The 141755-nt window shown below is 41.8% G+C and overlaps 5 protein-coding genes across 55 annotated transcripts in view; 3 read left to right on the top strand and 2 right to left on the bottom strand.

The window, feature by feature from the left end:
• The window catches only part of PACSIN3 (protein kinase C and casein kinase substrate in neurons 3), a 21738-nt gene extending 18640 nt beyond the window's left edge, over positions 1–3098 (bottom strand). The window contains exon 1 of one of the 5 annotated variants that reach the window (XM_064657954.1): positions 2946–3098. The gene's annotated coding sequence lies outside the window, so the exon portion shown is untranslated. Of the gene's footprint in view, positions 1–1217; positions 1236–2646; positions 2730–2945 lie in introns of those variants that run through there. The other 4 variants (XM_064657957.1, XM_064657955.1, XM_064657958.1 and 1 more) reach the window with 4 other exon arrangements.
• A 4188-nt stretch (positions 3099–7286) lies between these two features.
• DDB2 (damage specific DNA binding protein 2) lies at positions 7287–21605 on the top strand. The gene is made up of 11 exons (XM_064657952.1): positions 7287–7370; positions 8275–8458; positions 11261–11391; positions 12480–12671; positions 13520–13665; positions 16597–16696; positions 18006–18183; positions 18820–18965; positions 19213–19377; positions 19696–19741; positions 20410–21605. The coding sequence occupies exons 2-11, from the start codon at positions 8287–8289 to the stop codon at positions 20658–20660; spliced, it is 1527 nt and encodes a 508-aa protein (XP_064514022.1). The 5' UTR covers positions 7287–7370; positions 8275–8286; the 3' UTR covers positions 20661–21605.
• Positions 13158–31215, bottom strand: ACP2 (acid phosphatase 2, lysosomal). 3 transcript variants are annotated; one of them, XM_064657968.1, is made up of 11 exons: positions 31060–31215; positions 30878–30973; positions 30719–30805; positions 28301–28453; positions 27861–27959; positions 27609–27698; positions 25222–25354; positions 25058–25146; positions 24368–24474; positions 23965–24140; positions 13158–14823 (listed from the first exon to the last, which is right to left on the bottom strand). In XM_064657968.1, the coding sequence occupies exons 1-11, from the start codon at positions 31153–31155 to the stop codon at positions 14786–14788; spliced, it is 1164 nt and encodes a 387-aa protein (XP_064514038.1). In that variant the 5' UTR covers positions 31156–31215; the 3' UTR covers positions 13158–14785. The 3 variants fall into 3 exon arrangements, with proteins under 3 accessions (XP_064514038.1, XP_064514036.1, XP_064514037.1); XM_064657966.1 differs by lacking the exon at positions 13158–14823 and adding an exon at positions 21962–23882; XM_064657967.1 differs by lacking the exons at positions 13158–14823; positions 30719–30805 and adding an exon at positions 21962–23882.
• Positions 31216–32519: 1304 nt separating this feature from the next.
• Positions 32520–62483, top strand: NR1H3 (nuclear receptor subfamily 1 group H member 3). 5 transcript variants are annotated; one of them, XM_064657973.1, is made up of 9 exons: positions 32520–32657; positions 49247–49494; positions 52284–52550; positions 56437–56645; positions 56941–57120; positions 57533–57632; positions 59128–59241; positions 60054–60148; positions 60551–62483. In XM_064657973.1, exons 2-9 carry the CDS (start codon positions 49377–49379, stop codon positions 60695–60697), a joined length of 1230 nt encoding a protein of 409 aa, XP_064514043.1. In that variant the 5' UTR covers positions 32520–32657; positions 49247–49376; the 3' UTR covers positions 60698–62483. The 5 variants fall into 5 exon arrangements, with proteins under 5 accessions (XP_064514043.1, XP_064514039.1, XP_064514042.1 ...); XM_064657969.1 differs by having other exon boundaries at positions 52281–52550; XM_064657972.1 differs by lacking the exon at positions 32520–32657 and adding an exon at positions 33146–33377 and having other exon boundaries at positions 52281–52550.
• Positions 62484–65536: 3053 nt separating this feature from the next.
• Positions 65537–137827, top strand: MADD (MAP kinase activating death domain). Of its 41 annotated transcripts, none has more exons than XM_064657886.1 (37): positions 78786–78977; positions 81792–82406; positions 85049–85352; positions 85698–85829; positions 86861–86974; positions 87665–87745; positions 88909–88965; positions 89726–89904; positions 90478–90713; positions 91081–91237; positions 92206–92309; positions 93163–93356; positions 94002–94282; positions 94922–95061; positions 96308–96409; positions 97246–97284; positions 98320–98379; positions 98840–98942; positions 100594–100780; positions 100954–101104; positions 103064–103270; positions 108178–108231; positions 111205–111302; positions 111644–111727; positions 114236–114394; positions 114842–114950; positions 115487–115549; positions 115921–116041; positions 117192–117297; positions 119450–119560; positions 120501–120608; positions 120699–120863; positions 122329–122401; positions 124170–124276; positions 129615–129684; positions 134606–134652; positions 136337–137827. In XM_064657886.1, exons 1-37 carry the CDS (start codon positions 78916–78918, stop codon positions 136442–136444), a joined length of 5088 nt encoding a protein of 1695 aa, XP_064513956.1. In that variant the 5' UTR covers positions 78786–78915; the 3' UTR covers positions 136445–137827. The 41 variants fall into 41 exon arrangements, with proteins under 41 accessions (XP_064513990.1, XP_064513987.1, XP_064513988.1 ...); XM_064657883.1 differs by having other exon boundaries at positions 93951–94282; positions 111644–111724; XM_064657882.1 differs by having other exon boundaries at positions 93951–94282.
• The last annotated feature ends 3928 nt before the right edge of the window (positions 137828–141755 follow it).

The following is a 141755-nucleotide window of genomic DNA, read 5'->3' as shown; positions in this document are numbered from 1 at the left end:
TCTTCATGAAAACTTCCAGATACAATAGCCACTGTTTTCTGACCTATCCACTATGGCCTCAAACTAAAATATTAAGGCTTTTTTTTTAATTTATCTGACACAGTTGCCTGTCACAGAGTACCCTCTACACCCATCACGCTGACTGACTAGTGATAAAATAGCTTGCCTGATCACAAAGTCTGCTTTAAAAAGATAAGAGCTTCTTAAAGGGCTTAAACAGCTCCCCTATTGTTTAGGCATTTCCCCATGAACTCTCAAGAGCAGCCCAAATTCACACATCACTGATCAGCTGATGGCGAAAATTGTTAATGCTTGCTGATCAAGATGGCAGTTTATTAATGCTTGCTGATCAAGAGCATAGCTTTTTCCACTCAGGGTACAAGCAGATACTTTTAGCTTTTGAGGTCCCCAGTTCAATCCCTGGATGTCAGCCATGACACAGACCAAATAGATCAAACAACAACTGAATGATCTCCAGCCCTCAAGATGGCCGGAATAAAGAATATACAGTATTTGCCATGCTTGGTGATATCATGAGTTCTTGACAGATGCTCACATCACCCCTGCTGCAGTGACTGATGTGTTCTCACAGCTCTGCATTTCCTAAGAGGTCACATTACAAATATACCTGACTATATTATTGAACGAATATATATATATGTGTGTGTGTATAGATTTTTTTTTATTGGAAATTCATAGTTGTCCAGGGAAAGCTCAGAAGATTCAGGCTAGGTCTTATATAAGCCACAAAACCCTAAAATGACTAAAACCACCAGTCATTGTCCTGTGAAGAAATTAATTTGGGTCCACAAGACTTTCAAGCTTTTATGACTTGGTTATAAACAGTCTGCCAATGACCTGCAGCATTTTAGTGTAGTCCAGTCACACACAGTCCTATTCACTTGCTGACATTCGATAATGGAGTTACAGGTGGGCAGTTGTTCTCAGGCCTATGCATAGCTGACGCACTGAAGTTACTGGTTTTTACAGCCTGAGAAGAAGACAGTCTTCACTTGAACAAGTGCAGGCAAGCCAGAGAAGCTCAAACTCATAGGTCAGAAGAAAAAAAAAAAAAAAGCCAATAAAGCAATACAATAGAGCAGGCACAGAATAGGGAAGGCAACAGGCAGCTGATCCAGCTCACACATTCATTGTGTTCCAAGCTGCAACTCAAAGGACAATCTAGCAAATATTTTAGGGAACTTCTAGTGAAATACCATTAATTACACAAAACACAGTCAAAGGAGAACTGACTCCATCTCACACAGAGCACACTGTGCACTTCAGAGAAAGGTGAATCCTTGCCTGAAAGAATGTGTCCAGTTATGCAATGCATGGGGAGAAGCTCCACTTTGACTCCACCCAGAGACCAGCTCACACCTGGAGCAAGGAGTATCTGGACCCTGTCATTTTTAGCCCACATGCTGCAGTTGTACATTCTGCTCCCACACCGCCCCCAGAATGACTTGTATCACCCACTGTAAGGCTTAGTGACTTCTCAGTGACATTTCAATTCCAGGGTGGAGTGGGAGGCTCTGCTTTGGTACTGTACTGCAATCAATTACCATCATATCAAAAATTCCTTTGTGCAAATTAGACTGGCAGTTGATTTGAAGGGGAGAGAGGCTCATCTCCAGTTTCAGGAGGTAGGGAGCATGCGTTTCCAGGGTTAAAGAGTGAAAGAAAAGGCCAGACTACTTCCGAGGGCCAGGAACAAGTATCCAGAAGTGGTCAGCTAACCTCACCCTCACCACCAAGCTCTGAGCCTTCTGCATGCCTGAAGAACTGAAGCAAGTGAAGAACACATAGTTGGCACAGAAAGTGGTGAAACAGGTTAACGCGTTCAGGCCATGCTAGCTTCACTTATCAATAGCGTTGCAGAGATCATGGAACCCTCCTCCTGTGAACAGCGACAAATGAGACTGTCCTCTCAAGCACTGGATGTTCAGGCCCACTAACACCCTCCATGTTTATCAGCTTTTTCCTGCCCTGGGCTGCAGAGGACACGGTAACCCCAGCAGCCTGCCAGGGGCCCAGTGACACAGCCGCAGGCAGCACCGCTGTGCCTGCCCCCCGCCCTCCTCTCCCCTCCCTGCTGTCGGCAGCCAGAAGGGACGAAGAGAATGAGCAAGAGCACTGTCCCGCCTGCCGAACTCCTCAATCCGGCTGTCAGGAGTCCGACTCACAGACCGGCAACACGGATCCCCTGAGACAAGGGAGTGCAGCGGCCCTGAGCCCGGGCCCCGGCGCGGCCCCTTCCCCCAAGGGGTCCTGGGAAGCCGCTTTATCCCCCTTCTCCACAGCGCTGCCAGCGCCCGCGGCTCCTGTTTCAGAGTGGGAAGCAGCTCAGCACGGATCCGGCACAAAGGGGCCCCTGTCCCCACGGCGGAGCGGAGGCGCGGGCGCCGGAGGGAAGGAGGGAGGGGGAGCCTCGGCAACCCCCAGCGACGGGGCGGCGGCAGCGGCGAGCCGGCCCCGGGAGGCCGGCGGCGGGGCACCCGCCGAGGGTTGGGCTGGCGGCCGGGCTGCGAGGGACGCGGAGGGACCGGAGCTCTCGCGGGAGCTTCCCTAGCTCCCCGCTAACAACCTGCCGGGGATCGCAGCCCCGCCGCCCTTCCCGGCCGCGCCGCCCCTCTCCGCACCTACCGGGGGTCTCCGCTACGACTCCAGCCGAACTGCGCCGAGCCGCCTCCCGGTCCCCTTCTACCCACAGGCAGCGCCCAGCCGGGCACCGCCTCCCCCATCCGCCCCCTTTCCATGAGGAAACTTTTCCCTCGCAGCTGCCAGCCCCTCCCGCGCCGCTCTGCCCGCCGCGGGAAGGCGGCGGCGGGAGTGGGATGAGCTCTGCCGCCAGGACCCCAGCACTCCACGGGGCACAGGTCCGAAAGCCGCTCGGCCCAGGAGAGTGGAGCACACAACCCCGCAGAGGTCATCCCACCGCTTACCTCGCAGGCAGCGCTGCTCGGCGGGACGTTCGGCGGGCAGCGGCCACCTGGGCTGGCCGCAGGCTGAGCCCTCCCCCTATTTCAGCCGCGGGACACGGGGGCTTCCGCCCCGCCTCCAGCAGCTCCCGCGGGGCGGGCCCGACCCCTGCTCTCGGGGCGCTCCGGTGGCGGCGGAGCAGCTCCGACACAGCTCCCGCCTCCCCGCCCCCTCCGCCGGGCCCTTGATCCAATTAACGGGAGCGGGCTCTGTCCAGGCAGGTGGGGCCGGGGCAGGGCGCTGGGAGGGCAGCTCCGGCTCCCGTCGCCGTTCCCCGCCACGGGGAGGGCGTGAGGTCGGCCCTGGGCCCGGGGTGAGGAGGGCGCCAGCTGAGGTCTGAGCGGCCGGGCCCCCGGTTGTGGTGGGCGGCGGGAGCGGGAGGGTGGCGGCCCGCTCGGCCTTGACGTGAGGAGTTGGGCTCCTGTCCGTGTTGCCCACTGGCTTTGGAGCTTTAGTCGGTTTTAAGTTAGTTCCCCTGTGTGCCGTGCCGGCCAGCTGGCCTCCGGTGTGCTGGAGCAGGAGTCCCAAGCAGGTTCCCCAAGGCCGGCTCCTACCCAAGTGTAATGCTGTGCTCTTGCTTGTGAGCATGACATGGGTCACTCTCCCTGGGCTTGAAGACTGTCTTCACCTCGGTTTGGCTTGGCATCCATCTTTCAGCCCAATCCTGTTTTCAGTCACTCTCCCTTTCCTCTGAAAACCTCTATCTGAATAATCTGGACCTTGTCTTTAAGCTCTCATAGCCTTTAAGATGACACCAGGTGTTTCTGAATGCCAGGGAGTTTGCCTGCCAGCAATTCCATTTCTAATGCCAGGCCCCAGGTGCGATTTCACCATGACGCTGGGGCAAGGCTGTTGTGAGAAGCACTGGGAGACCTGCCTCCTCTTGACTGCTTCCAAGTGACTTGGGACACAATTACAAGGACCAGCTGTGGGTTTACAGTGATGTTTATTCAGCTGGTGGAGAAAAGAAAGACTGAGAGCCTTGCAGGAGGAAGAGAGGAAAGAGTGTGCCATAAATCTGTACTTCCACTTCTCTGGAGCAGTACTTGGATGTTTTTTCTTTACAACTGCCCCAGGTTTCATAAGACCCAGGAAATTACCTGTACTGATGCCCTTCACATTGCTGTGTTGGAAAGTGGACATTAGGAACCATTCCACTTAAATTCTTTTAAGGCAAATCCTCAGTGCGTGGTCCCTGGAAGATGGGCACCCATGGCAGGTCATTGGCTGGGGTGTGACAATGAGCATCCTTTCAGGAAGTGAGGAAAGATGCTTATCTTGTCCTCAAAGTTAATCACAGTTGAGCCTATAAGCAACAACTTTGTTTTTACTAAAACATAACCAAACTCGAGTCTTTGACATAGGTACTCCCTAATTCAATTATGGTCTGAGTTTTTCATTCCATTATCAAACTAATGTATCTTAATGAAGAACAGAAAAAGCAAACACCTCATGCATTAATATTCTATATCCAGCGTTTGCCTTTGCTATGTTTTCGTGCTGATTTCTATATTGATAGTCAACGTACTGAGCATCCAAGATAGATAACGTCCATTTGGGACCTGGGCGCTGCTAATACTGATTGCAAGGTGAGGGTACTCCATAGCATGGCTGCTGCAAGCCTTGCTCCAAGGCTGGAGTGGCTTAGGGAAGATGGGGAGCTCAGGTAAATGAGGTCATAACAACTGTAATATTTTTGTTCATTTTCCTGGTGCAGGCAGCTTAGCAATGGTCATGGGATAGGAAGTCAGATAGTGTGATATCTACTCTTTCTCTTTTATCTTCTTAGGATTATATATTTTTTCCTACTTTTTAGTGGAATATAGGCTTGTTTTCATGTGCATGGCAAGCTCTAGTTGCTGTAATGACTACATTAGTAGTCAAACTAAAGTAGCCAAAACCATCTGTGCTTTGGACAAAGGTCTTGGCAACAAGGAGGACACCTAATGGTATTACCAATACCATGAAGTTGATCTTAATCACAATTTAGCTTTACCAGACCTGGTGACAAGACAGCTTTATTCTGTGGAAGAGAACCACAACCTGCAACTGCGGCACAGCCTCAACATAATTGTACATCAGACAAAAGGCATCATAAAAATAAGCCTAATATCCTGCCCCCACAGAATTATACTCCTCTGACTTTGCTGCATACTGTAGTTCAAAGAGTGTGAAACTGTAAATACATATAAGAATATTTTCTCAAATTAGTCTTTCTCTGGCCTGCTCAGAGTACCATACAGACACTGAGCTCTGGGACCCCAGGCCAGTGGCATTTTTTCTGTGGATGAATTGTGTACTGTCTGCTGTTCTTGTCCTTAGTGGATAAAAACTACAAAAATATCTGGTGATTCTCTAGAGAGAAAGTAAACTTGGTGTTAGACATTGATACAAACACTGTTTTTAGCATGCAGCCTCACCTTTAGTACTGTGTACAGTCCTGGGGGCCAGAATTTAAGGGTGTTGAAGTCCTCAAATAGGTCAGAGTTTGGACTTGTCTAGTTTGGAGAAAAGGAGGCTAAGGGGTAACCTCATGGCTCCCTACAACTTCCTGAGGAGGGGAAGTAGAGAAGGAGGTGCTGTTCTCTTCTCCCTAGTATCCAGTGATGCATGGGAAAGGTTTGAAGCTACACCAGGGGACATTTAGACTGGATACTAAAAACCATTTCTTTACTGAGAGTGTAGTCAAACATTGGAACAGGCTTCCTAGAGAAGCGGTAGATGCCACAGTCTGTCAGTGTTTAAGAGGCATTGCGACAATGCCCTTAATACCAGGCTTTGACTTGATCAGTCCTGAACTGGTCAGGCAGTTGGACTAGATGCTCATTGTAGGTCCCTTCTATATGAAACAGTCTATTCTACTCTATTCTGTTCCATTCCACTTCTGAAAAATGCTAACTGTGATAGCTCCAATAGGGAAATATGAAGGTTACTCTGTATGTGCTCTGCATGGGGACAATTCTGCTGGGAGACAAATGGAGGGGGGACAGGAAGTGCACATCTTTGCTGGAGATAACTTGGATAACCATCAGAGTTTTCTTTGGGATCCTATGATGAAGACTTCCACAGACCTATAGAAGAAAGTGTTGATCACTGTCAAGATATGAAGATTTTTTTTTCCTATAGTAGTTTTTCTTCCCAGAAATCAAACCTTTGAGGCTTCAGAAGCAAGAAGGGAAGTGCTGTGTTCAATTTTTCCTCTTGCTGTATTTTGCTAATGGATACAGTTCTAAGAAGAATGGAGTGTATTAGAGAAGTACCTGGTAAGACTTTAAGACTTGCTGTTTGGGTTGATATATATGTTCAAAGCCAGATTGTGTTTGTCTGTGGTTATGATTTTTGTGTATGGCATTCTAATACAGGATGGCAGCAACTAATACAACTTTGTTACTGTTCAGGGAAAAAGCATAGAGACTGGGCATTTGTTGTTTTTCCGTTAGTTTTTCTGTGCATTTCCTAATATGTGAGAAAACGCATAGGTAACTATAGTTATAGCACAAAAAATACCAACACTCAAAATGAAACCCTAAAGCCCCACAGTTCAAGGCATGGCTATGTACAGATATTTTAGGACCTGTGTTCATAGCCAGCTGTGGGTGACTGCACCTTAATTACTGAGCATAGGCACTGGGAGGCCCAAAGCCTGGGATGCTACTGCTCCAGAGGTAAGGGATAAAGTTCGCCACGCAACACGGCCCCTCTGCAGGTGGAGGGGAAGTGCTGGCACCTTCCGCTGTGTTGGTAGGGCTCTTCCTTCCCCATTCTTGTCAGCTTCGTCATGTAAGGTCTGGTACTCTCCGAGCTGCTCTTGACGTGACGTTTTTATATGCTTTTGAAGTGCATTTTTTTCTGTTGGTTTCTGACACCAGGTGTGTTTTCTTGTGTAAGCTGTGTTTTGAAATAGTATCTTTTTTTAGTTGCTGTTGGTTACTGTATATGGGTCCCTTATCAACCAGTTTTAATAAGCCAGTTTGGTGCTCTAGAAACCAATAAGGTACGTAAGATTGTTGAGTGCTGCACCGAAACAACAACAGGCAGACAACAGACACCTTGCAGCCGCCTCCCGTGCAGTCCGGCTCCGGCGGAGTCGGAGGTGCTGCCCACGCTGATCGCCGGGGAGGCCGGCAGGGGTAAGGGCGGTGGAGGCGGGCAGGGGCTGGGCCGGCACCCCGCGCCCTCTCCGGCTTCCCCCTGCCGAGGCCGGTGCCCCTCAGCGGCGAGGGGCGGGCGGGGGCCGCCGTGGCCGCGCTCGGCTCGGCTCTGCTCCCCGGGGCCAGGCGGGGGCCGCTGACCCCCGTTCCCGCCCCGGTTATGAAACCGCGGGGGAGGGGCCGGTGCCGCCCGCCAACCGCGGCGGCGCCGGGGGAGCCGAGGCCGCCGGAGCGCAGGTGAGAGCGGGGCGGCCTTTCTCGGCCAGGCCGCAGGGGCGCCGGGCCGGGCCGGGCCGGGCCGGGGCTGTGGGGCGGCCCCGCGAGGCCCGGAGCCGCCGAGTGTGCGCTATCTGGGGAAGCCTGCGGGGTGCCCGCCGAGCTATATTTGTATATAGCCCTATATTTAAATATATATAGCCGTGGCAGCCATTTAGGAATTCTAAATAAGTTCAGCGCGAGCACGGGATAAGCCCCTGGATGTGCTTCGGGGAGGATCCGCCGGGGGGATGCGTGTGACGCATCGCCCGCCGGCTGCGAGGGAGGCTGTGGGAGGCCCGCGCCTTTCCTCAGGGGCCTGGTGGCCTTGTGGCCGTCACAGCACGGGACACGAGGGGCTGCATCCCGTCGCTCTCGGTGGAGCAGCCCGGGTGTGGTTGCCAGCCAGTGCGGGAGCCCAATCCAAATACCAGGTGGTGGTTGTGAGTAAAAGTGGCCGCTAAACTGGAAATGCCTTCTGAGCACGGTTGTTGGAAGATCAGTCAGCCCAGGCCATCATCATGAAAGCTGAATCTAAAGAGTTCTGTGTTAGCTACTACTGAAAAAGTTATGTGGTTTCACAGATTTACTTTATGCAGATCTGTGGGTTTCAGGCTTAAAAGTTTGGTAGAAGAACATCTATCAAAACATATTCTAGTGCTTTAGGATACGTTATTTTTCACAGGTGAACAAAGAAGAGTTTATTGAACCTCTTCGCCTCTTCATCAGGGCACAACAAAAAGCCAGTGCCATACTGATGAAAGAGGGTACAGGTATAATAATCACTACTTTCAGACCACTGGCATGTTTCATTCCAGTTTTCTTTTCTACTCTCTAGTTAGAAGTGTGTGACAGTCTTAACCTTCCTTGCTTTGTTTGCTTTCAGTGGTCAGACAGGATGGCTCCAGTGAACCAGCCAAAGGACAAGGAGTGTGAGAGGGTGTATCAGCATTGGCCAGAAGAGGCAAAATCAGCTGGGAAGAGGAAAGCGGACTATGAGAAACTGGGGAATGAGACACAAGCAAAGAGGTTGTTTGTGAGAAAAACATCTAAACCCCCAGGGAAAATCGGTAACATTTCCTCAGATCCTTACTGTTTTCTCTCTATCAGACTTACTGCAAATGATAGGCTTTGACTAATTAAAGAGGGAGAATGCCAAGAAATGTGTTCAGACATGAGTGTTCAGATGGTGTTATATATTCAAGTGATAGGTGGGCATGTATTGGAGTAGTACATCCTCCAATTTTCTGTATAGTGAGTGCGTGTGCATGCATGCATGTTTAATTTTTGAGACCTGTACCCCTTGGCGAAAGCATGCTCCCTGAAGATGCTGTCATTTGAGCTCATTTGAGGGTGATTAAGTTTTGTAGAATTCCTATATTATCAGATCTCTGCTTTAGTGTAGAGCAGACCAGTCTTGGTAACACATCGTTTTTGTCTCATGCAATTCCTAATGCAGTTTAGTAGTCATAAGGTTGGTATTCTGCAGCATGCAGTCTAAACTGGCATTTTCTCTGGAATCTTTGCATATTTTAACTTTTGCTACAGTAACTAGGAATACTTTCTACTTCTATGTTTAGAGTAGAACAGACAATTTCTACTAATCACTTGCCATCACGTGCAATTTTTTCCTTTACTATGTAACTTAGGTAAAAAAATCTAAAGATTTTTGATGTAATGTGGAGAGGTGATTAATTTCTAATATACTGGAAAGTTTAGTGCTTTGAATTATCAAGAAAGTTGACTGGACTTTACCTACAGCAAGGACTTTCATAGAGACATTTAGGTTGAAGAGACCTTTAAGATCATCGAGTCCAACCGTTAACCCAGCACTGCCACCACTAAACCACGTCATTAAGTGCCATGTTGACATGTCTTTTAAATACCTCCAGGGATGGTAACTCAACGTCTTCCCTGGGCAGCCTGTTCCAGTGCTTGACAACCCTTTCAGTGAAGAAATTTCTCCTAATGTCCAGTCTACACCTCCCCTAGTGCAACTAGAGACCTTTTCTTCTTGTCTTATCACTTGTTCCTTGGGAGAAGCGACTGACTCCTCCCTTGCTACAACCTCCTTTCAGGTAGTTGTAGAGAGAGAGAAAGTCTCCCTTCAGCCTCCTTTTTCACAGAAAACCTGTAATTCCATCAATGGTTTAGAAGATCACTGGGGCTACTGCCTTGTGTGGAGATACTACACACTTTCTGTACAGTTTTGGCTTTAAGGAACCAGAAAATACTGAAGTGCATTTCAACAGTCAAAGATACAAGGGTTTTACGATTTCAAACATTTCCATTGTGTGGTCTGTAGGTCCAAACTTGGAACAGTTAGCAGTGTGACCAGTGGAGACAAAATACTCTTTGAAAGGAGTTCTGTAATTGTGTAATTGTGGATAGTTAGAGCATCTTCTGTAGTTAATTTAGCTACATGATTTTATTGTAAATTCATGGCCTGATTTTCAGATTCGGTAAGCATCTGCCATTCCTGTAAGATTCAGAGGTAATTGGATGTAGCTAGTACTTCAGAAAAATGAGGCCAATCATATTTTTCCCTTAACCCTTTTTTAAAAAGATGAACACCTTTGTATTTGAACTTTTCAATTCTGTGTTCCACTTTTTATGTGTTTGAAAAAACCATTTTTTTCTCCAGAGCCATATAGGACAGTTTCTGTTTCTTGCAATTAGAACAGCCTTTTTGAAGGATTTCTTCCAGCAGATTCTAAAAAGGTCTGAAGTTTGTTTCTTAACAAGTTATCCTTCATTGTAGAACGGAATTTGGAAAAAATACCTGAATTTCTGTCATCTCTGAAGAAGGAACTGTGGATACTAATTCTTCTGTGAAAAACATAAATTAGAATATAAATACTTTTATACCTATTTCAGCAGGTGTGACAAATGTTGGCACAGAGAAGTTCAGTTTCACACCTGTGCATTTCTGGGCTCCACCACTGCATTAAAGAAACATTTCATTTAGGTTCTGATCATATAGAATGATCCATGTGTTTTCAGTCATCTGTTTTGTTTGTTTTTTTTTTTTTAATAAATATCCTTAAATGAAAATTGCATTTATGTTTCTTAAGAAATGCATTTGACTTCTGGATCCCCTGGGGTGTTACAGACCATCGCTGTGGGGATGAGTAGATCACAGTCATGGGACTGAACAGATCTAGTTTTTACGTAAAAGTCCCTGAAGATAAAAACTTGGAACATGAACAAAATGTAGAAACAAGCTGTACTCTCAGCAAAAATCACTTTGAACAGAAATGTTTTCAGGCGATGTGGCGTCAGCAAGTCTATTATCAAAAACAAAACTCGCAGTGCTGTGGGCAGGCTGTACAGGCTCCAGCACAGGCAGATCGAAAATTCTGATTCACAAGCAGGCATTTCAGGAACTGGGTGGGAACTCGCAGTGCTATGCTTGGGGAATTTTCAGGTGTTTCTGCTGGTCACACGTCTGACCTTTCTTTTGCTGGATGCCGGGGCTTACCACCTCCCGTGGCATATTTACAAGTTGTTGGGGTTTTGGGTGGCAGCATTTTGCTTTGGGTTGAACCATTCAAATTGTACACTGTCCAAGAGATGCACCACCCACCTGTAGTATTGCTTTAGTGCTCTCCTGTTGTCCTTGATAAATCTTTGGCAAAGAGAAGGAAGGTTTAACAAGAGGAAGCATACACAAAGCTCTGGCAGTCTATGGGAACCACTGGACTCCATAGTTGCAGAAGCTGCTGTACCTTAAGAAATATAAGAACTATTTAGAGACTTTTATCTTGTGGCTGAAGCTTTTCATGGGTATAGCAGCAAATGCAGATGTCTTCCCATACTGTTCAGTGAATGAGTTGCCTATCAGTAAGTTTTACTCTTTTCCAATCTGGCAGGTTGGAGTGGAGGTGGGTCTGTGGTGAGAAACAAGAGAGTCCTTTCCCATCAGCTGGAGCAGCAGCGCAGCATTGTTCATTATGTCTACCAGAACATGCTGGGAGGCTCCATTCGGGCACCACTCAGGCAGGTGAGGAGTGTCTCCTTCTTGACCTGTTGGACGTAACTCCCTACGTAAAAAAACCTTTAACACAAGCAGGAAAACTTAAAGGGGCTTAAAGTTCTCCTATACAGTTTGTGGCTCCAAGTCTGATGCACTCTTATGTTTCTTAGTTGTGTAAAATGCAAGAGATGAGATGGCTTTCCCTTTTGGTTGACCCAGCCCTGTCATCTACATTTTATGCTCTGTTAATTCAGTGCTTCCTTGAATCATGTTTAAACTTGCCCAGTCTACCAGCTGAGTAATTGCACAGTGATACATTTGCATGCTGCTCTGACTGTTTTGTCCTACTATTCTTGTATCCACTCTGCTTTGCTAATCTTGTTGATTAGCAAAGTTTAGTGTTGATTTTTACCTCTTCACAGATGTAGTCCATCAAGTCCATAATGTTTTACTGTTTTCCAGAGCCATACACCTTTCATTTGAAAATTAACTCTTTCTGTAACATCCGTAGGTGGGAGGCACTTGGGCTAGCTTTATCTTCCTGATGATTTATGTATTTTAAGTGTCCAAATGATAAATTGCCAAGCTCATCGAAGGAGTACCTGTTTTTCAACTGAACAACAATGCAATATGTCATGGTTTCTCATTCCCTATTTCAAGTGTTCTGTTCACTCCTATGCTGTGTAGTTGAGCTGCAGACAAATTGGATGGAGGACCATAATATTGTATCTCTGGATGACATGTAACATTTTGAGATGCTCAATAAAGACATAGATAATCATAAGTGCCTTTTCCTGGTGTGGAGGCATGTTCTTCTCCCTTGTTAATTACTCTGCATTTTAGCTCAGCCCACAGTCTCCTAACCCTGTACATCATTTAAAATATGGTATCTCTCAGTTCTCTGTTGCTTTCTAAGTGCTGTGGCTGATGTGGATTTGTGTGGTCACAGGCTGTTTCCCTCGGGTTCAGCATTCATCCTCTTAATTTTACAGAGATGTTTAGAATTTTGTGTGAACATACTAACACTAATGACAATTAGAAATTGTTAGCACTTGTCATTCAGAGAATCTCAGGGATGCCTGCAAAAGTCATAATTCTCTTTACCTTTTTAACAGTGTCTGCAGCTGCCTTTTCTGCGTTCTCTTGCCTCATATCGCCTCTTTCGAACAGCAAGTCCCTTTGACAGGAGAGTGACATGCTTGGAATGGCATCCAACACACCCCAGTACAGTAGCTGTCGGTTCCAAAGGTGGAGACATCATCCTTTGGGACTATGAAGTACTTACTAAAACGTGCTTCATAAAGGGGGTAAGCCTGTGTGTGTGTGGAATGGGTGGGAGGGAAAACTGGAGTACCACAAAATACTGCAGATAAAAACTAAGGTCTGTTGTGAGAAGCACATAAGGGTCTTGGGTTTCAGAGTAGTCTGTTACAGGGCAGGACTGAGATGCAATAGCATATCTGTTCCTAAGTCCCAGACTGTTCTAGCACTGGGGAGAACTGAGGCGTGGTGATTAAGTTCATAATGAAGCAATACTTGTTGTGTGCTCAGAGGAAAAATAATACAGCAACTGGTAAAACAGTTGTCTTAAAGGGATGCCAGAAACGACTAGGCAGAGAGGGTCAGTCTGCCTTAGGTCTTGATCTTTCTCACCTTTTATTGTATCAGATGAAGAAACATCTTTGAGTGGGGAGAGACAAAGTGCCTTTATCTAAAGGGAGAAACTAAGGTAGAATGAATGGTTTATACAGCTGGCATACCCCCTTGTTGCTTTATTCAGCCATTCCCATTCCAACAGGGGCTCAAAGACTTTTTAACTTTTATTGCCTTTCTAAATTAACATAGATATACATTGAGAGATCTATCCTCCAGAAATTCCAGAGTAATATTTCTCTTTTTGTAAATAGTGAAGTGCGAGCCAGCAAGGGAATACCTTGCCTGGGGACTGAAGGAGTTGCATATTTGTCCTCTAGGAGGGCTGCTGTCTAGACAGCCGTCATGTGGGAGACATGCTTATCTTTGCCTGTTTAGAGGACTGTGGTGTGTTTCACTGTTGCTGTTATAGACATAGCAGTGAATGCAGACTTACAGAACACACTTTTCTCCTTCCCCATCACTCAGTGGATTTTTCTTTTGTTCATCCCCTTCCTTGTAGATGGGAGCTGGAGGGGCCATCACAGGAATGAAGTTTAACCCTTTTAACCCTAGTCAGCTGTACACTTCATCAGTTGCCGGCACTACCACCCTGCAGGATTTTAATGGCAATACTGTCCGGGTCTTCACCAGCACCGAGGACTGGGAGTAAGAACACAGTAATGCTTTGAGCCTCTGTGTCCTGCTGGCAGGAGCACTACAGGGAGAGAGAGAGAGAGAGAGAGCGAGAGAGAGAAAGAGAGAGAGAGAGAGAGATGTTTGTCTTGAATATGTGAGAGCTGGGCTTCCTCTTCCCCACATACATGTCTTCTATCCTCTGAATTCAGGGAGGCTCATTCTTTTTATTTTTCCCTGAAATGGAGTAGTGGGTAGGAGAGAGCTTTTCTTCACTGAAGGGGAGTGACTCTTTGATTCTGCTTACTTCCTGTTGTACATGAGAGAGTGAGGATGCCAGTGGATTTCCTCAGCTGTCTGTTCTTAAAACTCCCCAAAACTCAGTGCTCTACAGACCCTCTAACCTTTTCACCTGCTAGCAGTGCTGCTTGTTGTCAGATGGTTTTTACATGACAATTCATAGTTCTCTCTGTGCTTCGCCACTAATGCCACTGACTTCAAGCAGTGCATGCCATAGGGATAACACCAATTCATTCCACCTAGCTTTTGGTGCTTACCCAAAATACCAAAATTAAGAGTCTGGGCTCCTTTAGTAATGAGTGAAAAGGGGAGATGAATTGTTAGAGGCAGCTCTAAGAATTACCTTCTCAGACTGTTGCTTTTTCTGTGGACTCATGAGGAAGCCTCAACTCTCCAATTAGTTACTTCCATTCAGTGCTTAAAGGTAAGTGAGAGAATTTGGATTAGCTTCTGCATTACTTTTCCCCACTTGATTCTTTCCGAGTGGCAGCTTTTATGGTTGTTTTCCAAATTGGCTGTTCACCTGCAACCTTGTAATAGTGCAGAAGGCGAACCCAGGTAGTGCTGGGATGACTGGCCAGGTGAGCAAGGAGAAATAAACTGGGTCCTGGGACACAAGAATCCCAGTGGGATGACTGTTGCAGCAATGATGCCTGGATTTGAAAGGGCATGCCATCCTCCTTCCACTGCTGTGAGGACAGGCAGGCTCTATGGGTGGGCCTTTTTTTAATCTTCATTGGCTTCTTGAAATCTAGTATTTACAGACCTTAAGTAGTTTTTCTTTGAGCAGCAGATGGAGTGCACTTGAGTATCAAAGAGTTTGGGGAATCCCAGGTACTGGTCTTCTTTTCTGTCATTGCCTAGGGTTTCCAAGTTTCCTCAGTAGACAGGCTGGGGGAAAACAACATAACAATATGACATACCACAAGATTCCTGTGCCATGGGGTTAGCAGTAAGATTTCTCTATGCAACAGTTTCATCCTGCCTGTTGGTACCTTGAGAAAGACCAGATACAGCCTGTGGGTAACTAGTGATGAAGTCTCTCTAAGAAAAGCTTGGGGCTGTACTGTCATGAGATTTTTTGTGGTTTATGCATGGGATGGTGCTGTTTTTGCTTGTGATCTCCTAAGCCTGGTTTGAGCCAGGTGGTTCACTGCAGATTAGTCCTATCCCCATAACAGTAGCAGCTGCTTCTGAGGTTTGCAGTGCAGCGTGGTGAGGGTGAACTTAAAAGGCTCAGAATATATGTAACCAGATTGGAAACAGGTTAGAAAAAAAGTTCTTATCTATCTTCTCTGCCTGAAAGCAGTGCTTATGCCTAGGGAAACTGGCAGTGTGTTCCAGGAGGTGACTGTTGTATTAAGATTTTGTCTTCCACTCTAACCTTGATGCCTCTTGGCTTTGTGTGTATTTCAGAAAGGGGCTGGAGATTCTCTTGGAGACATCAAGTTCAGTCCTTATGAGGCAGTGAAGCTTTATGTGGCATCAGGTGATGGCACCCTAAGTCTGCAGGACCTTGAGAGCAGAGCGGTGCAGGTGATCTCTCGTGCCCCGGACTGTGGCCATGAGCACCATAATGTTTGGTGAGAAGAGGGCACGGCAAGGTTGAATCTCTGTTCCTTGGGGTTAATGCTGCACTACTTCTTCAGATCTCTGACATCTTCATCTTTGCCAGTGTTAGGAGACTCTTGGTATGAATTAGTCCCAGGAGGGAGCTTGGAGACAGAGTCCTGATCCTGACCTAGCAGTGCAGGGCAGGGCAGCACAGGGCACTTACACTTTTACAGTAGCTGAGCGTGCTGCCTGCATCTTCTGGTTTGCTTTCTGGTGATGCCATCTTGTATCTTGCAGATATTGATAGCTTTTCACTTTATAAAATGTGAAGTGAAAAGAGCAGGGTAACTTCCTCCTCTTCATTGTTGCCACTGGTCTGTTTTGTCCGTAGCAGCTCAGGTAGCATAGGAAAGCCACAAAACATTCCTGTGCCATCTTTCAGGTTGTTGAGTTTACCTTGTGGCTCTTCTGGAGACTTCAGGCTTACAATGTTCATTTCCATGGCCTTGAATTCTTAGAATAATTTATCTTGAAAGTAAAGTTTTCACAACAAGTTCCCAAAGGATCCCAGCTTTATTCTCGCTGCCCTTCCCCTCCCAGCAGAGCTGGGGTTAAAACCTATGTCTTTATCAGATAAGTTTCTATTAAGTTTTGTTTCCTGGAGCATAAAGCTGAGATAGTTTGAGGTGCAACTTTTCAGTACAAAGCTTTTGTTTTTACTGCTGCTTCAGTGTTTTGTGGAAAATGTAATTTTAAAGCTGTTTCTGCACATTTGTTGTTGTCCCAGGGGTGTTCTGATCTTTCCCAAGGTATGTTCATGTGCAGGCACCAAGTGGCTCTTCAGCCTCTATTATGTTTCACTGTCCCAATATGTTACATTCCATCTAGTGAGAACTTCGAAAATGCCTAGGAAGTTATTTCATATTCAGTCACCAACAGAAAGCACTGCTGATAAGCTGTCCTTCCTGATACTCAGGCCCACACCATCGGGCAGGAGATTGCAGTTACAATCTGCTGCAGTCTCCCTTGTCAGGGATGAGATGTGAACCAGAGCTCCACTACCTTCACTTTCCTGTGGGAGGAGCACTGATTTTGTGTCTTTCCCTCTAGTTGCTGGTACTGCAGTGTGGATGTTTCTGCAAGCTGCCGTGCAGTGGTGACAGGTGATAATGTGGGCAACGTGGTCCTGCTCAGCACTTCTGGTGAAGAGGTTCGTATGGCTCCATGCAGCATCATCTCTACGGGAATCTTCATGTGCTTTCCTATGCTACAGGGACCCCAAAAAGAGGAGCAAGTGCCTTGCAGCTCAGGAGATGAGTCCACCCATTGTCTGGGTAGTGCGAAGTCCTCCACTTCTGCCATCCATTAGACATTTTCACATTGTTGAGTGTGAGTCCCAAACAGGGACTGTGTCATGTGCTATCCCTTCCTTACCGTATTTGCTATTGGCCAGAGTAATTATAGGGTAATGTGAAAATGTGAGCATCCTCTGCCAACAACCTTCACACTTCAGAAACTTAGTGCACTGATGGGAGTCATTTGAGAGATACTGCTTTGATGTACATCCTTCCATGACCTAGGAGTAGGCACACAGCCATAATGCAGTGAACTTAGGGATGGAAATCGCACTCCTGCCGTTAGACACGAGAGGGCAGGCAGAGACAAGACTGAAGCAGTGCAGACACATAGGAGAGAATAGTTGGAGTGGACCCTGAAGAGCCTGCTGTACTGCCACACTGGCATTGCCATCTCTCCTGCCTGTAAGGGTAACATCTGTAAGAGTTTGCCACAAGGCATTTATGTAAATTAGCAGGCAGAGTCAGGAGTGCTCCAAATTCTTTGTCATTATTCAAGGTTAGTTGCTTGCTTTCCTTTTTTTTTTTTCTGAAAGAACATGACAATCTTTTTTGCACTTGGGAGATACCCATTATTTTAGGGATTAATTATTTTGATTAAAAATACTCTTCTGGCTTTGGATAGAAATTTATTCATGGCCAGTTTATATTTATTTGTTGTTTTTAATTGAAATATTTGACCTACACTCATGTTTCTTTGCTGATATGTTTCTAGAAGCCAATTATATCTCCTCTCACCATTTTTACTAAGATAAACAAAGGAAAGTTCTTTGGTCTTCCACACAAAGCAGGTGCTTCCTCTTGTTATCTTGGCAGCACATTTTTTGTACCTGTTCCATTTTGTTTTAATCCTTCCGCCTAAAGTCTTCTAGATGTGATCTTGTTTTGTACAGTGGCACTAATACTTCCTTCCATGAACCAGGGATTGCATCCTCCTTTTTCACATCTGTAATAAATTGGTGGATCACAGTTCTCCTAGAATTAAACAGTTATTTCCCAAGGTCATTGTTTTCCTTTTTTGTTTCCAGTGAACAAACTCTTGGTGTATTTTAAAAGTTTAGTTACTCTGTAAATGTGAGACCTCTTTACCCTGTAGTAGTAGATTATTCCATTTCTTTACTCCAGACCTTGGTCATTTTTTTTATGATTTTCTGTTTGCTGCAGATTTGGAAGCTGAAATTGCACAGGAAGAAAGTGACTCATGTAGAGTTTAACTCCCGATGCGAGTGGCTGTTGGCCACAGCGTCTGTGGATCAGACAGTCAAAATCTGGGACCTCAGAAACATCAAAAACAAAATGAGCTTTCTTCATGTGCTTCCTCATGAGAAACCTGTCAATGCAGGTAAGTTGAGATAAGGATTTAATTGCATGGATATCTGCAGAGAGTCCACTCAGCTCAGGTTTTATTGTTGTGGCAGTGTGAGGTTTTACTCAGATTCCATTGGGAGGAGGGCATTGGGAATGTGTGGCCAGAGGCAGGGAGGTGGATAGGGCAGCTGCAGCACGTTCTTAAGACTTGACATACAAACTCTGGCGCTGTACCTTGAGAAGTGAGTTTGGAAGCATCAGCAGTGGCTGAGATTAGAAAACTGAATTTACTGGAGCAGTCCTTTGACAAAAGCAGAGCATAAGACTCTGTTTCTTGGGTGCAACTTTACCAGTTCATGGAAGTCCAAACTGCAGATGACTGTCTCATTATTCCACTGCCTTTTCATTTGGATGAGCATGTTCCTTTCTTCACAATGTCTCCTTCTGTGATTCTGAAATGAGACTAATGATTCTTCCTAGGTAACTCCACACTGTAGGTTTCAGCTTACTGTATGTAAGAGCCTTGATTTTGTTTGTTGAGACGCAGCCATATTCAAATCCCTATTAAAGAAATAGCAATGGCTTTTCAATCAGAGAAATGTGACTTTTCTGTTTCGTATCAGTCACAGCATTGTGATCTTTAATTTGCCTTGCTGTCCCCCTCTCCTAGCTTACTTCAGCCCAACAGATGGTGCAAAGCTTCTGAGCACAGACCAGCGCAATGAAATCAGGGTTTACTCATCTTCAGACTGGACCAAGCCACAGCATCTGATTCCACATCCACATAGGCATTTTCAGCACCTCACACCTATTAAGGTGAGTTAAGTCTCAGAGGAGCATCACGCTTGGTACTAGCAGCCAGCTGTAAATCAGAAATGGCCTGATTGCTGGTCAAGATACTACATTTGTGGGTGGATATTTACACTGCTGCACCTTCCAGTGGAGCACTGTTCCTCAAGCTGTGGGTGGGACGTATACAGTGTTGCTCAGTGTCAGTTGTGTGGTGTCAGTACTGAGCTCTATCCCTTTCTCTAAACTCTTCATTGCTCTGCTCTATGACTAGGCAACATGGCATCCTCGCTATGACCTCATTGTCGTAGGTCGCTACCCAGACCCCAAGTTCCCAGAGTACACAATGGATGAGCTACGAACTGTTGATGTATTTGATGGAAACACCGGAGAGATGGTTTGTCAACTCCACGATCCAAATGCTTGTGGTATCATCTCGGTGAGTTGAGCACTGCAGCTAAAAGGGTGACTGTGTACTGAACACTGCTGTATCTCTGGGAAGGAGGTATGGATTAGTGACTAGAATAATATCCTCTTTACTTGTGATAGACTCATGCTGTCATGGGATATGGCTGCCAGCTAAAGCTGCTGATTCAAGCAGGGCTAGTCCATGATCATCTATGGGGGTTTTGTGATGCTCCTAGGAAACACTGGGTTTTCCAGATGGTTTGTTGCTGTTATATAAGCTGTGGTGCTCTTATGACTGTTATATAAGCAGTGATGCTCTTACAGACTGTGATTGTGTTTTCATTTTCAGCTCAATAAATTTAACCCTATGGGAGACACACTGGCTTCTGGGACGGGTAAGTAAAGAGAACTCAGGGTACTAAGCATGGGATTCCAGAAGAGGGCTGCCTTGTTACTCTGTACTAAAGCAAGTTGTAAGAGAGGGGGTTTCCCAAATCCCACTTGCCAGTAGTCATCTATAAATTCCTACATCTGTAAAATAGATTAAGACTTTCTTTTCAGTCTTACACCTTTGCACTTGGAAAACAGGTCATCTCCTGTGAAACATTCATGAGAATATCAAGTCCAGAGGAGCAGGAAGCCTCCTGGCAGCAGGGAGCCGCTGCCACCTGCCGGCCATGAAACAGTAGAAGAAAACAATGGAGGGGGGAAAGCCTTTTTCTGCTAGGACGTACCCTTTCCCTTAATTTATCTCATTTCCTAGGCTGCAGAGCCAAGATTACTGTTTTTCGCAGGCTGTACGGGATTAAGGTAGCTGGCTATAGATTGAGATCTTAGACTTGTGACAGATGAGATTAGAAATTACTTCTATTTCTTAGTTAGATGGGATTTCCATGGCTATGTGAAAATAGTATCTGTAATAACTATTTTTGCATTCTCTATATCTTGGAAATACCTTAGAACAGACAAAACCCTTTGAATTTCTGACTTTTAAGTGACATAGCCTAAGGTATTGCGTTTGATGTAGAATTTCTGATGTACAGTGTTTAATTTTTCTTCTCAGGCTTTAATATTCTGATTTGGAGCCGGGAGGAGATGGTGGCCAAGAAGCAAGAACATCTTTTGAAAGCCATGACAGAACAGGGGATTGGAAGCTGGAATTCATCCAGACGTGGAGGGCAGAGGCAGGCAAACCCTGGCACAAGCAAACTCAAAGCTAAGTTATTGTCTTGGGAGCTGGACGAGATGAGAACTAAAAACAATGATTCTAAATCCAAGGGAAGAAAGCGAAAAGGGAAGGATCTAGAGAAGTGATTTAGTATTTTGATCCTTTCTGAATCCCAGGGTACAAACTCAGTTGTTGCCAATGGGCAGTATAAGCTGTACAGGGCATTAGATTTTGTCCCTCCTCCCTGGATCTGATCTTGGTTCCCTCATCCTCTTGGCTTCCCCTTCTAGAAAGTTGTGTCAGTACTTGGTTCCTCCTGCAAATGGAGTTACCACTTATTTTCTGAGGCACTAGGAAAACTTCAAAGATGTTCTCAAATCCTGCTGAAGTTACTGCTTCCAATCTGCCATATCTGCTTGTCATTACTTGTCAGAGGTTACCATTTCCTGTAGTCTGCTTTAGAGAAGCTCATGGTAGGGTCCCTAGCCTGTTCTAGTCCAAATGAGTTGAGAAACCATTTGCTAACAGGATTTAACATCCTGAAAAGGTAGAATGTTTACAAAGCTGAGGTGATGGATAGCTCAGGTAGCCTAGGAAACACCAAGCTTTTCCATATGGAAGCTTCTTGGAAAATGTTTGTCAAGACCTCAGGCTTAGCCTGTTCTGTGCTTGCAGCTATTTAACTGGACCACAAAGAACATGATGATGCCAGAGGTGTCTACCTGCCTCATGGGATGCAAGGGCAGTATGGAGCTGGGCCTACTGATTCTGTAGTTTCTATTGTCAGAGTTCTAGGCTCTTTCTTGCCACTGATTAGGCAATTTTTTTCACCCAGGTGCTTCAGAATGTTGGATAAAAGTGTTATAAAGCAGAAATGAGAAATTTCTTCCAAACACCCCTGCTTAGAGCCAAATCTAAAGACTGTTGTTAAAGTCTAAAGTTTTGCTTTTTCTGATTTGTTTACAAGGCTGCCCAGGGCCTTGCTGCTGTCCCAGAGGTTGATGGATGGGATGGGCTCCAGGCCTGTGCAGATTCTCCATGTTCACTTTTATAGTTTTGCAGTATTAATAAAGTTTTGTATTAAACTAAAATTCTTTGATACAGAGTGGCTGCCTTGAGTATTCTGCTGAACTGCATTTGTAGGGGAGAAGTTTGAGACCTTTCTGCAAGAGGGCTGCGAGACCTAGAACAGTGGTGGAAGTACCAGTCATAGTACTGGTTCTGCAATGGACCCCTTCAAGTAGGGCAGGATGCATTATCAGCTCTATCTTTGCATAGCTGCTGCAGTCAAAAATAGCTTATCTCGATTCTCCCTGTGCTATATGTGGGACTGTGAAACAGGGAATTCCTTTGGGAGAGGATATGCTGCAGTAAGTTCTGCCTGTTTTCCAACACTGAGCACACTGGTGCTAGCCCCATGAACTGTAAGAGAAGATGACGAGTAGAGTTCTGCACGGATTTGATTTTAATAATGAAATGTATCGGAGCAATTACAGGAAGTCATTCACAGTCAAAATGTCTAAATCATCATAGAAACGTTTCCTTTGTGTGTGCAAAATTTGGTGCCTTTAAAAATAACAGGTCTGGTCCTCTGCAATGCACTTTCTATTACCCCCTTCTTGTGCCTGTTCTCACAGGCAGGAGCTTTTTTTTTTTAATGACTGTCTTGCTGTGCAGGAGACCTAGTTTATATCTTCAGCGGACAAAAAGGTGAGGAAGATGCTGAGAACAGCAAGCTACTTCTGCTGATTTACAGTTCCCATGGTGGCAGATGCTGATTACGGTGTGGGGAAAAGTCCCCATGGTACTCCTTAGGGCAAGAAAAGGAAATGTCTGTCGCCTAAGAACTGGCTTCTGCTGCCAAGAGGGAAAGGGAACTGCACCAGAAAGGGAAGTAAAAGTGAGAAGTGAATGTGCATCATCACCATGTGAAGAGCCTGTGCTTCTGGTGCCCGCTGCAGTCTCATTTTTTGCCAAAAGCTACAAGGCAGGTAGTGAACACTTGGCGTGAAAGTCCCTGCAGCAGCTGCAGTCACTGAAAGGCCAGCCAGGAGAGAAAGAATCACACTTTGGACAAAATGCTGAAGTGTGGCAATTAAAGGAATACAGTCACCTGCCAACTCTGATCCTTAATGGTGGTTTTTTTGATTGATTGTTGTCCATCCAGTAGGGAAGACAGGAAGAAAAACTACAGAACTTGGCATTTAATCTAGTCTTAGGTAAACAGCTTTGCTACATCTGCAGCATAAAAACATTCTGCTAATGAAGCATATTCCTTGGGCTGAAATCTGGACTGCCTGCAGTACTGGATACTCACTTGAGTTGGACTTACTCAAGCCTGAACTTACTTGAAGTTCAGAGGTGGGAAGTAAAATTCAAACTTTGAATCTCTAGAGAGAACCTAGCTTTCCTATCTACGGGGACTTTCCTTTCTAGAGCCAACACTGCTCAAGAAATGGAGCGTGGGTTTGCTATGGTTGCAGGAATTACTCTCACTCATGAAGCTCTTAAGAGCTTTGGGTTCTATGGTTCTACTCTGAGCTGAATCCTAGGAACTACTGCCAGGTTTTCAATCTTGCCCTGATTTCAGGCCAGTCCTCTCTTGAGCCACAGGATGAGAAGGGAAAAAAAGACCAGCTGCCAACAGCAACTACTTGGCAGCAGCCACTTGGCAGCAACCTCAAGAAACACTTCCACTGTCTCCCATCATCTGCAGCAGTTCCCTCTGCATGGACAGGAGATGAATCTTGGTGCATTGCTGGTGAGCTGTGCCCTCAGCTCCAAGCCCAGCCTTCCCACCATCAGCAGCCTTATGGTGTGAAGGAAAAGCACTCAAAACAAGTTGACCCTGAAGAGAAATGCAACTGGATGTGGCAGCTGCTGGAGGCCCAAGCTTCTTTCCCAGAGTCATGATGAGTGGTAACATTTACAGTCAGTTGAAAGGAGGAAAACTTGAACTGGTCATGTTGTTACCCAGACTAGGTAAGCTGTATGAGGACCAGGGGCACCACACAGTATACTGGCTTCAAAATTAAGGTGTTACTTCTACTAGAGTAGCTTAGTCCTTTTTCTCTGGGATGTCACCTTTAGAAAGCATCCAAAAATCAAGTCCAGCTTTGTTCTGGGAAGCAAAGGCCAAAATAGAAAGTGGCTCAGTAAGTGAAGGTGCCCAATCATTCTTAAGGGCAACACAGCTCCCTGCTACTGCCTGGGAAGGAGCTGAAGCAACTGTCAGGCCTGCTCTTCTCCCTCATTGGAAACATGCCGGTAGCCGGGGGGCTGAGACTGTATGCGAAAGAGTACAGTCAAGAGGAGGATTATAAGGAGGAGGAGAATGGATCCACACACAGCCAAACCCACAAACAGTTCTGCAAGGGAGAAAACAAGTGGTCAGCATGGTATTGTCCAAGCTTTCCCCTTCTGCCACACTCTGGTCCAGCTTGGGCTCACCTGTGTCATGGATGCTGCTGGCTACCTTGCATTCTTGCTCCCAGTCCTGGGGAACAACAGGATCTGTGAGTTGCAAGAATCTTTGCAGTGGGCATTTATGCTCACAGCCAGGGATTGTCAGAGGGAAAGGTTCCTTCCCACTCTCATTCCGGTAAAACATCTCCACGGAGAAGTTACTGAAAACAAAACACAAGAAGATGTGTTTTCATCTTTTTTTTTTTCTCTAGCTTAAGTCATCCCTTCCCAAAAACTCAGTGTGCACACCCTTTCCTTTACTCTCATAAATTTTCCTCGTGAGAGTCTGCCACTAGGAGCAAGACTGCATGCCCCTAGGGTGGAGCCTGGCCTAGGTATCTAACCCTTGAGGTGAAATCAGAGCAGACGTCTTTACTGCAGCCCTCACCCATCATCCTCTTGGTACAGTTCAAATAAATGACATGAGGCGTATGGTGCTTGGATCTTGTTGTAGACATCTAGAGCCATCTGCAGTGCCACAAGTGTGCTGTCATGCTGAGAAAGAGGAAAAAAAACCAAATCAGTCATCCTTATGGATGTGGCAGGGCAGCTCAGACCGTACCAGCGCTGAGGGGATGTCACCTTTGTAACTTCCATCTGGAGAAAGGGAGAGGAACTGTACTGCTAGAACAATGATCTGTGATGGAGGGGGAAGGGGAGGAAGTGAAACACGGCCATATATATCCTGCATTGTTTTTTAAGAATTAATCTCTAGAGAGCAGTTTGGGAGAGATGTTTGACTTTCCAGTCAGTAGGCTGCTGGAAAGGGGAGATGACTGTATCTATGTTTCTGAAACATCACTCTAGAATCTACCCATCTACTAAGTAAATACAGCAGTGGTTCCCCAAAGTCTGCCAGTCTCATCCGTGAGCCTGAGCTAAAAGGAACAAAGCACACATAGGAGTTTTCATCAGGGGCCCCAGAAGAATGATCCCACCCAGCCAGAGGCAAAGATGCATGTCCTGATCACTGCATAGGCTGTAGAGAAGCTAGAAAGGGTTAAAACTATCACCAAGCCCCAATCCCCTGTGAAGCAGGAGGAGATGGCTATAAACTAGCACCCTAGCTCTGACTTACTGCTGAATAGGCAAGTAGTTTCAGGTTCTGATGGGCAGAAACATTTGCTGCTTTGGTTAAGTTTCTCCTTATGTGATCCAGCAGGACCCCTGAGGAAAGAGAACAGCTGGTAAGAGGCAAAACCCAGACAGAGCAGCACGAGGCTCCCTCCCTGGTGCACTCACCGCCTTGCAGACGAGCTTTTTCTTCCCGATTGTGGATCCCAAACAGAAATTCAAAACCAAAGTCTTTTAGTTGCTTCAGCTGCATCATGACATCTGGTGTCACCCATACAGGCAAATCCATTTTGTGGGCTTGCTAGAAAGAGAAACAGAATACTCATCTGCAGGTAGCACAGATCGCACATTACTCAGAGAGTGGGAGGGTATCTGGAGCCCTGCCCATACAGCTACTGATTTCCTATACTCTTAAATATGCAATATGCCACTTTCCTATTTATGCTTCTGACCTCACACTGCTGTGCTGCATACAAAGGATATATGTGGGTTTTAATGTTGTTTTAGAAACTAATAATGAGAAGCATAAAGTTTACAATCTAGGAGCTATATTTCTGTGAAAGCACAACTGGAGTGCAGGGTTATGTTGTAACACTGAAACCATAATCTTAGGGCATTAACTTTACATGTGGCTGATTCTGCCCTGCAGATGGCATGCGGTCAAAGAGAAAAAAAAAAAAAGTGAGTGAACACAAACTTGGAGTTTCTGGTGTACCTGCAGTACAGTTTCCTTGAAGGTTCTGTGGGCCACTGAAGGGCACTGGAGAAAGTTAGGAAGTGCTCTGTGGCCGTAACAATGGGATGCACCACCGACAAAGCCCTGTACTCAAACTCCAGAAGCCAGAAAACTGGGAAGCAAGAGAAGAACTTGCTTTGCAGCCAATCCATTACAAGAAAGGATTAGTTATAATGGCAGACAAACAGCAGTTGTGGTTTCCCAACACTACTTGGAACAATTTTCTGTTACATATCCCATTAGACTGCCACAAGATGAGGCTGAATATCCTTAAGGGCCCATTCTGTCTGAGAGGTTCAGAGAAATTCCCATTAGCAACTCAGATATTTAGTTAGTTCTTCATTAATTTACAAAGAGAATAAATAGCTGGTAAGTTCAGCAGTTTCTCGGACTTTTTTATTGTCTCCTGCCAGAATGAATTTACTGGCTCAGGTGAGAAAAACAATCCTTCCCTTCAGGGCACTGTTTGCATGACTTAGAAAAAAGGATGAAAACCAAAGCAGCTGAAGAGACCGATCAGCCTGAGAGTGTAGTTCTGAGAGTGAAATTCCCCTTCCTTAAAAACATTCTGGTTTTGTTTTGGGACAGTGAGCTATTCTCCAAGTTCTTGGGGATGATAGTGGTTTTCAGCTGGCCTTTCAGGCCATTTGCAAGCTCACTAAGTGACTCTTGAAGATTTTAAATTCTTGATCTCTCTGACCAAAGGATTTTTTTGTTACCAACAAAAGTTGATTCACTGTGATTGTTACAAGACAGGAGACTGGGTTGTGACACAAAGGGCAAATTCACATAGTGCAGTGCAGCTCTGGACTGAAATATTCTTTACTTGCAGCAACCCAAGCTGCTACTTTATACAGCAAAGTGCAATTCCATGCTGATTTATCTTTTACATCCCCAAAATAGTACATACCACTGTATAACACTGCCAGCAAGCGAAGTAGTCTTGCACCTCCATAGAATTATTGTGACAGTGTCAAAATGCTTGGGTTTACTGCTTCTTCTTTAATTTGCTAATTTGACATGAAAGATGTCTGTAATTTACTTCATCGTGCTGTACAGTTATACACAAAGAAAGTTGTATGTAACAACTGTAAGTCTCCTGGATACAGGACCTTTACCTTTGCATTACCACAGAACAGCTAACCCAAGTTTTGATTTTGTTTAAGCCTTCATGAGATGTACTTTCAACAAAAATATATGCAAATATAGAGTTTAGTGCACCACCCCAGATGGTAAAAGAGTAACATTTGTCTCTACGGTCTTTCTCTGACAAGGGACCTTATAATAAAGGTCAAAAAACAGATGTGGGTGAATCTCACTTAACCTAGAAGAGCATTATTTACTTTTAGAGATGGCATTAACAGAAGCGCAGAAAGAAAACTGATTGATTTAAAGTGACAGAGAGATAGAGGTAGCACCAGGAATAGTCCTAATTTAAGCTCCCAACTTAAATCATAAAGTTAACACTTCTTTGGTTTGCAGAGATCTCATTTCTACCTTACTTGACTCAGATTTGTCCAGAGAGATCTAAAGACTTCAGAGTGCAGTAATTTTCTAATGACTTTCAAGAGCAGGTGGGACTTTTTCTGACTCCTGACATGATATAAGCTACAGACTGGGAGGTTATAAGGTGCAAAAATAGGTAATTCTTGACACATGCCTCTAGTGAGTGGGAACTGTTATTACTCTGAAATTAGAAGATTACTTCTAACTGTAGAGTTAAAAGTTGTTTCATGGGATTTTGCAAAATACTGTCTACCAAATCCAGTGAATTCTAAAGACCAAATTCCAGTGGCTGTAAGGTGATGGCCAAACTTACTTCACAGAACAGTGTGTCATACACACTCCATACACTCTCGAGCGAGATATCCCGGATCCCAGTCTCATTTGCCACCATCTTCAGGAATTGCTGTAGGTTTGAGAAGAGAGAAAGACCTTCAATTTTCTAATCTCATACTGTATTACATGCACTGGTATCTCTACCCTTTTCTCAGAGCTCTGATTATATAGACGTGATAATACTTTAACCACAAGCCTAAGACCACCTTATCTCATGCAAACAATCACTTACCCAATTCTCTTTGGTCTTATTTATGTATTCTGCTGAATGCCGTGTTTCAGTCTGTAGCTGTTCATACCGTGGACAGGAGGTCAAAGGGAACTTCAGTAGCTGGGCAGAGACAACAAGAGCAGCCAGGTCACCGAGAACACCGAAGTACAGAATTTGCAGTCCACATGTGCAATTGTAACAAAACCCTGACTAGCAGGTGCATCTATAAACAGCCTCAGTACTTCCTGCTGGCATACTCCAGTCTGTGGTCTGCTGGAGTGTTGCACCTGACATGTTAAGTGAACACAGCCCCTGAATTCTCATCTTGTTCTGAGAACAGAAAAACCTCTGCAAGGTAGGTCCCAGGAGAAATTCAAGACAATCTGAATCAAGACTGTAGCAAATATTTTTGGAGACTACACTACTTCAGTACTCAATACATGTCTTTGAGATGAACTTACCCTTTCCTCAGACTCGGGCACTGTGTGCACAGGGATAGGCTGCCAGGAGATGTTAGGGTTGAACATCTGTTGTCCCTCTGGGGGATAGAGGCCTGCCAGATTGGCCTCTGCACTCATCAGCGTCCGATCACAGTCTGTGCTGCGGATGAAGATCTGCAAGGACAGGGACAGCACCATTAGTAACGCTACTGCAGGTGGCAATGCTCGGGCAAGGACCGTACACTCGCTGAGGAACATTGCCAAGTGCCCTGCAGCTGCTCAAGGACAACAGGATAAAAAGAGTTGAAGTGACCAAGTCTGCTGATGTCAGCCTGTATGAAACTGTAAGGGACAGACACAAAGACACTTTGGTGTGTAATACTGGAGCGGTCTGGTCTGGATTAGTGGGATAGCCAGGTGCACTGTGCAGAGGTTACAGATAGAAAGGAGTGTGAATATGAGGAAGAGTCAGAGAAGAGCAAGACAGAGATGTATATAACAGTGGCACAGAATAGGAAACGCACTATATTTACAGAGCAGGGCTGGGGCAAGCTCCTACATTCAGTTCTCGGTTCTAGGAATGACCAGCTGTGCCCATGAAAAAAAACCAGCTTCTCCAACCTCAGTTTTTCTGTCTCAGAAACAAAGATGAGTGATCTGACTAGGAAAGGAAGAAAGAAAAGGGAGAGCTGGGATTTTATCTGATCATTGTAGGCTCTTGGGATTAATGGGCCAAGACCTGTCATTCCAGAGCTCAGAAGAGAGATCTGAGCCAGAAAAAAAGAGAAATGAGAAAAATAAAGCAATGTTCAGAAGGTCAAAATGGCAAAACTTTAGTATTCTGGAGACTGGAAACCAGTGATAAAACAAGAGGAACAACAGGAAATCATAAAAGAATGTCCTAGAAAATAGCATGTTGAATCTGAAACAAGAATAGAAAGCCCAAAGAATGAAATACAATGTAGAGATAGGGATTCTTTTTAAATGTTAGGAGAAACATAAGAAAAAATATATACACTCACAAGAAAAAATATGTGTAATATCTCTCATGTGAAACGTATCTCAGAACTTAACAGTCACAAGAAAAAAAAAAAAACTCGTCTTTTCTCCAACATCAATTTCTACCCACTTTTACCTCTTAACTGTGGCTTGAAAAAAAAATAATGTAGTCATTAGACAGGTTTGCTTTCATCCTTGGTAAATTCTGAAGAAATAAAACGGTAATATTTTAAAAGATAAGGATCTAATTCTTGAAGTGTCATAAAAGAAACAATTAAGCCCTGGGTGTACATGCTTTCTTCAGCACCTTCTGCCAGGGCTCCAGCTTGTCGCTGAGTCAGGTGACAAATGGTCATATGGTGTCACCCAGAGGCAACACTTCTTACATGGGAGGTTGCTCAACTCAAGCAGGAGTTCAGGCTTGGTTAGCAGAACAGCTTTTGTTTGCACACGCCTTGGTTTGTTTTTCCTTCTCAAGCAAGAGAACGAAAACAGCTTCAACTCGCAAAAGCTGTGTAAGAGTGAAGTATGTTTGGAAAGGAACTATTGAGGAAGGTTAAAGGATCTGTGTTTTAGCCAATGCTGGAAGTTTTGTTGATGAAGCAAATGTCAAAGAAGGGATGTAATCTGAACTATGTCAAGCTGGGTTCTTACTGGGGAGGCCTATAAGGGGAGAAACAAAGACAGAAAATTGTATGGGGATTCTTAGAACCAGCAGGGATACTTGGGGGTTGTTGGTTCTATTTCCTTGCTTTTTTTGATATTTCACATCTTCCTCTGTGCTCAGCACACAGTTCCACAAGGGCTCTGTAACTTTTTTCAAAAGAAACCTAGCAGTTTCTCAACTATTGTAAAGTGTGGCAACATTTGGTGACAGAGGGAGAAATTAATGGCTTTAGGGGACTGAAGCTGTCAATACCTTACAGGTGGAAGCAAATGACAGGGTCATTTCTGGTCAGTAACTACTGCTTATATGTACAGACTGGTGAAGTTGTACCTGAAGTGCACTGGGGAGGGCAGGACCAACACAGGCTGCATTCTTGTCAGCTACTGTGACAAAAAAAAGTCTCAAAATCTCGACTGAGAAACAAGTACCAGCTACAACACAGCACTGCTGTTTTGTTTCCTGGACTTTAGAGAAGGTGGTTCTATCAGTCTTCCAGCGGTGCTGCAGCTCCTGGATTTGCTCTGGCCGGATTTGCCTTCGCTCCCGCAGCGAGGGCAGCGCTGAGACACGGCCGACCCGCGCCCCGCGGCCAGGCTCAGCACAGAGCCTGCGCTCGGGCCCCTCTTCTTCTTCCTCCTGCGGTGGGAACGGGCTAAGGAACGAAAATACTTGGAGAGGCGGCCCAGCGCTGGCGTTTCCCTTCCCAAAGAAGCCACCCGCACCTTGGGGCGGCCGAGAGCGCCGCTGCCCCCGAGCCCCGGGCCGACACTGACCTCCTGCCGCCGGTACGTGTCGCTGAGGAAGCCGCGGTAGCGCCGCCGCAGGGCCTGGCCCAACTCCCACTGCTGCCGCATCCCCACCTGCAACGGCACCGGGCGTTACCGGCGGGCCCGGCCCCCGGCCCGACTCCGGCCGCCCCGACCCGTTCGCACCTGCGTGAGCTGCCCGAATCCCTGGGGCCAGGCGCTCTCCTGGAACGGGTCCCGCGGGAAGGCCTTGATGGGCGAGCGGTCTCCGTGCCGGTACACCTGCGGGCGGCACCGCGTCACCGCGGCCCGGCCCGATCACCCCGGCCAGGCCCGGCCGCCCCCCCGCCGCCCCCCGTCCCCCTCACCAGCGTCACGAAGCGGAGGCTGCGGGCGCGGGCGGGCGGCGGCCGCAGGCACAGCGCCAGGAGCAGCAGGACAGCGCCGCCCCGCGCGGCCGCCATGGCGCTCGCACACGCCCGGAACCCAGCACCGCGGACCGCGGGCCCGCACGGACGCGATTTTCCAGTGCACAGCCCCGGCGGGCTCCCGCGCCGGTCCCGCCCCCAGGAGGAGGATCCCGGGACGGGACGGCCCCGCTCGGCCCGCGGAGGAGCCGCGCTGGGCCCGCCGCCGTGGCGGCGTCGACCTTTGCTGTCAGCCCTGCGGAGGCTGTGTCCCGGGCTGCAGCCGCGGAGGCGCTCGGTAGGAGCGGGTCGGGAGCGAGGGTGAAGCGCCGCGGCACCGCGAATAAAGCGCTGCTTTCCTTCCCCCGCCGCGACTTTGCTCTAGGACACAAGGCTTTCACGGTGTTCTGACAACCGTCCCTGCGCTTCTGGGTAAACTCCTCGTGAGCAGGAGTAGGGAAAGTGCCCTCGAGTCAGCCTGAGGATGCCTGTCTGTGTGGAAGTGGAAACCTGTTGCTGCTTTTGGCAAAGAGGCTGCCCAGGGTTGGCGGGTTTTGCCCTGTTTTGGTAGTTTCTTACGAAGCTTGGTGGAATTAGACGAGTGTGAGATGAAATCCGGTCTCTGCTGCCGGGTGTCCATCCGCCGGATCGTTGGCCGAGGATCCAGTAGGTGCTGAGTAAATAGAGGGGGAAATCATAGACGGTTAAGCGAATTTAGTGATACTTAGTGCTCCTCTCCACTTAGTAGTGGGGTTCTCAGCTTTCTCTTTTTTAAAAAAACACGAAAGATAGCTCTCGCGATTGCAAAGAAATCTTGGAGTCATGAAGCCCAATGGCTCAAAACCCAGCTCTTTTGTACGTGTTTATTTGCTTAAAACTTTCTGTAGTTTGCAGCATTAGAAGTTGTGTGTGAAGGTCTTAAAGGTGCCAAATCGTTCATGAAGCACAGGGGTTACGTCAGGGCAAGCTTGGTGCAATACATGAAGTTCAGCTGGACAGAATAACGTGTTTAATTTGCACATGCTCGAATGCTTGGTTATTTTAAACCAATTCTATTTCGTATCTCTAGGAGAGCATGAAGCCGCGTTGTTGGTTTTTTTGCCGATACCTCCTCAGTGAGGAGGTTCGTGGCGGGTGCTGGAAAGAAAAGGTTCTCCGCGGAGGGGGAGTCCGCGCAGTTCCTGCGGCACCTGCTTTGTGATTGTTCCGCTGCTGGTGGTGGTGGTGGTTTCGCTCCGCTCCTCCGGGCTGAGCCGAGGGCGATGAGCGCCGCGCACGGGGCTCCGGGCGGCGGTAACTCTGCGGCGCTGGGACCGCGCCGGGGACGCGGAGCCTTCGCGTCCCGCCGGACCCGCGGGGGCGGAGCGGGGCGGGCGGAGCCTGCACGTGACCCAGGCCCGCGTGACATCACGGCAGCTCCGCCGCGGCGCCGGGAACAGAGCCGGGAACAACGCAGGGAACAACGCCGGGCCGAGCCGCCCCTCCCGCCCGCGGCTCGGGCACCTGCGCCACGGGGGGCGGCGGCGGCCGCGCATCGCCCGGAGCCGCGGCCCGCGCCGGTAACTCATCGCGCCAGCTCTGGCCGCGGGGGTGGCGGCGCCGCCGCCTCCGAGCCGCCCGCGGGGCCGCCCCGCGTGTCCGAGGGTCACGGCGGCGGACGGGGCCGCGCTGTCCCGCCCCGCGGCCTGCGCCGGCCCGAGCGGCCGCAGCGTTCCCCGGGACCCGGAGCCGGCTCGCAGCGCCGCCCGCCCGCGTCGCGCTGTCGGGCGGGTCGGCCCGGGCCGGGCGGCGCTGGAAGGTGCTGGAAGGAAGGGGGACAGCGGCGGCCCGTCCTGTCGAGCCGCCCGGGGCCTGGCGGGGTGCGGGCCGGGCTGGTGGCGGCCCCCGAGCGAGCCCCGCGGGCGGGAGGGAAGGGGTCGGTCTCTCGGCGTGGGTCCGTACGTAGCCCTTTCCCCGCCGCCGTGCGCGGTCTGTGCTGGCGGGAGCTGCGCGGTCGCGCCGTCGAAGAGGGTCCCTCTGCTGAGGTCGGAGGTGTCTGGGGAGGGGTGTCAATTTCTCGTGTTGTTACTGTGCATCTGAAGAGCCCGCATTTCTGTCGTCTCCGGACGTGCTGTCAGATGTTTACTTGCTTTGTGGTAACTTGTTAGCTTTCCTCTCCTCCGCTCAGCTCTCCGTTTCTCTGTCTCGTTCACCTGTTGCATCCTGTCAACCCAGATCGCGAGTTTTCTAGGACACAAACTTGTCTGGACGGCTGTCAGTTTGCTCGGTGCTGTTAAAAGGTAGCCTTGCTTACGCTGCTGATTACTCTTCGTTGTGCCATTTCACTGACGCTCAGGGTGCTAAGGTCCACAGATATGTCAAGACAGGTATTGGCTGGAAGCAGACCTTGGATTACTAGTGAAAGAGATATGTTCTGTCTCTTGAAACTTCTTTCCCCTCTTTTCTTTTTCCTAAAAGGACATCTGGGCCCTTCCCTTACAAGGCTTTTTAAAGGGAGTCTCTGACACTGAGTCACATTTCTGACTAACCATTTGGATCACTGTGTGTCAGACAGTTTCTGGCTATGACTGCAGGTTATGTTTGTCTGTAGGGAAGAGTCCTCTCAGATCTGCTGCTTGTTCCAAGGTACGTGGAGTATCTGCTGTTCCCTAGGTGTCAGAAAGAAGTCTATACCTGAGGACAAACAGAAGGAAAAGTTGTTTTTTCTTCTTTTAGTGAGTGGTGGTTTTGATTTTTCAATTATGTGAGTCTTAATCAAGCCATAACCTCCTTGCTGGGGTAGAAACAGAAAAATGTGTTTTACCTTTTAGTTATAGAAGCAAAACTATTTGAAAACTTCAGCCAAGTGTTGCTGAGGCCGACCCTTCTTTCATTTGGGCATTGGATATGATAAACGTTTTGCCAGGACCAGGTGGAGTTTAGCCTGGCTGCGCTGCTCTGCTATCACACCTGTGGCACGTTCACCAGAAGATACTGCTGCTGCAAGACTTCTGAGGGCAGGCTGGCTCTGTGGCTTCCTGATGTGACCCCTTCTGAGAGCACTTGCAGTGATACCTCTTTCTCATATGTGCATGTGCTCATGCACCTCCTTTTGCAGGAGAAAAGCAGAGGAAAAAGTATTTAACAACCTTCTTCTGCCTCACCAAATAAAAGATGGGGGAAATAAACCCAAACCAGCCTCAGGCAAGACAGAACATGGGTCATTGCAGAGATGCTTGGAGGAAACTGCTGCCAGAGGAAACTTGCAACTACTCATATTGTGAAGGGATGCAGGAAGAAGTACCATAGCAGGGACTATATATATATACACATATATATATATATAAAAATTGCCTAATCTAAAAAAATAGAGACAGGAAACTTTATCACAGAATTAGTGTGTCCTGGCAGTGTGCCTTGGGGTTACCGTTGTCGGCTGTTTCCAGTTGCTGCTGCTGCAGCTCCTTGTGCCATGTCAGCATGTTTCCCTTACCAGCTGGCTGTGCAGGAGGGAGGCAGACAGAGGGTGTGTGGGACAGGCCATGCAGCCCTACAAGTGCAGAGCATTTTTGCTGCCTTATCCTCATCTCAATCCCTGTCTCACACCTGCAGGAAGAGTCATGTTTCCAGTGTGTTAAAGTGCATTTGATTGCTATGACTTTCTCTTCCTTTCTCTTGGATTAGTCCTCACAACTCCATGCACTTGTTCTGTGGTAAACAGAAGGATTAATGTTTTGTTGTTGTTAAATGTTTCATTGAGTGGTCTCAGAGCTCAGAAGTCATCTCTCTTGTAATTAGATCTAGTTTGTGATTGTATGGCTATCAAGGTTGACAGGTTTTAAAATTTTAAGTTTAGAATTTAAGGTCTTTAACTGTTGCTGTTTTTCAGAAGTTGTGATCCCTTCTGCTCATCTGCCTAAGGAAGAGTATGTGCTTTGTCTTAGATGCATTGAAGGGTGATCCTGCTTTCTGCTGTGGAAGCAGCTGCTGTGAAAGTCTCATTGTTGCAGATGCGTGGGTCTTTGCATGTTGAATAGGAAAGCTTATCAGATTGATTGTCAGACTCCCTCCTTTCCCTCCCCCACCAGTAATAAGATTGACACACCTGACAGTCTTGGAGAAACATCAGTCTTCCACTACTGAGGTGAAGCCTGTCATAGATGTCCCTGCCTATGGCGGGGGGTTGAACCTAGATGATTTTTAAGGCCCATTCCAACCCAAACCGTTTTATGATTCTATACAAAGATATCTTGTTTCACTGGGGGAAGATGTTCTGACGGTCTGCAGTAAGGTAAGATACCTTGTTTTCCTTACAGCCTAATAATTTAGGAAGGCAGAATTACATTCTCTTGGCTGTGGAAATTGTCTTGGTGGGAAAGAACTTAATCTTAGGAGGAAATTAGAGGAGTGCTTCCTGCTGACAGGTATAGGTCTGTATTTAGGCTGCCGACAGGTTGAACTTGGTCATGAGATCATATTTCTGCTAATATACAAGTACAGGATTTGACTTACCATTTTCATTGTGGTTGCTGCAGGTAAAAGCTGTATTGTAGTTACTTTGGGTTTGAGAGATGTGTATAATATTGTTAAAGAGGCTGTCCATGTTCAGTCAGACCTTAAAAATTTATCAATTAAAAATGGTACGATGGCTTACTTTAGCACTGCTGTGTTGTTTTTGTTCTGTGACTTCCTGCTCAGGACAAAATACCTTTTTTCCATTTTTGGAGCATACAAATTCCTTTCATGTGTCCTCACTAAAAAGGAGACATCCCTAGAGCTATTGCAGCTTTTACTTTTAGATCTGGAGATCTCAAAACTGTATTTCCTGTAAGGCATAATTTGAGTGTCAAAAATTGAGTGTCAAAAATAAAATATTAAGGCGATATACTCAATTTCAGTATAATTTCATAAATAATTTTGAAGTATACACTATCAAGCTTTTAAGTGTCTTATTTGGGGAGGACAAAGGCTAGTAGAGAAGAGCAGAGCACTGCAGATCTTCCCAGTAGGTTTAATAAGGGGAACAGATAAATGTTTTAGTGGGAAGTTGCTGAAGAAATTAACAGAAAATGTTAGAGCGTGAGAAATCTAATTCTTGTTTTGAACAGGCCAAAACTAATGTCTGTAGGATTAAGCAGGAGAACTACCTCGTGGGATGTGAGAATTGAAGCAATTTAAAAGCCATGCTGCAGAGTCAGGTTGTGTTGTATACTCATAGAAACCCCTCCAAGATGTAAAGAAAAGATGTTAGGTGAGTATCAGACTGATTGCTGAAGCACATGACTGACAAGAGAGTAGGTGTCTCCTGAAATGTAAGGCTTTATAGTTTGTTTTAAGGTTTTAAAAAAATATTGGCAAATATACTTGTAAAATTTCTGGAAACCAACTCCATGGCATGGAGTTGTATCCTCTCTCCCTCCAGGGAGTGGGGCAGTTTTGGCCTGCTGGTCTTACCGCAGCTGTGAGGCAAACAAGGTTGGTTTAAATCCAAGCTTCCCACTTGCTGATATAAATAATGATTAATGTGATTTAAATAATTCATTTAAGCTTTGTTTTGCATTTGTTACTGTGTTAAAAGGAAGCTTTAATCTAATTGGTTAGGCTCATTTAGTGCTACTTGCAAAACAGGACGATACAGTGTATCTACATGCATCCATTTATGGTATTTCACAGTTAATGTTTACATTGCAAAATGGTCATTTGTATTTACTAGGTGATTTTCTTTCTTCAGGACTTGTACAAAACTGCATTTGAATAAAGAGGTCAAATCAAATGTGCACTTCTTTTATAATTATACTGTAGTCACACAAATCATGCACTGCATACATAAGAGAAAATATGCTTGGTGGAGTGTGTGCTATTAAATCTGACTTATTCTCTTAGGGTAGTGTTATCTGTACTTAGCAGAATGAACTAGTTGTTTTTGGTCATTGTGTCCTTCCAGATCTTACAGTGAGCATAACTCATTGTCCCTTGTCTTGTTTTTCTTCGGAGACTGGAAGAGAGAGACACCTCCCACCCATTTCATGCTGCCTCCCCCAGCTTTGAGTGAACTAATTTTATAAGTGAATTGAAGAAACTAATGCTTCTACCTTTTTAAAGAAAGATCTGTTTTGTACTTCAGTGGATCCTGGTTCTGCAGACTCAGTGGCTTTCTTGAGTTTAGGAATTACACTCTTTAAACATCCAGCAGCCATTTGCTGCTCAAACAGGGGGTGCCTATGTTTGTTTAAATGGTTGTTTTAGTCTTTATCATAAATTGCCATTAACTTGGAAGATAAACTGAACAAGTGTAATCTTGAAAACTGTGCTTAAAATCCATTTAAAGGAAAACATTTGGAATTTAAATAGTCTCTTCTAGGGCCCTTATGAAATGAGGGCAAAGAGGTAGGCTTGTACAAAAGCTCTGTAGTGTATCTTGGTTGCCAGGGACATACATGCAGAAATGTGCCAGCCCCCAAAGGACTCTGCATGCCTTGCCAGTGACTTTTCCTGGAGGATTTCACACAGTCAGGCTGTTAGATATGCACATCTAGTGGCTTTTTGTGCACCTACCGGCAGAAACTCACATGCAACTGTGTGGGCATGTGAACTTGCACTGGAACAGCCTTTGAGACCTGCTGTGATGGTGCATGCCTTGACATGCAGGCACACATGCACATGCAGAATCCTGTGGGCAGCCCTCACCAGGTTGCTTTGGCTTGCATGAGAAGTGCCACTGAGGCAGGGCAGCTCACCCAGCTGCAAGCTCTGAGAGTAGAAGGAGAAGCTGTCACCTGGCCTTCAAATACTAACTTTGTGATTCTGGTCTTCTGATTGTCTGCTTCCCACCCTTGGCCATTTTCTGTAGGAGAGGAATAATATTCTAGTTCCCTTGAAAGGGCCAGGAAGAAGTTCAAAAGGTGGGCTTTAGTGTTTAAACTGGTGAGGTGGACAGATTTTTAGGCATCTGCAGGTCTGGGCAGGAAGCCTTAGGTAAGTATATGCTTTAAAGTCTCTATAGCATGTGGACAGGCAAGGTTGCACTGCTCCCTCTTTAAAGAAGGTGTCAGAATCCCTTAGTGAAGAAAGAAGGAACTCCTGTTGTGAGGAGTGTTTTAAACTGAAAAATAAAATTTTAAAATATAAGAGCTAAAATAACCATAAATCATATAATGGAGTCTCTGTTATCTGTCTGTGTCTGAGAAGAGGGAACGTAATTTTCTGGCCTACATGGAGCTGAAGAGAAATTTTGCCTTTGTCTGTAGAAAACTCCCAAGTTGCTATTTGTTCTTCCAGAAATAGAACAGGAGTGGAGAAAGGAGAAGCCTTTGTCTGAGGAAAACATGAATTTTCTCCCTATCACCTGTACTTTAAAGACATTTTCTACCGTGCTGCTTTTAAGCAGCAGCCTGGAGGTGAAGGCTGAAGAAAAAATAAGAGACCGCAGACTTTGTCCTCCCTTGTTTCAGTATCATCTTCCACTGCTACTCCCTGATACTTGCTCTGGGTGGTGCCTTTAGCAGTGTCCCAGAATCGGCAGGCCATCCACACCCTTCTTGCTTGATACAAGGATCAAAATAAGAAATGGACCCACCTGTTGGCTTAGCCCCATTGCCCACTCCCGCGCACTTGTATGTGTACTCATGTTTTCTAGCCCTGATCTTGGATTCACATTTGTTGCTGAGAACTCACCATGAGTGCTCTGATGGGGTAATGTTTGCTTGCTGGCTTCATACAGACCCTGCTGGAGTGTCAGTCTTTGCAGGATCCCTGGTTTGTCTGTGGGTCGTGTCTGATGGTTTCCTTCTCCTTGTGGCAGGGAATGTTTCAGCGTTGGGAATGGATTGGGCTCCTTGCAGCATGATGCTTGTGACAGACTCACATGGTCTGATGATTACATTCTTTCGCTTTTTTGTGTTGGGGCCTTTGTACAGACTTTCAATTTGTTCTGGGCTGCATTATTGGGGCAATAGGAATTCATTGCACCTCCACTGTCTTTGTGCTTTGGTAGGGCTCCTTCTGCCTGGATGAGGGTGAGGCCTCCTGCGTGCTTGGAGATAACCTGTGAGGAGAGTCAGTGGCTCTGGTTTCCCACTGGTGGGTGTGCTATGAGTGCAGCCATTTTACTGGCTGGTGTTTGAGCAGTGGACTCTGTCCGGCTCTGGACTGTTTTCCAGCTGAGTATTTGTGGTGATGTCAGGCAGTGTGAGAAGGGAACATGACTTGGCAGGACAAAGTCTGCAGAAAGTTCAGCTCCACACTTGGCCAAGAGCCTCAGAGGGAATAAGATCTACACGCACATTCTCCTACACAGCCTGTCACACGCCCTCTCACATGCTCCTTCCTGTCACAGAATCTCTTTCTCTCATTTTCATATCTATAACCCCTCCCTCCTAGCTTTTGCCTGGTGGGTTTATAAAACCCAAAAAGGTCCTTTGTATGCTGCTGTTACTGTGCCCTTGTTAAGGGTTCAGTTGCAATGACCCCCAAAATCAGAAATAGCCCATACAGGCCAGGATCCAGAATAGTAGTCAAAAGCAGGGCAAGTTTACTTTGCAACGAAGCACTTAATAGTCCTTTATTCTGACCTGCACTCCTCTGCCAGTCTTCAGTGTGTTTCTTGGCAGCTCTTCTGATCTTTATTGCTCTACTGCAGTCTTCTGTCTGGTCTAGGTTTGGATATATACATCTGCAACTCCTGCATCTCTCTCCTGTTCTTCTAAAAGCAGTATTAGCAAAACCTGCCAAGATACATCCCTTTTAATGATTGAGTGGAATAGACTAACAGTCAGGCTTACTCTGGAACAGTTTAAAACTCTGTTCCAGTATCCCTCCGATCTGTTCTTTATATGGGTATTTCTGTGGCACTGTAATTTCTTCCTGACCTCTGTGCTACATCTAGGGATGATACTTCTATGAATGGAAATTGGTGCTTTCCCCTACTGCCCTTAAGGGAATATTAATGAGTTTCCTGCCTGTTTTGTAATCCGGTACTGTATTTCTGTTTTGCCTGTGAGGGGTAGTATTTATTTTGATTGATGCTTTTAGGTGGGATGGTTCTTGGATACAAAGTGCTATATAGATACATTATTAAAAGGCTGTTTCCCAGAAACTATCATGTATCAGTTAACAGCATGCTGATGGAAGTACACTCGGGGTGGGAGAAAAGGAGGAAATCAGAAAAATGAACAAACAGTTGCACTGTAAGCAGCCCTCCCCTTCTGTTCTTTCCTCTTTTGCCTCTATTCTTCATGTCCTGTGATTTCATAGCTGGTAGAGGATGAAGAAGACTGGTTTGAAAGAGAAGGTGGCCTGGACAGGGGTTATGAATTGAGGGCTTTTAAGTTTTCTTTTTGGCATTGCTGTGATACATCCCACAGCTTTGTGTCCTTTGTCATCTTGTCTTCCTGGTAAAATGCTGCAGCTGCTTCTTTTTGCTTTTTTCTGTTTTAATAGCTCAGTGCTGAGAGTGAACTGAGGAGTCAACAGCAGTTTGGAGTCCTGTGTTGAAGAGATGAGCTGAGACAGTCTGGGGAGCTGAGCAGATTTCCCTTTTGTGATGCCAGCCAATAAAGGTGCTTGGCTAGAATAGGCAAGGGTCATGAAATGTTATTTCCTTACTGCATAGTTCAGTGGAGATTAAATTATTTTTTAAGGAAACAGTCAGGTGAACAGTATGTTGTGGGATTATTTATCATTTTCTACATACAGAAAAAAGGCCTCCAGTTCTCTTTTCTAGACATAATCTAGTAGATTCTCTATGGACTAGGTTTAACCGCTTTCCCTGGCATCTCTACTACCAGAACGTTATTTTGGGTATTCATTCTTACTTCTCTCTTTTTTTTTTTCTTTTCTTTTTTTTTTTTTAACTCTGATCTCTTGCTTCAGTTTGGAAATCGCATTGGGATGACTTCTCAAATCTACTGTGAGTCACACTCATGTTCCCTGAAGGGGGGCTGTAACATCTGTGGAATTAAGGGTCATAAAGGACGAATGTAGGATCCATGGTAGAGTTTTTATTCTGTAATGTGGTGCAACGGTGAAAGTCCACAATGATTGAAGAGGCTTCTCTAACTCTCCCCCCTTCCTGCCAACTCCTGTGCAAGCCTAGTTTCAAAAAAACCAGCTTTTTGGACCTAGTTGGATATTGCCATTACCTCTGATCTCGATGACACTGTATATTTCCTGTCTCTTTTAAACTCTGTTCTCTGGGAAGATGATAGAAGCTCTTAAACTCTGGGCCTGACTTTTATGTTTTGCAAAACTATATATAGTTGTGTAGAACAAGATATTGGTGGCTGAGTAAATACAGAGAAGGTGTCCAGAAAGAAATTGAGTCTGTGGGCATGTTTTCCATGCTGCCACACAGTGGCATTTATGAAGAAACTAAGGTGGTGGGGTCAGATCACATTTTCAGCCTTCAAGTAGGACGTGATGTGCTGTCGTTGCATGAAGGGTGTGTAAGAGCTGGCCAGCAGCAGGAATAATCAGCTGTAAAGATCTCAAGTTTAATTTTCCAAACTTAAGGGGGATTTTGTTAGTTAGATTATTTTATAGTAGGAAGTTTTCTTGGTTGCTTGAACACTTGATTTTATTCTTTTTTTTGTTTGTTGGTGTGTGTATCTGGTACTGTGGTTTAGAAGTGTGAAAGAATGACATCATTAGCCAGTACAGGGGCCCTAGAAAGAAAAAGAGACACACAAACCAAAATCACCTTTGCATAGATACATTTATATGTGCAAAGGGAAAAAAGGCTTACTGCTAGGATAGTTAAATTTGCTTGGAGAAGTTGAGCAGTATTGGCGAAAGAATGCTGTTGCTATTTTAAAGTGAGTTTCCATAGGGAAAATTTGCTGTTATAGTTGATGCTGACAAACATATTCTGTGGACAAGGCTCCAGGCTGGATCCCCTCCCTTTCCCTTCCCAAGGAGTGGCACTGAGCTGCCCTTTGCTTCTCTGCTAGCAGGGGAGGGGGGTAGCTGCTCTGCTTTGTGTGTTTCATTCTTTTGAGTGTAGCACAGATGGGATTTTTCCTGTTGGAAGCCCCTATCAAAGCCTCAGTTTTGCTTCCTGCCATCTGAAGGTCGGTGCGATAGTGGTGTCGAGCTGTCGATGAGCTGGATTCGCAGCCAGACATGGGGGATTATTGCAGTTCAGCTGTAAAGAGTAAGTTCTGCCCATATTTATCCTGGTGGGTGCTGCAGAAGTTAGTGTTGCTCTGAAGTGGATGTGCTTGGTCTGCTTCCTGTGTTGGGACACTGGCTTCACAGCTCACCTGGCCAGACAGAATTGAGGAAGGATGACTTGTCATTTTACAAGATGGCTTGGAGGGGAGGGAAAGATGGTGGGATGCTGCTACTGTAACATCTTCCTTGCTGTAAACTGGTACATTCCCTAGTTTTTGCCATTCTTGAGGTGTTTATAATCTAGGTTAGCCAGAAGCTTGAAAACTGAGGCAACAGGAGAAAGCCTAGAAGGGATAGAATGGGCTGGAGATTTGTTACCCAGATCAGGCTTATGTTGTTTTCCAGGGTTCAAGGGAACTTGTGTCAATGGCCTTTTAAAGGAATTTCATGGCAGCAAGGTGGCCACATTGTTCCTGATATCACTTGTTATTCATTTCCAGGAAACGGTCTATCGTCTTACCATAATCTCCCTCCCTCCCTCTCCCCGCCTCCCTCCCCTCTCTCTCCTCCCTTTCCTCTCCTTCTCCCTTTCCCCCTATCCACTTGTCTGCCTCTTTCTCCCTCCCTTTGTTAGAGGGACTGATACTTCCTTGCAAACAGGAAGAGAGGCGAGAGCAGCCCTGTGCGCAGTGTGAATGAACTCCAGTAACCTTGTCTCCTTTCTCCTCCTCTCAGTTGCAGAACCAAGGACATCTGGCAGTCGGGAGAGAGCGAGGGAGGAAACATAAAGGCACAGCCCATTTCAGGATCTTATCCACCCTGAAAGTGGTCACACATATGCTCTCTTTTTCCTCTTGCTCCATGTGTTGACATGGCACTCTTTGATCAGGCAGAAACTGTGAGGTAGGCAAGGGCAAACTCAAAACCTCAGCCTTTGCCAGGCAAGGTATAATGAGAGGCAGGTGAGAGGGGAGGAAGCATCTGCTGCTGGATGAGGCATGTGAACAGGAGAGCTGACTTGCAAAATAGTTGCTGTTGGGGGTGAGGAGTTGCTTTGCAGAGCCTGTAGCTTCCCGGGTTGGACTGGCGTCAGCACATTCTGTCATCATCTGATATAAAATTTGGGAAACCCTATTCCCAAAATGGGGGGAATCCACAAACTATGTAGGAAAGGAATCTTGTACTCTGCAGATCATGGACAAGGAGTGAGTTTGGTTTTTTTATGTGGAGCAAAGCAAAAGTACTTTGGGCTTGTTCTTTCCCTGAATTATTGTATTCTGTTTGGTGGTACAGTTGTGCTTTATGGTCTAATTCACTTTGCTAACCTGTTTGTTCAGTTGTTTCAGTCCTGTGTTCCTTCTTGCTTGATGTAGGGTGCAACTGGCTTGGAACTTCTGTTGCTGCCATTGTTTGTTTATAATAGCTATTCTGTGGGTGAAGAGTGCCTATTAAGTTCAGATTCAGAAATGCCCACAGACCTCTTTGCATTTTGGTTGTAATATAAGGTCTAATTTTGGAAGGAAAGTTATGCAGACTTCCTTCCAGTCTGCCAGAACTCACCTTTAGGTTGTTTTTCTGTAATAACCTGACTTTCCCTTCCTCGGTTTTCTTCTATTCCTTTTAAGCATACCATCTTTCAGAATAATACTTTTCATCCTGACACCATTGTTACACCTCTCCGCTTCTCTTCCCAGTACTCTTTCCAACCAATTGACACTCGTTTGTTTATTTTAATCTGTTCGATTGTTAGTCACTTCTGCTGTTGTTCTCTGAACCTCTGCCGTGGTTTCCATACCTGACCTGGGTAGGAGACAGCATGCTTTGTGTTGAGACCAGACTAAAGCCAGCAAGAGCTGGATGCTGCAGTGAGAACCCAGTTCAAAGGACGAGACAAATGCATAGGAAAAGGCCATGCCAAAAGTCAGCAAAGTCATGGGTAATAAAGGAGTTGGTCAGCAGCAGGAGTAAAAGCCAAAGTGGGGTGGGGGTGGAGGGCAGGCTCTGAAACTCAGAGCCAGCAGGAGAGGTGGGAATAAGACCCTTAAGCTGAGGGCAAGAGACTAGAATGCAGCTGCCCATCCCTGGGAAGCAGGCTGCACAGCCAGGACTGACTTCTAGGACTCTTCTGCATAATTGTCAGAGGTGGCAACAACTTCAAAAGGCTCACAGACCAGTGCTACAAGCTTGGGCAGCTGCTCATGGTCAGCTGAAGCTTAGCTGGACAACAAATGAAAGCAATCAGGAGGCCGAAGCTTTTCTTTATCAGCTTGGGACTGATGGTGGCTTACAGACTTCTTCCAGTTTGTGGTTGTCTTTATGCTTCTGAGAGATCAAAATGGATAATGCGATTTCAAACTGTGTCCCTTCAGTTCTCTGTAGAGAGGGATTTACAGCAGGGGCACAGAGCTAGTCTGTTCCCTGAGGGTTGCAGAACTGTTTTTCCCATTCTTCATAAACATACTGTTCAAAATCATTCTTTATGGTATCCTGTTGCACTGCTTTGCACACCCTGCATTTTCATGTTTTGTCCCTCCTGTTGTCAACCTGAAGGTGATTGTTTTTCCTCATAAATTTCGACAGTTTTCACGTGTAATATTACTTAATTTTCAAAGTGACAGATTCTTTTTCTGTCTTGAAAGGTGTGTCTCTTTCAACTTTTTCCTAATTGAAACTTGTTATGTGTATACTTTTACCCTGTTCAGAGCCCCTCTATCTGTTCCAGTGTTTCTAGAGAGATGTGATGATGCAGAGGGAACAAAGAAGAATGAGACAACCTGAGCTGGGAATAATCTTTGTTTCTCTGAGACAGCTACGAGGTAGTACCAAGATCCTAGGGAAGATTTGTGAAAATCCTCTGGCTGCTACACCAGACACAGTATAGGAAGAGCATTGGGTCACAAAATATGTTTACTCCCTATGAAAGGATTGGAACAGCGGCGTCTCCCAAAGGGCTTAGCTTTGTGCTGGTGCTGTAGTGTCCTGTAAAATCTCAGTCCAACAGGTGGGTGTTTTTTCTTGGTCATTTAGATCTGCAGCCAGCATTTGATACCCAAGGTAGTGCCATCACTGTGTGAGTTGTTGATTCCAGCGGAGGCCATTATGCACTGCCCATTATGCGCTGCCGTGGGCCCAGCTTTCAGACGTTGATTCACACTGGGGGCTGGCACTTGTATTGCATGTTAGAATACATTTAGAATCCAAAATACCAAATTATATCCCTGATTTGGTTACCTCTGAAAGATAGTCCTTCCTGTCAGATGCATTTGTTTGCCAACAGCCCATGCACAAAGGCACAGTCTTGTTGACACACAGCAAGCATAGTCATATTAACATATGTATACAAATGTAAGGTCTCTTCTGCTGATGCTGACATGCTGCAGAGCAAAAGATGTATGCTTGTGATTCATTACAGAACTGAAACATAGCCATATATTTTTTCCCTTGACAGAACACTGTTGGATATTGTAATTTATAGGGCAAGGACTGTGATGAGTAAATCCTGTTTTGAAAGATCCCAGAGACTTGAACAAACTTCCTAAAAATCTTCTATTTCATCTGAACATCCAGTATTTGGAGGTAAAGGGCTCGTTGTACTATTCCTCTGATTATTCCTGTGTTCCATAGCACGGTTTCTTCAGAGATATGCTTGCATCTGGTCTGATTCCTGATTGTTAAACTTCTCACAGAAGGCACCAAACAAGGAATACAGGGAGAGGACAGCACTGTTTAGCAGAAGTGTCACAGTAACTACATCTGGCTTATTTGGTTTCTTTATGTGCTGTGCTGGTCAATGCTATCTCCTTTACTTATCCTCAATGAATGTTAGACAATAGTTTGGTGTATTCTGTAGCTTTGTGTCTGTTGATGACAGATCAGATCAAAGACTTCCAGAAGAATGCATAAGTGCTTCATCTGGCTTGGAAGAGGACTCCAGCTGAGAGAATGGGATGAGACTTGCTGGACTGAGTGATGAATGTTTCTGGCATTTAGCATGAGGTACAAGAGCCAAGGCTGCCATCTTTAGTCTCTGAAAAAAGCAGTACTTTCTGATGCAAGAGTGCTGATCTGGAGACCATCAGTATCTGTGTTGTTCAGTTGTCTCAAAAGAAGGGAAGAAGGAAGAAATAGAGTAGAGCAAGGCTGGTGGTGACACATTTCAGAAGTGTTTAGTGTCATATTTGGTACATGGGTGGCAAGGGCTGGCAGAAAATTGTTTCCCTCAGCCTTTCATCTCTATGTGTTTCCTCACTGGAATATGTCTGGTCCTCAGGTTCCTCTGTTCAAGACTCTAAAGTGATTAGAAATGATTGCTTCATTTCTTGTCACTTGGCCAGTCCTGAGTTCTAAAACCGAAGGAGTTGAGACAGACAGTGGGAGGCAGCATAGCAGATTATGTCAAGACAGTGTTCCCTCTTGTAATTATGGCTTGCATCACCTTTCTGCATTTTTAGTTGAAGTGGTGGTGCAGATCGGAAGATGCGAATCTCTAATAACATGATTCTTAGTACAAAACTTGACAAGATTTCTCGTCATTTTAAAACAATCCTCATGCATTTCTGTGAAAATTAAGTCCTGGGTCTAGTTATACAACCTCTCACTTGTGTACATGTGTGGAAAATGGTAGTTTGGATTTCTTTACCTAGCACTAGAGTGCTGCTGTTTGTATTAGGTCAGTTTTCCACAACCTGCAATTGTTACTGCACCTACAAAACCAAAAGACACTGTGTCTTAGGAGCAGAGAAGACAAGCAACCTTTCCTATCTGGCCCATTCTGTTTTGGGAAGGCTGGAGGCTGGTGCATGAAGCAGGAACACATGGGTTTGTTTTACAGCAGGAAGATAGTGGCTGGTAGGCCTTACCCCTTGCTGTGTCCTGGATGTGCACAGGAATTTATACTCCCTTCCCTCTTGGTAGCTGCAGACTTCTCAGGATGTCTGCAGTCTCTTAGATGCACCCCTTTGGGCTCCAGATGTCTTGCTGACAGCAAGTTTCACTCTTGCAATGTCAGTCAGGGTTGTGTGGATCACACAGTTTTGAAATTCCATCAAACTGTACTCTCCTGGTTTTTTTTTCTGGAATACATTGCCATTGTGGCTGGGATGCAGTAAGACTGGGTCACTGAACTGAAGGCGGTGGGGCCTGAGCACTGTCACTCAGTTCCTCAGCTGGGGGATCAAACTCTTCCTTTGAAAAATTGCTGTGGTACTACTGCTGGTGATTCATTCTGCACAATAATTAATCTTTGAGTGAGTCTGTTGCATGGTTTAAAGGAATGTGGAGATGAACATAGGCAGTATGCTTACCTTTCTTATTTCATGCCCAAACATATCTGGAGACATCTGATATTGGCATCAGTGAGGAGCTTACATAGGACTGGGAATACAACTTAGGTGTGGGTTTGTTTCAATGAAGTTCCTGTCTCCATCTGATGTTCTGTGCCTCTCCAAGATTCTCAGCTGCTGCAGGATTTTCTGGGGAGACTTTTTAAAAAAAAAGTTGGTCGTGATAGCCACGTTGTTCCTTTGAGGACCATGAGTCTCTTTGAATTGGTTGCAAATCACACTGTAGCCTCCCATGGCAGAATTTCTTCCTTTATATGGCTTTGAGTTTCATATTTGCTGTCACTGCTTTTGTTCTAGATAGTCTCTTTCTTTCCCCAGCAATTCAGTGGCTGTGTGCACCAAAGGGGAGGAGGGAGCTCTGAATTGCTTATACAGTCTGAGGCTGTATTTACAAAGGTCACGTGAATTAATGTGTCCTGTGGGTTTTAACACCTGCATCCACAGTGTAATGGGAGATGGCAGGAGCTCAGCAGGCTTGACAGTATGACTTGCTTTTATACTTAATGACTGGTTTAGAGTACTGGGAGGGGGGTGGTTTGTGGAAGCATTGCTTTCATCCTTGTCCTTGGCATTCTAAGAAAAATTGCATGGTCTGGTCCAGATATTCCGGAGGGAAGAAGGGATGTTAGATGGTGGGTCCTCTGCCTCTTGATAGTCAGCACTGCCGTGTGTGAGGCATGCCCCTAATTACCTGATACTTTTGTATTTGAGCTGCTGCAGAGCTTTCTGTCACCTCTTGTCTTTCAGAGAGTGACAGGCTTCCAGTCATGAGCTCAATCACTCAAGTTAAACTGGTACAGGCCTTTCACGTAGTTGCTTTTTAAACCAGTTAATCTCTTTATCTTGCATTGGTAAATCACTGAGTTAAGATCAACTGATCAAATGCATGTTCAGTCAGATTAAGGGTGTTTACATTAGCAGTTTGCATCAGTTTCACTGAGTCTGTGTAGTCAAATCAGTAGGGCCTTTTTCTGTGCAGGTAGGGATTTTTGGAAGAAGTGATTGGATTTGCTCTGCAGTTTCAGGTTCTGTAGTGGAGTTCGGGCTGTATAATGAAAATGCTTTTCAGTATGGTTTCTAAGTTCCAGAAAAGCTATCCTCAGTAGGTTGGTGGTGAATCTATTTCTGAGGGTGGCATCATGGTCATTTGCTATAGGTATGATGCTGGCTTTCAGTTGTTACCTGTAAGTGAAGGGAGGATTTATCATTTTTGATATATCATCGATCTTTCTCACAGTCTTTGGCTACTGATATTAATAGGGAACTTCAGTGTTTATAGTCTCTGCTAAACAATTATCTTGTACAGTTTTCTATATGCTCTGCAATACATACTACAAAATCCAGGGCAGCTGGCAGCAGTGAGCTATTTGTTTGTTACTAGAAGCTTTAACAAAGGCCACTGCTTATAAAGTCTGAAATTTCCCTCTTACACTCTTGAAGTGCCCTGGTGGTGTTAGCAATAGTGAAGACTTCTTCTGCTTTGATAAATCTTTCAGCAATCAAAGGATAGTTTTGCACCTGGATGTGCTAATCTTGTACCTTTTACCACAGTTTGCTCAAATACTGTGTTTCAAGAGTATAAACATTGATAAAACAAAGCTAATTAAGGAAATTAAATCTTGAAGCTTGCTTGTGGTGCAGCCCTTAATAGATTTTGGAAATTAATATCTCAATAGTTGAACTCTTGCCTCTTTTGCATCTGTTTGTTTTTTCCACAGGTACTTCCTTTCTGACTTTGAGTAGCAGAGAAAAACTAAAGACCTTGAAGAAAGACACCTACAGCCCCTTGCTTGGCAGAAACAATGCTGCAGCGATGAGATTACAGTGAGCCCTTCCTGTGTGGCCTCCATGGGTCCCACTCAACTCAGCACACAGGATCATGGGAAGAGGGTGGCAAGTGTATTTGAGATGGAGGAGGAAGGGCTTTCGCTCTTCCCTGGCTCAGAGAACCCCCCTGAGCATGCAGGTATGGAAAAATTCTTACTAAATCCATGCAAGCTAAAGGCTGTCCATTCTTTCAGCTGCAAGCAGAATTGATAGTTGGCAAAATTTTAGGGCAAATTCTGGAGTGCTTGAGGCACTCAGAGATAATGTCTAAGAATAGAATCAGTTACTGATAATTGAAGACAACTGGGTTTATGTAGGTGATAAATATTTTGCTTATTTGACCTTTTAGAGGCTGGGTTCATGGCACTAAAATGAATTTATTTTTGTTAGCCTTATCAAAAGCTGCTGAGCAATAAAGTTTTACTACAGGTGACAATCCAACAAGGATAGGTGGTGCAAAGAAATGATAGATTTTTGCAGATTCATATAACGGGAAGACAGTAGAAGTTTCCTCTACCTATTTCTTAGGTTAACTGAGGTTAAAGAGCATCAGGAAATAGAATGGAGATTTTGTAGTTAAAATTGCTGCTCGTGGCCACAATCCTACACTTTAAAACTGTAAGACAACATAGTGTAGCATCTCTGGACAGGTAACAGGTAAAAAAGGAAAACACATGTGCATAGTGTCAGCAGCTTAATGAAAATATGACAAATAAATGTATTTGCTCAACTGTGAGGCAATGGGCAATCCCTGATATAAAAAGAAGAGGTAATCTGAACATTGAACAAGGACTCATCAGTAGAATAGAAACAAAGAGAGTAATTAAAAGGTAAGATATTAACCAATAAAAGTCCTTAAACCATATTTGAGGACAGGAAAAGAAAGCAATTGATAGGTTGTTTCCTTACAAAAATGCAAGGAAAAAAGTCACAAAATGTGAAAAAAAAATATATATAATAGGGTATCTTCCAAAGGAGAACCCTAATGAGAGCTAAAGATGGCATTCATGCTTGATATCTCTTACGCTATTTTTGTGTTATCTTTAACTACAGAAAATGACAATAATCAGCTATATAACTAAAATGCTTAGTGTCCAGAGATGGAAAATAATTTACATAGATCAAAGAATAAGCCTATCTGTCTCAATAAACCAGTCATAGAAAAGGTAATAAGGTGTTTATGTAACGTCTTAAAGGTAGCTAAGAAATCCACAAGATGGACAGATTCATCTCTAGAAGTCATTGGATTACTCTGCTGTTTCTCAGAAGCATATGAACATCACTTAAGGCTTTGGAAAAGTTGTTATACAAGTTAGTCTGCCATTGCATATATTTATACTAAATAATCTGAAATAACTGTATACATTGCATAATTTCCTCTTGGTAACATATTGTGTGAGGAGAAATAATTGGTAATATATTGTGTGAGTCAAACAAGAAAGGAGAATATCAGAAATTTAACCTGTCTGATGACATTTTCTTGCTGAGAATGAGAAGTGCAGGCTGAAATGAGTGACCTCCAGGCCTCTCTGAAGTCAGTGGGATTGAAAATCAACACCAAGATACTTATGACTGAAAACTAATATGTAGTGAGGAACACTAATAATGATTTCTGAGACTAACCTAAAATGGTTTACCCTTTCAGGAACTTGAGCAGAATAGTAAGTGTAAACAACAGTAAGGATTAGAAGTATTAGAACAGTAAGTACAAAAATTAGACGTGCAATTGTAAACCTGATGTTGATCAGGAAATGCAGTAGCTGTGTCCTGCAAACCTGTCTGTATGCATTAATTCCAGTGTAAAGGCTTTCCAGGCATATCTAAGCATAATCTGGAGACCTATCAAGACGTTGCTTGTAATCTTTATGAACAGCTGCCATAGAAGAATCTGTAATATCTGACATATGGAAAAATACCTGCACTGTGAGCTGTGTAGAATGTCAGATGTTGGCCTGTCTAGACTTAAATGGAATGAAAAGAGAGATAGCTAGTAGGCTGGAATGCTTAATTTAAGGTGCATTGGAGAAAACCAAAGATGTTTTCAGAATACAGAGCCGCTGCTAATATTAAGATCTCTCAGAATGATGTAGGAAGAGCTGGGAGCTGCTGCCTAAGACCATCTGAAATGTGAAGCAGTAGTGCACGGCCTGTGTTTCAGGTAGAATAACAAAGTTTAGTAAATGAACTGTCACTATGAGAGCGTTTCAGTTTTAGGAGTGGGGAGCACCCTCCTTGAAGAAGAAATGATGGCTTTGGGGCTCCAAAGACTCACAGAGCTTGTGCGGTGTGCTGCTTGCCTGTATATACACTCCACGAGGTGCTGTGTTTTGTCTTGACAGTTTCCCTAAGTGTTCCAGTTACAGGGATTGCCTGCTCAGTCTGCTTTTTGTAGAGTCGCAGTTTCGGGACTGTTTTTTTTGTCACTATTAGATTGATGAACCATTTTTCCTTATTCTTGTGCATAAGTATGGCAGAGAATAGAACTAGGAGAACTGGAGGTGAGTTCTGAAGAAACTTACTTTCTGCACCATCTTGGATTTCAGGTCAACCTTTTTGTGGGTCTTTCTCACATTGGGAACTTAACTGTAACTGGAAGGTGCAGAAGAGCATCTGGGCTGAACATGTTTTGGCTCTTCCACTCTATTTGGAGCAAGTGTGAAGCTGTATTTGTTTATATATTTGAGGTGAAACCTTGGGGATTATGTCAGTAGTTAGTTTGTTGCAGAAGATATGCCTGTCTAGAGGGGGAGTGTGTGAAACAGGATCTTTTCATCCCTGTGTTTGGGAGATGGTGGGTTTGAGTGAGGATACTGGTTATTTTAAGGAATGTGGCAGTCAACTGCAAACATGCTTCCTTCATGTGTGGGTTTTTTTGTTTTGTTTTGTTTTGTTTTGTTTTTTTCCCCTGGGTACTGTTCATTTCAGTAGAAAATCCCCCCTTGAAGCGGAAGAAGGGCCCAGCCCCTAAGATGCTGGGAAACGAAGTGTGCAGCGTGTGTGGGGACAAGGCCTCTGGCTTCCACTACAACGTGCTGAGCTGTGAAGGCTGCAAGGGCTTCTTCCGCCGCAGCGTCATCAAGGGAGCACAGTACCTCTGCAAGAACGGCGGCAAGTGCGAGATGGACATGTACATGCGTCGCAAGTGCCAGGAGTGCCGGCTGCGCAAGTGCCAGGAAGCGGGCATGAGGGAGCAGTGTGAGTGCAGGAAATGGTGCATGGGGGCATGGTGGTGTTGGGACAGGAGGCGTGTGGGAGCAGGCTGCGGGGGTGATGGGTGTAAAGCAGGAGGCAGTGTGAATGCTTGGGAAGGGGGGGACACAGCCATGCAGGCTGTGTGTTGAAATGTGTGTGGGAAGTCACTGAGAGCTTAGCAGGGATCACATGGGGAGGTGAGGCTGTTAGTGGAACACCACTGGTGTGCTGAGAGCCGCAGCCTTGCTTTATTCCTTATAAGAACTTGTGGACTGTGAGAGCAGAGGAAGGACTCGCACATTCTTCAGGATGCTGTGAAGTGTATCAGTAAACTCAGGCTTCTGTCCTGTGATTGGGACTGCAGGATTGGTCACCATGCTCCTTGAACAACAGGCACTTTCCTTTGCCTCCTACTGTGAGCTTGTGACAGAGGTCAAGGGCAGCACCACAGTACTGCAGCTGTGTTTGTGCAAGAGCTGATCTCATTGCTCCCTTTAGTGAAATCTGCTGTTTTTCTCACACAAGTAATAAGGCTGTTGTTCCTGAATATTCACCAGTGTTTCTGTTCACATGTCAGGAATGGCTCTCCTTGGCCAAGGCATCCAAGTTTCATCCCTTTGGTGGCCAAGACTGACTGAATGGATGCTTGATTAATGTTAGATCTGTGTGAAGTCTCCTTTTCTGACATCCAGCACCCAGAACAGTGAGGAACAGGGAGTATTTCAGAAACATCTTGTAAAATAATGCTACACCAAGGAGACATGCTGTTTGGTTTTTCCAGCATAAAACAAAATAGATCAGTATCTCTCTCACTGGTTTGTATCAGCATTACGTATGCTGTGTTTACCTCATTTGCCCCTGTTCCTGAGAGCTACAGAACAGATATATTTGAAAAGTGATGTGGTAAGACTGCCTGTTCACTTTGCTTCTCTTTTGTTGCAGGTAGATAGAGGGAGCCTCAGTATGTTTCTGTATTTACTCATTGTCTTGTGTTGAAGACAGCTCAGGAAAATTAGGTCAAAAGTGTTATTATTAAGAGCTTGGCAATTCCTGTCAATGCTGTAATCCCTACTGCAAATTTGCTGTGTTAATTTTGAAAGAAACGGAGGGCTTTTTCCTCCAGCTGTTTCACTTGGAAGGTCATTCCAGAACTTCCCCCTTGTAATTGCTGGAAACATTCTTCTAATTCCCAGACTGAAGTTATTCATGGCCAGTTTATTGTTCTTAAGCCAGTGTGAACTGTGAGGTTAAATAGTTCCTTCCTGGCAAACCAAGTAAGTTAGATTGCTTTGAATTTAGCATGGTGCAGAAGCTTGCACATAGGCAGTTTTCAAGATTCAGTAATAGCCAAGTGACAAGTTACCAGTTATAAATCCTTTGTGCATCTGAGTCCCAAGTTGAGGGACTGTAATCACTTGAATTAATTACTTGCCTTCTTAAACTAACACTGTGAGTAGCATTCTCTAATCTTACAGGTCCTCCTTATTTTGGTAATTGTATTGAATGTCTTTGCTGTTAGAATTGTAAATTTTGTGTGTGCATGTACCTGTGCATGCATCCTCCCTGTTAGAATTTGGGGATAAAGGGCCCTCTCAGCTTGAATGTGTTATGTTCTTTATCTATCCTTCCAATTCCAGAGTACTCTCTCACAGTAATTCTCCAGTTCTTGTCTTCATGTTTAACATGATTCATTTAAGAAGCGTAAGTGTATAATTGTTCAGTTTTGGGCCCTGCTTTCCTGTATAGCCGCTATGTGTCTTTGTTACCTGTGCATAAAAAAAGGCCAAAGAATCTTTCAGCATTTTTAAAATCTTGTTTGTAAGTCAAGCTTTGTTTATTTATCTTTGTTCCTGAAGATGCGGAGGTTTTTTCCCAGTCAGTCCCTTTTCTGCTCCTTGTTATTCATCATTAACTTATAGGATGATTCTCTGGAAGATAACCCTTGAATCCAGGTATATCTGCTAGTTTCCTTTTATTTTTTTGGATTTTTTCAGATAGTTTTTGCAGCTTTGGCTTAAAGAAACAACAAACCTTCTCTACATTCACATCAGTGAATTCTTCAGTTCACAGAATCACCCTCAGTCCTTCTTAGGGCTGCTTTGAATCCAGTCTCTGCCCTGCCTCCATTTGTGCTTGGGATTGCCCTGAACCATGTGCGGGATCTTGCACTTGTCCTTGTTGAACTTCATGAGGTTCAACAGGCCCACCTTGCAAGCCTGTCAAGGTACCTCTGGATGGCATCCCTTCCCTCCAGCTTGTAAACCACAACCACACAGCTTGGTGTCGTTGGCAAACTTGCTGAGGGTGTGCTCAGTCCCACTGTCCGTGTCGCTGACACAGACATTCCCAGTACGGCACGACACAGTGCCGGTCCCAGTACCAACCCTGAGGAATGCCACTCGTCTTGGAATGCCACTGCTTTCCACTTGGACATTGAGCCACTAACCATGACTCTTTGAATGCAACCATCCAGCCAATCTCTTAACTACCATCCAATCTCTTATCCACCAATCTCTGATCCATCTGTTAAATCCATGCCATTCCAGTTTAGAGATGCATTGCTCCTGAGCTTGGAGGAGGTGCTCCTTAGATATTAAAAGCAGCTTTCTTGGACTTTCTCTTTCCTTCAGCATTTTATCCTGTAGTACTTTACTGAGCAGATCCTTGAAGAGTCCAGAGTCTGCTCTCCTGAAATCCAGGCCAGTGAGCTTGCTGTGCTCCCTCCTCGTTGCTCCAAGGATCTTGAAATTCATCATTTCATGATCACTGCAGTCCAGGCTGCCCTTGAGCTTCATATTCTCCAGCAGGCCCTCCTTGGTGAGAGCAAGGTCCATCACAGCACCTCTGCTCATTGGCTCCTCTATCACTTGGAGAAGGCAGTTATCATTAACACATTAGAGGAACCTCCTGGATTGCTTATTCACTGCTGTGTTATCTCTCCAACAGATATTGGGGTGGTTGAAATCTCCCAACAAGACCAGGGCTTGTGAATGTGAGGCCATTCCTGTCTGTCTATAGAGGGCCTGCTCCACTCAGTTTTCTGGTCAGGTGACCTTGTAACAGACCCCCTCTATAATGTCACTTCCCTGGACAACTTTAGTTCAAATCCGTCTTCACAGGCTGGCAAGCCTATGAGTGAAGATGTGCTTCCCCTTCTCTGACAGATGGACCCCATTAGCCCCCCATAAATCAGATGCCTCTGATTTGTTCAGTTCCTTACCATATTACATCCAAATGACATCTCCTTTGATTTAACAACTGAAGAAGACTTCTAGCCCTATTTCTGAAGGACCTGTGGTTGGTCCTCAGTACGTTTTATGCAAAGCTATTCTTTCACTCTTCATCTTGCACCATGTTACTGCTCTACAGTTTGCTGCAGATGGCCTGTATAGCAAATTATCCTTTCACTCTCAAAATCCATCCAGGACTGGCTCTGACCTCTGAAGAGGAAGATGAAATGCACAAGCTGTTAAATTAACAATATTGGAATAAGGCATAACAGCAGAATAGTATGAAATACAGTGGACGCACCATGGCATGTTAAAGGAGCACTTGTTGGTATCTGTTATAATAAGACATTTTAGGGAGTTGCTCAATGGGGAAAGTCACTGTTGTTTTTCTGAGATCTGCAGGGCATCGTGAAAGGAGCTTCTGCCCTTTGTGAACACTTTGCATGACGGTATGATTAGAAGAAAGGTAATGGAACAACTTAAAGCAGGAATAGAGGGAGAAACAAATGACAGTATCACTGTCTGCTGTGTTGTGTACACTCTGCTATGCCAGATACAGGCAGCTGTGATCTCCACTTTCCATCCACAGCACATTACCCTGTGTTTAGTGTAGTTTCCAGTATGCTTCTACGATTGATCACAGGCTATTCCTGCTTTAGATGTTCTGTCTGAAGAACAGATCCGACTGAAGAAACTGAAGAAGCAGGAAGACGATCAGGCTCGGACAGTTGTGGTGCGTCCAAACCCTCCGAATCCGCCAAGCCCTTCCCACAAACTAACGCCGGAACAGCTGAACATGATAAAAAAGCTCGTGGCCGCTCAGCAGCAGTGCAACCAGCGCTCATTCACAGACAGGCTCAAAGTGACGGTAAAAAATCTACAAGCTTACAAAAACTAAGAAAAATTGAAGTTTGGGGAGTTGGGTTTTGGGTGAAATATTAGGGAGAACAGACGTGCTTCAGGCATTTCCTCTGTGGACTAAAGCTCTGTAAAGAATAGCAAAAGATGATGTCCTGATGTTGGTTCATTTTCTTTCATTGTTCATTTCATCTTTTCATCTTTCTGTCCCGGCTTAATCTCTCACATACATCTCTTTCTCTCACTCTCTCTGTGTCTCTGTATATCTATATATATATATATGCTGTCTCTTCCCATTCCCACAGCCGTGGCCCCAGATTCCTGACCCTAATAACCGTGAAGCGAGGCAGCAGCGTTTTGCTCACTTTACAGAACTTGCAATTATCTCTGTGCAAGAGATTGTGGACTTTGCCAAGCAACTACCTGGCTTCCTGGAGCTCACCAGGGAAGATCAGATTGCTTTATTGAAGACATCTACAATAGAGGTGAGAGTTTGGCTCCACCACAATACATAGTAGCAGAGATGAAAGAATTTGGAGTTACCCACATGGAGAACTAGTTCCATGCCTTTTTTTGGGATGGTGGGCTGAAGGATCTCAGCTATGGGACCATTACTGCAGTGCCAGGTTATACTGGCAAAGGGTCATGGAGGAGAATGAGACAAGTGCCTTGGTAGTGATAAGCAGGAACTTCCCCTTTCCTGGAAGCAGACACCACAAAGGATGCAGCAGAATTTATCTTGAAATTTTTAAGCACTCTTGAGAGAAACTGGAGAGTTTTTGTTTGGGGGTTTTTTTTGGGGGTTTTTTTTCAGAGATGCTCCAACATTCAACGAATTATTGATGTTGTAATGTTTTTTCCTATTTTCAAATCAAGTATATCCGTTTCTGGTTTCAGGTGATGTTGCTGGAGACATCTCGGCGCTATAATCCAGAGATTGAGAGCATCACCTTTCTTAAGGACCTGAGCTATAATCGGGATGACTTCGCCAAAGCAGGTGGTGCATTAGACAGGTGTTTCTTCCTTCCCTGTGTCTTGTGTTCTTACATGTTTTCCTTTTTAATGTGGACTGCTGGAAATAGTATGTGGGGTCAGATGAGAAGCTTAGAAGAGGACCAGACCAATAGCCTCAAAAGCCATATATTTTTTGCTTTTAATATGGGTCTACCAGTTCAGTTCATGTCTTTTTCCAGATGTGAACTTGCTTGGGAAAATTTGGACTCTTAAAGGATGAAAATCTAGTAGGAAATGTCCACCTAGGGCTAGCAGCTGGTGTGAACTTCCTTGCTGGTAGAGATGTGATGTGGTCATAGAGCTGTATCAGATCATAGCAATTCAAACCACAGTCTTTTCTCCTTTGCAAGTGTATCACTTGCTAATCCGGATACACACCTCGAGTAAGGACATTAATGTGATTACATGCACTCCGTGCATGGAAGGTCCCCACACATTGCTTTAGATGTTTTATTGTCCCAGTATATGTTGGTCTGTGGTGGCGTGATTTCTGAAGTCTGTTTTTTCAGGAGCTATGAGTGTCTATAATTTCAGATGAAGTAACAGGAAGTATGTACCTTCAACATTTCTAAAAGCAAGACATTAGCTGTCCTTCGTGTAATTTTTTTTTTTTATTATTCTTTGAGTAGCTCTTTAACCATTTATACTTGGGATGACTTTTATATACAACTTTCCTTTTCAACACTCTTCCTGGTAGCCTTTTTTTCAGGTTATTAGGAAGGCAAATAGTAGGCAGCCAGAAAGATTCCCTCCGTTTTGTTTCTCCTTTTCTGATGCAGTTGTACTGCAGGAAATTAGAAACTTGGATGCTATTTTGGAGGAGAGGCCTGAAGTTTTCAGCATGATTACATAGCACAGGAAGACCTGATTTGACAGTGGTCTCTATATGTAACGGCAGTAAATATCACTGCATTTCTGCCTGACTGCATGTATCAAAGGAGGTAGTTGGAAGCCTCAGTCAGGCTCTGCCTCAGCTCTCCCAGCTTTTTGAGATGAAGGAAATGGCATAGTTCAGAGTTCTTGGAACTGTATGTTTTCAGCTCAGACAGACTTCAGATGAATCTGGATCACGGTATTAAAGCTTTTGCTGAAACCACGAGAGCTACTGGATGTGAAGGAGGTGATGGTGTCAGAGTTGGAAGTGTAGATATTGTACTTGTAGCTTTCTAACTTTTTGATGGACTTATCTGATAAATAAGCTGTTGCCCGGTGATGTGCTGTGGGGCATTTAAGGCTCTAGGAAAACCCAGAAATAGCGTAACTTTATAGTTAGAACCCCACTCCTCAGCCACTGTTGTTGGTGTTCACTACTAGTGGATGTAAAGGGAGGTTTCATTGGAACATAATGAAAGGGTTTTTCCCTGCCTGCCTGTCTTCCCCACTCCCTGGTGTACTGCAGTGGGTTTCTTGCAGCTTATTCCATGAGAGGAAGGAGACAATTGTTACTGCTTCACCTTGTTCTCTTCTGTTTGTTTCAGGTCTGCAGTTTGAGTTCATTAACCCCATCTTTGAGTTCTCAAAGGGAATGAATGAGCTACAGCTTAACGATGCTGAATATGCACTTTTAATCGCCATCAACATTTTCTCTGCAGGTAAAAAGCCAGGGAGGTCTGAGGAGCTGCAGTAGTGAGTCAGAGGGCAAAGAAAGTAGAGTTAAGGAACGTCACAAGCAGAAGAAGAGTAATGGAGGGTGTATAGAATTCAGTGATAAAGGGAGCATGTTATTTGTTATATTCTGAATTCTATAGTGCCGCTTCCAGAAGAAAGCAAATTCCCCAACTACTGAAAAAGTGTATAGAAAAATGGGCCAGTATTTGTCTTCCTTGTTTAGAGATTGCTATTTAATTGTCCCCTTAATGTCCTTGGCACCTCTCTGGTGTGATGCAGGTCCCACAGCATGAGTGACATCTAGTGGGCAAGTGAAAATACCCTGAAAATGAGACAGTATTGCTCTGGGCCAGGACAGAGCTTTGCCAAGAAGCCACTTCCATTCTTCTGTCTTGTGACCTGAATTATTGAGTACTTTTTTTCTTTGTTCTTGTTTTCTAACTGGCTCACCTGCTGCAGAGACTTTCCCAATCACTCTTGAGTAGACAGCTTCTCGTTTCTTCTGTGACAGGAATGTGAGACCAAACGGTACTGTGTAAGTGGGTTTGGTCTCTAACCTTTCACCTCTGTAGGAGTCAGATTGGATACCCCGTGTGCAGGAGGCATCACTGAGAAAGAACAGTCACAGACAGCTGACATAGCTGCTACAATCATGGATACACCTCCTAGCTGTGCTGGGCGAATGCTAGTGAGGTTTTGGAAAGAGACCATATGAGGGAATAGGGTTAGGCAGGGATGTTAAGTCCAGTGAAGCTGCCTGTGGCAATCTCCTTACTTTTAACCTGCTTTTTGGCAGACCGACCGAATGTGCAGGACCAGTCCTTGGTGGAGAGGCTGCAGCACACCTATGTGGAAGCCCTTCATTCTTACATTTGTATCAACAGACCAAATGTAAGTGCCTGACCAGAACATCTCCAGCAATGATGAGAGCTGATTTTGTGTTTATGCAGACACAGTTCCTGCGGTACTGTTTGTAACAGGTCTCTTGCTGCCTGTGCTGTCATACTTGTCCCTTCTGTGGCACTTTGATAGCAGCTGGAAATGCAGGACTTGTGAGCTGTCGCAGCCTGCTGTCCTGTATCATGTTCCATAGTTTAGCCAGCACGGAAAGTCTGGAGTTTTGGAACATGGTGTACAATTTGTGTTCCTCCACACTGAAACCTCCTGGTGAATGCTGAGTTTAGAGGAAGTCAGGATTGTCATTTCAATACATCATCTGTTGTGGTATTTTTTTTCTTTTTTAAAGTTTTAGTGTGAATTTACTAACAGCTGTCTATTTGTCTGACCCTGCAGGACCGCCTGATGTTTCCACGGATGTTAATGAAGCTGGTCAGTCTTCGGACACTAAGCAGTGTCCACTCTGAACAGGTGTTTGCCCTTCGGCTGCAGGACAAGAAACTCCCTCCTCTGCTCTCAGAAATCTGGGATGTGCATGAGTGACCGCATGCTCCCAGAATGCTGACGCGCTGACATAATGCCATCTCCCAGCCTTTGCTAATGAGAAGCCAGCCTCTCCTCTCCAAAGCACTGAACCCTGGGCTAGGCATGCAGGGAGTGATGAGCCCGGGGTTTCAATGTTGTCGTGAGATACGCAGGAGGCAGCTGGGGTAGATCAGATGGAGGGGTTGGTTTTGATGTAGTGCCCATACCCCAAAGGAATAACGTGAAACATTCAAAAACGGTAGAAATGAAGACCTTTCCCCCTGCCCCCCAAGTCCTCTTTCTTCAGAGTCTTTCTCTTCTCTAAGCATATGCTGAAGGTTTACCCTTTGATCCTCTTCTCACTGATTATGAAAATGAATTTGCAGGAACTTGCCAAAAGCTCTCTATTGAGAGTAACCCAGCTCGAAAGGCTTCTGCAGGGTCCCCAGTGTACCTGGATCTGAGGAGCTCAGGGAAGTCAGTGTGGATGTTCTATGGGTTTCACTGGGTTTCCTATAAATAAAATCTCTTGAATGTGCTGCCCTCTACAATGATTCCAAGAGAAGTAGCTTTTATTTCTTTATTATGAGACTTCATCTCTAGAGTTGCCCTTTATTCTGGCCCTCCTTTGGTAAAAGGATTCCTCTAATATGTAGTGACCTTTATCTAACAGGGAGATTCTCTGGGTAGGGAACGTTCATACATCAAAAAGATGTCAGGCATAAAGTAGTGGACTTTTTTTTAATATAACGCATCACAGTTTTATCTCGTGGTTCTCAGACACTTCAGTTTACCTTTGATTTGCTAATAGCTGGAAAACTTTAGTTCAAAACAGATCAGGGCATAGATTTTATCTTTAGGAGTGGAATAGAAGAAAGATAGGTGGGAAGGACTGGTACCTAGGTGAGGTAGGTGTGGTGGAAGGATCTCAAAAACTTCCAAGAATCTGAAGCATGTGGTATGTATTCCAAGGTGGGTGTGAAGATGTATTGGCCAAGGAGAGAGGACACACTGCATTTAGTGAAATATGTGGGCATTGCATAAGCTATGGGCTGCACAACTCTCAGATCATGGGCTGCAGGAATATTGCGTGTAATCAGATCCACTTGCGTTGTCTTCCTTTTGCCAAAGTCTTTCCAAGATTTTAGGGATGATAATGGGATATGGAGGTCCCTCCTGTGTGAGGAGTGCCAACTGCTTTAGAAGGACACTTGGGTCTTGTATCCTTTCTTCACTTCGGGCATTGTGAGATCCACACTGGATTATGCCCCAGGTTTTTAAGTATCCACATTCATAAGTATTCTAGAATTTACAGCAATATTTTGTCTGACAGAAGAGAAATATACTGTTGTAAAACATGTTCCTTACTTTCCAAGAAACATCATCTTATGGCTGATCTCAGAGATGTAACCTTAAGTATCCTGGTAGCTTGGTCTCATGAGTCTTCTCTGTCATAGGGGTCTATGTTTGCTTGCCCAGTGAGCATCCCAAGAGCATAGGTTCACATGGCTCGGGGTTTTTTTTGTTTGTCTTTTTTGGTTTGTTTGTTGTTGTTTTTTTTGGCTGTGTATCTGAGCGCTATGCCCGTGGTGAGGGTATCGTGTCCATTTTGCACTTGAGGTTGGTCCCCTGCCACTGGCCTTCACTCTGCACCTTTGTAAAGCACTTGTAACAATCTGTAAAATAATCTGTTGTTTTTTATAACTCATTGCAATTGCAAAAATTCTTGTTTAAATCTGTATTTTTAACTAATCTGTTTGAGAAATGTTAATGTTTATATAAAAGAATAAAGCCTAATACAGGATTTTGACATTCTCTGATGTGCTGTCATTAGCTCAGAGGAGGGTGGAATAAGTTCTTGCTGTAACAAGCTTAAAGCTGATAAGAACATTGGAGAGAAGCAAGAAGTGGTGAAAAAGAAATAGCAGTGCAACCCCAGGCAGTTTATTTTGGCCTCTAGGATGAGATTTTTAGCTTGATATCCACCTTGCTGTATTGCAGACCTGGCAAATATGTGAAGTGGATTAAGTGCATATCATGAAGACCATGAATTATACAAACATCTATCATCTTGGTATGTACAGCTACATTCAGAATGTAACCGTTTTATTCCATGTGCTGTACTCCATTTTCTGCATATCATGGCTTGTCAAAATTGAAATGGGAGTCCAGCGTGTCCCTGGCTGTCAAGTGGATTTTCAGATGGACCCTAGCTGATACCTCATATACTGAGACTTTCTGATGTACTCAGAGGAGAATCAACCAGAATACTTGTCCATATGCATTACCTCGAAGGGAGTGGTAGGATGGGAAAGCAGAGAGCTGTCCAGCATTAGCTGCTTCCGAAGTGCTTGATCCTTTGCCACAGTGGGAAAGAAAAGCGACTGTCAACTCAGCAACTCCCCACACCACAGGCTATTCTGCTGAAGCCCCTGAGTTACTCTAAAATTTAAATTGAAATCTCCTAAACCAGAGGAAGAAGGAGTAGGCTTATAGGAAACTGCACTGAGGTATGAGATGGGGAGTAATGAGCAGAACTTGAGCGCTCAAGTCAGCCCTGGGTGGACTAGAGAGTGGCTGGGCCCTGCTTAAGGGATTGCTAAACAATGAGGCTGTCAACAGAAGAGGCAATGGCAATGAAGCTGCAGCTTCATTTCTAGCTTCAGTTTCTTTATTTTGAGCTGCATCTCCTTAATTTGAAGAGAAAACCTGCATATAAATTTGAGGGATTTTCAAGGTACAATCTATAACATTGCTGTGTGTGGCATTTGTGAAAACTGATTTTCCTTGGCTCTGTGTTACAATTGAACCCCACCCAGCCACCAAGCCCCACACAGCCACTTGCTTACTCTCCCACCAGTGGGATCAGGGAGAGAATTAAAGGGTAAAAAGCAGAAAATTCATGAGTTGACATATAGAGAGTTTAATAGGGAAAACAAAAGCTGCACACACAAGCAAAGCAAAATAAGGAATTCATTCACTGCTTTTGGGCAGGCAGGCGTTCAGCCGTCTCCAGGAAAGCGGAGCTCCATCATGAACAACAGTTACTTAGGAAGACAAATGCCATCACTCCAATCTTCCTCCTTCTCCCCTGCTTTATAGGCTGAGCATAATGTCATACGGTATGGAATATCTCTTTGGTCGGTTGGGGTCAGCTGTCCCTGCTGTATCTCCTCCCAGCCTCTCATGCACCCTCAAATTCCTTGCCAGCGTAGCAGTATGAGAAGCAGAAAAGGCCTTGGATCTGTGTGAGCACTGCTCAGCAATAACAAAAACATTTCTATATTATCATCAGTATGTTCAGTACAAATCCAAAACACAGCCCCACAGTAGCCACTGTGAAGAAAATTAACTCTACCCCAGCCAAAACAAGGACACTCCGCCTTGTGCATCCCTTTTCATTATCATCTAGTCAAATATAAGCTCCTCATTTACATCTTCACATTCCCATTTTTTTGAAAGTGCAAATTGGTACAGAATTTTTGTTTTATAGAAGCTTGGCTGGTTAGCCCATGGAGCTCAAGTAAGCTCAGGTAAGGTGTGGTGGAAGAAACCTTCCTTGAGATCAGTGACCCTTTGTACTTTTATATTTGCAAAATGCTATCTAGGCTTGAGAGTGAGTCCTGCTGCTCTCTAAGTCTCTATACCCAATTTGTTTCAAATTAATTTTGCTGATTTGGCCACTGTAAAAATCATGGGGTGCTTGAATTACAATCTTGGGAAGTGTTCTCTGTTGGCTATGTTTGCTCATGATTGGTTCAGATCAATGTGGAGGGAGAAAAAATGGGTGTATTTCTGAAAACCCAATTCCTCTGCAGTTTGAAAAGTCCAGGGGTGCATCAGACAAAGCATTGCCAGGTGGTCAAGGGAGGTGATTGTCCTGCTTTACTGGTGTGACCTCACCTTGAATGCTGTGTGCAGTTTTGGTCACCGCAATATAAGAAAGATATTAAGCTATTAGAGAGCGTTCAAAGGAGAGCAACAAAGATGATGATGGGCCTTGAGGCCGAGTCATATGAGGAGCGGCTGTGGTCACTTGGTCTGTTCAGCCTGGAGAAGAGAAAACAGGGGAGACCTCATAGCAGTCTACAACTTTCTCTTGAGGGGAAGTGGAGGGTCAGACACTTCTCTGTGGTGACCAGTGACAGGATGCAAGAGAATGGCCTGAAGTTGTGTCAGGGGAGGTTTAGGTTGGATATTAGAAAAAGGTTCTTCACCCAAAGAGTGGTTGGGTGCTGTAACAGGCTCCCCAGGGAAGTGGTCACAGCACCAAGCCTGACAGAGTTCAAGAAACATTTGGACAATACTCTTGGGTGCATGGTATGATTCTTGGGCATGTCCTGTGTGGGGACTCGATGATCCTTGTGGATCCTTTCCAACTCAGCATATTTGGTGATTCTGTGAAGATCAAATCAACTATTTCACCATTTTACACCTCATATATAAAAATATTTTAAACTCTTCGGTTACTTGCGGTGCTTGTGGTTGCATTTTGAGTTTATTTTGATAATTTTTGTTTTGTTAATAAACGGATTTGGTTGTGCAGTGGTTTATGGGAGCTTGGAAGGAATTAAAAAAGCTGTATCTCAAGCTTTTAATAACCAAATTCTCTTCTAATCTCATGAAGCCTGTAGCAAATCAGCGGGTAAGTAGCTCAATACAGAGGGTGAAAGTACAAGCTGAAGCGTTCCCCATTCTCCTCAGGCAGCCTGCTCTGGGGAGCTGTTTCCCACCCCCACATCCCACCTCCTCCCGCCGGCTGCCGCTCAGAGGCCGCAGCGCCCCCTGCGGGAGGCTGGCGAGGCGGCTCCCCCCGCCATGAGGACTAGTGGTTCGCTCCGCCCCGCCCTCTCTGCCCCCCGCAGGCCGCGGTGGCGCGTCCCGCTCCTGGCGCTCGATGCGGAACTGGCGGGGCGGGCAGAGCGGCGGCGGCGGCGGCGCAGGTGAGCGGGGCGGCCTGGCCGGGCGGGCGGTGCCGGTGCCGCAGGCGGCGGGGTGCGTGCACATGTCAGAAGCGGAGCCTGCCCCACCGCCGCTATGCGTGGGTCGGGCTGGGAGCGCAGCCGGCGGCGCTGCCTGCAGTGACCTGCACCCGGACAGCTGCCGGCGGGGCATCCCCGCCCGCCCCGGGCTCCGCCGCAGCCGTCCGGCCGCGCGCGGCGGGGATGCTCGGGAGCGGCGAGCCCTTCCTTCCGCAAGGTCACGGTCGGCGGCGGGCAGAGATCGGGGCCCGCCGCTGCGGGGAGCGGGGCCGGCCGGGCTCTGCTCCATCCTGCCGGGTGCCGATGGCGGGCGGGGCTGCGATGTCCCGCTGTGGCCGCGGGGCTCAGCTGGCCGCGGTCGGGCAGCAGCCCCTGAGAGGTCGCTGGCGGGTCCGGGGGTGCGGCGGGTGTGCGGGCGCGGGCCCCGCCGCCTCCGGGCCCGGGCCTCCCGGCGGCTTTTCCTTGCTCCCTGCCGCGAGGGAGCGGGCAGGATAGTGAGGGAAGGGAGAAGGGAGGCGCAGGGCGGTCTGTCCCCTTGGAAGGGGTGAGGTGTGTAGCCTTGTGAAGGGGTTGCTGCGGTAATGTGACTGGAAAGGTGCTTTTACTCCTTGGTTTGTAAACAGCAGATCCAATTACTCCCTAAGACAATAGAATAGGAAATCCACTTTATGCTAGGCAATTTCTTATTAAGTCACCTATAAATCAAGAGCACTTTCTCTTTAGAAATGGGTGTCACCACCTTGCTGTGTTGCTCGCTTTTATTGTCAGGCGAAGGAGGGGAAGTGAGCTTGGTCTGTGTCACTGTTTGTGTGGAGTCACGGTAAAGAAAGGCTTAGAGAAATGATAAGCCTTGGAGGAAACTGATTTGTTGCCTATCTTTCTCCTCTCCCTTTTTTCCCTGAACTCACCCATACACCACACTGTTTTCAGACATACCCAAAATAACAGACAATATAAATTTGTAGCCCCATGAAGATGGGTTAGAACTGTAATCTGGCAATATTTTGTGATCTCCCAAGACGAGCCAGCCATTTTCTCTACATCCAGTGCAACTCTGGGTCAGCATTTCTGTTGGTGTGCTCACAAGTGTCCTTGCTGTGCTCCTTGCAGCAAAAAAGAATCCTTTGCTCCTTATCTGTAAAAAGGATGCTACTTGTAGGCAGAAGCAGGGGGAGGGAAGATGTATTGTGGTGTCCTCAGGGTCACATAATCAAACCAAAGTCATCCAAATATAGGTTATTTAGGAAGCGTCTCTATTTTTGGACTTTATGCTGCTTGAACCTAGGGAACTGTTTTGGATGAGCACAAGAAGTACTTGCTGTTTTCAGCACTAATGAAAATCTGCAATACTGACACATCAGAGAGAGAGCACTTCACATCCAACATAGTCAAAATGCAGTTTTTACAGGATTTCATCTGGCCATCCCATCATAACATGTTATGTAACACTGAACTGATAGATCATTCTAGCTATAAAATACTACTTTTGCTTTACTGTTGTATTGTTAGAAAATGCACAGCTCTTGGACAGGATTTAATAGACACTGGAATTAAATATACACTCATTAAATATTTTACTATGTAATAAAATGCAAAATCATGAGCAAGTCTCTAGAATGCTTTGTTTGGAAAATAATACAGCTTTGTCCTCACTAAAAAATCTTGTACATGGCTGTCCAATGGTGCTGCAGTTTTATCATGAGTCTGGACTTTTGTGTTCTTATCAAATTAACAGGTTTCCAGGCGTAAGCTTCAGAATCCTACTGCATTAGTTTCCACACTGTTCTTACTTAAAAAAAATTTATAATTTCATGGATAGGCAAAAAGGAAAATAATATCCTCACTGAAAGAATGCTGTCCATACAAAGCGTGTAGCATGGCCGAGACAGAGTTTCATGATGTATGTGTTATGTGCCAAAGCCATGAATGGTGGTGAACCAAAGGCTGTGTAGCAACTGGAGAAAAAAAAGTCTTCTAATTTTCATGGAAAAACATAAAGTAAATATACTAGAGGGCAAACCTCTTCTTCAGCCTCAATACCATTCTGTAACTCTTTTGAAAACAGACAGGGTATGTATGTAATGAAGTCCAACTTCAGTCTGTTTCAGAAGGATTTTGAGAGTTGGAGAGGTAAAATCTCAGCTCTTACTAAAACACTTGTTCATATCATCTTCCTAAATTAGTGTTGGCTTTGATTTCATCTGCCTTGGGGTGAGGGGTACAGAGGCTCATAATTTTTCTCTCTCACCTCAAGCCATATTGAATATTCAGGTTCTGTATAGACAGAATATACTAGGCATACCTCTGTCAAGATATTCAGTCTGGTCTGTTTTAGACCTTCTGTGATGAGCCAGTTGAAAAACCAAATATTTATGAGAATTTCTGGTATTAAATTAGCAAGTCACAAGTACTGCTAAATTCTAAGAGAATAAATCTCTTCACAGTTTTTAGTTTACAGCAGTCAAGCTAATAGATTTTCTCTGATACTCCATTCCAGATAAGTTTTTTTTTTTTTTGGAAAACATACTGGTGGAGATTTAGTGTGTGAGTGGATAAGAAATGGTGTAAAATGTAGTGTCTTGCCTGTCATTTCACACCGTAGTTTTTTAACTAGGTGGGTAGTGCCATCATGCTCACAAGATGGTAATTGATACTTTTTTGTTAAACCTTAGTACAGTTGAATGTTTCACTTACTTTCCATTAGGAAGGAATTGGAGACAGAAAATGCATATGTTACAACCCAGATTAATTCCTCCAAATGTCCTTTGGCCCTATGGGGTCTGCATTTCAGATATATTCTATTAAATTTCCGGGCAGTCCCTCAGCAGACGTAGTTATTCAATGTAATACTAGAAAATACAGAATACAGCTTCTGATTAGGGATTTGCAGCAATGAGGAAAGGATTTAGAAAAAAGAATGAAAGAGCTTGAGATGTAAGATTAATACCACATCCCCAGTTTAAATGGCCTCCATCTATCTCAAGGTATAAATTTTTGTGAAGTAAAAGCGTTGTCAGTGACCTAAGTGACAACCTAAGACACAAAGTGAAATAAAAATGAGCAGCATGAAGCATCAATTAGAAAGGAGTGTTTTTTAGTGGGATAGTCTGTTAATCTGTAGAATAATTTGAAGACAGAATGTTTTACTGCTTTTCTTTCTCCACCTTGAGATCTATGAAAAACCAATGTTGACCTATTGTTCATTCTCTGTAACTGAACCTGTATAATTCTACTGGTCTTTGCTCTGTTGTCTGAGCTAGAAAAGAATTTTAGCACAATTAGATTCTCTATCACTGGAGGTCTTTAAACCTGTCACAACCATATGAAAATTACTGTTAATGATTGACAAACATGCTCCTCCTTTGTCTTTTAGAATTAGAATAACCAACTGAAACGCAAAACCCAGCAAAACTCGGAAGAATTTATCCATGTACTGCCAGGAGCTCTAAAATCTCTTTATACTGGAGAACTCCCAGTTGGGGAGGCCATACCTTTTGGTGCCTCGAAACCACTAAATTGTGAGAGGCTGTGTTTACTTTAGATACCTGCAACTAGCAGGACCCTTACAGTAATTTGAAAGTTAGAACTGCTACTTTCATATGCCTAAATTACCTAAGCTGAGGCAGTTCCTGTACTGTGTTCCTAGACATTGCAGTTAAATGAGACTGTTATGTTTCTGGGTCCTTGTGACAAGTAATGCATTGGCATAGCAGCAAGGAACAAAGTTTCATGATTTTCTGTTTCTTCCACAGTCTTCAATATTTCAAAGCAGCAGTGTCCCTGAATAAAGGGCTGGTCATCATATTGCCTTTGACTCATCCAGTAATGTTTGTCAGATCTTTTCTTTTTGTTTTGTTTGTAACTAATTTCTAAACAGTTATATTTGTGAGAATCAGGGAATCAACACTTGTTTTTTTACATAGGAGGCAAAGATACGCTACTGTCAAATTTGGTATCTGATGACCTCCAGGAACTGTGTGTTATCTTTTGAGCAGAGCAGCTTTTTTTTTCTTAATCTGTTGTGTTTCTCTGTCTCATCTGCCAGTTCAGGACTGTCGTTGTGTCCTGCTTCCCATTATATTCTAACTGAATTTCCCACTGTCAGTATAAAACATTTGATGCTCTTCTTGCCTGTAGCTTTGACACCAGCTTCCCTGGATCTGTGCTTGCCTGGGTATATTGTACTTGCTCTGGAAAGACCCTTGTAGGAGGAGATGGGGAGTTGTGCCTCTGCTTGTTTAAACCTCATCAGGAGGAGAGGAGTGCTTTTTGTGATAAAAATGATTAAGAATCAAAACCAGTTTCCGCCAGAATTATTTTACCCAAAAACACTGAGCCACTCTGCTGCCACATCTGTTTCCACCTGATGGCAGTTGAACTGCACTCTGCTGGAGCCATGAGCTGGGTACGCTTCTTCTGTCCTCCAGGACACCCGGTTTCTACCTTCTTTTTCTCATTAGTCTTCAGCCATATCCAGCAGGCATTGTGTGTCCCCTCCTTCCTTTGCCGTGGTGACTGCCGATGTCTAGAAGGTCCCCTTGGGACCCCTTGTTCTGTCATTTGTTGTCTTGAACTGTTGCTTGTGGCAGTTCCTGTCCCGTCTTCCTCCTGAGCTTGTTTTCCCCAATGTTTACGTGTGGATGAGTCTGCCAAACACGAGCTTCTCACATCCCAGTGCTCTTCCAGACTAAAAAATGGGCTTTATTTCCTTTCAGTTTTGGCCAGCTGGTACTGTGATTTATCACCAAAATTAATAGTAGAATTGGTTTGAGAGTAGGAATTTCTGATCTTCCACAGTGTTGATGAAGAGAAGATAGGTAGAAGGAAGGAATAAGAAGGCACGTGGTATGCGTGGGGAGACAGGTGGAGTGTTTCTAATACATGGCAAAACAGATTTGAGGCTCTGAGTTCTGTGGTGCTAACAACAGCCAAATGGCTAGATTATTTCAAGTACTTTATTTTCTGGTTCTCATTATCCTGAGCAATGTTTCAGTGTTTCCACGCTGTTTGTGAGTGTCCCCTTTTTCTGTCTTACAAATGGCTGGAATTTATTGTTGGGATCTCAGTGAGCCTGTCATTTGTCCCTGTGTGACCCTTCTCCAGGAAAGAGAGTTGTATCTGCCTGTATTTGGTGGTGATGGTGCCATGAGTAATGTCTCCTGGCCTAGAGTTGCTTACCATGGCTTGGGGAGGCACCATAGCAAGGGAGAGCACTGAATAATTTAGCAGTTGCAGCTCCATCCAGCAGTTCTCTCAAATGTCACGTTTTGTTGTTTTCCTGTTAATTTTTTATGGCTGTACATTTGCACTGTTTGGCTTTTGGAAAAAACCTTCTGGTGCCTGGATTATGGGAACTGTGGCCTACTTCTCAAATGGGGCAGAGGGCTGGGAATGGAAGCATCTTGTGGATGCTGGGGTCTAGGCTGTAGTCAGAAGCAGCAACAAAGTTTCTTAACTCAAAGGTCAAGCCAAAACCAGTTCTGGTTTGGAAAAGAAGGTAATGCTATAGTGGTAGCACTACTAGGCTAGTTTGGGGGCGTTGTGTAGGTTTTGGTTTGCCCTTCCTTCCCCCCCCCCATGCCTTGGAAAGTGTGTGAGTGGTTGCTACTTCAGATTTGAGAATAAATGAAAAACTGATGAGGTAGAAATAGATGAGACAGTGCTCGTATTTTGTGATGGTGACATTTCATAAGGAGGGGCAAAAAAGGACAGACTTGAAAAGAGTGAAGGACAGGGAGCCAAAGCTCCTGTGTTACTGTTCTCTTGTGCAAATCTCTGGAGATTAATTTTAAATAAAAGATGAGTTTAAATTCAAACAGTGTAGAGCAGGAGAACCAGCCAGATTGGCAGAGGGTTTTTATGCCAGAATTTGTTCTATGATTCTATAGTGAGTGGTACTCTGTGTGTCCTGTACAATGATCCTGACAGGGAGGATAACTAAAGGGATGTTCCAGGCAGTGAAGAAAGGGAGGAGGACAAGGGCTTTAACATAAAATGAAGTGTATGAAATGACCTGGGGCTGAGGCTAAAATCTGTCATCTCTTTCCTATTAGGAAACGGAGTACTGTAAAAGTGTATGCTTTTCCTACATTAGTTAATTGTTGATGATTTTTCCCAAGAGCGTAATAGAATAAAATGAGTAACAGTATTTGCATACTGTTCTTTCTCACATGCTTGTCTCTTGTTGCTCATTCAAGGTCTCAGTCTTGATTTTTCTGCGTGGTTTTCAAAAACCTACTGGTAGGTACAGCCTTGCCTCTGTAGAGCAGGGGCTGCTGGAACCACTCCTTTGCGTTTGCTGCTGTCTGCAAGTTCCTATTAGGATTGTGTGCTAGCACACTTTGCACATCCTTTTTCTGTAATACTAAAGGAGCAGCTGCAGTGCATGTCTATGGAAGCATCCTGTGAGTACCTGGATAAGTGGATCTTGTCAGCTGTGATTGGTACTCAGCTTTCCATGGGTAATAATGACTTCTGATATTTTTAGTATTTGTGGATATGGGAAACCTCACTGACTGGGAGGCGTTTATTTAGCATGTTGCAAATACTACGCTGTCATCTAACTTGAGGGCCTGCAGGTGCCAGGATGGGTGTGTTTCAGTGTTCACTCCAGGCAGTCCCTGTGCCTGGGTGAAGCTTGTTTGTAGCGTGGGCAGTGCTGGGAGCTTTGGTGGTGGAGCAGAGGGGGTGGAGCACTGCAGCTGCTCTATAAATATACCCGACAGGCTAAAATCTAGAGACTAAAAGATTGGGTTGCTATGGTGATTGATCTGAATCAGATTACCTGTGGGTCTGCTTTCACACCATGTGCATGTGTGGTGACTGCGTGATCTTGCATGTACAGCAGGCTGCTTTGACCAAGCATTTGGCCAAAGCAGGGAGGCGAGAGGAAGCAACGCTGAAGGGCCAGCATATGGCAGGGACGGGGAAATCTGTCACTATAGCAACCGAGAACCTGAATCAGTCCAGCTTCACTCTGTGATGCTGCAAAAATGTTCCTCTCTGTATGGCCTGATACTTCTGTTTGTGAACTCATTCTGGTCGTGTTCAGTCTATTTGTCGGCATCCACGCTACCTCCATTTTGCTCTGGAAAACTGATATGGAGGCTAAAGATGCTTGGCTGTGTCAGTACTGTTTTCAGAAGGCAAAGAGATAATATGTAGTAGGAAGAAATCTTTAGATTATTATAATTATTCAGAAGGTCTTCAAAGAAAGTCTTCTTGTATTACCAAAAACTGTTTTCACAATTAATTCTTTAATTTTCTTTAATCTGATTAATTCTGTCCTTTTCCTCAAACTTTATGGATAGATGGAAAGTGAAAACAGTTGGGATGCATCTGCTATTTTATCCACAAGGAACTCTTACTGACTGAAGATATGCATGTGCTCCAAGGAGGATGCTTTTAGAATCTGCCTGCAGTCTTGTTCTCTACTGGGTGATTTCTTATGCTTGGAACTATCCCTAGGCATTTTACAGAACCACACCTGTATTACAGACTAACCATACTAGATAATTATGCCATTGTCTGTTTTAGACATGCTTGCAATGCTTTGAAAATACCTTTTTTTTTTCTTCCAAAGTGGTAGTATCTTTTTAGGAGTCACAGGGTTGGCATGCACTGCTGCCTTGCCAAGGTGGATGGTAACACACATAAAGCAGCTGCACCAGTATAGCAAGTCCATCCAGGTCTGATTTTAGAAATTGTTCCATGTTCTGTCATGTTCTTCTCTGGAGAAGTGTCTGTGCTGTCATCTGTGTTTCTTGTGTTAGTAGAAGCACTGTATTATCTGGATAATAGTGATAATGAGCTTCCTAGAATGTTGCATATTTTTAAGTATAAAACTATTAGCAAGTGTTTAGTGTTCATAGAGATGTTAAGCAGAGAAAATGGAAAATGGATCATGTGAAAAGAGACCTGCTTGTCTGCTTCTTTAAAACCTTAGTACAAACAAAAATAGTATGTGCTTTACCAGAGAGAATGGATGAGATCATTTGAAACAGATTTAGAAGAAGAAATAACCAAAATTTCAGTGGTAAGGACTCCATAAAGTTTATTAAAATCTCTAAAGACAGGTCAAAGCTACCATGAACAGTTCATATTCTGCTTCAGACCATGTTGTTTCAAGTTCTGTGGTGAGTTGAGAAGAGTTCCTGTGTGCAGGTTGGCTGGTCTGGAGGGATTTGCCCATATTTCTCATAGCTTAGCAGATAGGTAAAGATGTGTGATGTGAGAAAAGGAAACGTAAATCAACCCAAAAGCAGGCATTGAAACTTCTGACCCTATTTGTGTTTGTTTCAGTTTTCAGTGTAGTCCTATTGGTATGGATCTTGAGTTCACAGTAAACAATGCACTAAGGTCAGGCATAGTGGCTATAGATCTGAACTAAGTACGGACTGTTTTGGCTGAGAGTAAACAGAAATTCAAGGTGTTCCGAGGACATTTTAGAACTAAAAATTTTGTTCCTTTTGGGTGTGGCTGGAAATCTGGTATTGCACCAGGTGAAAGTGAACCATAATTCATGTGGCTTCTGTCCTGTAATTCGTTCTGTCTCCTTATTGACTTCCTCTTTTTTTCTCTTACAAGTTAATGTCCCACTGTATGTTCTTTACTCAGTCAGTGTGCAAATGGAATTGTAAAATGCTGATTTATATTCTAAAGGTATGCACACACTGGTGAACTGTGCAGTATGATCCTTGTACCAAATAAAAGCAGGACATAATGGAAGGAGAAGCCTTTCTGGTACCATCCTGAAGTATGGAAGAGTTGCAAGGAAAGCAGGACTTAACATCTGCCTGTTGGAAATGAATCTGTTGTTTTTGTATCATTTTTGCAGGCAATGATCTAAATGCCTGCTAACTGTCCTATAGTTGAGTGTAAGGCCTGTCAGAGCTGGAAGCTTCTATGTGATGAAAACAACTGTTAGTGTGGTGGGTTGACCCTGACTGGATGCCAGTTGTCCACTGAGCCACTCTGTCACTGCCCTCCTCAGCAGGACAGAGGTGAGAAAATAAGATGGAAAAAACCCTTGTGAGTCAAGATAAAGGCGGTTTAATAAAGCAAAGGTTACGTTCATGGAAGCAATGAAATCCAAAAACTTTTGTTCTCTACTTCCCATAAGCAAGTGATGTCTGGCCACTTCCTGGGAAGCAGAGCTTCAGCAGGCTTAGTGGTTGCTCTGGAAGACAAATGTAAATAATGGATTCTCCTCCTTTCTCTTAGCTTTTATTGCTGAGCAGATGTCATATTGTATGGAATATCCCTTAGGTTTGGGTTAGCTGTCCCGGCTATGTCACCTCCCCAGCCTACTGGTGAGGGGGGAACATTGGAGAGACAGTCTTTATGCTGTGAGAGCACTGCTCAGCAGTAGCTGAGGCTGGTGTGTCAACACCTTTCCAGCTACCAACACACAGCACAGCACTGAGAGCTGCTGTGGGGAAAATGAACTCCATCTCAGCCAGAGCAAATGCAGTGAGCCAGGTTGCATTAACAGTTTGTCGTATTCAAGTTATTCCTTGACTAAATTACTTTGTTCCTCTAGCTTTGTGTCTACAATGAAAAGACACTTAAAAAAGGCTGAAGACTCTAAGGGATAGATGAAACAGAGTTGCTGCACGATTCATGTCTCTTGGGATGCAGGGTGTTGGTCTGACGCAGGTGGCTCTAAACTGATAAAAAGTCTGCTGCGGTTCTTTCATGCTGCCATATCTGTTCTGTGGTGTGGCGCTTTTCACGAGTTTTTGTGTGTTTATATAGATTTTTATTCCTGGGAGGACTTTAAATTGCAGAATGCCATGCAGATTGTCCTCTAACAAGTTGTGCTACAACCTGAAATTTGGGGTTTTTTTTGGCAGTTTTGAAATGCAGAGTAGTGCCAGTAATAGATCTGTTTGTTGTTTTGAACACTTCTTTTGTATCTTGAGTTACTGGTAGGCTGTGGGTTGATGCTGGCTCTGGCCTTTTGTCTTTACATTTAGGCTACTGTGCCAACTTTTTACTAGTTCGTGAGTATTGCTGACAGCTGCTACAGTAGGTGGGTAGTGTTAGTTCTCACCAACCTGTTCATCATCCATATAAGTGCTTATTTAAATTATGATGTTGTCTGATATGTGATCTGTTTGTGCAGTATGTTTCTGTGGTGGCCTTCACTTCTTTATTTTTCTTTTCTTGAGGTGAAGTTATAGAAGGTCTCAGGTGCTGCTTGAGGATCCAGCCTTCTAAGGGCTGGTTCCAATATGTTTGCAAAGAGAAACGCCGCAGAAACCTTTTCAGAAAAAGCAACTTTAAAGCGGCTTGAGAGAGAGAAGAGGTTTTGACATTGATATGTCAAAACTTGTGCCATTTCAGAGTCAAGTTAATATCTGAGTTCAGGTCCAAATGCCAACATGAAAGAGGAGAAATTGAAGTATCTCTTGGTTGTTTGATCTATTTTGATCTATTTCTGTCCTAATGTACTTAGTCTGTAAAATCCAGAAGGTAGGGGGAAGATGATAGCAGATCTCTGAGAAAGAAACTACTTTACCTCTGTATTGCCTGTAGAGATGCTGTCTGTAGTTCTGTGATCATATTATGTTCAATCAGGTTTTCCAGATTCCCCTAACTGCTTGCTCCTACTTTTTTTTCATACCCTCACAAGCATTTGTGGGGCCACTTGGTGAACCAACTCAAAAAACCCCCCAACCTAGTAAAACCAAAAAATGGCAAGGGAGGAGAAGGGAAAGTTTTAGTTTTAGTCCATATCAATTCCACAATCTGGGTCGCCATGTAGCGACATGAGCACTTCTACCAGTACAGAGAAGGGAATGACACTGACCTGAAAGCCAGCTTTTGGCAGATAGGGGGCAGGAGGCAGGACTTCGATGTCTTTTGTGTTGCTTTATACAGATTATCAACTGTGGTGTCCAATTCCAGACAGGATTAGGAAGGTGAGTTCCAACAAATACTGCTACAATACTCTTTAATGCTGTTACTAAAAGGTAAGTTAAGGTTGTAGTCTTGTAGTCTCTCAGTACTCTGTAGTCACTGCACAAGTTTTTACTGCACTGTAAATGCATTTTACTTTCTCTACCTTCACTGAGGGGTAGGGTAGTCTCTGTTACAGAGGAAGAACATATGTTTCGTTACCACAAGTAGCAAAATTTCCTCAAAGTCGTACTTCTAGGTTACATCGTGGTAACTTATTCTTGTTCCTATATCTGTAACTGATCAGTTTGTTCTTTAAAGAGTTCTGAGTAAAGGTATTTGGAAAGAAAACAAACTGGAGACAAAAAGGTCCACTTGATCATCCCAACTTCATCTTGTTCTTCTTGAGTTAATCTACACGAAGATATTTGTAGAATATCAAGGATCAAAAGCTTTTCCAGGGCAAATTCTACAATGTTTCAATAATGTCATTAAAATGAAGAAACAGGAACTTTGTTTCCTGTGTCTGTATTTTGTCTGTTATTCAGAGAAGATAATTTATAACAGTATTGCTGGTCAGAGAAGATAATTCATAGTGCTGTCACTTGGGAGCCTACAGTGACTGTAATTGAGGATCTACTAAAACTGTGCAGCAAAGTTTTACAAGTTGTGGGAGTTTGTGTGTGTGTGTCAGCATTAAAGTTTCGTTCAGTTTATTAGTCCTTAATTAATACTTACTGATTAGTATGATTTTCCTTTTTTATAAGCCACATACATCCTTTTTTGTGTGTGTGTGAGTGTGTGTGTGTGTGTTTGTGTTCTTACTGGTATTTGGAAAGCTAGTGAATAAAATTCCCCAACTCTGTTTCTTGAATGTGAAGGGCTAGGAAGAAAATATGTTGCTAGACTTCGAATGTGACTCTGAGATGCTGACAGTTACAGTGCTTTTAACTAACTTTTGGTTGTGAATTAATGAGAGAAACATCAAGAAAATAATCTGATTTTGCTGAGATTTACAGGTTGTTAGTAAATCTGTTTTACTTCTATACAAATGAAATATAAACTTTATGCTGCAGAACTGAAATATTTTAGTACAGCAATAATAATTTTCAGAATTTTGTGACAGCCTTAGGATAGACACATGAACTGAAGTGAAAACCTTACTCTGAATATGCCCCCAAAGGCAATCAGTTCAAATTTTTTGAGTATAAAATAACTGTACTAATACTTTCATTGGGTTGCTCAGTAAGCTTGTAGTATACTTTGAGCATCTCTGACTTTTAGAGATTCTGAGAACTTTCCGTTTCAGAAAATTTCTGTTTTCAGATTGTTTTCAAACATAGATAGGGAACATTGTAATGTGGAACTGTATTACTTTTTAAGATTTTTTTTCCCCCCTCTCTCTGTCATGAATTCTATGAAGTATGAATTGTGGGATTGGAAAGAATGATTTTACAGTGCTTGCTGAGTTCTGGATATCTATTAGGCGTAATTATTGACAAGTAGTAATGCTGCAGTAAAATACCAGTTGTAAGTAAGTGAAAGAAACTATGGTTTACAAGAGATACTTTTGCTATTGCAAACTGCAGTTCTGTAGAACTGCAGTTCTATACCTTCACAGCAAAAGCGTTAAGAGATCACAGTCATTGGGGATTGTGGAGATCATTCTTGCTGTAGGCCACTTGCAGATTTGGGACAGTGAGATGCATTTTGTTAAATTGGGCTTCTCTTGATGTTACCCCTTCTGTTTGTCACACAGCTAAAGTTCAGATTGTGTCTTTTTCTTCAGTCATGTTTAGCTGTATAGCGTTGCCAACTGAAGCTCCTTTCCCAAGCACTGTAGGGATGTCATGGATTTGCCTAAACATCACACAAGCCACTTACTGAATAGTGCTTTGCAAGTAATGCTGCTTTGTTTGTCTGTGTTTTCCTTTAGAGCAGAATCATAGAATCATTTAGGTGGGGAAAGGCCTCTAAGATGATCGACTCCAACCAGTAATTCTTGAGATCCTCTTGTTCTTTTCTTGTGTGTTTTTCAGCTCTCTCTGTTTTTGCGGGCATGTGCTGTGGTTTTATAGTCAAGAAGATAGAAATCTGTGCATGGCCGTGTGTGCACAGAACATTGAGGCTTCTGGGGAATGTAATTAAGGCCATGAAGTTGCTTATGTGTATTTCATATTCCTGATTGTGCTTTTGACACTCTTGCTTTTCTTGATTGTAGATTGGACTTCCCACATAGTTTCCAGCAGATTCTGTTCCCCAAGGCGGTTGATCACGGCTGATGGGATAATTGACCACTGGATCGATGAACAGAAATTCACTGAGATGACATAGGGAGGGGTGTCAAGGAAAATGGTGCAGAAAAAGAGAATCTGCCCCCGCTTATTGGACTATCTTGTCATCATTGGAGCCAGGTAACGTAAAAGAGTCTCAGCAATGCTTTGGCTTGGGAATAAATAACCTCACATCCATTGATGAAACCTTGCTTGATGCTGAGGAAATGCTGTTTGAAATGTGTGCAGAATGCTACCCTAAGGGTAGCATCTACTTGGGCCACAGCACTTTTTGAAAGATACTAGTGCAGCCAAAGGTTTTTAATTTGTGGTCCTTAGACTTCTTTTCCAGGGTCTGCAAAGGGTGACTAAGAAAAACCAATTTATATATCACTTTCTGGTAGCCAGTGTATCTGAACTTCTTTGCTTTTACTAGCATCAGGACAGAGGGATTCACAAACTGAAAACACTGAAAGCTAAATGCAAGTAAAATACTAGTTTTCTACTAATTTTACTACTAGTAGCATACTAGTAGTAAAATACTACCACTTTTCTAGCTTTTGAAGTGTAGTCTGTAAACTCAGCTTGAAAAAAAATAAATCTGGAACTTGCCTTACTTGGCTCTTTCTCCCTCTAATACTTATTTAATCCTCATAGGAATGACATGAATTCTTTCAGTTTTTTAAAGTCTTATTAACTACCAATAGATAAAATGTTATGCTTATTTACTTAAAGTATGTATGAAATGTGGGGTTGATAGGTGTTCTGTTTGTCAAACACACAATTGCTCGGTAAATGTTACTTTTCTTTATTCAAAGTTTATGCAGCTGCTTTCTGTGAGTCTCTTTAGTGGATGTATCCCAAAGTCTATTTTGCTTTCATTTCTAAATATCAGTGATTTATGTGCATCAGCCTGTTGCTTTACTTCTTGCTTTCTTTTCAGAATACTTTGAATGCAATATTTAAATAGGCTAAGTGGAGGAAATAGCATAATCCTAACTAATAGTTATTTTTATTATTGCATTTTATGGACAGAATAATAGTTAAATTACTTCTTAGTGTCTGTAGGAAAATAACCAAGTTTTCCTACATGTGTGTCACCAACCAGAAAAAGAAGGAAGAAATGTTAATTGCCTCCTCCAATGACATTTATAGTGTCTGATGTTCTCACTTAGAAATTTGCTCGTATCACTTCTGGACTCCCACAGTTTTCTTGCTTTTTGTCAGCCCATGGTAGCTAAACTGCTACTGCTCGGAGGTCTGTTGTCTCATTAGTCACTTCAGCAAATGCTTATGATAAGAGATGGAGCTGACTGAAGTAGATTCTACTACAAAGTCCTCAGGAGCTCCATGTGGCCTCTACTGTTACCTCTTTTTATCCACTGTGCACAAATAGCCATGCCTTTTGCAACTATTCTCTTTTATTAGATGCAAATGTTCTCAATGTCTGAGAAGACTCTGTCCTTGTAGCTAATATTACTGCAAAAGAAGTGGTGATATATTCACTGGTACTTCATTGATGTCATTTTTTTGACCATTTACTGTGAAATAGGCTCTCTAAACCTTACCAGCATTATTTGATATTTGTTCTTCAGCAGATGATGCATTAGTTGTGTCTGCTAGCATATAAAAGCTTTTTAGTGTTTCATTTTTCTTTTCATACAGTATTTCAGTACTTAACTATACAGGCAGTATAAATCTTGTTAGGAATTTATGCTTCATTATGAAAGCATTTCTACTTTTTCTGTAATAAAATATTAGTTTGGGAGAATTAGTCAGCAGAGCTATTTGCACCAGTTTCTTTTATAAATTAGGAACATTCCATTACTACTTGTTTGGTTTTTTTCATATCTATTATATGAGAAAAACAAGTGTAATTTGTATTTTGAAATAGGCAAATCTAAAGTATCAAAATGAGAAAATGTCTGGTGTCATATCCCATAGGTGAGTGATGGTGGAGCCAGGTCTCCTACCTTCCATTTAGTAAACATGATAGTAAATGCTAATTACTTTAGAAAATGATGAGAGATCAGACTATAGCAAAGAGGTGAAACCAAAGAGAGGTTGCTCTGGGGACAAGATTTTCTTCCTTCACTATCTGGATCTCCTTCTATATCTCTGGCAGTTATTCATTAACTTTCATGGAAAAATAGTGGTAGGAAAATTGTTAATATTTTGAAAGAATCTGTTCTTCCAGTGGAAAATTAGGAAACAGCAGTACTGCCTTTCTGTCTTTGTGTTCCATTGGTACACAGTGGTACAAAGATTAGAGAACCACAGTGTTAATAGGTCCACATGTTACCACACAGCTTTTATAGTAACTTACACTTTAAATCCAACCTGAAAATCAAAACTAGAAATATATATAGCTATCGTTGCTAGGACTTTTTAATGAAAATTTTTTAGGATGAGGTCCATATCACTCCACCATTCATCTGAGTTCTTTCCTTGTAAATTCTTGTTTTCCCAGTTAGGAATTGATACTGGATTTTCTCATTTAATTTTTCATCTTCATAAATGGCTGACATACAGGGGCTTTTCATCTTACTGGATGTTTGGAGAGGGACAGTGTATTTCCTGCCAAATAGGTCTCTACCTGTGCAGCTAACTTAATTTTGAAAGTCAGAGTCAGGGAAACATGACAATATAGAGTTCTCCTGGGAACAACATACTCCTGAAAGTCCTTTTCTCAGTCAAATTTGAACACACTCCTTGCTGGGCCTTGATAACGATGGTATACACTTAGGGTTCTTTACTTGACCTTTCTGCCTTGTGCTAGCGATTGAGCATTGTGGACAGTGACTGAGAAGCTGCACTTTCCCTGGATAGTAGGGGAGAGAAGAAACAAAGATGAAGCTGAGCCCACAGGCTCCTGACATGTTAGTAGGAAGTTCACAAAGATTTTTATTGGTATTAATCAACTATGTATGGGTTTTTTGTTTGCTTCTTTCCTAGGCACCCAAGCAGTGATAGTGTTGCTCAGACTCCCGAACTGCTGCGACGTTACCCTCTAGAAGACCATGCAGACTTTCCTCTACCGCCTGATGTTGTGTTCTTCTGCCAGCCAGAAGGATGTCTGAGTGTGCGGCAAAAACGCATGAGCTTCCGTGATGACACCTCCTTTGTCTTCACCCTCACAGACAAGGATACAGGTGTCATTCGCTATGGAATCTGTGTCAACTTCTACCGCTCCTTCCAGAAGCGAGTACCCAAGGAGAAGGGAGAAGGCACAGGGGGACATCGAGGTCGGGAGGGACAGAAGGTCCCTAAATCTGGAGAGGCATCAGCACCCCAAGAGGAAGTGGGCACTGAGAGTTCAGAGAGTGGTTCTTCACTGCAGGCTCCAAGTGCAGAGTCTACCCCTGATGTGAATCGATCACCGCGCAGTAAGCGTCTGGCCAAAGGCAGTCATCGCTCTCGGAACAGCACCCTGACTTCACTGTGCATCCTTAGTCATTATCCCTTCTTTTCCACATTTCGTGAGTGTCTCTACACCCTCAAGAGACTTGTGGACTGCTGTAGTGAGAGATTGTTGGGCAAGAAGTTGGGCATTCCTCGTGGGGTGCAGAGGTATGTTGAGACGGAAGAAAGAACTTTTTCTGCCTACTGTTTGTGTCCAGGGCTGCAATTGTCTGCATGGCAAATTGTGGGTGCAGGTATGGTTGCAGAAGCAGCCAAGCACCAATGGTTGGCCTTTTTCACTGTTTTAACCCAGGTTCTTGTTAGGAAAAGGAAATTTTTATAATGATGTCTTTAAAACTTCTCTGATTCTGTAAACTGATATGATTTTCATTTTTGATACACCTAAGGAGGCACTACCTTTCTGACAACTGAAGCTGAGCACTGATGCTGTTATTGTTGCTTTGGCATTTAAGCTCTGTGGCAGAGTACATCAAGACTGATTCTCTGGCAAATTAGAAACAGCCAAGAAATAACAGAGAGAGTTTCCGCTTGGGGCAAGAGGGTAATGATGAAAATGTGCTTAACGAGCTTATGAAATAATCTGAACTTCAGTGTGGGAGAGAAAAGACTAGAGAAGCAGGATCAGCTGAAATAGGTCAAAGTACAATATTTGAAGGGGAGAGCGAGGAGAGGTAGAAAAACAAGGGAGTTGTCTAGGAAACATATGGGAATGGTTGTTGGTAACAGCAAATTAACAGGAACTTGGTGTATATTTAATGTAATATATTAATCTTGCGTATCTTCTATTTTAGTGTTGGGTATGTTACAAAAGCTGTTGCACTGTAGGGTAGAGAAGGAAAAACGTTTATATGTATTTCAGTCAAGGATGTATATCTGTGCTGCTGTGCCTGGCACCTATATTCCAGGATGATATTTGCCTTTCCAATATGCTAATTGAATAGAAAAAATATGAAACGAAACTCTGGAGAAGGAGGGGATTATCTCAACAGGAAGAGGGACAGGGCCGTGAGATAGTACATAATATGAATTAAGTAGCTTGGTACACTCCAAATTAAACTTGTCAAAAGCAAAAAATGACAGGATTATTATAATTTTTATCTTTATAAGCTCTTTACATTTTGCATGAAATGTGTCCCATTCATAGAGCAGTAGCCTATTTCTCGGGTTACTGCCCTGGAATAGTTCTAGGAGAGTGTTCTGGGCTAGTATGACTGACTCCTGTGTTAGCAGATTTATCACCTGAATCCACTGATGGGGAATAAATTATTCTGTCAGACCAAAATTTCCCCTCTCCCCTATGGAAGTGTCTATTAAGGAAGTTTATTTTGTCACTTGATTTAGTCTGATAATTACTGAGGCAGAAAAAATACACTGAATTTTGTTATTTTCCTCAACTCAGTGAGCTCATATGATTTTTTGAAAGGGGTGGTAGAGTATTCCACTGTTTGAGTGGCATGTATTATATGAAAAGTTTGCTCTTATTGGACAGAATGCTTAAAGAGGAGAATTGAGTGATGAATGAGGAGGGCAAGAGAAGGCATAGTGAGCATAGATCTCTAGGAAAAGTAAAACAGCAGGTTTGAATTACCATGTGATTTGCTAATGGTGACCTGGAAAAGTAGAATAGTTTTGAAGTGGTGGCAGAATAAAGGTGAAACCGAATCCTCAATGCTGTCAAAAGGTGGAGCATGCCTCTTAACAACCCAATGTCTTGTGCATGACAAGTGGCTGAAGGAAGAGTGGAGGATGAAAAGTGTCACAGTTCCTGAGAGGTGTATCATGTACTTATTGTAATCTCAAATTGCCCTTATTTTGACCCATCCAAATTTCTCTAATTATTTCATTTGTGAATCTTTTTTCTTTTTTTTTTTACTTTTTTAAAGTTCTGAACTGGAAGGTAGAATCTCTAATTTGAACCCATACCTTTCTAAGGGATCTGTTGCAGTAACTGAAAATATTTGTCAGGCTGAAGTTTTTTGCAGAATGAATACAGAAGGTTTGCAGCCTTCACTGTTCTACGGCATTAAGGGCTGAAGTGTACAAGACCCTTGCTTCCCTCATCAGATGCAGTTTTGAGTTTTGAAGCTCTGAAGGTGCTGAGCAATGCTGTATATGATTTTTGGCCAGCCCATCTGTGAGCTACAGGTTTGCAGATTGCTAGCTTAGGGCATGGAAAAATTGCTGTTTATTATGCTAAGGTACCTAAATGTTTTCTGCACAGCTTTCAGAGATTTAGCTGAAATACATCCATTTCTGCCATGGATTATTTAGCTCTTAAGAATGATGCAGCACAATTTAGGATAGGATGAAGAAGAATATTTTATCATGGCAAAACATATGGAATATCTTGGGTGTGGCATATTTTTATTATCTCATGTTTAATTCCTATTCTTGCAAAGATTTCTAGGACTGCTGGAAGCAGAGCTCTACAGTCAGTCTGACACTATTCTGTATGAGATAGAAAAGTATCCTGTGTGTCTGCTGAATTTCAAGTAAATGAGAGGGCAATGAGATTTTGTCAGAGATCTGGACCTGACTGAATCCTTTAAATGAATGAATGAACTCTCAAGTGACATACTTGTATTGATTCCTGCCACAGAAAGATTTATACTTCCCCACAGTGGTTGTGTCAGTAAGCTTAAATCTCTATCTTCCATTCCACCGTGTAATCAAATGTTTATTAGTTGCCTCTTTTAGTTCTTTGTGGATCTGCCCTTTCTCTGGAAGAGCCTTGCAGAATGGCTGTCAAGAGAAACTGTAGGAGTCTTAACCTTGTTCTCCCTGTACAGGGATACGATGTGGCGGATTTTCACAGGCTCTCTCCTGGTGGAAGAAAAGTCCAGTGCGTTGCTACACGACTTGCGGGAGATTGAGGCTTGGATATACCGTCTGCTCCGGTCACCAATGCCCGTTGCTGGTCAGAAGCGGGTGGATGTGGAAGTCTTGCCACATGAGTTGCAGCCAGCTTTGACCTTTGCTCTGCCTGATCCATCCCGCTTCACCTTGGTGGATTTTCCATTACATCTGCCTTTGGAGTTGTTGGGAGTGGATGCCTGCCTGCAGGTGCTGACCTGCATCCTTTTGGAGCATAAGGTAAGAAGGGAAGAGTAGATCTTTGATAAGTATGTAGGAAGCTCTGCCCTCTTCAAAACCAGCATAGGCTGGATGTGTAGAATAGCTGTCTCCCTGCACTGCCTGGAATCAATTTCTGTGTGGGAGTGGGGGGAAGAAATAGATTCTTCTGAAGTACCTGGTTTGAAAAGTTCTGTTCTCACTCCAAAAAGCATCTGAAGCTTGTTTTCAGACAGATTAATGGAGAGTTACCCAGTTCACAGCCATTGAATTGGAGCCTGCAGGCTGTGATCTTTGTATATCCCTGAGGGAAGTATTAGAAGTGAATGGTTGCTGCTGTGCTAATGGGAGTTTCTTTGGTTGCAGATTGTATTGCAGTCCCGAGATTATAATGCACTTTCAATGTCTGTGATGGCCTTTGTGGCCATGATCTACCCATTAGAGTACATGTTCCCCGTGATCCCTCTGCTTCCCACCTGCATGGCCTCTGCAGAACAGGTACTTATTTTTCCTTTGTTGCTCTCATAGAATAGAGTGATTCAAAGCAGTAGTAAACAAACGATGGACTGAATGGCCACAGATCCACAATATTATGACAAGTATTTACGACCCCACTTCACCTTCCTCCACCCCCACTTTCCCCCACTGAGAATTAACATTTGTGGGGAGGGTCCAGAGTAATATTTAAGGATGTTTGAGGGCTCTTGATTCAGAGTTTAGAAACTATTGTCTGCAATTTAATCTTTTCAGAAATGTCAGCTGGGAACCTGGGTTTTGCCAATAGTTGGCTCTTTGCTGGAGCTCATTATTTTGCTTGGAAAAATAGAATTCAGGCCATCTTATTACTTCAGTGCTATCCTTTAACTGATGCTGCAGGTTTGTGCTTGTACCACCCCTTGGAGGTGACCAACTGTTCTAGATTTAAAGAATAAATTAGCCTCCCAAGCCACTGGTCTCAAGCTGCTACGTGCATAATTGATTTAAACCTTTTTCCTCTGCTGATTTGCTTTTTTCCTGAATTTCCCATAAGGTTTTCCACATACATTTGAAAAAAAAAGTCTATCTTCTACTTCGTAGAGATGTTATTTTTTTGAAACCAAATTACCACTACAAGCATAAGGGTAAAGCCCTTGCATATAGTTTGTGCCTGTTTACAATGGCACAGACTCATTCTGAGCTGAGGATGTATTAATCTGTGACTTGCTGCTTTTCAAGTTAAGCTCTTACTCTGAACATTTTTTTCCTTGGTCCATGATAAATGTGGGAAACTGTTTCTGAAGAGCCATGTAGTTACATCCTGGAGAGGAACATGGGAGGTGGAAATGTATTTTCTTCTAGTTGAACATTAAAGCTTTCTGAGCAGGAACTTTTCTTTTTTTTTGGTAATGTTTCTATTGTACGATATTAATTACTTATTTATCAATGCCTTTTGTGTTGTCTGCTCTGTTGTAGTCAATAAATAAATATTTGGGAAGAATGGTTATATCAAATGCTGATCTTGTCCTTAGTAAAGTCCGTCTTTCTCTCAGTTGCTTCTAGCCCCTACGCCTTATATCATTGGTGTTCCAGCAAGTTTCTTTCTTTACAAACTGGATTTCAAGATGCCTGATGATGTTTGGCTTATTGACCTGGATACCAACAGGGTAAGTAGTACCTATCAGGACTTGTGGCTTTGTTTCCAGGGAACTGTGTACTTTCTTCAGTGTACCTACTGAGAATTTAATAATGCCTGCCCTCGGTCTGTCTTTGCCACTCCCATCTTAAACTTTAGGGTTCCATTCCTTATTGTGTCTCAAGGTTCCCATTTCTTTTGCATAAGGTATCCTTTTTCAGTTAATCCATCTGGCTATCTCATTAGAAGATAAATCCTCAAACAAATGATAAAGCTTTCTTCTTGACTACTTGTGAGACTGTTTCTTATAGTCCTACCTAAGAAACCCAGTCTGTTCAGAGCCTTCCAGCAGCCTTGGTTGTCATGATTCAAATGGGGCTATGTATCTCACTTTCTACAGAGGTATGAGCAAGGCTAATTCCAGGGAAATGTGTAAACCATCATCTACTTGATGTAAAGTGTGAGTTCATTCAAACTTCTCTTTTTTCTGTGGTAAAGTAACTCCACTGTTTGGGATACTGTAAACAAAAACAACCATAGAGAAGTGAACATCAAAGTGAAATGCGGCTGTATGTGTGTCAGATTGTGGTTTTTTAATTATTAATTATTTTACTTTATGACTTCTATTCCTTGGTCTCTAGGGTGGTGGAGATTCAGGAGATTCTGTTTTGGAAATGACTGCAGATAGGAATTTTTAGTTTGTTGCTGTGCTTAATTCCAGGTGATTGTTCCCACAAATGCAGAATCTTTGCCAGCACTGCCAGAACCAGAAGCTTCAGAGCTGAAAAAGCATCTGAAACAGGTAATATGCACTTTGAGGAAAGGACTCAGATTCAGTAGAACTTAGCAGATGTAGTCTTGCCCAGCTCTTCTGCTATAGTGGGTAAGAATGCAATGCAAATGTAAAGCTGAAATGGCCCTGTACACAATAGATAGTTTCTGATTTTTACTGTTGTTTGGGGCTAACTTATTTCCAGTTGGTGCAGAAAGTTCCAGATTCCTCCTTTACGTTTGCCATGTGGGCTTTAAACTCTGACTTGATTCATCAAGCTATGATCATCTTTGTTTCCCCTCCATTCACAGATCTGTGTGTGAGGTCTCAGTCTCTCCTCTCAGGTCCTGCTAAGCCATTAATCAGCTTGGGTCATCCTGGCTGATCGTGTCAAGCAGGTTTCATCTCTTTATTTCTGTTTTCCTTATGCACGCTGCATGCAGTATCTAAAGGTAAAGGTGTTACTAATGTGATGAGGTTTGCTCTTTCCTCGTAGACCAAGAGAGCAAAGTGTGTAACCTCTGTCATACCCCAGTACCTGCTGTCAGCACAGATGGAAGTGATGTGTTGCCTGGAGTTTTGTTACAACAACCTTCCCCCCACTGCTGCCTCACCCCCTTGCAATTTCTGGCACTCTTTAGCAAAACTCTCTCACTAGGGTAAAGTTGGGTATCAGAAGAACAAATTGCAGTTTTTTTGAAACCATATTTAAGGTTCTCAGAGTCTGCACTCAAATTCAGCTTACATCCCTATGTGTTCCTTATGGGCATTATCATTAAGAGTTTACCATTGGCAAAGGAGTGCTGCTGGTTGCTGTACAAAGTAGACAAGACAAAATTGTGGCCCACATCACTAAGGTTAATGTTTTGTGTGCCTTTGGGTCTTAGAGTCAATTAATGAATTTCGGGATATCTGCTTTTAAACTGTAGTAGGAAGTTCTTAGCTGCATCATTAAGGACAGCAGGCTTTCCAGTTTCCAAAGTGGCAAGATGTGAATGTTTGGGGGTGGGGCAGTTAGACCTCTTTCCTAAGATGTGCTTATTTTGTGGTCCCTTTTGTTTCCTCTCATTTGTGATATTTGGTAGTAATAGATTTTTTTTTTTCCTTCCATCTGTTTCTCTGTGATCATGTGTTCGTCTTGGCTCTGATGGGCTGCTGTGGTGTTATTATATGATCTTCCATCTTGCCTCCAGTGTCTGGTTAGCATGACTGCAATCACTCAGAAACAGCTGCTCACTCCCGACAACAAGGTTCTTTATTTTATTCTTTTCCCCTCAATTTTCCATTTTACACTTTTCCTTTGGAGGTTTTGGTTTTTTGTTTGTTTGGTTTGGTTTTATGTATTTTTTTTCAATGAAAAGATGAAGCCTCAGTGGGCAAATGGGATACATGAGGAAGATTTAGGATAGGTCTGGGTGTCCAGGACTGATTTATCACTTGTGCTGCTCCAGTGCGTATCCATGAAAACTTTATGAGGGTTGAAGAGGATGGTAGCTTTATGGAGAGATGAAGACTCCAATTAGATGGAAAGTGGAGGTTTGCAGGGATACAGGCAGATGTTTGTGTTAAAGTGTCTTCACATTGTCCTGGTATATCAAACTCACTGGCTGAATGGCCAAGTTGCAAGGGAAATTTCAAGGCCTTTAGGTCCCAAGATGTATTCAAACTGCACATGGGAATAACTCTACAGTAAGTCATATACGGAGCCATACTACTTGTGATCCTATTTGGTCTATCTGTTTTCGTGTCAGGAATGATCTGTCAAAGTGGACTTCTGTGCTACTCCTTGACTGGCTCCAGAACTGTTTAAGAAATGAAGAGATCATTATGACAATAAACATAAAGGAGGGCCTGGAGATATTTATTGACTCAGCATAGGAGGTGGTTTAAAACAAATTAATGGAGCATGCACAATTGTTGCAATTGCCTAGAGGGCAGGGTAGCTCTGATCTCTCTTTTGTTCCTTGAATAACTGTTCTTGCTGAATGTGTGCATAATGTCCTTCATTAGGCCCTGGCCAGCATGAGTCTGAATACTCAGCCCATTCTTAATCTAGAGAAGTTCCAGGAGGGGCAGGAGGTGCCACTGCTGCTGGGAAGACCACAGAATGATTTGCAGTCTACTCCTTCCACAGAATTCAACCCCCTGATCTATGGAAATGATGTGGACTCTGTCGATGTGGCTACCAGGTGAGGCTGAACAGCAAGGTACCATTGAGTCTTCATAAAAAAGCACAAACACTTCTATGGGTGAAACAGCATCTTCCAGGTTCTATTGCAGATTCTACTTCACATCATGGGGGGAAAAAGAGCAGAAATTACAGTGTTTATCTCAGATCTATTAACTGCATGAACATAAGTGTATCTTGAGGGCGTGTTTTGTTTCTTGCATTTTCCTATAAATCATCCACTTTACCTGGATTTGTCAGTCTGATATTGTATCCTTAGCTTAAATCACAAGCCTTGAACTACAAAAAAAGCTGGAGACTTAGTTGTCACCTCAGCTAGTGGATATGAGAATTATATCCTTCATCCTTTGTATTGGTGAACTAGGTGGTGAGTTAGAACGAAGTGATTTCTTGGGTCTTGGTTTGTTTTTTTGCTTTTATTTTTTTCAAGATAACTGTTTTCTAAGATGACTTAGGTTCCTGTTCTTCAAAGGTTTGAAACATTGCCTATTGCATAACTTTTAAAGCCTCTCTGTCTTCTTTTCTGTTATGTTCTGTGTTTTTATTTGATATATTGTTCTCTGTTTCTTTTTAGAGTTGCTATGGTGAGATTCTTCAACTCACCAAATGTTTTGCAAGGTTTCCAAATGCATACTCGCACTCTTCGTCTCTTCCCACGACCAGTGGTGGCCTTCCAGGCAAATTCTTTTCTTGCCTCTAGGCCGAAGCAAACACCTTTTGCAGATAAGCTTTCCAGAACACAGGCAGTAGAATACTTTGGAGAATGGTCACTCAATCCTACTAACTATGCTTTCCAAAGAATTCATAACAGTAAGTTTCGGTCTCATCTTTCCTGCACTTGGACATAATGCAGGAACTTAAAAAGCAAAGAGATTCTAGGGAAGGACTTAATTTTGTACCGTATTGTTCCTGATGGGGAGGGAAATTCAGTTCAAAGAATATTTTTCTATTTTTATGTGTATATTCATGTTTCTACCAAGTTAGCTCCGCTGTTTGCCACTCCTTCAATTAATTTTAGCTTTTGTCTTGTTTCATTACAGAGAAGTCTTGTAGGCTTCTTAGAGTAGAGACTGTCCCTTTCTTTGTGCAAGAGTCAGTAAAGGGTAGTTTCACTGTGAATGAAGCCTTTGGCACCAACAAATTAGTTCAATTAATTCTCTCCTTGTATTTTGTGCAGACATGTTTGACCCAGCCCTGATTGGTGACAAACCCAAGTGGTATGCTCACCAGCTGCAGCCGATCCACTATCGAGTCTATGACAGTAATTCACAGCTGGCTGAAGCACTGAATATCCCAGCAGAGAAAGAAACAGATTCTGATCCCACTGATGACAGGTTAGTAGGGAACATGGCCCTAGAACACATGATAATTACTTCAGATTGCTGAACCTCTCTTCCTACTTCATGTTTGCAGCCTTTTCCTGTAGCTTGCCAGGTTGCTGTTTAATTTCTTCTGTCTGGGCGGAGTACTGACACTGAAGTAAATTTTTGCACTGCTCTGTTATCACAACAAACCTCTTAACCCTTTGTTAGTGTCGTCATTTAAAGTGGTTCTCCATAAGTATTTTCCTGTTTTCTTTTGCTACCTCTATGCCACTTGACATTTGGCATATCCTCACACCCTAAGATTTTTTTTCTTCCATGCTGTTCCTTCTCTAGTTATTTCTATTGCAGTACTACAAATACTCCCACCCATCCTACCGCTCTTTCAAATCTCTATTCCCTGCCCACAGTTATGCAATGCTTGTTAGTACTACCCACTGCCTGCAATCTCCTTGTGCGTTCAGTAAAATGAAAGGAAACTTTTTTGTTATAGTAGGTTTTGCCCATATTTCCTGGAGTTTTGTGATTGTTTCATTATCCTTCATTCTCTCCTAGTCTGTGAGATATTTCAGGCTTGGACTTGCACATATTTTACATTCTACACAGCACCAGTGGTGCTAACAGAGTGGCTTTTATCATTAGTGCAAAAAGGAAATGCTTTTATTTGTGATTTCCTATTCTCTTGAAGTTGGCCTACATAAACACATACATATTTTGTGAATTAATGCACCATTCTCTGCTCACTTATACATGGCCTCATTAACTTTGCCAAGAGGCTTTAAATCCCGTCTCTCTTTATGTACCTGAAAGTTATATTTTATGCTCTGACCTTTCATGAAGCTGGCTTGTGAAATTTGCTTGTAGATACTATAATATGAGATTTATCCATGAAGACAGTGCCAATTCACATCTTTAAAATGTCAGGCCCTGCTGTTGCTTTTATGCTGCCACTCATCTCTCTCTCTCACCTGTTGTGGCAGTGGCAGTGACAGTGTCGACTATGACGACTCAAGTTCCTCCTACTCCTCCCTTGGTGACTTTGTCAGTGAGATGATGAAATGTGACATTAATGGTGATACCCCAAGTGAGTAACTTTGAGCTTTACTTTCACGAGGTCCACATGGGTTCCCTTTCACCATTCATCTGCACTTTGGGAAAAATGTTTCCCCTAAGTCCCTGAATCAGAACAAGGTATTGTTCCATTGAGGTCCTCTCTTCTACTCTGAGGTAGAAGTACTCCTTCAATATCCAGGGGTAGGCTGAAAAAGGACATTTCTCTTGCTTAGAAACAATGCCCTACAAAGGACACTATGGGGAGGAAGAACAGAAATAGGTGCTGCTGAACAAAACTGTCTCACTAGATCTGGAACCAACCTGCTGTTTCCAGTAAATACTGTGCAATATGGGTAGCAGAGTGGGAGCTGTTTTCTGCCCCTGCATATTGGTTCTCAGTCCTGGCTTTAATGTATCACTCTATCCTAACAGAGACAAAAAAATGCATTCTCTGTGGCTTGTATGGAAGCTGCATAAACTCTCACTTTCTTCAATAAAAATCTAGGAGTACCAAAACATGTCTTATGTCCCAAGGACAAGAGGTAAATAATCATAAGCTGCAACAAAAGAAGCTCTGCTTGGACATAAGGAAAAGAACTTCATGCTTATTTTAGTTAAACGGGTTCCCAGGATCACCGTAGAATGTCAAGCCTTGAAAACTTTCAAAACTCAGTGGGACAAAGCCCTGAGAAACCTACTTTAATTTTGAGGTTAACCTTTGCTTTGAGCAGAGAGTTGGAATAGGTTACCTCCAAAAGCCCTTTACAACCTAAATTTTTGTACAAGTTTATTCTGGTGAGCAGTACTCATCTGCTAGGGGTCTTTAGTTAGTTGGACAAAAAGCTGAGGAAAAAAGTGTTTAATGAAAAATAATGTGTTTGCAGATGTTGACCCCCTGACTCATGCAGCCCTTGGTGATGCTAGTGAAGTGGAATTTGATGATTTTCAAGAATATTCAGGGGATATGGATGAACAGACCATGGACAGTGAGAACTCCCAGGAGAACAATCAGCCTCGTTCAAGTTCCAGTACTACAGCCAGTAGCAGCCCCAGCACTGTCATCCATGGAGCAAATCATGTGTGTACTGAGATGAGTTCAGCCTCAAGATCAACATATTAGGAGATAAAGAATGGGAGAATGCACATGGTTCTTTCTGAGAAGGGCAAAAGCTAATAGGACTGTGAAACCATGCACAGATTAAATTGCATGCTCTCCCTGGACTTCTGAGGAAGGTGGAGTTTGCTGGTACCCTTTTGTGCTGGGATAGACCATTCCTGTACAAAAAGTTCCAATGCATTGAAAAATGCAACACTAGCAGAGAGAAAAGGTCCAGGTTGTGACTACAGGAATTCCTGGAAAGACCTGATGTGTTTAGAGGAACAGAGTGGTGTGGGGAAACTTATGAATCTGTGGTTGGTTGAGAAGAATGGGAATTACTTGCATAACCACTAAACATGGTAATGGAAAGCCATTATCTTGAGCTAAGACTTACTGTTAAGATCTGGTTTACAGGGGACTAAGTCCTGAGAACAATGCACAAATACTGCAGTATGTATAAAGTCTTAGGTTAGAGGCACAGATAGTGGGGATGGGGGGGGGGGCCCAGTAGCAAGCATCAGAGACTGTGCAAACTTCCCAGTTTGAAATAATTGTTCTTGTCCTGCCCTTCAGTTGTATGTAATGCAAACTAGCGAACAGATCAATGATTTGACTGGTCCACAGGAGGCAGCAGACTCAGCAGAAATAGAAGAGAAGTTGGCTGCTGGATTTTCAAACCACCTCCCTTCCTTGCCACTGCAACCAAGCTTTCCCAAGATAAGCTTGGATCGTCGTGAGAGTGACATTGCAGCTGGCAGCATGAGCTCCTCAGAAGGGGTGGTGAGGAAGCGAGAGTATGACAATCCATACTTTGAACCTCAGTATGGTTTTCCTACGGAGGATGAAGATGATGAGCAGGAAGAGAGCTACACCCCAAGATTTGACCAGAATCTCAATGGAAGCAGGTGAGTCCTCCTTGTCTCCTGCCCTTCTGTACAGCACTTCTGGGTTTTCTGTCTGCTTCATGTAGTTTAACATTCATTCAAATGTCTTTTGCACCTGAAATGTGTTGTTGATCACTCTCATCTAATATTGAAATGCTGTCAACCCTTCTGGTTTGAGTAAAAGCACTTGCTCAGTTCCCTCAGTTCCTTGCTTTTATGTAAGCAGTAGGAGCTATGAGAATTATCAGTTCTTTCTAGAACATTCTAGCGTATCACCTACTGATTTCTGAAAACCGTCAAGCAATTTTTTTTGTGTGAAGCTTTGTCTTTTGGGGGAAAGATAGCATAGTGATTGGTGACAATGGGTTTTCTTGTTATTGCTTTCAAAACAGAACCATTTCACCCTCAAATCCACCAATGCCTTTTTGTAGACAAGTTTTCAGCATGCCCTGAAAGGCAATAAGAGCCTGAATGTAAAGATGTTCAGTTCTCTCATTTTTTCTTTCTCTTGTTTTTTCTTTTCTTTCCCAAGAGGTAAAGGTAGTGTAGTGAAAACTGGTGGGGAATAAGACCAACATCAGTCTCCCACAGTCATACAATGTGCTGTTTTGGGATGGGAGGGGGAAATGCTAATAATCGTTGTACTTAATATCTTTAAAGGTCTCAGAAGTTACTCCGGCCAAACAGTTTAAAACTGGCCAATGATTCTGATGCAGATTCAGATTCCAGGGCCAGCTCCCCAAACTCTACTGTCTCCAACAACAGCAGTGAAGGTTTTGGGGGCATCATGTCTTTTGCAAGTATGTACAAGTGCATTCATTAAGCCAGTTTTATTTATTATATTAGAGCTTACAGAGAGATGGAATAGAGGGATTGCTAGTTAAGAGAATGTCTTGGTTGTCAAATTGTTATCAACTCCCCAGAAATCATGTGGGGAGCCACAGGACCTATTTATCTTACACTACTGACAACTACTGCTTTATGATTTTTTCATAAAGTAAGTAAGAAGGACTTTGTTTATGTAGTTAGCCCCTTGAGTTGTGTGGCACTTTAGGGCACAGATGAGAAATTCTTTCAGTTTCATTCAAAGAAAGCATCATGCTGATACAAAAATCTTACAGTGGTATACCTTCCATGCTGCCACATTGTGTGTTTAGGTGCCAAATTCAATTTCTTGACCGTGCTCACCTACTTTCAATTGTATTTTAATAAAAAACCCTACAGACATGGAAAACTAATTTAGAATTTCTTAGTGAGAAGACATGGCCAGTTGAGTCTTGCACTATAGCGGGGAGCAGTGAAAGAAGTTTGCAGCAGTGGGGAAAATATATTCGATGTTCTGGTAAAATGACTGTTACTAAAATAAGGCTGCAAAAAAACAAAAAGAAGGAACCAAAGCAAATTGAAATAGTACGCTGACATTTTAAATAAATAACTTAAAGTGTTAATCAGCTCCGTGATCTGAATGTGATGCTTTCAGGCTGTCTAGAGGCTTAACCAGATGGTGATAACATTATCACGTTCTTAAGATTTGTCTGTACCAGGTAGAACGTATGTTTTTTCCTAATAAATGAAAAACTTCTGTTTCAAAAAGCACGGTTCTGTGACAGATTTACAGTGTTTCACAAGACACAGTGCACAGTCCTCACTTCAGAGGTACAGGTTTGGAGATGTGTCACCCTTTTTTCTCATGTGGCCCAGTCATTCCTTTGCCCCCCAAAAGAGGATCAAACTAGAAAATACAGCTAAAGTGATGTTATCTGTTTAAGTGCAGGAAGACAGGTGAACACTGCTATTACATTTAAGACTCAAAGATCCAACAGCAATTATTGTGACGTAAAAGCTAAAACTTATGTTTTTGTACAGTTTAGAATAATCTGGTTATAGATTTGGTTGCAATGTAAATGAGATCATGTTATGCTTGTGAGACTTTTGGGTAATAAAGAACAACTTAATCATTAAGGATCTGGAATAAGATGGTGAATTACAGAAAATTGTGTGTGCAGTGAGCACTAGGCATTTAATTTTTTTCTTCTTCTGTCTTAGGCAGCTTGTACAGAAACCACAGCACAAGTTTCAGTTTGTCCAACTTAGCCCTACCAACGAAAGTTGGGAGAGACAAGAATACTCCTTTTCCCAGCCTGAAAGGTAACCATTTTTCCCTTTGTCTTCTACAGCCTTTACTGTTCTTGTGACTTGGAAGTCTGAGGTCTTACGTCTAACAGTAATCCTGGGGGTGATGCATTTTCGTTGTTGGGGTAGTACCTGTCTTAAGAATCAAGACAGTAAATTGTCTTGATATTTCTCAGTCAGTCTTCTTCCTAAAAATTGGGCTGGGAGAGTGTCTGGTCTAGCCTGAGTTAACAGATACGTTATGAATGTTGGTTTTGTTTTGTATTTTGTTTTGTTTTTAAGTACTTAGTGTAAAGAATGGGAACCAAGAGGTAGGTCCTACTTTTGTGCTGCCACTATCTTCATGACTAGCCTTAGGTAAATTATTAGAGCAATGATGCTGCCTTTGTAAGTGGGGATAATGCCATCCTCCCATGGAGACTGCAGTTTATGTGAGTTTCTGAAGTGTTTGTAGTCTTTTCAGATCACTAAATAGAAAATCAAATTATAAGTATTATACTTCAGCTCTCTCAGAGTGAAGATCAATCCCTAGCACATGTACACAATCTTTTCATTAGAACATCTGTTTGTCTGCAGTATCAACAGTTAATATGTCTGAATGGGCACTAGAGAAATGACCCTTGTACCATGGGAAGTTAGAAAGCCTGGTCACCCTTGTACCAGCTGTAATAACACAAGATGACTGACCATGTGCTGATGCCTTAGTGCTGAGACCTTTTCAGATGCTAAACTGGGGAGAGATTTTATTTTGCCTTTTGAGTTATTCTGTCTGATTAGAACGTACTGCTTTTGTTTTAATATGTTGATTTTTTTCATTTATTTTTTCCTCCTCATCACTTTTATCGGTAAAGATTACTTTAATCTGGAATTGGGAAGGGATGTGGATGAAGGTTGGTATGATATTTTGCTGACCTTTGACCTTGTAGAAACAAAGACCAAAAGCTGGATTTTGTGTTTCTGCTTTGGACTTTGTTTTTGAGACAAGTAATCATTCCCTATATGTAAAATGAGGAGTAACAGGACTGGTAGGGTGAAAACACTAGCAGAGACTCTGCACAGTTGTTTTTATCAACCTTTTACCAGTTGGTTATGTTTTCATGTCCAGTTGTGCTGGATAAGAAACATGCTTCATGTCGGGGTTATTTCCTTGAGTAAACTTAATGACTGATTCCATGCATTGGAAGAAAACAGTGATGGGGTTTGCCATTCCACGTTCATGCTTTGTGCCTCATCTTCTGCACTTTGATGTTCTTTTCTTGACTATTTTAATCCTGTAGGGCCTTTGAAGTTACTATGCAGATATGAGGATGGGATTTCCGTGGAGTAGCTCAGTCTCTTTTATGCATGTGCAAGTGTGTGTGTGTGTGTGTGTGTGTGTGTGTGTGTGTGTGTGTGTTTGTGTTCATTTACATGTGCATGCTGGCTCACTGGGATTCCCACTGGGCACTTCAGTGGTTTTTAAATGCTTTTGTCTTTATTGTAGAGATATAAAATTGCTGCATTGTTCTTGCCAAGTGTGTGTTTCTAACTGTAATGGGAAATGATGCTGGGACTCCATCTCATTGCTGCTGTTTGACCACTTTCCATCCTCCTTTTTAATTTTTATTTCATGCGCATCCATTAATATTTTTTCTTCGGTGATGCAGATGTTTTTCATAGTGCTATTCAAACACAATACGTGCAGCGATGTCCTTGAAGATGCAATACATTGGTTCCACGATACCAAATTTCAAGTCAAGCACTATCTCTTAAGTTATTCTGGCCCTTGTGGTCTTGGGCTTTCAAGCGTCCTTCCTGCTCTAGTCTCATTTGGGTTTTGTTTTGAGGGAGGGCTGGGAAGAAGCTGGTAGCTGGATTCGTTTGATGCTGACAGTGGGGCGTGTAGATATTGTAGTACACTACTAATTGTATATTTTGTGTCCCAGTATTTGGGTTAAATACTATAATGGAGATTATTACTGAAGCTGGCCCAGTAAGCAATGAAGGTGGGTTCCCTACAGCATGAGCTGTGCATGATGTAACAGTTTCCAGCATTCCCTATGCCTGACTTTGGGCTACCTTTCTCGCTGGGTAACCAGTACCACATGATCTATACTAGTCACCCTCAATGCATTATGCTTTTACATATAGTGACTAATTTGAAGATGGTTCTTGTTGTGGAACTGCATGCAGAGCAGCCAGAACTTTTCCTGCCTCTCACCTCCTGCTCCCATTACCATCTTCTCTTTTTCTCTCTGCATTACTCCCATTACTGTTTTCTGCCGATGTGTGATGCTAGAATATGATATATGCTGCTGCTTTTTTGGAGTTTCCATTTTGTTTGAAGTCTGTTACCTGTGATTCAAATAGGTGTGTTAGCCAACTTTAGCATTGCTTGTTACTGTCCCGGGATCAGAATGTTTTCCTCCCACCCCTTTCTCTCATCCTGTTTCCTCTTCTCTTTAGGAAATAGACGAGCTCTTGTGGATCAAAAATCTTCAGTCATAAAGCACAGCCCAACAGTGAAGAGGGAATCTCCATCGCCTCAGGGACGAACTAGCAATTCCAGGTAATATTGCTAGTTTGAGTGTAGTATTGTTTTTTGAGTGTACAGTGTAGTTAGAGTGGCCTCATACTTGGCCAATGTCTTCTCAAAAGTCTAGCTTTTGAAAACTAAGTAGCACTTTTCTGTGACCCTAGACCTGGACATACTATTGTCTGGGAAGATTCCATATGGATGGTCTTACAGTTAATAGTGCACATACTTATTTTTCTGTGCTTCAAAATGTATCCTCTTTCTGTCTGAGATCCAAATTTTTCTAGGTTCCTACTTTAACTCAGTAGTTATTCTTTGTAACTGAGTGTGTTCTTGACAAGGTGATCTAACCAGCAGAGTTTTAATGCACCACACAGGGGATCAACTGAGTCAAATGAAGCAGTTTGATTCCATGAATTCATGTGACATGATTTTCTCAGCCTTGGGGAGGAACTCAGAATAGTACAAGTAAATGTTACTTGACCTGTGCCTGTGCTTTCTCCTCCCATTCTTATGTAGCAGTCACAGGTAGAGTGAAATTTACTGTGAGCTACTGGGTTTGGGAGACAAGTGTTATGAGCAGGTTCTTTAAAATTATTAGAGAGATGCCTCTGCCCAAACTAAGATGCAAATGAGACCATATACTAAAGTCAGTAGTACAGATTTTTATTCAACAGTAAATGTGAGGTAGAGATAGAAAGAAATAGGGAAAAGAGAGAAAGGGGGAGAGAGTGTGACCAAAAGACATTAAGTAAAAAAAAATGTCACCGTTTCATGGATTCCAGTGGAATCCCTTTGATCTCTTCTTGTGTTCTTCTGGGTGATGAGAGTGTCAGCTTTGTTGAAGTGATGATTGCAGTTTGGATCCATTGAGGGAAACCTGGGGTTGGGAGGGAAAAAGCCAGTGGTGGTGAAGGAAGAAGTTAATGATGCCCAGGGTAGTAAGGAAAGTCCTATGTCTTAAGTGAAGTTCCTGACATCTTTTATTGGGCTTAGGTGAGGTGGGAATGCCTCTGGTACCTCCCCTGGGGCAGGGAGTTTTACGATGGACATAATGCTGCATCATTTCAGGAGTCTTTGACACCTTTTAAGATGTTACAGCTGCCTGTTACATCAGCACAAGTGAGTCAATTATGGCCCATCAGCAGAGAGGATTGTCTTCAGGCTGTGTGTGAGTTGTTCTGGTGCTTCCCCAGAGGGGAGTTATCACAGCTGAGTCATTTGTGTAAGGATAAAGAAACACTACCCTGCCTAGCCGGATTTGCCTCTCTCCCGATCTTGTTTAACAGCTATCTTGTAGCCTGAGGTGTTGGACGTGCATGCCCTCAGCATCTGGGTGGTTACTTTATGCACTGTCAGTTTGCACCTTGACTGAGCCATTAGCATCCCAGTCTTTTACACTTCTGGATACATTCTGCTCCTGGGATAATTGGGCAATAGTACTACTTTTATTGTATCTCAAATTCTGTCGTAGTCCAAATTAGTGGGCATATTCGGGGAGGGGCAGTTACTTCTTTGCACAGTTTGCTACAGTCGCCAAAAGCCTTTTCATGATTTTAACAATGTTTAAGCAATAAACCATTTCAGTGGTATTTCTCTGTGTGTCCTGGCCATATCTATCTTCCCATGCAAGCCAAAGTAAGCAGAGGGTTAACTTTTCTTTGCTTTCTCTTAAATCTCTCAGTGAGAACCAGCAGTTCCTGAAGGAGGTGGTACACAATGTTCTTGATGGGCAGGGTGTTGGCTGGCTGAATATGAAGAGAGTCCGACGTCTGCTGGAGAGTGAGCAGCTCCGTGTCTTTGTACTAAGCAAGCTGAATCGCACCATCCAGTCAGAAGAAGATGCTCGACAGGATGTCATACAGGACGTGGTCAGTGCTGAATTCAGCAGGGTCCTCACACTCAGTGTCTGCTGAGGCTCAATTTGTAGGAAGTTTTTGTTCATTGCCTTCTAAAAGCTGATGTTACAGCAGTTTTGGAATTTAAGTTATTGAATTACTTTCTCGCTTCTGAAATAGAAACACTAACGGGATTGTCCTTGCAGGAGATCAGCCGCAAGGTTTATAAAGGAATGCTGGACTTGCTGAAGTGCACAGTCTTAAGCTTGGAGCATTCATATGCAAATGCTGGCCTGGGAGGCATGGCCAGTGTTTTTGGCCTGCTAGAGATAGCACATACTCACTATTATAATAAAGGTAAGAAGAGTGTTTACGAGAATACTGTGTTTATGAACCAAACAAGATCGTTATTGTGAAGGTAGCTGTGTTGTACCTCCTGATATTTCAGAGGTTTTACAATACTTTCAAAATGGTGAGAATTGTACCATTGTTACTGAAACCTTACAAAGCTTGAAGTGTGTTTTTTCTTTTTTACACACATTCAACTGGACCAATGCAAAATAATGGCCATACTTATATTTGATTGAAAATGGGAACTGCAGTGAAATACAAAACCTGGAACTTTTACAGGTGAAGTGGAAATTCTGAGAGTGGGGACCTTCAGCTAAAACTGTCACTGTCTTGGAAAGTTGTTGCAGGCAACCTGAATAGGGAGGGAGATATTTATAAGGTGGAACCCTATGAGACTTATATCTTACCAACCACCTTGCATTACACAATTCTTATACAACTGAGAACTCTTGAAGAGGAAAGTCTGAAAATATCTCTTTATTTTTCATCTTTTTCTTAAGAATATGATTCTTAATGCAAAGTAAGAAAATGCATGCATAAGGAAAATAGCAAAAGATGACAAAAAGCTACATCTCTGCTTAATGTCTGCTTAATATCTGACTCGGTTGTAATCTCATATTTCATTGTAGCAGAGGAGTAGCATCTAGTAAATCCCTTATGCTTGGTGTTCAGGAATTTTTTTATGAGTTGGCTTAGATATGCCCTGTGGCTTACAAGTGTTCATTTCCAATCATTTTTAGGATGCTGAGGAATGTAATAAAGGCTGGGCTAGTGGAACAGTCCTGAATGTGGGGAGTAGGTTGATTTTGGTAATTACAAGCCTTTTAGTCTGACATTGATTCTAAGCAAAATTAGAATGGCTGATGTAAAACTCAATGGTAATAAAAGAGTAAAGACCAGATAGCATAATTTGATGGTAAGTAGACTTTACCCAGTAAATTAATTGAGGTCACAATAGACAAAAATTGATGCAAACTTTTAAAGCCATGATATGTCTCATTATTGCATAACATCTTAATTTATAGTCAAATTTTAGCTGTTTCATATGTTTTACCTTGTTTTCAATTAGTTGAGCTAGTTATTTAAGGAGATGTTTTATAGAGAATAGCATTTATCTTAAAGTTATTTAACATCTAGTAATAAACTAGTAATCCTGAAATTGTTTGGTTCGCATATGATGCATACTGTGTTGCTGATAGCAGAATCTTTAATCTACTGAACAAAGGTATCACAAGGTCTAGTGATATGACAGATTTAGATATTAGGGTATGAAGTTTTGACTGTTAGACTCGTCAGCAATTGGAACAGTTTGTGCAGGATTGAAGGAGGCTCTTTATGGAAAACAAGATTTTAATTATTGTATTCTGAAGGTGTTGCTGTAATTCAGACTGTGAGGTTTGATACAGAGAAATAATCCAAACTACCTGTTGGGACATAGGATTATAGGAAGTCTCGGAGAATGATGGAAGAGCTATAGCTGATAGGTTCTTTTTGTTTTTTTCCTAACTGGTTTCATTTAGTGTTACCCATGAAAACTACTGTATTTGTCACCTTTGCACTGTGAGAGAAGCTTACTTATATTCTGTAAGCGATATTCTTGGCAGTTTAGGCAGAGTTGTTTAATTTTTCACAACTTGGCAGAGGAGATGGTACAGTTAATGTGTCAGAGAACATTCCTAGGTTTCAAGTATACAGGAATGAGATATTTGAGTACCCTAAAACAGCATTCTGGCTTTCTCCTCTACTGTTTCCACCAATGTGTCAGGCTGTCAGCAAGCCATGTTGACCTAGGGGAACAAATGTGGCACTGAGCTGTTTCAGTGCCAGGCTTAATGATTTAGGTGAGACCATCTGTCTCATCTTTCTTTTCCCACTCTCATTTCCTTTTTCCTTATGTTTTTTTCTATCTATCTATCTATTTATTTATTTATTTATTTTCTCTCAACACTGTTCTTTTCTTTAAAGAACCAGAAAAGAGAAAACGCAGTCCAACAGATGGATCTGTCACTCCAGTTGGCAAGGATCCTGGATCATCCCCAAGAGTGGAGCCAAAACCTGCGATGCAGCTGCCGGTACCTCAGATAATGCCAAAGCCACCAAGCCCTGCAGGCAAAGGGCCAAGGGAGTTTGACACAAGAAGTCTAAAGGAAGAAAATTTTATTGCTTCCATTGGTGTGTATTGAGATTCATGTCAAGTGCAGGAGGGAATTCTATTTTGGCATTAGGTTCTATTTGCATTCTCTCCATTTTAACACACTACATTGCTGCTGTAACATGCTTCATTTACACCTTGGATCACAAGAAACAATCATATGTGTCTTCACTCTGCTCTGGGTTAAACTATCCACTGCAGTTTTCTCCCAGAACCTTTCTAATCCTAATTGTTTCTAAATTTCATTACACTTTAAACAGCTTTATTTTTTGCTCTGTGATTGCTGTTTTCAAGCAACAGGAAATGGCAAAAGGGAAACAGGGATAGCAGGACTTCAGAAAGGGCAACCGTGGAAGGGAAACATGGAAACATGTAATAAATGTTTCTTATAATTGCTGGCTACCTGTGAATTATCTAGATCACATCCTGATAGAAATGGGACCCAGAATATGCTGATTGTTAACAATAAAATTTCCAAAAGAAGTTTAGTTGTAGTGTTAACAGTTTCAGTGAACAGGACTGATGGATTTTCCTTCCATGCAGTACCAAATAGAATGCATATCTGTCTAAACAGCATCTGCTAGGCTGGTTGCTAGAAATTTTCCTGCCTTAATTTCTTAGCTAGTATAGCTTTTCTCTATGTCTTGGGAAAAAGTTAAAAGTAGGCTTTGAACTGTTTCCTCTAAAAAGTGCTTTACAGGTTGTTTTGGTGGAGGAGAAAAAAATATTTTGGTTGATCCAGCATACTGTTGGTTGTAAACATGAGAAAAGTAGCCTCAACGTATGAGAAAATTTTTGTCAACTGCAAAAATATGTTAAATTTTAGCCATTGCTTCTTGCAGCTGGTTTAAAATAACATTTTAATGGAGTCATTGTATGAAAGAATAATCTTCTGAAAGTGTGCTACCGTGAGGCCTATATCTGTAGTATGTGGTATAAGACAAGGGAATGTGTATATTGAGCAGTTATGTGGCAGGAATGCAAACATTAAGTCTTATACTCACATAATAGCTGCAGGCTAAATACTGTTGAGTCCTTCTGAACTGATACTGAATCCCTCTGACTTGATTTGCTTTCTTGTTTAAAGAGGTAATCTATGGAGGCAGTTGCTCAGAAACTAGTCTTGCTCTCTCTTTGAAAATCTATCATAAAGCTGAAAGAGATTCAGATTCAGATTTCCGATATTTCAGTTAGTTGTTTGGTTTGCGCTGGATACTTCATTACTTTTCTGTAGAGGAAAAAAGGGAAAGTTGCCTCTGACACAACTAAGAATAAATCAGGCACTAGGCCAGTGTTCTTTTAAAGAATGAAAAGAGAACTTTTGATTGGATTGCTAAGACTGCATATTTCCCTTAGATGAAATTAAAGCCTCATAGAAATGGAAATCATAAAGATCAGACAGTCTGTGTTCGTGAAGCATCGTAAGGAGTCCTTTTAAAAAGAGCTACTTAATATGTCATGTTAACTACTGTTGCCAGAATATTAGCCTTAAACAATTCATGGTCTTCAAGGGCAGGCAAAGGTGCAATTTTATTGGTGGTTCTGATGCTCTGAAGATTTCCACTTTTCTTCTATGGAGCCAAGTTACAAGAAGGATGTGGTTTTACCAAAACTGATCAAAGTTCTAAAGACTTTAATGTTTTTTCTGAAGCCTTTTTTTCTGACTGGTTTTGTCTTTCACCAGAACTGATATGCAAGTTAGTCTTTAGGATATTGCTATAAAAATAATGTAGTGTCCATGTTCATCTGACTCGTGTGATCTAGAAGTAAAGAGAATTTCTCTTGTGTTGCAGGAAGATAATTTAAAGTTGCTTGGCTGTTATACTTCCTTTATGTTCTGTCATGAAGGCTTCAGAATAAGATAACTTTGGATATACAGGATTTGAGTTAGTCATGGCTAGGCTGAAATTCCTTCTGCAGTGAAATGCAGATATTCTCATTCAAATTAGTTTATTTAGGGATGAAGTACCTGGTAAACATTTACATGTTGCTGAAATAACAAAGTATTTGTAAGTAGTTCAATTTAAACATGAGAAAAAATGTTCTTGTGTGAAGATGCTCCAACACTGGAATAGGTTGCATGGAAAGGTTGTGGATTATCCATCTTTGGAGATAGTTAATACTTGACTGGACATGGTCCTGTGGCAACCAGCTTTAGTCAACCCTACTTTGAGCAGGCAGGTTTGACTAGATGGTCTCCAGAGGACCCTTTGAACTTCAGCAGTTACTTGATTCTGTGAAGTTTGGAAGGTACTTACAGCCTCAGGTTGCTGATATGTAAATAAAACTTTTGATGAATCTGTTGGTATTGTATAGATGAAATATAAATTAGGCTGCTAACCTTTTGACCTAGATACAAGAGGAAATACTAGAATGAGAAGTCTTCAGAATGATAGAGTTAAAGTAATGTACAACACTGTTTGCAGTAGCCATATGAGAAGCGTATGTTAGTGTGGTGATTAAACTAAATCTCTGAGATCTAAAGGTGGGGTAGCTGAATCTGTATGAATTTTTGTACTACAGGAACAATGGCCAGGAGGTTCAGAGTTTTCTAGGGGTCAGGGTGCATATATTCTTCCTTGATCCCCTTTTCTTGTTCACTTTTCAGGAAGTTTATGGGTTTTTGTGTGCTTCTGATGTTCTCTTGTAACAGAGCATTCAAAATTCTTATTTCTGAGGTGAAGTGGGGGGGATTTTTACCAGCTTGGGCTTGATCTTTGCTGTGCTTTAATACCTAATTCCTAGCTAGAAAGTTCATTTTGAAGATGATGCCTCTGATACTTTGTTTCCTAAAAGATCATCAAATGCTTACTTCTGGGGTTCTTGTCTTCCAAGGTTCATGGTCATCACCTCTAGTGTTGGTCTTTTTATTAGGACACTGGTGGCTTTAAAGTTGATAGTTAGTAGTTTCCCATTTTACATTAGTGGTTGGTTTGGTTTATTGAATACTTCCTGTAATTGATAATGAAAATGTCAGTACTTACTGAAGTTTCCATTACTACTTTTAAAATAATTGTTTAATCCTGTCAGATCACTTTATTTTGGCTGTTTTTTTAAAAAGAAAAGATTGTGCTACCTACTTTGTCTGCATCAGATCCTTTCTGGACCTGATGTCCTGTTTAGTTCAAGCTCATGTAACAAAGTCATAGGCATAGTATTTTATACCCCTTGAATTTACTTGGAGTTTTCCTTTTCTTCTTTGACGTATTAGTTGAGAGTTAAATCTAGTCTGTTTTTAATATGCTAGTATATATGATACCCTGAATTAACAGACAAGTCAGATAAAAGTAATCTAATGACAGGTATTGTAGCTTTCAGGCTAGTGGTTTTTAAAGTAAAGCCATATAGACTAAGCCACTAAGAGGCCAGATGTTTTCAAAGCCCTTTAACAAACAAATTTAGTCTATCTTAGAGATTGTTATCTGTGTCAGTGTGTGCTCAGCTAGATAAGCCTATAGGATGCTGTTTGGATCTCTAAGCAATTTTATCCTATCCATCTGTCTGTCTATGAAAGTTGAAGGAAGATCCATCAATCATGAAGATCTAGAAATCAGTTGGCTAGAAACTGTCTTTCTAACTTTTTCTACCTGGTTGCATTTGCCTTGTTCCTTGCCTTGTTCCTAATGTGTTTAATGATACTATTTTGGAGCCTTCCTCCACAGTTGCAACACTATCTGTTTTAATTTTTTCAGTGGACATTTTGTTTTTCAGAGCCTGTTGTGCCCTTATTTCTGCCATTTGCAGAGTGGGGTGGGTTTCTGACACACTTCAAGTGATCTTTCAATTGCTCAGGAAGTCTTCTTGAAAAAAAGTAGAACACTGTACTTCTTTTTCCTTCCCTTTGCAACTTTTCTGAGAGGATCTTCCACTGTGGTCTTCTCAGCTTTCACTATGCTAGCGCCTAACATTCAGAGTCAGTTCAGCATGTCAGCTTGTAATGTTTCCTTTGGCCAATAGGCCAGCACCTGGAATGATCAATGTTTCTGAGCAGAAAAGGTGACTGCATTTCAGAGAGTTGAGAAATGTGAGGAATGTGAGTGACAGAAAAGTGCAAGTGCCTTATCACTGTTGTCCCAGGGCTAAGTTTCAACTGTAAGGAGAGTTCAGACTTTTTTCCTGTTCTGTGCCTTGTATATCCTCTTAGGGAATTCCTCGACTTGATTGGAGTGCTGTGACCTAATCTGAGTTTTGGAAATTGGTATTAAGCGTGACTGATATCTTGCTCATTTTTCTTCTTTTCCATTTTCCATTCTTTATACCCTGATAGGAACAAGTGGATGCAAAGAAGTTCAGCTCTTTGCATATAGGACAGGTTGATAGGCAGAGCCAAGCATTTATTGAGAATGTTGTGAGGTCAAAAATAACTTGTAAACTTTGTGATAATCTGTTAAGATATAATATTGCTTAAATGTTGTGTTAACCTACGGTTTTATTTTTTTTGGAATTGCTGCTGCTGTTTTTATGTCTTTTCCTTTCAGTGATATAAACGAGAGACATTAAAATATTTCTGTTAATTAGAGCTTCTGTGATGCCTACACTTTAGAGGAGTAAAGATCTGAGAGTCTTAAATACCTTTCTCAGGAAAGGTGATTAATTGCATTATATGTGTTCATAAGAGCTGTTTTTCCTTAGTTGATTCACTGTTGTCATAGTGTGGCCTGAGGAGGGGAGGGTGGGATGCACCACAGCTGTTATTAAGAGATGATGCAGTGCTCAGTAGCTAACATTGATTTATTTTAAAATGGTATTTATTAACCATTCATGAAATTCTGCCTTTTTTTAAATTCTTTTTTTTTCTTTTTTTTTCCCTTTTTTTTTGAGATGAAGGGGTGGGTTTTTGGTTTCAGATTTTTTTCCCCACTTTCACCTGTCTGACCAGCCGCTGACTCTTTCTCTTTCTCTCCTGCTTTCAATGCATCTTGGGTAGAATTGTGGAACAAGCACCAGGAAGTGAAAAAGCAAAAATCTTTGGAAAAAACGAGTAAGGAAATTAAAAAAAATGTAGAAACTGACTCCTCCAGCCTCCCCATAACTGCCAACTCACCAGGTGCAGGGTGAGCTTGCATCTATGGCACACAGGTTTTATACCCACAGGAACAAAGGTCTATTTAAAGAAAGTGTGCATTAGAGAGACCAAACAGATCAGTTTGGCCTAGGGAAATTGTGCACAAATGTCTCTTCTTTTTTTTTTCCTTTCTTTTTTTTCCTCCTCTGAATGTTGCCTTCTTCAAAGATGGGGAAGCAGATATTCTGCATCCTCACCATATCAGATAAATATGGAAGAATTTTAAGATAGTTCATCTCCTTTCTTAAAACTTTAAAGACCAGTTTTGTTTAACAAGTTATTGGCACGGATATATTGATTGATTGAATATTACTGGAATGAAGAATTCTCTGTTCAAGCCATGGGATGGCAAATTTTGTTACCTGGAATCAAACATAAACAGTCTGCAACAAGAAATACTTCTGAGGGGGAGAGAGAAGGTGTATGTGAAGAATTGCATTTAGTGATGGCTGCTAGAAAATAGCCTCATAACAAGGAATCAGCCTGGTTTTATTTTTGTATCCATGTTAAAGAAGGAGTGAAAGAATTTGAGGCTGTTTACAGAGTCTAAACAATAGTCTAAATCTACACAAATCTGAACATCTATTGAAATATGATAATGGATAAGATATTGAATGTGTACTATCTGCAGGGGTAGTACAGGGTTTTGCTGTTTTGGTTGTTACTGTTGTAAATAGGGACTATGACATAAGGACAATAGCTAATTTATAGCACCCTTTTTGGGGTAGATGTTTCCTAACCATAAGCGTAGTTTGTACTTTGCAGAGCTGATGCCCAGTTTACAGACTGAAGGTCTGGGGAGGATTAATAGATAAGATGAATGAGTGAAAATTCCTGACATTCTGACTAGGCCTGGATTTGCTTTGATTAGTTTTAGGCTCCTTGGTTAAATACTTCTGTTAAGTACAAATTAGCATCAGGAGTTAGTTCAGAGAGAATGGAGCAAGTGGGGCACCTCTGCAGTACAGCTTGCTATATTGAAGTTGTGAGTTGCTTTCTGCTGAGGTAGGAGTGTGTGTGAGACAGACACATAGCACATGCACACACCTACTCTCCTAAAATGAGCCTTTCAGGTAGGTGCCTACATTGGGAGGGATAAATTCAGCATTTAGTGTTTTATGTGTATTACACATATAACTCCGTAAAGAAGGGAAGAGGAGGTTTGTAAGTGCCTCTACATTGAGATGACAACAATGTGATTTTAAACTCAGTTACAGCTGTCAAATATCTGAATTTTAAAAGTCAAATTGCCAGAAATATGTCTGAAGTATGTGTTGGGACAGGAAACTCTGAAATTGCTTAAAACACACAGCTGAAATTTAGTGTTCTCACTGTAGTAATGAGATATAAAACTTTTTGCTGTATTGTTATTCAGAACTAGAAATGCTAGTCACTTGAATGACTGGAAATAGACATCTAGAAGTGAGCAATGCATATTGCAGTGGGGAAAAAGATGCCAAATTCTTAGAAAAGATACTTTTAGTTGTTTTTTTGGTAAATTTTGTTTATGCTTTTTCTTTCCTAGAATCTTTGATTATTTGATTTACAGTAACTAAGGCATATGGATTTAGAGGCAGAATACTATAACACATGAAGAATACTTTCTGTAAACACTTCACAGGAAGAATTGGTGGTTGAGTAGTAAGCTAGTATGGTCTGCACAGCCCGCTTATGGCTTGGCTATCCATGAGTTTACATACCATCTCAAACTCACTCCCACAAATCTTTGTATATTATCCTTCTCTCTCTCTCCTCCCTTCCCTTTTTCTTTCCTTTTCACTGTCTTACCCTCTCTAATGTTACATATATTACAAATGTTCATAATTCCCAGGTTGTTGTGATCAGCTGTTATAGAGATAGTGGCATTGTTTGCTTAGAGATACTGGATATAGTCATGGGTATATAATACAAATATTCCAGCAGCTGATCATGTCTTCCTGTTACTGAATAGTTGGCAGATATGGATATGGCAGAAGTGTTGCATTCAGTCTCTTTCCGTTTCTGAGAGTATTGACATTCTGTGTACAGTCTATAACACCTTTTTTTCTTGCATTGTTACTAGTTTTGTTCAATGCTTATCCAAATTTCTTTTCAGGCTCTATCTCTCCATCATTCTCTTTTCCTTCTGCCATCCCATCAGAGGACAATAGATGATACAATTCTAGAAGTGCATGGGAAATTGAACATAAAATTTTTTTATCCTTTTTTTCCCTTCTTTGTTTTTGGATTGTTGTGTTAATGAATGCATGACTTAAAAGCTTGGTGATTCCCTCTCTCACTTTTGACCTGTGTGATTGCCAACTCTGGAGAGCCATTTGTTAATAAATTGGAGAATATCGTGAAGTACAGCATCAAACAAGCTTATTCCTTGAAAATCTTACTGGGGTAACATGTTCTTGTCATGTGTTCCCTGATTTTTGCCTAGATAGTTGCAGTGGGCAACCAAAAAACACTCAGTCCAGGCCTTTGAGCAATTTAGCTGTTCAAAAAAGGATTCTGACTTTAAGTAAATAGGTATCTTTTGTTATTACCAAGAATAAAGGAAGTGGCTTCCTAGAGTTGAATGGCAACTCCTCTGCATGTTATTGTAACTGGAAGCTACTTGACCTTTGACTGTTCTCTTTTCTGTCTTGAATGGCTAAAAAAGGTACTGTTTAGTTATAGTCACACCTGGACTATGCCTCCGGAGTATTTGAAATTCAAACTAATGTTCAAAGACTAGCAGATGTATCCTGCTGGCCTTGTTGTTTTCAAGACCAAGGAATAAGAATAATAAAAATCAAAGCAAATCTGTTTTCATGGTACTATTCCTGCTTCCAGTCTGTCATCCGCTTTCTACCATACTGTTTTTTCTTGGTACAGTAATGATTTACTTTTTCCTTTGTTCAGGAACAGAAGGTGTGAAACAATTCGATTTGGGAGAAACAGATGAGAAGAAATCCCAAATCAGTGCAGACAGTGGCCTCAGTTTGGCCTCAGGTTCTCAGGTCAGTGACTCCTATGCTTGCTTTATTTATGTGGTAAAAGAGAGGATTCTTCTATTCATTACTTCATTATGGGAAGACTTACAGGTTTGGGAATTCTTGAGAGGCACATTTGGTAAAATTTCTTCCCCTCTTTCTGTAGGGGATTGATCTTTTGAACTCAATTACAGGACACTATGATCTTTTTGACATGCAGGCAGTAGTTTCTACTTGGTTGACTAAATAAATTAAGAAAGCATAAGGCATGTGATTCCAGACCCCAGAGGAGTGGGAACTGATCTTCTCTCATTATGGTAAGGACTAATGTGACTCTTCTTCTTGTCCTTTATATGTTTTGATTGCAGAAGAGTGATTTTGACTCTATTCCCAGTGGAGGACCAACAGTTATGGTCCGAAGTACAAGCCAGGATTCTGAAGTCAGCACTGTGGTAGGATATGCCCAAAGTGAAATCTTAGCGTGATTGACTGCTTGTTAACGTGGTGAAGGGCATTTCGTGCCTACATTTTGTGTGGTGTGGCAGCATTCTGTCACACATGCATAATGTGTGTCTGTGAGTTCTCTCTCCAGAGCCTCTGAGTGGGTGGCAAGCATGTGTGTCTGACAACATACATAGTGCTGTCTTTATTAGCAGATTGCATCCTTCATATATGATACTCATTGCTCTTACGTATTTCTGCATATTGTGTATTTATAGAACTGATGGATTACAACAATTCTATAAATATGTCTCAGTTTTGTATAAACCATCTATAAAAAATAGATGTTTAAAAAGGTAAACTGAGAGCAAAAAAGGCAGATAGTTTGGTGCATTAAAAATAAGAATAAATTTTCTCATATATTGCCTGAAAGCTCTTGAATTACATCAGTATATATCTGTTTGCTTTCCAATGATCTATAGGGCCTAGAGGGAAAAGGTAGCAGGAATGCATTTAGTAAAATAAAAAAAGAACCTTCTCCCTACCAGATTATATGATATTACATGTTCCAGGGATAAAAACCTAAAGAACTTTCCCTATTTGTTGTTGTTGTTTGGTTTTTTTCTGTACTGCTGCCTACCTGGCTTTCCATGATCTTTTCTTAGCCTGTAACAAGAATAATACTCTGATTGTCTTTCTTGAATGGAGGAAAAAATTGTATTCTCTGGGATACTGCCCCAGATAGAAGAGGGGTCTAGAGAGCTGGTTGATATTCAGGTATGTCCTCCTTCAAGAAAGGTCCATCCCAACAAGTAGGAAACCAAGCAAAGGCAGCAAGAGGCCTGCATGGATGAGCAAAATGCTCCTACTGAATTCAGACATAGAAAGGAATTATACAGTAGGTTGAAGCAGGGGCGGGTAACGCAGGAGGAGTATGCGTTTTCTGTCTCACCTTGCAGGGAAAGGGTTAGAAAAGCCAATATGGACCTGGAGTTGAATTTAGCAAAGAATGTGAATGGAAACAGAAACAAGTACATAAATAATAAGAGAAAGGACTAGGGAAAGTATAAGCCACCTGCTGAATCTGATGGCAGGTGGAAAAGACTGAGGCATTTTGGGGCATTCTGTGCCTCAGGTTTTTACCAGTAAAACTGGCCTCAGAAACCAGAGGAAGAGTGTAATGAGAAAGATTTACCTCAACTCCAATAAAGCTTTTGACACTGTCCCCTGTAACATAGACAAACTGATGAAGTATGGGTTAGGTAAGTAGATTGTGAGGTGAACCGAAAGCTGGCTGAACGATGGGGCCCAGAGGGTTGAAATAAGTAGCACAAAGTCCATCTGGAGACAAGTCTCTAGTGGTGCACCCCTGGGATCAGTACTGGGGTCAACACTGTTCAGCATCTTCACTGATGACCTGGATGACGGTACAGAGCAGGTTTGCAGATGATATAAAACTAGGAGGAATGACTGACACATCAGATAGTTGTGCCACTATTCAGAGGGCCTCAACAGGCTGGAGAAGTGGATAGAGAGGAATCTATGTGGTTCAACAAGAGGACAATACCAAGTCCTGCGTATGGAGAGGAATAACCCCAGGCACCAGTACACATTGGAGGCCAATCAGCTGGAAAGCAACTTTGTCGTGAAGGGCCTCAGGATGGACTGATAGACAGCAAGCCGACTGTGAGCCAGTAATGCACCCTCATGGCAGAAAAGGCCTGTGGTGTTCTGGGCTGTATTAGGAGGAGCAGGTTGTCTGCAGGTTGAGGGAGGTGATCCTTCCACTTTACTCAGCACTGGTGAGGCTGCATGTGTCCAGTTCTGGACCTGCCAGTACAAGAAGGATAAGGACTTACTGGAGTGAGTCCAACTCAGGGATACAAAGACGATTAAGGGATTGGAGAATCTTCCGTAAGAGGAGAGGCTGAGAGAGCTGTGACTCTTCAGTCTGGAGAAGAGAAGACTCAGGGGGATTGTAATCAATGGGTATAAATACCTAATGGGAGCGAACAGAGGCAAGGTATCCAGACTCTTCTCAGTAGCACTCTCTGAGGGCAGGATGAGAGGCAATCAACACAAAAATTAAAGCACAGTAAATTCCATCTGAATACAAGAAAACACTTTTTTATAATAAGGGTGGTCAAACACTGGAGCAGTTTGCCCAGACAGGTTATGGGTTTTCTATTTGTGGAGATCAGAAAAACCTAACTGGACACTGTCCTCAGCAGCATACTCTCACTGACCCTGCTTGACTGGGGGACTCATGTATAGATGATCTTACCAGATCCATTCCAGCCTAAGCAGTTCTGTGATTTTTCTGAAGGGCTTTTTGAGTCTCTCTTAATCTCTTCCTGCAGAGTAGTATTTGATGAAAAGATAATGCTACTGAAGAAGAAAAGGCAAATGTGGCCCTCAGTCGTACTGCTTCTTTTGTGCATTAAGAAGAAATGTTTTACAATTTTTCTATCCACAGTGTCTTTGACTATTGAAGGTAATCGCTTTATTTTTCTCCACAGGTTAGTAACAGTTCTGGAGAGACATTAGGAGCAGACAGTGACTTGAGTAGCAATGCTGGTGATGGCCCGAGTGTGGAAAATGGTGGCAATTTGGCAGGATCCAGAGGCACTGTGTCAGACAGCGAAATTGAGACAAACTCTGCTACTAGCTCTATCTTTGTAAGGGCATTGCAGACTTCCCTTTCCTTATTTTTTTTTTTTACTCAATCTTGCACAATAATCATTTCAATATGCCTGTGTGGAAGAGGATCTCTGGTTCTGTTCTAAGGGTTAATCAGCAATGACTTAAAATATTAACATGTCAAAGATATATTTTTATGTGGATCCACGTATCAATCTTCATTTCCTGTGCAATGAATGGTTCTTTGAAAGTAATATTCACATCTTGTACCACCTTACAGTTTCTAGCAATATTTAATTCCCCATCATTCAGTATTTCTCTCATTCAGTATTGCCCTTCAGAGGCAATACAGCGTTGATGAGCATTGTTCATCCTTGCTTAAGAGGAAAAATTCCTGTTTCTTAGGAGCAGCTGAAGTAGACTGCAAGAAGGAGCCCTGCAGATTGCAGAGTTAAATTGTCTGACACCTCTTGTATTATTTTCAGGCGAAGTCTCACAACCTGAAGCAGAGTGTGAAGGATAGCAAAGGCAGTACTCCAGGGAGAGGTCCAGAGGAAGGGAACCAACGTGTCTATCTATATGAAGGACTTTTGGGTAAGCTACTTTTTTTACGGGGAGGGAATCTTTTAGCGTGAAGTTTGGATGAAGTTATGTCTGGGACAGACTGGAATTTTTACATTCCCTAACAGTGTTTTTAACTTATTACTGTTGTCCATGCTGGGTGCATCAGGCCGTTCAGAGTAAAGCCAGAGATTTGCTGGGGAAATTGAGTAATAGTAAGAGGAGATGGGTGTGAGTGGTGGAGTTTGCATAAAATGTAGTTTGTCCAAGTCTCTTGGGGTTCTTGGATATGAATTCTTTAAAATGTGAAGAAGGGGAGAAGGAATTTAACTATGCATGGGAAGCTAAAGTATATCACTGATCTTGAAAAAAGATCGTTCAGCTTAAGTCATTGAACAGAGGGCTACTAAACTCAGAATATTAATGGCCTTCAAGTGTATCTTTGAATTAAAAGTATATTGGCTTTTTTTGAATGTATTTCATCTGGACTTGCTGTTAATCAAGAGCTCTCTCTTCCTGTGTTTTTCATCCTTTCCATTTATCGTTTCTACCTGCTTGGAATGGTGCAGGTAGGGATAAAGGATCTGTCTGGGACCAGTTAGAGGATGCTGCAATGGAAACCTTCTCTATGAGTAATAATCTTTCCACTTCTCTGTGTGTTTGCTGTGATCTGTGTTTGTATGAGATATTTCTGTTTCTTTCGGGCAGTGTTAACAGTTTATGGAAGAAGATATACTCCTTAAAGACTAGAGATGAGAGGTATTTTTGTGTAAGGGTTTAAAAATATTATACCATTAATGAGAATGAGAGATATGTGTTGTATTTTCTTTTACACTTTTCTTCAGCCGTGGTATTGCTTGTGGTTTATAAGTAACCTCTTTTTTATTTTCATTGTGTGTTGTCTTATGGTATTTTCAAGGAGTGGGAATGAATAGGAATTAATGGTAAAGTATTTGACTGGAGTAAATGGAATAAATGCTCAATTTTTGTATACGTTGCATAGGCAAAGAGCGTTCAACTTTATGGGACCAGATGCAGTTCTGGGAAGATGCTTTTTTGGATGCTGTAATGTTAGAGAGAGAAGGAATGGGGATGGACCAGGGACCTCAGGAGATGATTGACAGGTAAGTTCTTTAGTAGACCTTTTTCCTCCTCATTGTTTCATCTGGGGCTGAAATAGTAAAAAAAAATAAATTATTTCAATTCTACTTAACATGTTATTGTCACTTTGTAAACCCTGTTACTATACCTGACTGTTCCAAAGTGAGCCTTTTGTCTTTCTGCTGGCCAGTATCTCCTGATACTGAAATGTTTATTGTTAGTTACAACAACATACATTTTTTTTAACTCTTGTGAAGAGATAATGTTTCCAGAGAAATGGATAATTTAAGCATAATCACAGTATGAACTGATGGAATAGACTAGATAAGTAGTAAAGCAAGAGATTTCTGTGGCACGATGACTATAGTGTGGAATAAAGGAAGATATCAGTGTGTTGATATAAAGTGAAAGAATTAAATGTTTTCAGAAACAGAAGTTTGAGCCTTCTCAAAATACGAAGTAACTTATAGATGTTTTTGCAGTTTGTAGTTAAAGGAAACAAAAAACCCACAGGGGAACCCCTCTCTAAAAATAGCTGCGTGGTTGCTTAAGGCTAGACTACTTCTGAGATGTCAATCTTCACTACCTACTTTCCTCTTCTCCCCCACTCCATAGCTCTGTTAATATCTGATCATTCTCTGTTCTGTCTGCCACCTGTAGCTGTACTGCCTACACCCATGCTATCATGTGACATGAGATCTGGTAGCCAAAATAAGAACTAGTTTGTGGGGTGCTAGTTTGAAAACTATTTTTCCACAAACTGTCTACCTTGCTGGAAAAAGAGAGTGCCTGTGCACTTCCTTGATCAGTTTTTTCTCCCCTGCAGGTTTTTTTGAACTCTAAAGACAGGTAGCTCTTGTCATATTACTGAGTTATATGTTCCTCCTCTGACAGTTGTAATTGTCATGGAGCTGTGACTGCAGAAAAGAGGAAATAGATAAGCTCAGTGGACCAGTTACAACTTTCCTACTGACCAGTTGTTATTTGCTTCAACTATTAATAAGTAAGGGAAATGTTTAAGTAGTGATCATGGTGTTTTACTGGAAAATGACCATTTGACTTAGTGTTTTTAGAGATTTTATTTGCCATACACTTTACAAATAGTGCTCTGTCTCCTGCCAGTGCTTTAGTGAAGGAAGAGTGAATCTGCTTCAGATCTAGTTCTTCTTGCAGGTATCTTTCCCTGGGAGAACATGATCGAAAGCGTTTGGAGGATGATGAGGACCGTTTGTTGGCTACACTGCTGCATAATATGATTGCCTATATGCTTATGATAAAGGTGATTTTTTTTTTTTCTTTCTAGTAGATTGCTGCTCAGATTTGGGCAATATATTTTGTTGGTGTCCTCTTGAAACCATACATCTCTGTTCACAGAACTCAGAACAATGGAATATAAAAGACTGTTATAAAACATCTCCTAATCTTAATGAAAAAATGTTGTCTTGAGTTTATGCAGTTCTGTGCCATGGGTGTACATATATATTGACATTGAAAGTAGAAATTTACTATTTCCGCTAGTAATTTTAGATAATATTCTTATTTTTAAGAGTATAGGTTATAATTTAAGTAGAGAGTATTTTCTGATTTTATTTCCTCACAGCTGCAAATTCCAAATGTGGGCAGATTGTGAACATGTGTATCAATTAGTTAACAAGAAATTTGCTATGACAAGTAAACAAGCTTTTTCTTTCTCAGTCAGTGGTCTGTCCATATACACCTTAATGGTGTAAATGTCTACTAGAAGTATCTTTCTTTTATTCTGAATAATTTCTTAGATAGGCCAAATCAAAGTCCCTGGAAAATCAGTCTTCTAAAGTTTTTGTCTTGTTTAGAACCAGCTTAAGTGCATGGTTTTACCTGTAACAGATTTGAGGCACTGTGCTGTCCAGTGCAACAGCTTGACAGTAAGGAATAGCTGTACATAGGTGATAGTTTGATAACTTTGGCTTTTTAAATGATGAGGTGAGACATCATACCATAGATGAAAAATGTGTGATATCCAACCAGTGGAAAAAATTATGTAATTTTTTGAGGGAAGGGAGATGCAGTGCAGAGGGGTGGGTCGGAAGGAGAAGTGGGGAGAGAGGAAGAAAGTATTGATTTTTCCTGACATAAATGGAATGTGAAAGTAAGTTTTAAGATGAGATTTGAGTATATTTGGAGTGAGTTTATTTCAGAAGAAGACTGTGGGATTTGGCCATTAGGACTTGCACTGCTGTAATACTTAAAGTAGAATTAATAATAAGTAGTGCAGCTACTTTCATCGAAGTTGTAAAAGAGGAGAGCAAATAATATTGGTTTCAAAAGGCTCTCATGAGACATGTTGGTAGAGTTAGTCTCATAGCGGGAGGATGTCTTTTGGTATGGTGAAAATAATCAGATCCCCAAGAAAATAGTTTCCTGGCAGAAAGGGATAAGAAGGCAAGCAGGAGTTCTACCTTTGAAAATTATGTCTCTCTGGGCCTATCAGTTATAGATGAAAAAAAGGAATACAGGGGATCAGAGAATTATGATAAAAATACAGTTCCTTTCAGCGCATCTTCCGAGATGCTCAAGAGTGAGGTTAGGATGCAGAATTGGGCAAAAAAAGGGTTGTGAGGTGTTGTCTGTTTGGTTGGGGGTTTTTTTGTTATTGTTGTGGTTGCATTTTTTTCCCCTGATTATAAGTTTTGGGATAAAAGGTGGTGGATCTAGAATTTGGTGTGTTTTATTTGTATATAGGACTTTTTTCAAGCAGGCAGAATGAAGGCCTTAAGACTGTACCAAGGTATGTCTTCTTAGGGCAGCTTATAGTAGAAACTGCAAAGTTGGAAGGCTTTCTGTTACTGGAGAGATGAATTCTTCTGAACTATCAAGGGAAGCATAATCCTTGGTATTTTAATTTATTTTCTTGGTTTAGATGGCAGAGCCTAGTAGGTTTTACTTTCAAAATATCTTGAAAAATACAGTGTTTCTTTCAAGTGCAAAGAATTCTTGTCAAAGGAAGGAAACAGGTTGAGTTTGTTTTGTGTGCTCCATAGCATTAAGGTCATAATGCCAATATGTTAAAAAAGAACGTCTGATCCAGTTTGAAGTCAGCACTCAAGCATGAGTGTACTGTCTTGAAGCCTTTATTAGCAGTGGCTGACATTCATAATAGCCTTTTGAAATGACATCCAAGGCAGAAATATTTTGCTTCTGAGCTTCCCTGCAGCTCATTTTCAGGAGGAACCTTCTGCTGTTTGAAGACTATCTGAAAATGTTTGTTAGAGCCCCAGCCTAGTGACCAGGAAACAGGCTGTGGAAGAACGAGAATTCCAAAAGATACCATGTTGTGTTGAGATCAGTTGTTTTGCTGTCTTAGCAATGGAAACCAAGACATATTTAGGAGATAGGAGTTGCCTTCTGTGAATAGAGAAGAGTGTTTGACTGTCTTTATGTCTGCTATCTAGGTGAACAAGAATGATATTAGGAAAAAGGTGCGACGTCTAATGGGAAAATCACATATTGGATTGGTGCACAGTCAGCAAATAAACGATATTCTAGACAAACTTGCCAATCTGGTAAGTAAAACAGTGATGATGTGTCTTTGGGATCTACAGTAGAGAAAATAAATTGCCTGAAAATTCTTCTGTATATTCTCTGCAACACTAATTTAAAAATATTAAAAATAATTAAATTGAATTATTAAATGCTGCCTTCATGTGTATACAATGAAGACTGTGACTGTATGACCCTGTTTATAGTGTTATAATGTTATGCAGTTATCAATTAGAGCTGCAATACAGGTGTGTATAAACATGACACTTATGTACCACTGTTCTATGCAACCCTAATGTTTTCTTAATATCACTTTTGTGGGCACGCAAATCTTTATTATTACAATGACTGTAAGAAGTGTTTAGGTTTCTGTCAGTTTCCAGGTCATTATAAGACTTGTAGCAATCGGTTTCTCTACAAAACTGTTTCTACTATCAGCTGTCATGCAGAATAAACGTTGCATCATGTAATGATTACTAAGAATATAGGCTAAAACTTCAGTTAATAACTCTAGCTACCTTTTAATACAACTGTCATCAGGGCGGACACAAGTTAGGGCCCTTTGAAAGGTAATTTTTCAAAGCATTTTTCCATTTGGAACTTAGTTTTAAGCATAGAGAAGACACAAAATTTTCTTACAATTACTTTGGAAAAATCAGACCAGTTTACTCCAATGTTACTGGAGCTCAGACACCTCACTATCCCATACTGAATATGGTATCAGTGTGAATGTTGTTGTATGCTGTGATAAGTGTCATAGTCATATTTGTTGAATCTAAACTTACTAGAGTGACTTGCTTAAGACTTTGTCCAAAATTGCCTCCAATCAGCTGTGTTAAAAATACTTTTTTCTTTTATTTGTTGAGAATGCTTCTGTTGTCACCTAATGGATTTTGTTTTCCAATAGATAAGGAGAAATTGGTTTCAACATTCATTAATGATTGCATGTGGGTTTTTTTCTAGAATGGACGGGAACTCCCTGTGAGACCCAGTGGCAGCCGCCATATCAAGAAGCAGACTTTTGTAGTACATGCTGGGACAGACACAACAGGAGACATATTTTTTATGGAGGTAGAGACAAGAATAAAAGTAATGCAACTAGTAACAGACAAAATAAGAGAAATAGCATCAGAAATCTTGCATAATATTTTGTGCTTCCAGGTATGTGATGATTGTATTGTGCTTAGAAGCAACATTGGAACTGTCTATGAACGTTGGTGGTATGAGAAACTCATCAACATGACTTACTGTCCCAAAACAAAAGTGCTCTGCCTCTGGCGCAGGAATGGTCAGGAGACACAACTGAACAAGTTCTACACAAAGAAGGTATGCATTTTGTTTAATTCTGCAGGAGAAGCTGTACGGAAAAAACAAGTCCTTTGTGTGTCTTATTCCGTGTTTAATCAAAAAATAGCACTCTCTTTGAGCACTCGTTACTGAACTGCAAGGGCTGTTTAGTAGCACTGACATCTGAAGCTGGCATTATGCCTTGTCATTTACCTGAAGACAGTCGTACACCAGAAAGTAATTTAAGAAATTACATGTAGCTGTTATTTTATTTTTTTTGTTAGAAGGAAAACATCAGTATTACTAAATTTTGTGTGAGCCTGCAGGCTTGTGAAGATAGTAAAAATATTACAGTAGATTTGTGTGGGAAAGCCTAAATAAAACTGTCTTAGTAATTGAATTAATTTTTTAATTTTTGGTCATAGAATGGCTTAGATTAGAAGGGACCTCTAAGATCACCTAGTTCCACCTCACCCCCACCACGGGCAGGGACACCTTCCACTAGACTAGGTTGCTCAGAGCTCCATCCAACCTGATCTTGAGCACTTCCTGGGATGTGGCATCCGCAGCTTCTCTGGGCAACCTGTTCCAGTGTCTCACAACCCTCCTAATTTTCTGATCTAAACCTTCCCTCTTTTAGTTTAAAGCCATTCCCCATTACCCTATCACTACATGCCCTTGTAAAACATCCTTCTCTAGCCTTCTTGTAGGTCCCTTTTAAGGTGCTGGAAGGTTCCTCTAAGGTCTCCCTAGAGCCTTCTCTTTTCCAGGCTGAACAACCCCAACTCTCTATGCCTGTCTTCATAGGAGAAGTGCTCCAGCTCTCTGATCATTTTACTCACCCTTCTCTGAACTTGCTTCAACATGTCCCTGTCCTTCTTATGTTTGGGGCTCCAGAGCTGAATGCAGCACTCCAGGTGTGGTGTCAGGAGAGCAGAGTGGAGGGGCAGAATCACCTCCCTCAGTCTGCTGTCTACACTTCTTTTGATGCATCGCAGGATGCTGTTGGCGTTCTGGACTGCATGCACACAATGCCGGCTCGTGTTGAGCTTCTCATCAACCAAGTTCTCCATTCTCTGCCTGTGTTTGTGCTTGGGATTGCCCTAACCCAGGTGTAGTGCCTTGCACTTGGCCTTGTTGAACTTAATGTGGTTCACACAGGCCCAGCTCTCCAGCCTGTCAAGGGATGTCTCGATGACATTCCTTCCCTACGGCTTGTTGACCTATCTACAGTAAGAAACTGTATAAACTTGGCTAGAATGTGCCAAGCCATGAACTCTTTGCTAGCTTGTGCAATGAAATGCTATGAAATAGTTTCTCTATGAACTTGAAAAATAAATAGAAAAACAAACTAGTAATTAGGTGTGCTTGAACTTTTATAGGCTTTTTGTCATGCACCACATGGGGCTTGTTATTTTTGTAGAATCTTAGAATCTAGCTGTTCTTTTCCCTCTCTTAGTAGTTTGGAGAAATAACATTGTATTACTCTTCTTATACCTGTTAGTGTCGGGAACTATACTACTGTGTAAAAGACAGTATGGAGCGAGCAGCAGCAAGACAGCAGAGCATTAAACCAGGTATGAGATTTTGCTTGTTGGGAACATGTGTTGTTTAATCTGCAATCAGAAAAATGTTTTTGCTAGTAACTTCCCTGAACATAATCTCGTTTCACTTCGAAATCTTAGGGTGACTTTGTACATCCATGTGTGCACAGCAGATTGCTGTCATTAGCTCGCCCTCTTTACCCTCGCTCTCAATACAGACACAACCAAAACACCTGTATGAAGAAGAGTTATGTGTAAGGAGGACTAGCTGCCAGTAAAATGATAACTAGAAAAGATTACACAACATCAACTTCAGTCTCTCTCCATGGTTGTCTAATTACTGCTTATATTCCTGATTGAGACGTAGAATTATGTTGTCTACTTTGTGTTGAGAATGGAGGCTAATAAATACGCTTGTTTGTGTTACTGAATCTTATACTAGTAAATTTTTTTATTTTTGTAAACACCCATTTTACTGTTGAGTCCAAAAACCATAGAAAGTAGATTTGCAATTTTGGAAGACTGACTTCTTGGGAAGGCAATTTTCCATTTTTTTTTTTTTTACTTCTCAGAGAGAAGCAGGTGCTGTATGTACCTGAGTAATGAACATGAAGGTGGCTTATTTTATACCTTCATAAGATGGTTGTTTCTCCTTTATTGGAATCTGTTCGCAGGGTAACGTCACTGTGGTTTTGTGTTTTCAAGTTTGATTTTTGTTGCAACTATTTCTTTTTTTTTTCAAGTGGATGTTAGGACTCCAAGAGCCATGCTTTGATGCACAAGCCTATTTTAGGTGTGTCTAAACGCTGTGTCTAAGTGATCTACATTTTATACACATAACTGACATCAACATGACTGAGAAAATGACTTGTGTTTATATCTAGCATCCTAACTGTTCAACTCTCGACTAGCTCTTGGGGCTTGGAAGAGCTACCATTTTCTTTCTCCTACCAATTTAATCCTTTCTATCAGTTTAGTCCAGTTTAATTTGAGGTTGGGGAAGAACGACTGAACTTTCACTGAGGGTAAAGAAGGCAAAAGTGTCTTTGAAAGCTATTTTAAGAATCGGGCAATAATATAGTATTAAAAATGTGTTTGAAAAGTGCTTGAAGTGTGTTGGAAGTCATTCCTCAGAGTTCAATGGTTCTGCAGAAAGAAAAATTTTTCAAAAATAATTTTAAGAAAGCATTTTTTAGCTGAACTGAATAATGAAGAAGAAACTAGATGAAAATGCCTAAATTGTCACCTATTAATATCTTCTGTTAAATTGTTATTGTTTTAATTATGTTGACTTTTTAATTACCAGAAGATTAAAACAACACCATACAATGCAGCTCACAAATGAACTTATGCCTGCTTATGTGTTTGTATTTAAGACTATGCTGTCTGTGGTGTTATGTGATTGCAGCATCTTACCATGTAGAAATGAAATAGGGCATTTAAAGCAAACAAACAAAACCCCAGTATGGATTACAATAAACACAGACTGAGCTGACATTGATGTCCCTTCATATAACCAGAATGAAATTTATTACAATACTTAAAAATCTAGTGGTTCTCAGAAAACTGTCATTAGTGGATAGAATCACTGAAATGCTCCTTACTGTCCATAGTAGTGTCCTTTTGCTATGGACATCAACAGGAATTATGTTTTTACTATTTTATGTTTCCCTTCCACGTATCATGACTTGGCTGACTGCTTTCTCCACTTTCTCTCTCTCTTTCTGGATTTTTGTTGTTGTTGTGGTGGTTTTTTTTTTGTTGTTGTTGTTTTTTGGTTTTTTTTCAATTAACATCACAGGCCCTGAGTTGGGTGGTGAGTTCCCTGTGCAGGATATGAAAACTGGTGAAGGAGGTCTTCTTCAGGTCACATTGGAAGGAATTAACCTGAAATTTATGCACAGTCAGGTATGAGGGAAATCTGTGAGAAAACTGAGCATGAAGCTTTTTGCCGCTTGCCTGTATAGGTGTTTCCTTTTCCCAGAGTATCAAAAAGGACAAGGGATAGCTTGATGGGGATGAAAAAGCACATGTATATTTACACTCAAACACACAAACATATATAAATATATATATATATGTGAAAACACACTGAAATTAAATATCCTCAGAAAAACTATAATCAGTTAAAGAAAGATGTTGCTACATCTTTCAGCTTCTTGGTTTTGGTGGTCTGAATTATCTAAGCACAAAACAAATGTTAGCCTGTGTTAAGGGATAGAAAAAGTGATCAATAGTAATCTAAATTGCCATAATGCATCACACAGCGAATGTATCCTGATTGCATAAGCAGTCAACCTTAAAGATACAGTGTTTGAATAATGGTGGCACAGAGGGTAACTTTCTGCATCATATATAGTCTGTTTTATTTTAAAATTTTAGAAATAATCTGTAGAATTTAGTATGAAAATAAGATGGGAAACTGGTTCTTGATGTAATTCAAAATTAAGAAAAAAATATTGATTCATTTTTCCTTCCAAACAGCAGATATTGTGGGCATAGAGGAAACACAACTAGAGTTGTCATTTCTTCCTTTCTCTGGTTGTTGTTTCTGTTGCTTCCTTTGATCCTTGTTTTTTATTTTGCTTTATGTTTTTTTTGTTTTGCTTATGATATTAAATGCATGCAACGCTAGACAGCAGAGTCAATTTTTAGGAGAGAGACTGTGTGTGTGCATGAGAGAGAGAGAAAAAGCAAAGCTTCTGTCAGTTCTCTGTGGAGTGTTTTTTCCTTTCCTCTTGACTAGACTTTTCTTCCCACACAAGCTTTGATCTTCTTTGAGGATACATCAGTGTAGACCCCACTGGAAGTGCACATGCATCTCAAACACACATGCTCAGAATCTTACAACTTCTCTCAAGGTCACAGCAGCACCCTGTGCCTCTTGGAGTTCATATGTGCCAGTATAAGGAGTGGAAAGTTGTGAACCTCCCTCAGTTTTCCTGCTGTCACTTACCAGGGTAGAACCTAGACTATGCCTGCCCTGCTGTAGTATTTCAAACCTCTGTGATGGAACAATCTGCCTGAGTTAAAGATTTTAGCTTTTCTTTGGATATGCTGAAATATGAAGAACTGCAAGAGGAAGTCATCAGTAGTACAGAATGAATTTTCATAGTTATTGGAAATGGCAGATCTAAAGCCTTTGAAAATTAAACCCTGGTCTCAAAGCAACAGCTTATATCCTTATAGATGGACATAATAGAAATTACTTTGTCCTAAGGTAAGGACACACCATAGGAATGTTCTGTTTGCCTCTCCTTTTTCTACTTCTGCCAGAAGTCAAAAAAGTTGTTGAGCTCAAACTGCTCATCTCTTAAACAGTCAATGGAAATGACTCTTGCAGAGTTGAAAAGCCAGGCACATATATGGTTGCATTGAGAAAAGATATATAAGAAAGTAGCCATATCATCAGCATGGTTTCTTAAGTGTAGCAGGCATCTTCCCAAGACAGAGAGACACTCAGTGTTAAGGGCATAGTGAGCACACATGTATCTGTCCAAAAGAAAAACTCCAAATCCTGGAACATTGCCTTGTCCTTGAATTCAAAGCCTTTTTTTTTCCCCTGAAAGACTGGAGAGACATTCTGAAAGAAACATTAGGGAAACCTAGTACGGATTGTTATTATGTGACTGTCAGGAGCATTACCACTAGAATTTTGTACAACAGATACTGAGACCCGTGCTATTAGTACCGGCATTCCTAGAATAGCAGCTTTATCATATCCTTCCTTACAGAGAATGGTGTTCTAATTTGCTGTCTGTGATGAAAATTCGTACCTCTTTTCTGGAAGACAGTCTGTGTAGGTCAGACCCAGGAAGTATGCCAGCTGTCTGCTTCACCTGGAGGATTACTCCTTCTCTTCATGACCTTTCCAATGACGCTGTAGCCAGATGAGTTACCATTACTTTTAATGGATATTGAAACAAGTAGTTTTGGAAAATAACGCTGCATTTACTGAATATGTTTAATTCTTAGTTTGTTAGATTACATTGCCAGCTGACTGTGACATTCAGTTCCATTTAATGTACCTAATATATGTCTTTGTTTTCTTTGTCAAAACAAAGTGTCTAGATATCAAAAGTCTCTCATTTAAGGGTTTCTATAGAATGGACGACTGTAGCAGTTATATAAGGGACTCTGCTAGTTGCACCATGCAAAAAAAAATTCCCTCCAGTTTCACTGTCTGTGGAGAAAAAGGACGTTGGCATTCTTATTCTGACACTCATCAACCAGTCTGCTTTCTTAATAAAAGGTGTGCTATTCTAGATTAATTGTTCTTTCCAATTTTCATATACATTGCATGAATTGCTCCCTAAGGGAGTTGGTTTCAGAATATGTATATAAGCATCATTAAAACCAGGATCCTTCAGCTATTTCTCTTTGTTGAAAATGGGTTTTTCTGTTTCTGTTGAGTTTGTATGGGGATGCTGACCAAAAAAGGCCTACAGGACTTCTTCAGGCACAGCTTTCTCTTCATCTTCCTTTCCTTACTCCATATACAGGCCCTGTTCTTGGCTATCTTCCCAAGTGTTCTTTTCAGTATTGTAGATTACTAAAATAAGAGGTTTCTATTGCTCTGCTTGATTGGACATCATAGAAATAATTCATTTAGAACAGAGGAAGAGGGATTTCCACTTTTGAAAAAAAAGTATTAATGGAGTCTATCTGAGAAGAATGAACATACTGCTTCAGTGCCAGAATGGAGCTTGCTGTTATGAAGCTGTTTTTGATGGCTTTTGTTTTGCACTGTGTATATTTTCTTACCATCTTGTGAACTCCTTAGGAAATGTCTTAGATGCAGGGTGGGCAACCTGTTATTGACACGTGATACCTGTCTTCAGTGCTCACAAGTTGTGTCGCCATGCTGCAGCACGTGTAAGTTTAAGAAGAAAAAATGTTCGAGTCTATTTGTGCCTAGCAGGTCAGAGGAAGTTCTTTAGAATAGGAAGGTGTCAAGTGTACCTGTGGCATTGGCAGATTATTCTGAGTTTACACCTGCAAATTGTAATATCGGGACTCAGTACCCTGTCCCCGTTATGAACTCATCTGTGTCAAAAATAGATGGAAGCTTAATAAGATGCATCAGGCACATGCCCATCTACAGTAGGATCCACACTGAATGCTCTGTCTTGAAGAACCACAGTTTCCCTAGGGTAAGTAACTGTTATTTCTGTGTTTTCTGACTGAGTGAGAGGAGAGCATCTGTGTGCCTTAAATAATATAGCAAGAAATTGCCCATCAACTTATATCTTCTAAAAATGGATTGTAATTGTGACAACCTTGATAAATTCTCATCTTACTCATAACTCTTGTGGAAATGCAGCACTGATTAATGCAGTACATTAACTCAGATCGTGACCACCTGGGGCAGTCAAGTCTTTTAGGCAGTTTTACTGTTACCAAATAAAATAACCAGTGTTTTGCCTGAGTCTTTCTATTGAGTTTGTGAATTTTTGAACTTTAGACTACTAGCAAAAACCTTTCACAGAAAAGATTACAGAACAAGGAAACTAAGTGCATTAAAGAAAGTGTTCTGTTATTGACTTGTTCATTTTGTAAGTATACCTCAATAAATAAAATGGTTTTGACCAACTAAACTGATACAGAACATGGATGAAAACAGGCAAACAAAAAAAAAGATGGAATTAAGTATCCTTTCCTTTGACTACTTGAATGTAAGCAGAAAGCAAGCTTTAGACTTTTGATTAAGTGGAAGTTTCAGGGTTTTATATTGCACAAAAAATATCTGGGTCTGTTGGTTAGTTCTCTGCCAATAAAAATAACAATAAAACCACTTTGACTTGAAAGTCAACCTGTCTTCTCTCAGATATACAGTGCATTTACTGATCTCTCTTGATACAGATAAGTCTGTTTCTTAAAGAAAAAGCCCACAACAATTTCTAGTGTTGACTGCCTTTCTTGGGTAGCATATTATGTATGATTACATCGGTGTTGCTAATACAGGATTCAAGAGGGTTGCAAAGTTTTCCTTTCCCTTCTTTCCAAGACAGTGAAGTTTCTCCAGTACCATTTTTAAAAAAAGGTCCTGACATGGTGTCGTAAGTGTATAAGCACTGAAAGTATCAAACCAGACTTCTGTAATATAGTTTGGCAAAGATCTCTGTAAGGTGTTTGACATAGACATTCTGAATATTAGGGCAATGTTAGTCTTAGTGTTTCTCTTGAAACACTTTCTGCCTTGAAAAGCAAGTCTACTAGAAACTGGAATATGGATTTGATTCCTTATAGGACTTGCTACAGCTTCTTATGTCTGTGTACTGACTTTGACCCTTTTGGAGATGTGCACGTAAGAAGGGATTATTTTGTATCTTGACATAGATTGGATATTGAACAAACTCATTATGCAAAGAGAACTTGTTTATTCATGCAGTCTTGGCATCTAGATTCCGGACTGAAAAACCTAGCCTTGTAGTTCAACTGCTTTTGTCTTTTGGGATTCAAGTGACTGGTCAGCTGGCAAAACCCATATGTGACGTGAGCAAACCATAGAGAAGGATCCAAACTTTCCCATCCTGCTTAAAGCAGAAAGCTAGTACTGACTGTTAAAGGAGGAGGTTCCAAGAGTAATTATGAAGATTATATATCATAAACTTCAGTAAAATCTTAATGGCAGAACTGTCAGGGAGAGAAAGATTAGTGGTTCCTCATTGGATTCAGTTCAGCTACTGGATAGGTTAGGAGAATCAGTGTCGCAGTGGGAAGTATAGTGCCCTTTACCTGCCCTCTGTGCTGGAGGAGGATGCATGGAGGGGCAGAAACCAACTGGGATGGATAAGAGGCTACAAATAGCGCCAAATTTGGGAGTCAGCATTTTTCTCGTCCCCCTCTTTGCTGTATTTCAGGTGTGTTGGTATTCTTTTTGCAATAACTCATTTGAGTGCCTGAAGGGGTAGCAATGTTGGATATGTCAGAGTTACTAACTCCTTCGTTTCTCTTCCATGCTTTCTCCTCCTGCAAGGAGCGGAAGGTACTTCATCTTCTGCTGTCTTCGCTTCTTAGCACTTCTAAGTTTTTTTGTTGATTTCTAGCATTGTGGCAAGTTTGTCTTCTGAATATTTATTTCACCCTTTATTTATATATTAAACTGTAAATGAACTGGTAGTGTATGCTATAAAACTTCAGGTTGTGTCTGTTGTGATGATGTTTTTGTTTAATTTTGGGTTTTAATTGAATACAAAAAACCAAACCCAACTAATTTAATGTTACTTTCCTCCTGTTTTTGTAGGTTTTCATAGAGCTGAATCACATTAAAAAGTGCAATACTGTGCGAGGAGTCTTTGTCCTGGAGGAATTTGGTAATTACATTATTTTGATATTAGGTCTGTACTCACATGGCAGTAACTCAAATTTCCAGTTTTCAGATTCAGAGTTGCACTGCAGTTTCAAAGATGGGAGAGAATGTAGATTTCATGTGAGAAGTTGCCTGAGAGATGGGTGACTTAACATAAAAATTTACACATTAATTTTCATCATATTAAGATTTGTGACCTAGGTGCTTTTTGTTATTAGACAGAGAAAATGTCCTGAGTCTTCTGAAGCAAACAAAACAACAGTTAAGCTTGGATGTATGTAGGAATTTTCTTTGGTATGTTTCTTTCTCATCTGAGAAATCACATTTTTTAAGCAGGATTTAAAGCTGATCTTTCTCAACACACTATGCTTTCATTACAAAGAACAGCTGTTAATTGCAAAGTTTTATTTTTGCTCTATGTGGAATTTAATTTTTGTTGAACGGAGCAGAAGATGTTTTGTCAGGTTGCACTTAATTTATCCTGTGATCTTTGTTTTGGAGCCTGACTGGTAAAGAGTGGAAAAGTAAAGGTTGAGGAGAACAGAGAATTTGTCTTGTTTTGGTCAGTTATTGCTATTGCATATAATCTGCCTAACACTGTAGTTTGGGGAAAATTCCAGGTTACTCTTCAGTCTTAGTGCCAGAAACGCTCTTCTTAACTAGGGTCTGAAAGAAATGAGTGACTTCAGATGCTGTTCTCTGGAAGAATGATCCAAGTACTTCTCTTGAAATAGTCCCCAAACCTGTATTGGTTTATTCTTCCACCCATCTGTGAGACATTTGTGTAGGTCTTAGGAATATCTATGAAACATTTAAAAAGAAGCTAAATTTTATGACTTTCTTTCCATAGTAGATCAGCACCCATACTTTGGCCATAAATCAAAATCTGAATCACTAGCTCCCATTACCAAGACTCTCCTTGTTCTTTGGTAATGTGTGTAGAATGTTCTGGCTGAGGGATTCTCCCTTAAATTAATACAAGATTTCTGAAATTAATGTCTTTTCCCATAATAATGTGTTGTCTCCTTTTGGTGATACAAAGTTCTAAGGTATCCAAATGATAAAATCCTTCTGACTGTTGCAGTTTGTTTGTTATTTACTATAAATCTCCAAGAAGTTTGGCTTTGAATTCATGAACAATTTTGTCCCATTTTCTAAAAATGTTGCTCATGGTTCAGATGCTCAGATCAGTATATTTAAACCACAAAAAATTTCTGGAATTTTATGTGTTCAGAAGGTGTCCTCAATTTATGGTTGCATGTTCCTTTGATATCATGTTTTCATCATGATGGGCATAAATCATTTTAGTAATACAAATTGTTCAAGTCAGTAAAAGATTATTGATGAGTTTTACAAAGATGAGAATTCAGAAGTCATAAAATTAGCTTAAAGAATGGCTTCAGCTTCTGAAATCTTTAACTTTATAGAAATTACTTGAAACAGAAATGAATTTGGGATCACTTTTGAGAGGTTTAATGCAAAACATTTCTTTTAATAGTTTGTTTATATTGCACAAGAACAAAAGACAGTATTTGACTTGGTTATTTCCAGTCAACTTACATTGATGGCTCTGTAACACAGCAGTTAGCCCCTAAATAACGTCTGTAATAAATATAAGAAAAAGTACTTCTTTTTATAATCAAGGGCCTATTGCAAAAGCTAGAATTGTGATATGGAACTTATAAAAGGATAATTTTCAGAGGTAATTAAAAATAAAGTGGGAGTTGGATTCTACAAGCACAAATTGAGAAATTAAACATTTTAAGTTCAAAATATCCTCCTCCCAAAATAGATTCACAGACAAGAACCTATTTAAATGTACCAAATGAGATTTACAACTTGCCAATCCAGCTAATAAAGAGAAAGAAGAAAGAAAGATGTTGAAGGGGAGTTAACCTTTCTTTCTGTGCAGAGATGAGAAACTACCCCAGAGCTGCTTTTAAAATTGTTGTAAAGGTGAGAAGATATGTCAGTCTCTCCAGTTCAAGATAAATTAATATGTTGGTTAATAGTAGACTAACAGCATTCAGCAAAAACTTGCTTGGACTTCTTAAGAATGTAGTTATTTAGCTGTGTTAAACATGATGAACCTTGCCATCAAATTCATTATAGTAGGAGTATATTGAAGTAGTAGATCCTTTTAGAAAGGTAGAGACTGGTAAGCCTGCATACTCTAGTCTGATGGGAAGTCGTTCAATGCAAGATTTATTTGATTTTATGAAGTGCAAGTGCTCCAAGTTAGTGATATTGCATCAGGAAATTAAAGGTCTGTTTGTGTTAATGCTGGGCTTAGAGGCAGCATGAAAGTTGGACTTGTGGTTTCAGAGCAGGATGCAACAGACGTTCAGGAATTGTGTCCTACAAATGGAAGTGGAAATTTAAGTGAGGAAATGTAAGGCTTTTCCCACTGAAATTTGAGTTACTGCTGTGTACTTGTGCTTTACTTTCTTGTGGCCCCTTCACCGTCGCTGCTATGAAAACCTTCATTCTCCAGCAGGTAAAGTGATGTCCCCTAAACCCATTTTGTGGTAGCGCCATAGTTTAATTCACAGGACCAAAGGCTGCAGAATGGTGCTTAATAATTTACTCACTTCATCCACTCAGTTCAACAGCATCAGGAATAACTTTTATGTTTAAAGAAAAGTGCTTCTGCTCATCTCTCAATTTGAGGCTTGAGTCTTAGGAGGCTTGGGTATTTTCTTTTTTGTATGTTTGGGTTTTTGTTTGTTGGAGGGGTTTTTTTTGTTTTGTTTTTGTTTGTTTGTTTGTTTTTTCCCTTTTTTCCTTTCTTCTTTTTTATTTGTATTCTACAGTGGTAGTGCTTTGACTTCTCTGAGTGTAAATGCAAACCCACTCTTTTTACTCTTCATAACTCAGTCATCTCAGGAGAATTTCCTGCATTACAAGGACGGTGAAGGAGTACTTTACTTAAAGACAAGGCAACTTTTACTGACTGTGAAGTGGGGAGAGAGTACCTCGCCTAGGTGCTCTCCTGTTCCCTCTCTTCCTATTCTCAATTATGATACAGGACTTTACAGCTTCCCTTCTCTCCTTCCCTTGTGGCACAAGGTCCTTACAGCTTTCCCTTCCTGCTTTTTGAAGAGTTTATGAACAGTTGTATGTTATCCAGTGGGCAGTGAGACTTACACAGCTGTAAAAGTCCTACCTTATTTGGCTGTGCACCAGCCTCACTCCCACCTTTATCCCCTGGTGACATGGAGTTAATTTGGAACATCTGGTGCCAACGGGTAAGGTAGCTTGGATGTGCACCTCCTTATCTCCCCAACTCTAGTCTCTGGTATTGCTGGGGCAGTGCAGCCTGGGTATGCACTTCCCTTGTTTCTGAGTCCTTAATGTAACTGCCAACTTCAAGAAAAGTGAGAGTTGGAAAATAAAACAAAAACGTTACTCTTTACCATCATATTCTGTACTTTTCAATAGATTTTTTTTCAAGAATGACAATACCATGGCATACGAGAATTAGTAGGCATTGATTTATATTTAGAGAAATTTCTCAAACCCAGTCTGCACTGCCTACTTTTGGCCCTTTAGAGTGTGATTCGTCTCCCTCTCCAGCGTTCAGCTGTGTCATATCATAGTTGAAAAGATGACATCTGCATGGAAAGGTTTTGTTGTGGACTTTTCCTAGTTCTTCATACTGAACTCATCTGCCTCCGTTTCTTTTTTTGTCACTAGTACTATGTGTAATAAAACATTTATCCTTCCTCTATGAACCTGGTATGATTTGGTTTCGGATAATTTCTGTACTGCTTCGAAATTCTTTTGTTGTGACACAGAAATTCCATGGCAAATTTCAGCTGTTCTGGAAGGGAAGTATTCAGAGTTGGTCTTGGTATTCCACTGATCTTAACATTTTAAATTTGCCAGTTGTATGTTAGTGTGGTCTTTGTTCTCTCCTGGTGATTTCCCATGGTACCTGTTCACAACATTTGCAGACCAAGTGTGGGTCAAAGACACAATTCAAATGCAGTGAAATGGGATGGTTACAGCATGCTTTTTTAGCCATTCCACAATGAGAACAAAAGACACATTTTCTTCAGCTATATTGTGCCTGTTTTCATTTCTGTCAGTTTGAGGCAGTGCAAGGGAGCAAGATGAAATTTTCTGGATAATAGATTTTTTTCATCAGTGCCTTAATCCTCTTTTTATATAAAGACTTCTATAAGTCAACAGGCTTGGTATTTTAAGAATACGTGTCACTGAACTCCATATTTTATTTGAGACAACTTTTTCAAAAACTGTGAACGTTTTCAGTCAGTATGTCAAGTAAATACCATCACACACATCCTATGCAGGAGAAAGAATATCTTGAGAAACTTAAAATTAAGCTGGGAAACAGTCTTCCAGTTTAGAAAATTTTCTCCCTCAACTTCTTTTTTCTTTCTGGATTTCACTAACTTGCTTTATAGTCTCAAACAGTTCTTTTGAGATCTATTATTCAGCAGAGAAGGATTCAAACACCTCAATGGGAAAATCTTTGGGAATCACATATTGATAAATTCCCATGGAATTGTTGGTTCATGTTTTATTGTAGTAGATATAAGGCATATTTTGTTATTAGACATATTTTTTCACTATTTTTGCTGTCTAGCAGGAATAAGTAATATGAGAAAAGCCAGAATCTCTAAGAACCATCAAATATCTACTGTGCCAAACAGAGGCAGTGAAAATTTTTGCCAACCTGAGTAATGTATTATCATTATCAGTATCTTCCAAGGACATATATAATGTAAATGAAAAGATGGAAAAGTATCTAGAAGTGAAGGATAGTGATGTGGCCTGTATCTGCACCTGCTGTCTGTCTGCATCCCTTCCCTTTCCTATGGGAACGTTGTGCTATTTCTTTCCCATTTGCCTCTCGTTTTTTGAACTTTTTGTTTTGTCTCTTGCCCGTCCGGTTTTAGTTCCTGAAACTAAAGAAGTGGTGAGCCACAAGTACAAGACGCCAATGGTGAGTCACCTGTGATGCCTTCTGGTAGTTCTCTAGAGGATCTATCCTTACATTTTCATGTGGCGAAAAGAATTACATTGGGATTGCAGGATTTGCAGTGAAACCCCAGCTGCTTTTTATGCTTGTTTTCCTCCAGGAAAGACAACAAAACTCGGTGACTGTTGTACCCATAAAATTAGGGGAACTCAACAGGTAGTACAGAAAGCACTGTCTCTTTTTAAAGATAGATGAAGATGCAAGGTAGCTGGTTTAGCACAATAAGAACTAGTGAAACTGTTAGTTTTAAGACAGTGCAGAACAGAATCCTTAATCCATAGAAACAATGTATAGGGAGACTAGTTCATAGGCATAAAATGTTTATTAACATCTTATGAAAAATTCCCATTTCCTCATGAAAGTGAGCAGGGAGATGCAAGAGAACACTACAAGTATTGATTCCTGCTGTATAGATGAATTATTGCTGTGATTTAGTGTTCAGTTTTTATAACATTTTGTGAACACCATCAGTGTATAACGATATTTAGTACTTTTACACATGATCAGACTTATATGCACTTATAAGGAAGAAATAGAAGACAATGATTATTGTCAGAACTGAAATTTCTTCAGTTATTTTGTGTCTGAAGTGCAGTGTGCACATTTGTTGGTTTCATGGAAACTCACAGTCCTTCAAGGGGAGAGAGAGAAAAATTAACTGAAGGAGCTAGAAATGTTTTAGAACAAAATGCTTAGAATATATGTAGTTTAAGAAGCAGATAGCTGTATCTCTTAATAAGAAAAGCCAGTTCAATGAAAAAAATTGTATTTGATGTGTTTAAGGTGGTACTATGATACAGCAAAACGTTGTTATGATTATTAGATTTACAAAGATTTTAAATGTCAGATTACAGGATAAGAATTTTTAACATCCCTAGAATAGCCAGTATTAGAACTAGGATATAAATTCAGTCTAAGTCTTACCTTCACTGAATTGTGCTACCAATTACATGCTAAAAGAGGATTTTCAGTTAAATAATAGCACATAATGAGTTAAAAGTAATAATTGTAAAACTTAGTAATGCTGTGTGAAACCCTCTCCTTTAAGATAGTGACGAAATTGCCTGGTATTCTTCATAGGAAATCTGCAATATTGGGTTGTAGGGTTTTTTTTAATTAAAAAAAACAGGCCAAACCAAAAGCTCATATTATTCACTAGTGTTTGATTAAAAATTACAAGGATTACCGGTCCTAGCATAACAAGGTAGTTATGAATAAGGAAGAATCCCACCATCTTGTTAGTCAAGGTTCAGTACTGGATGTTTAGTTTTTTTAGTTAGCTCTTCCAACCCCTCCCAGAAAATTTCTTGTAACTTCATACAACAGACTGAAAGTAATTATGTAGAATGTTTTTTCTAAAGCCAGCTGTCCAACTTTCCAGCTTGGCATACTGTTTTTAAAAATTATTAAATCATACTATTAAGCAACTAATGTTTTTATCCTAAAGGAGGTTTTTAGTTTGTTATACATATTTTCTACTCTATCCATCTCAGTTAGAAGGTATGGGACACATTTTCCTGATTTTTGTTTCTAGCCAGAATAGTTGTCTTATGAAGAAAGACATATAGCAAAATACAAAATGTGCAATGGATTTTGCAAAACACCTAATAATCTGAATTTCATTATCTCTTCTTCTGGATTCTTGTAGGCTCATGAGATCTGCTACTCCGTGCTGTGTCTCTTCTCTTATGTGGCTGCAATTCGTGGGAAAGAGGCAGAAAATAAAAGCAAACCACCTCGACCAGTTTCCAGTTGATCATGATATTTAGAAATACCTACCCTTTGGCACACTGACATGCAGTACTCCCAGTTTTGCTGCAGTTACTGGAGCTCACTTTCTGTCTTTTATGAGAACGTGATTATGTATGACCCTGCAAGTCTTTCCCCATAGAAGAACCTGAGACTTCACTGTGCAGTCTCCTTCTGAATTCATCCATAATGGAGTTTTTAAATGAGCTTTTAATCAGACAGTTTTGAGCATCTGCATCCAGCTGTGAGTTACTCTGGACATTCCTTTGGAGTTCCTTTTTTCTTAAGATGACTAACAGCCTGAGTTCAGTTGTTTTTTTGTTCTAGTGGTACTTGTTACAATTTAATCACTTTACAACTGCAGGCTTCTGCTTTCCGATTCTCTGGTATGTGCACAGTGGAAGCAGTCTAGTCCTGTATGTTGTTTAAATGTAGTGTTTTATTGTTTTCCTTCTGTGTTGTTCATTTTTAACTACTAACACAGAGTTCTTGTCACATAGTTCTTCAGACTCTTTTGGTAGAGATAAACAATTTAGCTGTCATAGTCTTAAAATACCATGTGACAATTGAAGTTCGGCTATTAAATTGGTCCATCTGTGGAGATGACTGCTTCTCAAGAGGGAAGAGAAGCGGAGAGAGAAACTTTGAAGGTAATATATTGTGAAAAACCTCGACACTTCATGGATTGTGTGAATTTTCAAATGGTAATTTAGGTAACGTTTATAGTTATCCCAGCAGCAGACTTAACAGATGCATATAAGCACTGCCTAAAGCAGTTAGTCACAGGGATTAGAAAATGAATAAGGGAGTGTAAAACTTGGAAGCATTATTGGCAGAAGTACACTATAGAAATCTGCAGAACATGTTCAGAAGCCCAGGGGATTATGCTGTCTTCAATTTTTTTAAACTATTGGTTGTTTGTTTGTTTGTTTTTTTTTTGATCTGTACTTGTGTTTCAAGGGATCTTGAAAATACTGTGTTTGTGTATAATGAAATTCACATAGTTAAAACTGTCCATACATTCCTTATTTTAAATAGGCCAAATATGAATGGTTTTTTGCATCCTGTTTTTGTTCTTGAACTGTACTGCACTTGTCTGGAAAGCTCTTAGGGTGCTGGAAGATGAGACTGTCTAGAGAAAATAATGTTACATGTAAAATACCAGGAAAAATTGCTCTGATGCAAACTGATGTATTGTATGTTTTGACATAGAATTCTGACTAAATGCACCCAGAAATAACCCTGTTTTGGCTTGGTCAGGGTATCTGCCATTTTAAATGGAATATACCAATATGGGTGAGGAAATGATGTACATATTATAGTATCACATCTATTTATAGAAACTGTACAGCTCTCTGAATGTGAAAATAAAATGTCATTCAACCAGCAACTAGTTTTCATCCTTGTGTGCTTTTCTATCAGTGTAACTTATTCTGGAATGAATGTAATTATATACAAAATATACCCTACACATATATGAAATAATGAGGAAGAGAAGACTATAAATGAACAATCTAAATTTCTTTCCACAGAAGCAGTTTAAAGTAATTTTGTTTTTTTTTCCTTCTGTCACAACATTTATGTGATTTGTCTTTTAAAAAAAAAGTGTCTGAAAAATGTGAATAGGGAAAACAGACGCATCTGAATTATGGAAATTTTTATTGCATGCTTGGAAATAGAAATGACATGTAAAGGATTTTTCATCCTTAAAGGCTTAAAGGCAAAACTGAAATTGGTAAATCATGAAATTAGCCTGTTTTGAAATTATTTTCTTTCTTTTGTCCTCTGACACTGTAAATTTTCTTATAGCAATATCTGAATTTTTAGCAATTGTAGTGTTCTTGATACTACTACAAGTACGGTTAAGACTGAAAGCACTTTGGTCTGCAATAGGTGTTCCATTTACTGCAGTAGTGGGTCCCACTCAGGTAGTCAATTTAAATTTTTAAATTGTAATTATGTTATCAGCCTATTAACATGATCAAACCATTAACTTCAAATTATAAGGGGAAGGTTATTAAATGCATAGCATCACTTACTATATACAGCTCCTTTTCTTCCCTTGTAGAAGCTATTTTTGCTAATGTATTTTTCTGTGACTTACATAAATTACATAAACTGCTATATGCTCTAGGCTGCTGAAAAACTTCTGAGCAGAATAACACTTTTAAAGGACCTTTAATAAAAATGGCCCTCTGTCCTTTTTGACAGAATTTTCTTAAAGAACAGGTGTGGCTAAATATATTGTTTGCTGTTCTGTGGCAGGGATGAATCAGGAACAGCCTCAGCAGGTGGGCTGACACTGTGCCTCTGCTCTTTAGGTGAGAGCAACTGTCTTGGCTTCAAAATTGAAGACATTTTTGAAATATATAAAATCTTTCTTGCACTTGATGATGGGGATTTAGCAGATGTTCTGAGAACTGTAGGCATATAGCGTATTCATCTGAGGCATGCTGTGCAGTGTTTCCACTACTAAATGCACAGTGCTGGTCTTTGGATACCAAATGCAGGTTGGATTTAAAAGTGGTACAAAAGCATAAGTCTTTCGGAATTCAGTCTTCCATCCTTTCCTCTTTCCCTTCATCACTCCTAAGCACTAAGAGGTCCCTAAACTTTATTTTGGAGGAAAAAAATAATTCCAGTTGTTTGCATGTAGTTTTAGTCATGTCCCACTCATTTTGATATTTAGATAAAAATTCCTTAACAGCAGTAAAGAACTTAGAGGTTTCTAAACCTTCCAGAATTAAATTGAAGACTGAGAGTAATTAGTAATAATAAATAGTTCTAGAAGTTTCTTAGCACAAAATGAATAATTCCTGCGTTTTTACCACTAGGAGGAGCCTGTGTCTTAGTTTTTAAGAATTTCAAAATTGCAACCTTTTTATTTTAACACTTGTATTATTTCCAAGGCACTTAGACAAATGTCGCAAAGAATCATAAACTTGCCTTAAAACTTCCTTGTGCTGAACAGGTTTCTTTTTCTGCTACAATTTCTTGTTTGTGGAAATTGGTTTTCAAAATGACCATTAAGTGTTCTCTGCAAACATGGGGGTTTGAGACTAGTCTTCCTGGAAGTTTTCAAAGTGGAACAAATGTTACTAATTTTCTCCTGGTTCATGGATCTTCATCGTGATATTCCAAAAAAAAAATCAATTCTTGTTTTATTTGTGAATGCAGTGTCCACTTCTGAGTGGGTCCACATTTTAAAGGTTAAAGGTTTAAACTTCAGTGAGCGTCACAACACTGAAGTGATATTTATTAAGGATATAACTGGAAAAAACTTACGATGTCTGTTGAAGGAAAGAATTCATTACTTTAAGAAAACGGTTGTAAAAATTTCCTACACTCTGGTTCCTAACTTCAGATAATCAGTGTCCTCCTCCTTTGACACTTCAGGACAGCAGAGTAAGATAAAATGTTCATCTGGGTATTTAAAAGTTAAAGTGCTTGTAAACATAGGTCATTAAGAATTCCAACTAAAGTTCTCTCTGAGTAATCAAAGTGGATGGGAAAATGGCTGTGATTCTAAGCCTTCCTAGGAACCTTTATGTTGCAAAAATATTGAAGATATTTCTAGAATCTTGCCACCTATGCCAAAGGAGGGCTTTTGTTTCCCACAGAGTGTGTTTCTAATAAGGAAGCAGTTGCCTACAATGGGAACAAATGGGCATAGGGTCCTGTTATCACTGAATTCAGAACTAGGCAGAAAATAGAAGCTAAGCTTCTCACAAAGAGCAATATTTACATCCCAGTCCCCCTTGACTGCCAGATGGTTGAAAGTCAAGTGATGTTGCCTCTGAGGCAAGATCTTCCTTCTGGAAGAACAATGGCTCCTGCTTAACTCTGACTCCATATTAGGTATTTAGGAATTTAGGTATTTAGGAATTTAGGTATTTAGGAACTCCAAATTCCTGCTCTTAGACAAGCCAGGTGTTGGTGAAATAAAACATCCCCTAGTTACAGAAGTGGTAATTAGGATGAAGAAGCAGCAGCTTTGTGCAAAGGACCTTGCCACGCAATGTCAAAGAGCTTCTTGCTCTTACAGAAGTCACAATTCAGCCAGACACGTCTGCTTCTCATAAGGGCAAGACATTTCCAGACAGCTTCTGGTGACTTTGCTTCTGATAGTGGCAATGGCTTCTCATACAGCCCTACCCTGTAATGCTCTTGTAAGATGTTCAGTGTGAGCAACAGCTTTGAGATTCCACAGCCATTCCAAATTTGGCCATTTCACTAAAATAGTAGAAATGTGATAATGCTTTAAATAATAGTGTGTATGTGACCCCTTTTTCCAGCACTGTATCTGAAGGTTTAAAAGCTTGATGTTGGTGACAAGTGAGGTTTGAGTGTGGTTGAGTATATGCCACACTTAGAGAGGACCTCTTTCAGGCAGATTCTGTGCTCAGATAAAAATGAGCTCAATGTTTATATTAAGGTTAGTAAAATCATAGGTTAACTTTCTGTTTACAGGTGTACAATGTTTCAAAACTTCTGCAGCATAGTAGTTTTAGCATTGATTAATTTTGTTTTAAGGTGTCAGAAAGAAATATATATATGTCAGCCAAGGGCAAACAGTCCTGCTTCTATTTGCAACAGTTACTATAGTGATAAACGTGGTTTAGGAACCTACATAGAAATAGAAATCCCCATCTCCCAAAATAGCTCTACATAAAAAGGAACAAACGGTGGCAGGAAAAACACCAGTAGAACTCTAAACAATTGCTTCCTTGAATTATATGAAAACTTTAGTTCTGTATTTCAATTCCTTCCACTCATTTTTGCCTTTTTGGTTTCTCGTATTAACTCCAGTGAGTACCAGTCTATCCACAGTGGGCTGGATATCAAGGCACTCTCCTTTTTCTCTTTTTACACATCTCCCTGCTTGGATTCCTCACTGTTTCCTCACATTTCCTTGGCCTACACTCTCTTCAACCAGTGAGGCTCAGCTCTGCACCTCAGTTTCCCATCAGATCATCTCTATTTGTTTCCTCCTGTGCTTTTTTGGTCATACATTCTTCTCGCCTCTGTGACCATCATCATCTCCCTGCCTCTATCCCCAAGCAGTTCAGACTTAAGCTCTTCCCAGTGTCCTACTCAACCAGTCTCTGCCCCTTTCCAGCTTCTAGTCATAGTCTCTTATTCCTCTCTCTTGTTCTTACCAAATACTCTGTCTTCTTCTTTCATTCTCAGCCTTATTCCACTCTTACTCCTTTTGCATTTAAATAAAGTTATTTTTGGTGGAGTGCTGAAGAGTGCTATAGAGGGAAGAGTAAAGATTTCCAGTCTTATTTCTGCTATTCTGTGATAGCTCCCAGCAG

This window comes from Pseudopipra pipra, chromosome 6, assembly GCF_036250125.1.
Source record: "Pseudopipra pipra isolate bDixPip1 chromosome 6, bDixPip1.hap1, whole genome shotgun sequence".
NCBI lineage: Eukaryota > Metazoa > Chordata > Aves > Passeriformes > Pipridae > Pseudopipra > Pseudopipra pipra.
Note: the sequence above shows the minus strand (reverse complement) of the source record. Positions and strands in the feature narration are given on the sequence as shown.

Coding starts and splice junctions, on each gene's coding strand:
- DDB2 (XM_064657952.1), top strand. CDS start 8,287: ATGGCTCCAGTGAACCAGCCAAAGGACAAGGAGTGTGAGAGGGTGTAT. Junction 8,459..11,260: donor TAAACCCCCAGGGAAAATCG/GTAACATTTCCT, acceptor CCAATCTGGCAG/GTTGGAGTGGAGGTGGGTCT. Junction 19,378..19,695: donor ATGCTTGTGGTATCATCTCG/GTGAGTTGAGCA, acceptor TTTCATTTTCAG/CTCAATAAATTTAACCCTAT.
- ACP2 (XM_064657966.1), bottom strand. CDS start 31,155: ATGGCGGCCGCGCGGGGCGGCGCTGTCCTGCTGCTCCTGGCGCTGTGC. Junction 30,974..31,059: donor GCCTCCGCTTCGTGACGCTG/GTGAGGGGGACG, acceptor TGCCGCCCGCAG/GTGTACCGGCACGGAGACCG. Junction 27,699..27,860: donor ATAAGACCAAAGAGAATTGG/GTAAGTGATTGT, acceptor TCAAACCTACAG/CAATTCCTGAAGATGGTGGC.
- NR1H3 (XM_064657969.1), top strand. CDS start 49,377: ATGGGTCCCACTCAACTCAGCACACAGGATCATGGGAAGAGGGTGGCA. Junction 57,121..57,532: donor TGAAGACATCTACAATAGAG/GTGAGAGTTTGG, acceptor TTCTGGTTTCAG/GTGATGTTGCTGGAGACATC. Junction 60,149..60,550: donor TTTGTATCAACAGACCAAAT/GTAAGTGCCTGA, acceptor CTGACCCTGCAG/GACCGCCTGATGTTTCCACG.
- MADD (XM_064657882.1), top strand. CDS start 78,916: ATGGTGCAGAAAAAGAGAATCTGCCCCCGCTTATTGGACTATCTTGTC. Junction 85,830..86,860: donor GCATGGCCTCTGCAGAACAG/GTACTTATTTTT, acceptor TCTTTCTCTCAG/TTGCTTCTAGCCCCTACGCC. Junction 96,410..97,245: donor TCCTTTTCCCAGCCTGAAAG/GTAACCATTTTT, acceptor TTATCGGTAAAG/ATTACTTTAATCTGGAATTG.